At 41.2% G+C, this 144179-nt stretch overlaps 2 protein-coding genes across 3 annotated transcripts in view; both read left to right on the forward strand.

Annotated features, from left to right (window-relative positions):
- The first annotated feature begins 46941 nt into the window (after window positions 1–46941).
- On the forward strand, window positions 46942–115096 carry ERBB3 (erb-b2 receptor tyrosine kinase 3). Of its 2 annotated transcripts, XR_012688638.1 has the most exons (29): window positions 46942–47165; window positions 80411–80562; window positions 84876–85062; window positions 86867–86992; window positions 93404–93469; window positions 94266–94384; window positions 94474–94612; window positions 95545–95658; window positions 95984–96104; window positions 96796–96869; window positions 97016–97106; window positions 97906–98108; window positions 98691–98823; window positions 98912–99002; window positions 99093–99247; window positions 100657–100713; window positions 102760–102901; window positions 103330–103449; window positions 103555–103653; window positions 104708–104899; window positions 105054–105209; window positions 105957–106032; window positions 106191–106337; window positions 106448–106545; window positions 107370–107546; window positions 108722–108793; window positions 109407–109674; window positions 110894–114489; window positions 114530–115096. XR_012688638.1 is itself a non-coding variant. In XM_075199566.1 (28 exons), exons 1-28 carry the CDS (start codon window positions 47090–47092, stop codon window positions 111463–111465), a joined length of 4023 nt encoding a protein of 1340 aa, XP_075055667.1. In that variant the 5' UTR covers window positions 46942–47089; the 3' UTR covers window positions 111466–114523. The 2 variants fall into 2 exon arrangements, 1 of the variants encoding a protein (XP_075055667.1); XM_075199566.1 differs by lacking the exon at window positions 114530–115096 and having other exon boundaries at window positions 110894–114523.
- A 14855-nt stretch (window positions 115097–129951) lies between these two features.
- The window catches only part of PA2G4 (proliferation-associated 2G4), a 22178-nt gene continuing 7950 nt past the window's right edge, over window positions 129952–144179 (forward strand). Inside the window, exons 1-5 of the mRNA XM_075199567.1 lie at window positions 129952–130226; window positions 134350–134478; window positions 135899–136004; window positions 141017–141086; window positions 141654–141746. Coding sequence (XP_075055668.1) covers window positions 130139–130226; window positions 134350–134478; window positions 135899–136004; window positions 141017–141086; window positions 141654–141746 — 486 coding nt within the window. The 5' untranslated portion in view covers window positions 129952–130138. The remainder of the gene's footprint in view (window positions 130227–134349; window positions 134479–135898; window positions 136005–141016; window positions 141087–141653; window positions 141747–144179) is intronic.

Genomic DNA, 144179 nt, shown 5'->3' on the forward strand with positions numbered 1-144179 from the left:
ATCCCATTAAAATCATTACACCTTGTTGGAGACTATAGAGGCACTTTAATTAAAATATCATGTTTTTGCCAGGAGATTAAATCAAACAAGCAAAACATTTCTGCTCTTCTTAAAGACATCCCAGACCCTAAATACCCTGCTTATATGGACCCGAGCAGGAAGTTTTTTTTTTCGAAAAAAAAGCCAGCGTGGCTTTACAAAGTTCTGCATCAGCGCCATATTTTCAGCATTCTTCATTTGGAGGGGGTCAGGGGTCAGTCAGTGCCACAATATTTTCTGCGCATCCACTAACCCTACCTCTACTCCTCCTCCACTGCTATGCGTTTCTGAGATCCAGACCACCTCCCCTCTGCACATCTAGGACAGACTGAAGACAAATAAGGTACATATATATACATTCCTGTCACTGTGTATCTGGTTTCATTCTTTCCTGTCTGTGCCATTCTTTCTGTCTTCTACTGCCAGCCTCTCTGCCCTTCTCATATTAGGGCCAGCCTCTCTGCCCTTTACATATTAGGGCCAGCCTCTCTGCCCTTCACATATTAATACCAGCCTCTCTGCCCTTCACATATTAGGGCTAGCCTCTCTGCCCTTCACATATTAATACCAGCCTCTCTGCCCTTCACATATTAGGGCCAGCCTCTCTGCCCTTCACATATTAATACCAGTCTCTCTGCCCTTCACATATTAGGGCCAGCCTCTCTGCCCTTCACATATTAATACCAGCCTCTCTGCCCTTCACATATTAGGGCTAGCCTCTCTGCCCTTCACATATTAGGGCCAGCCTCTCTGCCCTTCACATATTAATACCAGCCTCTCTGCCCTTCACATATTAGGGCTAGCCTCTCTGCCCTTCACATATTAATACCAGCCTCTCTGCCCTTCACATATTAGGGCCAGCCTCTCTGCCCTTCACATATTAATACCAGCCTCTCTGCCCTTCACATATTAGGGCCAGCCTCTCTGCCCTTCACATATTAATACCAGCCTCTCTGCCCTTCACATATTAGGGCTAGCCTCTCTGCCCTTCACATATTAGGGCCAGCCTCTCTGCCCTTCACATATTAATATCAGCCTCTCTGCCCTTCACATATTAGGGCTAGCCTCTCTGCCTTTCTCATGTTTGAGCCAGCCTCTCTGCCCTTCTCATGTTTCAGCCAGCCTCTCTGCCCTTCACATATTAGGGCCAGCCTCTCTGCCCTTCTAATGTTTGGACCAGCCTCTCTGCCCTTCACATGTTAGGGCCAGCCTCTCTGCCCTTCTAATGTTTGGGCCAGCCTCTCTGCCCTTCCCATCTTTGGACCAGCCTCTCTGCCTTTCTAATCTTTGGGACAGCCTCTCTGCCCTTCCCATGTTTGGACCAGCCTCTCTGGACTTCCCATGTTTGAGCCAGCCTCTCTGGACTTCCCATGTTTGGACCAGCCACTCTGCCCTTTCCATGTTTGGGCCAGCCTCTCTGCCCTTCTCATGTTTGGGCCAGCCTCTCTGCCCTTCTCATATTTGGACCAGCCTCTCTACCCTTCACATGTTTGGGCCAGCCTCTCTGCCCTTCCCATGTTTGGGCCCGCCTCTCTGCCCTTCTCATATTTGGACTAGCCTCTCTGCCCTTCTAATCTTTGGGACAGCCACTCTGCCCTTCCCATGTTTGGACCAGCCTCTCTGCCCTTCTAATCTTTGGGACAGCCTCTCTGCCCTTCCCATGTTTGGGCCAGTCTCTCTGCCCTTCCCATGTTAGGGCCAGCCTCTCTGCCCTTCCCATGATAGGGCCAGTCTCTCTGCCCTTCCCATGTTAGGGCCAGCCTCTCTGCCCTTCTAATATTTGGGACAGCCTCTCTGCCCTTCCCATGTTTGGGCCAGCCTCTCTGCCCTTCCCATGATAGGGCCAGTCTCTCTGCCCTTCCCATGTTAGGGCCAGCCTCTCTGCTCTTCTCATGTTTAGGCCAGCCTCTCTCTCTCTTCATGCGTGCCTCTGTCCCTTACTTTATGTGTCTGACTCTAATTTTGTATGTGTACCTCTGTCTCCCCATATTTCTCTCTTTGTCCCTCTGATCAATAGTGACGTGGATAAACAGACATAACCAACGTCATATAACTGAATCTGAGGATGGCAGGTAAGCACAATCTGCTGATTGTTATAATATTATTTTTAAACTACACTATGGCGCTAGCAATGTCCTCCAAGGGCTGAACATGCTCCCTCTCTGGTAATTGGTCATGCCTCTTTGGCAGCGGTGCACGTACTACTCCATTGGCCCCTACTATTTTTCTGTTGCTGGCGTATTGGTAGAAGAGCATGGGTCTCTTTCTTGTGTTCCTCCCTTTGTTAAAAGTTGTCAGCCTACCCCTGATTGTCATACATTAAACACAGATCTTCCCTATGGGCTTATATAAACTGTGTGTAATATATATATATATACTGTATATATATATATATATACATACACAAAAATGTATAAATCAAAACTTACAAAGCTGTGCATAGTCCGTAATTCAAAAAACAGGATCCATAGTTGTTCAACAAACGAAATAGACCAGCACCGACACTAAGAAAAATACAAAATTGAATAGAAAAAAATAGAAAGATACAGGGCATAGTAATGTGACGCATCTTTCTATTTTTTTCTATACAATTTTGTATTTTACTTATTGCTGGTCTGTTCATTTGTTGAACAACTATGGATCATATGTATATATATATATATATATATATATATATATATATATATATATATATATATATGTATCCCCTCAATAAAATATGGAAAGATTGAAGTGACATCTTGACATAAATGACATTATCCCCCCCCCTTATTATTACTTTTTATGTAAACATATTAATTAGTGATGCACATAGTGGACCATACAATAGAATGAAACTAATGATATAGTGAGATCTGGTCAGTCTGCTAGTGCTGGCTCCTCTTGAACTGTGCAGAGGTGACTTTCCTCTGTATCTCATATTTTTAGGTGAGGTGCAGCATGTGTTTCAAGTTTAAATACTGAGACACAGATCTGTCATGTAAACATGATGCTAGAGGCCACCAACTGTACAGTGTCCATAATTCTAAAAACAGGATCCATAGTTGTTCAACAAACGAACAGACCAGCACCGGCAGTAAGAAAAATACATAATTTAATAGAAATAATAGAAAGATACAGGTCATACTGATGTGATGCATCTGTCTATTTTTTCCTATAAAATTTTGTATTTTTCTTATTGCTGGTCTGTTCGTTTGTTGAACAACTATGGATCATATATATATGTGTGTATGTCATACTTACCAACTTCTTGAAGTCTTGCTCCGGGAGCCTGCCAGGGGAGGTGGGTGTGATGGAGGCTGGGCTCCAAAATTTGCGTCATTTTGGCCCCGCCCCATGACGTAATGACGCAAATAGCATCATTTGACAGTAGGGGCGGAGCCAAACGCCGCGATTCCCGGTGAATCGCGGCGTTTTTTAACTAATTCTGCCCACTTCACTAGGAAGTGGGCAGAATTATGCCAGATGCGGGGGATTGCCACACTCTCACGGGAGTCCGGGAGACTCTCGCAAAATGCAGGAGTCTCCCGGATATTCCGGGAGAGTTGGCAAGTATGGTGTATGTTATATTATAATGTATTATATATTGCACGAGCTGTGTTATGTACTGTGTGCACTTATTGCTTGGCTCTACATATTTCATATACCTATACATTTTACAAAAAGGCCCCAACATTGAAGGATCAAGTAGCAGGTTGTGACACTGCATTAAGAGGTAGTGGAGAGCAACACATTTTGATATGTAATATGTTCTGTCTCATTAAACTTTGGATCACTAATGTAAAATTAACTAGTTGCATGGCAGTAGAACATGTAAATCATCCATATCAAGCTGTGGCTTGCTGGTCGAGGTGCCCAGAGCAGGCTGTGTATATCCACCACCTCCCCTGTTTTCCCTAATTACCATATTTTTTTTCATTCTTTGCTTCCTTTCTGCCTTACTTATAAAATCTTGGAGCCACTGGCACACAGGTATTATGAAAGTTTGTGACTTGCTAAATGGCATGTACAATATGTCTATGTATTAAATACTAGGGTATTATAACAAGAAAAAAAGAAAAAAGAATAGCTTCCATCTGAACCCCTGTAGAAACGTATGCCATTCCATAACAAAGGGCCTGATTCATTAAGGATCTTAACTTGAGAAACTTCTTATTTCAGTCTCCTGGACAAAACCATGTTACAATGCAAGGGGTGCAAGTTAGCATTCTGTTTTGTACATAAGTTAAATACTGACTGTTTTTTCATGTAGCACACAAAGATCAACTTTAAATTTCAGTGTACAAATAAGCTATCAAGTATTTGTGTGCTACATGAAAAAACAGTCAGTATTTAACTTATGTACAAAACAGAATGCTAGCTTGCACCCCTTGCATTGTAACATGGTTTTGTCCAGGAGACTGAAATAAGAAGTTTCTCAAGTTAAGATCCTTAATGAATCGGGCCCAAAAACCGCAGAAGCACAGCACAAAATGTTGTTTGTGTGTGATTATGTGCCCTATTTCTGCTCCTGATTCATGGCCTAGTGCTTCAAGATGGTAGTAACTGTAGGGCACTACAGTTTTGCTGGCAGACTACGGATTTCCTATTTTTCACTATAATAGTACTCATTATTCTGTAGCCACACACAAAAATAAAATTTTGTTTATGGGGCTGAGATACCTGAATAAACGTTAAGAGTGCACATTTCTGGAGGAGTCCCTGTTTTAGCATGTGTACACCAAGCCTTTATGGATTTACAAAGCAACTTGCTTAGCATATCCTCTGACAGTAAATAGGCGCTAACCATTATTTTTAATGGGACACTTTTTCGTCATCAAAGCATTTTATACAGACAAGAGCAACATTATAAAGTAGAAAAATTGGAATATTTACAATCCCCAATATTCATAGGCCGCCCCCCTGAATTATGCCCCAGTTTAACAGAGACCATCATCATCACCATTTATTTATATAGCGCCACTAATTCCGTAGCGCTGTACAGAGAACTCACTCACATCAGTCCCTGCCCCATTGGAGCTTACAGTCTAAATTCCCTAACACACACACACACACACACACACACAGACAGACAGAATAGGGTCAATTTGTAAGCAGCCAATTAACCTACCAGTATGTCTTTGGAGTGTGGGAGGAAACCAGAGCACCTGGAGGAAACCCACGCAACATACAAACTCCACACAGATAAGGCCATGGTCGGGAATTAAACCCATGACCCCAGCGCTGTGAAGCAGAAGTGCTGACCACTAAGCCGCCGTGCTGCCCCATGTCCTGTTTTGGTCCTGGTTTTGGCAGGAGACCTCCGACTAATGGGATTGCATATATGCTCCAGCCTGCACCAAATATTTTGCTAGTAACTGTAAAGATTTATTATAATTTACCATTTTAATACTTACAATGATATCTAGAACCTACAAAACAGAATGTTTGACAACACCTGGATTTGTTAATCGAGAGTACATCCATTTATATTCTGTCCTTTACAAATCAGCCTTGTTATTTATAAGATTAATAATCTGTATAATATAGGAACATATTATAATACATTTATAACAGTTAATTTAGAAACAATATATCACATAATTCATTATTATTGTAAATAGCTACTTTGATTGATAACGAAAACCACATCAAATGGATTTGCTGCACAAACCAAAAGAAAAGGTTTATAAGAGAAACTAATCTTTGACTTTTCTATTTAACTTGTTTTGTGTGTGTGGAAATATATTTACAAAGCCTAGTATGTTGCATTATAGGGCATTCAAATCTTGTTCAAAAGACAACTGTATCTTTCTCTATGGCTAGTTCCCCAGGCTCTGTGTGCTTCTAGCTATTAATTCCACCACTTTTGTCTCTTTCAGTTCCTCCAGTCTCCACCGAGTTCTGCGGGCCCCATTGTCTAACTACATTCATCGGTCAATGCTATAAGACTGCGCTGGACAACAGTGTGGGGCCATTTCATCCATTCTGAAGACATTGGCAGGAGCCCCAAAACCTGCAGGGGGGATACAAGCATGAAACCCTGAACAAAGCCTGAAATGGAAGCTCCCGGTGCATGTCCTTGGGCACCCAAGAACAGGGGATTTTCTGTTCTAGTGGAGACTGAAAGAATATTTTAAGTGTACTCAGCTGTCAAAAGTAAGTAATTACATGGGCAGAGAAAAAGCAATTACGAAAAAAGTAAGAAGGTGATTTTCATGCTCACCACAACTTTATGACTAAAGCTATCCAGGCAGTGAAGCTGAACCTTTAGTCTGCAAGACAAATGATTGTGTGGGACCTTGCACTACTGCTAATGAGGTACACTACTGTGGTGACTACCAGATTTCTCCTGGACTAGACTGTAGTAAAACAGGAACAAAACTTTGATCACTATTGTGGAAAGGATGAAAAGTCAATACAAAGTCCTATGTACTAACATGTCAACTTTTCACTTTTTCTCCTTGGGATAACTTCATTTATTTTATAAATTCATCATGAGAATGAGGGGACATTAGTAGTGTCATTATTACAAGAGTCACTTTTGTGTGTTTTAATCTTTTTATTACATTGCTTGAAGTGGACTAGACTCCAAAGCCTCAGAAAATGCACCCACTGATTTATATAATCTTGTCCAGCCAACAGAACGGTCGTACACCTGCAAATGTCACCCTCTTGTTGCGCAGATTCATCATCATCATCATCATCATTTAGTTATATAGCGCCAACATATTCCGTAGCGCTTTACAATTGGGGACAAACATAATAAACCAATAAACAAACTGGGTAAAACAGACAAAGAGGTGAGAAGGCCCTGCTCGCAAGCTTACAATCTATGGGATTATTTTTATCCTTTACTTAAATAGCGCCAACATATTCTGCAGAGCTGTACAATCAGAGAAAAATAAACCAATTACACATAGAACATCTAACAAATGCAGCAACAAACAGTAAAAGAATGTGAGAGGGTCCTTCTTACAGACTAAATTCATACACTTACACAGAAATCAGTGGATCTTTGCAAAATTAGGTATGCTATGTGCAAAAAAAGATTTCTGCTGTAGATTTACTCGTTTGCACTTTCCTTACAGAAAAATGACACCACCATCTGTAAAATATTAGCAGAAAAGTAAATATAACTAAAACAGCATGAGCCTAAAATTATAATTATCACATACTTACCAACTCTCCCTGAATGTCAGGGAGACTCCCTGAAATAAGGTGATCTCCCTCACTCCTTGAAGAGTCTGGCATTCTCCCTGATGCTGAGCCAGTACAAGACATGATTGGCTTCGCCATCTGTGGCATGATGACACAGTTCAGAAAATGTGTCCTATGTCCATGTATTGATGCCTATGGAGTTGGCCATTTTCATGGAGACCAAGATTTAATCACAGACTGACAGGTAAGACAACATGACTTCAGTAATGGAGACAGAAATGTAAAAGACACTTCAGTCTCTAGAGATTCATTAGCTGCTTTTCTGTAATGCCTAGTTGCCTACTCTCCCAGAATGTCCAGGAGACTCCCGCATTTCTGGCTTACCTCCCGGGCTCCCGGGAGAGCAGGGCAACCTCCCGGTTCTCACCCCCACAATAGATAAGTGTCGGTGGTGGTGCTTAATGACGCAAATATCTTGTAATCTTTGCCCCGCCCCCTGCTGTAATTGGCCAAAATTGTGACAATCGCTTAGGGGGCAGGGTGAAAAATGACACGATTCGCCCTCGCACACCTACCTCCCCCACGAGATCTCCCTGAAGCCAACAAGGAAAAGTTGGCAAGTATAAATTATCACAGAAAAGAGTACAAATAAATGATTGAAAGTGTCAAAAGAAATAGATTGTTGGATTTAGGTAGTTAGGAAATGTCCTAAACATTTGGAATCTAGTGGTAATACTACAGTCTAGTTCAGTGGTGGGAAAACTCGGTCCTCAAGGGCTACCAACAGTTCATGTTTTTAGGATTTCTGTCTGTAGAAACAGGTGGGATAATTACTGACCCAGCCAAATAGATTAACTCAGCTGTGCATGATTAAAGAAATCCTAAAAACATGAACTGGCGGTAGCCCTTGAGGACTGAGTTTTCCCACCACTGGTCTAGTTCATACTGAATTTTATAGAACATAGTTTGCTTATCATGGTTACAATCATTGCTCAAGAGCTTCCATTAGGAAGCATAATAGAACACAGTACTGACAGACCAGGACAGTTGCATTGTGTATTTGCTTATACTCCCCTCCTGATCTTCAAATCTAATAACTGGCAGAACCAATCCAACCAATCCAAAAACTAGGAATAATTTCTCTCAGGTCAAGAAGGATTGAAAATCTTGAGGTGATGGCACCCCCTCAGGCACCGAACAATCCACCCTACCCTGGTGACACAGCCCTGTGCTTTTTACCTAAAGTGGCATGGGGTGGGGCAGAATTTTCTATTCTTGGAAGTGTGGCGCTGGTTTGTGACATCATTAACAAGTGCCACACCTCCAGCCCATTACAAACATGGTGGAAAGACAGCCAGCAGCTTTGCAGGTAAATAGCTGCCAGTTGCTGCCACTCCACGTCAGCACCCAGTTTTCAGTGTGGAGGCACCGCAGAGACTATCAAGACACTGTTTGAGTGACATTATGTCATTTATTCTGTGTTTCAGGTGCCCCCTAGCAGCTGTCTCACTCCCTGAACTCTCTAGCTGCAGTGGAACTACATGTCCCAGCAAGGCGTGATTGTTATGGTAAACTGGGATATGTGAGTCACGGTTATCTAAATTATAAACTGGATTTGTGGATGAATTGTGGAAACAAGACTTCCATATTAATATGTTTTTAGAGTGTGGGAGGAAACCGGACCACCTGGAGGAAACCCACGCAAACACGGGGAGAACATACAAATTCCACACAGATAAGGCCATGGTCGGGAATTGAACTCATGACCCCAGCGCTATAAGGTAGAATTGCTAACCACTTAGCCGAGGGCGGGGGTCCCACAGGAAGTTTGGTCTACCAGGGATTTCCAAACCCGTGTTTCTCTCCGAGCGAGCATGACTCCCAGATTTGTGAGGGTGCCTTTCCTAGCATATTCCCATTGGCTGCCTATTTTGCCCATGCAGAATTCGAGTCCAGTTGGCGAAATTATACTTATTTGGCTTCAAATATCACAATTATGCAGATGTGATAGAACTCAACATGTCTACACCTGACCTCTCCCTCTAATCTTAATTTCAAATATCCTGCTGCATATCCTCTTTTTCAATATAGATAGCAGAGAGATATTCCAAAATAAACATGTCCAAAACTGAATTGTCTCCACTCCACTTAGGCCAGCTTTATCCATACACTATCACAGCCAGTAATTAATCAATCCATCTTGCATAATGTTTCTATGAGAAAAAAACCTGCATGAACTTACCTGGTTCACATTGTATAAATGGTAAGAAGAGCTTACAATCAGGGGAAGACTCCGTCTATTAGTAGCTCATCAGTCAGTTACCGGATCACCTCTGTCATAAGTTGTGAACGGATCGCCGTTATTGACAAAAACTGTCTCGAAATCTGTGATGTCTTCATGCGTTATGTATTAATGAAATAATGTCGGCCTGAGCTTTATGTCTTTCCCATCACACCTTACCATCGCTTTTTCTATTTTCTATTCTTTTATCTATCATATTCTTCTAATACCAACTGCTAATTGTGTTTCTTTGTTTAAACTTTCTTTACTGTTCTACTTCCCAAATTGTTATTTAGTCTCTTCTACAATCCCCATGTAGATTACTGTCATCTTCTTACTGGTTTCCCAAAACGCACGTCTCCACAGTTTGTCTATTGTGAATGCAGCTGCAGGGATTACAAATTTGTCCCCTCACGCCAGAACTTTCACCCTTGTAATCCAATTACTGAATTTGTTCCCTATCATATTTTATATACAATTTAAGACCCTTCTTCAATAATATAAGTCTCAATATATCCTTGTATCCACAGGCTGCATTTTGTTATACAACCATGCTAACATGGATTTATATTGCTTAAAACCCTTGACTATGCTCCTCCATATTTCCGGAATCCTCTTCCTTGCAAAATTTGTCTAATATCTTCCTACAATACCCTCCTGAAACAACTCCTGCTGAGTCAAGCATGACTCCTGTTTTACGCTGTGACCTTTGAAACCTAGATTGACATAGGTATCACTAAGGTTTGAGCTACTGTCTCTGCTTGTTGTGCATAATCCACACTGTAAAGCTGGATACACACAGTATTAAATTCCATTGTTTTTCTTCAGATTGTTGAAGATCAGGTGAGTGGGTGGAAGATGATAAGTCCGAGGGCTCAAAAGACTGGATCTTATCCCATTTGACCACCTAGGTCTGTGGCCATATTGTTCAGAGGCAACAACTCTTTTTTTTATTTATTTTTTAAATCTCTTTATTTATACATTTTGTAAATTAACAATAAACAAACTACCATGGCAATACAAAACTCACATATGTCTTTTTTTTTACTTACAATCTGATTAAGAAGACCAAACTTAAATAGATCAAATTGTAACATATGTGTCTGAATTGTATATTGATGTGATTTTATTAACATTTAATAGCTGTCTGCATCCAGCTTTAACTTTTGGGACAAGTGCATCTTTGTTATGGTTAATTATGATTATAATGTATTTATTTCACCGTGCTATAGTCTTTATTTTAAAGTACCTAGTAGTGCAGTTTAAAGGTATAGATTATCCTATATATGGGAGGGCCATGAATATAGAACTAGCATTTTTTTCTTTTTTTTTTTTTAAATGAGACATAAAATGAACCAAAGAAAGCTAAGTAGTCTCTCAGTTCTACAGACACATCAATCATGTGAATCCTCCCACATCCCCACACACGGATCAAGAAAGCATTGTACACGGGGGCATGTGGGCAGAGCACATCATATTCATCACAGTTGTCAGCAGCCATTCACATTAAAGAATAAAGGAAGTACAGAAATATGTGAACCCTTGTAGTGATGGGTTCTGGTAAACAGTCACCTTTGTACTGTACATGAGTAAGTAGTCAGTGAATGAGCTGTCTGTCTGATATTCATCCTGTACTGTATAACACAACAAATACAAAACACTTCTATCCAAGCCAATTAATGGAAACACATATAACAATGAGTTAACTCAAAGTTTTCATAAAATATTTAATCAAATTAGTCTTTAATCTTCAAAAGTGGCACTGACTCAAGGCTGGTAAGACATTCTCTGCATAAAGTCCATCATGATAATACTCATTCCAAATCCTTAAAGAAGAACTATAGCCAAAAATTTTAATTTATTATTGGGAATAGGTAACTAATTAAATCTGGTGTTTTACTTACTTCTGTTCTTAATTTTGCTCGTAGTCCCCGAAGCCTACAATTGTAAGGAGCCAACCACAAACATTTCTGAGCACCCAAAAAAAAGTCCCCATTATCAGGCGTGGCTATGAATACAGATCCATTACAGAATATAGTAACATAGTAAATCATCCTTAACACTGGTCTGCATATAACATATATTGCTTATTAACTACTATTGCTTATTAATAGTCCATTATATATTATACTGCCATGATGGCCAGCATTTTATACTAGACATGTGCTCTGGTGCTGTCTATAACAGCCATGTGTCCACACCAGGGCCGGATTAAGGGAATGGAGGCCCCTGGGCTAAGGGGGCCTCCATTCCCCCGTGAGGCCCCCAATGTGAGCCGCCCGCCGCCCCCATGTGAGCCCCCCCCCTCAAAGCACTTACCTGTCAGTGCAGTCCTCCTTCCGCGGCGCGCTGTAAGCTCCTTACTGAGGAGATCTCACGAGAGTTCACGAACTCTCGCGAGATCTCCTCAGTAAGCAGATTACTGAGCAGCGCCGGGGACGGATGACTGCACTGACAGTGCTCAGCGGCATTGATCGGGCTGGGGGTGCCCCCGCCCCCGGACCGATCAATAATGCTGCTGAGGACTTTGAAGGGCCCCCTGGATGCCCGAGGCCCCTGGGCTATAGCCCAGTTAGCCCTAGGGTTAATCCGGCCCTGGTCCACACATTACTGTGCTCGCCATGTAACTACATGTTACTGTACCAATCATGTGCTAGCACAAAACATACCACCCATGTGCTCATAAATATTACATACAAGTATAAAGTAACAAATTAATTGCCAGCCTTGTTTCCCCACAAATACTACACCAGCCCCCACACATTAGGCATTATGTAGAGTAGGACGTAATATACCTTTGAAATGTAGCTTAAATTACATCCATAGTATAGTCTGTATTCAGAGCTGCTTATATCTAATATACCTGCAACCCTGAAAAGTATGTAAAAAGCTTATCCTATGTTAAAAAATGGCTTTAAGTGTATCATACATTATTGGCCGTAAGACTGACAAATACTTTTTTTTTTTGCATTGGCAAAGTCAAGAGTACAAAAAGCTCCTCCCCCCAAATTTGCTGTTACAAGGTGTGCACTACATGTAATACATTACCCACCACCACCATTGTAGCCTCTGGGAAACCTTTAGAACTGGTTCCAAGTACAGTGTTCAAAAACTCTATAGGGGTCAGGGCTGCACTACACAGGGCCGCATTAACTCTATAGAAGCCAGGGCTGCACTACACAGAAAACTCAGTTATGAGTTGTCGAAGTCAGCAAATTGGATAAAGTCATTTCAATTAAATTCTAGCAAACTTGGTTGTCTTTGTCTGAAAAGATGCGTACGGTACGCTACGGCGTACAAGGGCACGCTACGGCGTGAAAGGGCGTACGCATCAACTACACGTGGCAGCAACAGTAATTGGTCTTTTACCATACATTCGCACAAACATGCATACTTATAAAATAGTACACATTAATGGTAGTTGCAACACATAGTCAGTTATGTCGAAATATATTAGTATTTATATATTATATCATAGTTACATATATATTAGTGAAATACACGGAACGGGTTGAAGGAATAACATCATGAGTGATATCATAATGAACCTTGTTACATATCCTACTGTTTGGTTCACTCTGCGAGGGAATCGTAGAGTGCATACACAAGTTATGAATGATAGGGAATTATGAACTACTTAAGACTAAGGAATCTTGGCGGGAAGAGCAGAGCATACCCCCTGCAGAGATGATCCCCTCCTTTGGATTCCTTAGGATGAACCAGCCAATGATTGACAACCCCTTGGACATTCCTGAGACCTGGACCAATAGATGTAAGCTATACCATCTTCATTGTATTACTGTATTTGATTGTGTATGTAAGCAGCAGCTTGTGATCCAGCATGCAGACATCTTGTCCCCAGACTTCAGGATTGAATGACTGCACTGGATCCAGAGCGCCTGTGATAAGTAACGGCTGTATTTACTATTACTTCGCTTGAGCATATTTATTCTACTATTTGCGAATAAATTTTTGTGCTTTGGAAACACAACTCAAGGTTCGACAATCGTTATTGGTTAGCGACAATACGCACATAACAATTTGGGGGCTCGTGAGCTTTGGAGGTTTCGTTGCTGACGATACGCAAGACCAACGGATTTCGGTTCCTCAACAAAGGGTGGAGACGCGTCATAAACGGGTAAGAACGCATGGTGTTCAAAACCTGAATTTTACTCTGTATTGCGAAACCGAATGTCCGTTTTGCATTATCTAGGGCACGCTAACTAGAACCTAGGGACAAAAGAAAAAACTGTTTCTTTTTTCTGTCATTGTGCGTTTTAACTGTATTGCATTGCTTAGCGTATGTGTATTTCCTGCTGTGCGTACGCAAACTTCCGGTAGATTTGCCACGTGGTTAAACAATCGTCTTGATAGTTATTTATATGTGCATAACATAATAATAACTATTGTTGGGAATTCTTTTATTTTCTGCGCAGAAAAGGTGTATGTCGTGTGATTTGTTGACTTTAAATACACTAAGGTTTTATCTATTGCAAAATAGAGTGTCAGTTGCTGTTTGACGAGGCAGGTGCCCAACTGGTGTACGGTATACAAGGCAGGTATACCGGGGGGCGGAAACTGAATAAGTTTTCGCGACGTGCACCCAAGGGTAATCGCATCGCTTACGGATTAGCTTTAAGCGTTGCGATTGCACCGCATGGCAAGGAAAGCCGTGATTGTGACTTGGGAGGAATTACGTTGGTAAGGCTGGTAATTGACTTTACCGGATGCTACCAGTTGTAATAAACTCAACAGATTTTTGTTGGAGAGTCAGGGGTGATCAGGAAGCTGATAACCCTTTAGTCCGCATTAATATTTCTGTATTAGGGGTCCTTGTTTAATACAAGAGGAAGCGAGTGGATGCGGCTTGTAACAAATACGTCCACAGGCCGGTAAAATATCTCTAGCGGTAGTGTTGAAAATTAGTGGCTGAATATTGTGTTATTTCTGGAACCCTATTTTGTGGCAGGATATTGTGATATTACTGGGACCCTATTGTTTAATATGGGTGCTAAGCAAATGCTAGAGAAGGCCAAGGTACTGCCTAAGGAAGGTCCTATTGGTTCAGCGAGATTTCTCATGTGTAAGAAATATGGTGCATACGCAACTGCGTATTGCGACACGTGGGTCAAGATGACCAAAACTTGTGATAGGCCTTTCCCAACAATAGGGAGTTTTAATGCAGAGGTACTAAATACTGTAAAAGATAAAGTATGGTTGATTACCTCAACGAAAGTGAGGAGTAAACATAATGATTGTTTCAAATTGTGGCAAATGGAAGGTAACACGTGGCAGAGCAGCGAATGCAAAGCGGAAGTAGGCATGGCTAAAAGCGCGCACACAACGGAAGTAACCGTCGGGAAGCGTTGCGAACTCAGCGCAAGCGCGCCCCCGCCACCTTATGTGGCGGGAGGGGTAAGTACAGCCGTTGTTAAAACTGAAAATAGGAAAATTGCTAAGTTGTATCCTGTTTTAAGCCAGTTTAAATCAAGTGTATCTGAAAATGAAGATGAACCCACTGTGATTTCGGCCATTGCCCATGCTGTTAGTGTACTAGAGGCTCAGCGCAAGTATGAGAAAATGGCTGAGATAGGTGAGAGTAGCGTGATCACTAGGAGTGAAAGCGTTCTAAATCTAGAACCAGCAAACCCTGTAGTGTCCCCTGAAGCCAGTGTACCAGAGGGTGCGTTCCCAGTCCGCACAATATCAGTTCCCAATGGGAAACCGGATAAGGATGGTGTAGTTCCTTTAAGAATTGTTACAATGCATTGTCCCTGGACTAGATCAGAATTACGTTCCATTATGACTGAATTCCCAGATCCTAGAAAGGAGTTAGCTAAATGTCAGAAATTTCTTAAAGACTTAGGAAATGCCCACAAACCAACCAATAAGGATTGGCGTGTAATGTTGAGGGCGTGTCTTCCTCCCAATACTAACATACAAAAATTTATTGAAGATTATTTGTTGGAGGAAGATGACACCTTGACTGATGAGATTAACCAAAAGAATATAGAAAGAATTGTCAAACACTTAGCCATATATTTTCCAGTAGTGGTAAATTGGAGTAAGATTTTCACCATAAAACAAAAAGACAGTGAAACTGCAGCGGATTATTTTGGTAGAGCTCTTGCATCAATGACACAGTTTACGGGGATATCAGATATAAGGGAGAACCCACATCATAGGGAAGTAGCGGTAACAGTACTGATGGATGGTTTAAAGGAAAATCTAAAAACAAGAGTACAAACCTCAATCCCTGGTTGGAGAGGCAGCACGGTAGATTCTCTTAGAGAAGTTGCTGTGGAACATGACAAAAATATCTTTAGGAAAGGGGAAGAAAAGAGTGACAAGTTGATGACGGTGAGTGTACAGGCATTAGGGGAAATGCATACACGACCACTAGCATATAACCCACATAACGGGAAACGCAGAATGTTGAGATGTTACAATTACAAAGAAGAAGGACATATGAGAAAAGATTGTACAAAGGGAAGGTATAATCCTAATGAAGGGTCACATAGATATCCTCCAAGGAGGGATTCACATAGACTAGAAGACTCACATTTACCCGCGCTTATTACAGCAGCAAATGCTGCGCGGGAAATCAATAGTCAGCGCTAGGGGGTCAGGTCATACCTGTAGTCTACAGCCAGTGAGGTTAACTGAGAGTCAGAGTGAAGAACCAAAAATGATAGTTGACATAGCTGGTAGGAAACAAACTTTTCTTGTAGATACAGGGGCGGCCCGATCTGTGATAACCTCTCCTTTCAATCTACAGGTGACCAGTAAAACTATTCCGGCTATGGGGGTAACGGGAAAAGTGTTACATTATCCTCTAACTAAACCCGCCGAAGTTACTATCGGGCCTCTGCATACTAAGCATTCGTTTCTCTTAGCTGCAGCGGCTCCTACTAACTTGCTAGGGAGAGACTTGTTATGTAAAATGGGATGTGTCATATACTGTACTTCTGATGGTGTGTTCTTAGATATACCGGAGAAGGTCGCACATGGGGTACAGGATATATTGGACACCCCTCAAAGGTTAATGTTACACTCTCCTGTTATAGAACAAAGTCCATCTCAAGTAAAGGGGATGTTGCTGGAAATACCAGGTTCCCTATGGACCAGAGATGGACAGGACACTGGACTGATGGCAAACGTAGCCCCTGTCATGGTTAATCTAAAAAGTGGTAGGATAGCTCCAAAAATCCCACAGTATCCATTAAAACCGGAGGTGGAACTAGGGGTATATCCTGTTATTGAGAGGCTGTTACAACAAGGGATTTTAATTCGTACAGCCAGTACAGCAAATAGTCCCATTTTCCCTGTGAAGAAGAATGGGGGGAGGGGCTATAGATTAGTCCAGGACTTAAGGGGAATTAATAAAGTTGTTGAGAGCCAATTCCCCGTAGTGCCGAATCCAGCTGTCATCCTCATGCAGATTCCACCGTCTGCCAGTCATTTTACTGTCATTGATCTATGTTCTGCTTTCTTCTCAGTCCCTCTTCACCCTGACTGCCAATACCTTTTTGCATTCTCCTACAGGGGAATGCAATACACATGGACCAGACTACCCCAGGGGTTCATTGACAGCCCCAGTATTTTCTCCCAAGCCTTACATGACTGTTTGCAATCCTTTCAACCCCACAATGGGTCTGTTCTAATTCAATATGTGGACGATTTGTTGTTGTGCTCTGATTCTTTTATGTCATGTTTACATGATACTAAATTGTTGTTGCTTCATCTTTCACAAACAGGGCACAAGGTGGCAAACGATAAATTACAGCCATGTCAGACTAAGGTCAAATACTTAGGACACTGCCTCACTAAGGGGCTAAGACACCTGACAACCAACAGGATTGAGGCCATACAACACATGACTCTGCCGCAGAGCCAGAAGCAGATTCGTACTTTCTTAGGGATGTGTGGATACTGTAGATCCTGGATCCCAGGTTTTTCTATTCTGGCATTACCATTGCAGGAGCTAGTCTCTTCCTCAAAACCAGAACGTGTTGTACACACAGAAGAGTCAGAGCAAGCGTTCTTTAATCTTAAAGATAGTCTGACTAGAGCACCTGCTTTGGGAATACCTGATTATGAAAAGCCTTTTGAACTATTTTGTACAGAAGCTGATGGTTGTGCAGCAGGTGTCCTCGCACAGAAACATGGTGACGCTAGCAGACCGGTAGCATACTACAGTGCACAATTAGACAATGTGGCAAGATCACTCCAACATGTCTCAGAAGTGTAGCAGCAACGGCTCTTCTGGTGAGTAAGAGCGAGGATGTAGTATTAGGACACAATTCAACTATCTATACACCCCATGCTGTATCAGCTCTGTTAAATTCAGCCCAAACCAGACATGTTTCTTCAGCTAGATTCACAAAGTGGGAACTAGCCCTGATGGCACCCTCAAACATCACCATCAAACGATGTAGCACCTTAAATCAAGCTACATACCTTCCGTATGTGTCTCTAGAGACACAAAAGGTGGGAGGTGAGGAGACCCTGGTTGATGATGAGTTAGGCAAGAATACTGACACACATGACTGTATGGAACACCTGAATCAGACCTTTACTGCAAGGCCCGACATACGTGACACCCCCTTAGACAATGTAGATTTTACGTTTTATACAGACGGAAGTTGCCATAGACAAACAGAGACAGGAGAGCTATGTACTGGTTACGCTGTGGTAGACGATCAGGATGTGGTAGAAGCTGAACCCCTTGGTCCACCTCACTCAGCCCAGGTGGCGGAACTAGTAGCACTAAGGAGAGCGTGTGAATTGGCAGAGGGTAAATCAGCCAATATATATACTGACTCTAGGTACGCCTTCGGGGTAGTGCACGATTTTGGGGCCCTTTGGCGACTTAGAAACTTTACGACAGCAGCAGGTACACCAGTGGCACACTCACAACACATAAAAGGACTTCTGACAGCAATACAGTTACCCAGAACAGTAGCCGTCATAAAGTGCAAAGCCCATACCTTTGAAGAAGACCCAGCTTGTGATCCAGCATGCAGACATCTTGTCTCCAGACTTCAGGATTGAATGACTGCACTGGATCCAGAGCGCCTGCGATAAGTAATGGCTGTATTTACTATTACTTCGCTTGAGCATATTTATTCTACTATTTGCGAATAAATCTTTGTGCTTTGGAAACACAACTCGAGGTTCGACAATCGTTATTGGTTAGCGACAATACGCACATAACAGAGTCACAGAAGATTGTATGTCCTACTAATTACCCGGGCCCAGGCATGTCAGGGGGGGAGGGGTTTTTCGGTGGTTCAGGGCTCCGCCCCTTCATTGGTGGGGGAGCAGGGTAGTAAAAAAAAGTAAAAAATAGATACTCACGTGATCGTAATGCCGGCGTCCCTCCTCCTTCCTATCTGCTCTGTTTACACTGACTGTCGGGCGTGACATCATCAAGTCTCGCCCGACAGTCAGTGAGGAGCAGCGCAGAGAGGACCAAGAAAGAAGAAAGAAGCAAGAAGACAGAAAAAAAGAGAAGAGAAGAGAAGAGAGGAAAACAGCTAATACAAAGGTAAGTAGAAAAAAGGGAGAAAATCACAGTGTGAGGAACAACTGGAGAGAGAAAGGCTGCACACCATGAGAAAAAGGGGGAGAGAGAGGTACAGTATGAAGAAAAAGAGGCTGAGAGAGAGGCACAGTATGAGGAAAAAGGGGGGAGAGAGAGAGGCGCAGTATGAGGAAAAAAAGTGGGTGCGCAGCAGAAAGGCACCAAGTGATGGAGCGGGGGGCAGCATCGCACAGTGTTGGAGAGGGGGGGCAGGATGGCACAGTGATGGAGAGGGGGGCAGGGTGGCACAGTGATGGTGAGGGGGGGCAGGATGGCACAGTGATGGAGAGCGGTAGCAGCATGGTACAGTGATGGAGAGGGGGGCAGGATGGCACAGTGATGGAGAGCGGGGGCAGCATGGCACAGTGATGAAAGAGAGGGAGGGCAGCGTGGCACATTGATGAAGGAGAGGGGGGGCAGGATGGCACAGTGTGATGAAGTCGGGGGGGGGCAGCATGGCACAGTCTGATGATGGGGGGCCAGGTGAAGGGGGAAAACAGCATGGAGGGCGCAGTGTGGTCATAAGTGGGCACAACATGGTGATGAAGGGGCACAGTAATGTGTGTGTGTGATGGCACAGGGGGCTTGTGGCAATGTAGTGTGAGGTGGGTGGTGGCTAATTAATGGGTTCAATTTTGTTTGTGGGGTAATGGTTTGGCAATTTTATAGTGCGGACTATTAATTTAAGATGGAGTGGTTTGGGGGCTACTGATTGTGGGGGAGAATGAGGTCTCTTTATTAAATGTGCCTATGAATTATTTCATGTCAGTGATGGTTGCGGGAAATAGGTATATTTCTGAAATGTAAATACTATTCATTTTTTGCTGGGGCTATTTGTAGGGAGGGAAATAGGTTTATTTATTAAATGTGAATACTATTATTGTAATATTGGGGCTGGATGAAGGACTAATTATTAATCGTGGGTGCTATTGATTTAACGCCGGGGCTGGCTGTAATTTTCTAAATGTACCCATTTATTTTTTTCAAATAGGGCCCCCAACATTCCAGGATCCAGACAAGCCGCAACTAAGGAAACCTGCAGCCACAGGTAGTGAAAGTGAGAAGAACAGGTAGGAGAGAGCAGGCGAGTGTGTGAAATGTTGTGATTCTAGTGGGACAATCCCAATTTTTGGTGACCGTTCAATGGTGTACACAACAATGCAAGTTTTTTTTCGGTAAGAGGGTTTCCTGGGCACGCCAAGTGATTCATAGCCACGCCCCCAATTGTACGACCACACCCATATTTTTATGGGTGTGGTCGCACAAAAATGTTTGCGCGTGCACATTTTTTTTGTATTTTTTTGTGCTGCACAAAAATTTTTGGGTTGTACAAACCTTTTGTGCTGTGGGGGGACCCCATGAAGTTGTTGTACCAGGGCCCTGAATTCCTCTTGGCAGCCTACAGACAGTGAAGAAAGGACGGATCAGAAATAGGAGGTAAGCACTCAGGAGGGGGGGGGGGGACTCACAGCTATTAATTAAATATATCAGGGGGAAGGGAGGCTCAGAGTACCCTTAGCCCAAGGGCCTCCATTCCCTTAAACCGGCCCTGCTCAGACATGAAGTATTACCTCAGACTTGAAGTATCACCTCACAAGTCTTGTTATGCAGGCCATGCACCCAGGGCTGCCAAGAAGAATTCAGGGCCCGGGTACAACAAATTCATGGGGCCCCCCTCATAGTCAAATAAGCCCCAAAATTTTTTTGCGCCGCCGTAACATTTAGAAGTGTGGTCATGCATTCAGGGGCGTAGCTAGCCAAACGGCGGTGCAAAAATTTTGGGAGGTGTGGTCATGCATTTTGGGGCGTGGCAAACGTGCCATTGGGGCGTGGCTAACATAAAAACCACTAGGCTCTCAATTCGCCGGAGCGTCACATATGTTCAAGCACTCCTGACTTTCAGGACATCTACCACCACAGTGTAGTATACAAACAATGCAGTGTGTACACAAACAGTTCAGTCTTGGCCTACACCTTACATTGGGCACAACATTCACCAAAAATTGGTATTGTCCCTACTAGAATCACAACATTTCACACACTGTGCTGCTCTCTCCTACCTGTTCTTCTCACTTTCTCCACCTGTGGCTGCTGGTTTCTTTAGTTGTGGCTTGTCCGGATCCAGAAATGTTGAAGGACCTATTTTGAAAAAAAAATGGCTACATTTAGAAAATTACAGCCAGCCCCGGCGTTAAATCAATAGCACCCACGATTAATAATTAGGCCTTCCTCCAGCCCCAACATTAAAATAATACTATTTACATTTAATAAATAAACCTATTTCACTTCCTGCAAACAGCCCCAGCAATACCTATTTCCCGCAACCATCACTGCCATTAAATAATTCATAGTCACATTTAATAAATAGACCTCATTCTCCCTAAACTCACCCCAAGATTCAATAGCCCCCAAACCACCCCATCTTAAATTAATAGTCCCTACTATTAAATTGCCTCACCATCACCCTACAAACAAAATAGCGCCCATTAATTAGCCGCCACCTACCTCACACACACTACATTGCAACAAGCCCCCTGTGCCATCACACACACAATACTGTGCCCCTTCATCACAACTACACTGTACCCCCTTATGCTCACACTGCGACCTCCATGCTGCTTTTCCCCCTTCTTTTTTACTTTGTGCCTCTCTCCCACTTTTTTTATTCCTCTGTTCCTCTCTCCCACTTTTTTCCTCCTCTGTTCCTCTCTCCCACTTTTTTTTCCTCCTCTGTTCCTCTCTCCCACTTTTTTTTCCTCCTCTGTTCCTCTCTCCCACTTTTTTTCCCTCCTCTGTTCCTCTCTCCCACTTTTTTTCCCTCCTCTGTTCCTCTCTCCCCAATTTTTTTTATTCCTCTGTGGCTCTCTCCTTTTTTTCCTCCTCTGTTCCTCTCTCCCACTTTTTTTCCCTCCTCTGTTCCTCTCTCCCCAATTTTTTTTTATTCCCCTGTGGCTCTCTCCTTTTTTTCCTCCTCTGTTCCTCTCTCCCACTTTTTTTTCCTCCTCTGTTCCTCTCTCCCACTTTTTTTCCCTCCTCTGTTCCTCTCTCCCCAATTTTTTTTTATTCCCCTGTGGCTCTCTCCTTCTTTTCCTCCTCTGTTCCTCTCTCCCACTTTTTTTTCCTCCTCTGTTCCTCTCTCCCACTTTTTTTTCCTCCTCTGTTCCTCTCTCCCACTTTTTTTCCCTCCTCTGTTCCTCTCTCCCCAATTTTTTTTTATTCCCCTGTGGCTCTCTCCTTTTTTTCCTCCTCTGTTCCTCTCTCCCACTTTTTTTTCCTCCTCTGTTCCTCTCTCCCACTTTTTTTCCCTCCTCTGTTCCTCTCTCCCCAATTTTTTTTTATTCCCCTGTGGCTCTCTCCTTTTTTTCCTCCTCTGTTCCTCTCTCCCACTTTTTTTTCCTCCTCTGTTCCTCTCTCCCACTTTTTTTTCCTCCTCTGTTCCTCTCTCCCACTTTTTTTCCCTCCTCTGTTCCTCTCTCCCCAATTTTTTTTTATTCCCCTGTGGCTCTCTCCTTTTTTTCCTCCTCTGTTCCTCTCTCCCACTTTTTTTTTTATTACTCTGTGGCTCTCTCCTTTTTTTCCTCCTCTGTTTCTCTGTCCCCTTTCTTTATAGTACTGTCCCTCCCTGTTTTCCTCCCCTTGCCTCTCCGTTTCTTTACTTACCTTTTGTCAACTTCTTTCTTTTCTTTTCTGCTCTTCTGTCTCCTCTTCTGTCTTCTTTCTTCCTGCTGGCTGCGGCGCTCCTCACTGACTGACAGGCGTGACTTGATGACGTCACGCCCAGCAGTCAGTGTGAATGGAGGAGAGGAGGGACACGGCGCCGCGCGATCACGTGAGTATTTTTTATTTTTATTTTTTTTTCTTCCAGCTCCCATGAAACCGTAGCACTGGGCAATCATCTGACAGATATGACATACATGAATAAAATAAACATACTAACAGATACATGAATGCAACTAAGCATAATAACACATAAATGGAAAGTCATGAGCTAACAGTTACAGCTAGCCTGTGTACTGGTACGACTTACATGCAAATTCCTGATGAAGACATAACACCAGGGTCATACATTGTGGCAGGCATGAGACATACAGTAAATAATACCCTGACTGCGAGAACTTACTTTATAGAGCAATTTTAGTAGCAATTTCTCTCTCCAGAACTGTACAGACTACTCAAGGTCTTATGAGTGACTTGTAAGCGGCAATATAACCGCCATCTTCCACACACACTGCTTGTTTACCTGTATATCACCAGAAACTGTAACTCCAAGTTACAGTACTTCTGTGGTGATTGACATTACATCACCTTCCATTCTGTATTCTGCTGTTTGAATTTTGGGTCCCCCACATGCATCATTTTACATGTTGATGTACTGAATGTAAGATTCCCCACTTTGGTCCATTCCTCTATTTTCTCTAAATCACTACACATTTCATTTACCGCTTCTGGGGATTCAACCATGTTACAAATATTTGTATCACCTGAAAAATGCCAAAACTAATATGACTAAATAATACATTAAACAAAACTGTACCAGGGCTGATCCCTGAGCAGGGGAGGGCTGGCAGACTTTGGCCCAGGGGGCAAGCACACCGCACTGGCCCATAAGTAGCGGCCCATCCTAAAAGGGTGGTTTTTGGTACAATATATATTTATCTATATAAAAAGAGGCTATTTTAGTGTTGCTTTATGCCCAGGCCCAGAGCTGGATTAAGGCTCTGGGGGGCCTGGGCACTTTAGACAGGGTAACGCACTATGATGTAACAGGGTTATAATTTTAGAAAAATACACAGGCAATACTGCTCTATCTCTGCGGTCTCCCTCCAACAGTCACTACATTGGCTCCCCATACCCTACAGAATTAAATTTAAACTCCTCACCCTCACCTTTAAAGCTCTTAGTCAATCTTCCCCTCCCTACATCTCCAATCTCATCTCTAACTACACTCCTACCCGCCACCTCCGCTCTGCCTCTGACCGCCGCCACACTACTTCACTGATCACCTCCTCTCACTCTCGTCTTCAGGACTTTGCCCGGGCTGCTCCCCTGCTGTGGAACGATCTTCCACGTTCCATCAGGTTAGCATCTACTCTCAAAGGCTTCAAGGGTGCCCTTAAGACTCATTTCTTGATTCAAGTCTATCAGTCCTCCTAACTTTCTTGTCCTGGCTCTCTCCCCTAGTTAGCACCACCCTTTATGTGTCTCTCCCTCTCTTTAGGTTGTTAGCTCTCATGAGCGGTGCCCTCTTTCCTTGTGTGCTCCTTCTACTGCTCATTCACCCTCTGTACCTCTTGGCCTGTTTCGCTAGCCTTGTTTTCCCTGTTTTATTAATCTTCGGCCTTCTTCTTTCTGATTTCTACTATCCCTTTCACTATCTGTCAGAAATAATCTGATTTGCTTTACCCCGTCACCTGTGTTTGTATATATTTGTGTATCATGTTGTGTCTTGGTTCTGTTTTCTGTATATGTAATGTACGGCGCTGCGGACCCTTTGTGGCGCCTTATAAGTCAAAGATAATAATAATAATAATACTGTGTGCACTACTGTTAGGTGTACACAGTTCTGCCTTCACGAGCAGTACATGGTGAAGCGGGACATACCTCCCAACTGTCCTAAGCAAAACAGTCACCCAAATTCAGGACTGCCCCACTAAATTCAGGACAGTTGGCAGACTGTCCTGCTCTCTCCTACCTGTTCTTGTCACTGTCACCACTTGTGGCTGCAATTTTCTTTAGCTCATTTGCTGCTTGTCTGGATCCTGGAATATTGGAGGCCCTAATTGGAGAAAAAAATGGGTACATGAAACTTAGAAAACTCCAACCAATAATAGTATCTACATTTGATAAATAGACCTATTTCCCTCCAACTAACCCTGACATTAAATTTAATAGTATTCCCATTTAATAAATAAACCTATTTCCCTCCCTCCAAATAGCCCCAGCAATAAATTAAATAGCATTTACATTTAATAAATATAACCATTTCCCACAACAACCATCATAGGCATTAAATAATTCATAATCACTTTAAATAAATAGACCTCATTTTCCCCAAACAGCACTACATTCAATTAATAGATCACAAACCACCCCAGTAATAAATTAAAGGTCCAATCACACCATCTTAACTTCATAGCTCCCACTATTAAATTAAATTGCCCCACCATCAACACAAATAAAATAGCAATACACACACACACACACACACACACAATACACTGGCCACACACAGACAGACACACACACACACACACACACACAGTATATATGCCCCTCACACGCACACACACACACACAGTATATATGCCCCTCACACACACACAGTATATATGCCCCTCACACACACACACACAGTATATATGCCCCCCACACACACAGTATATGTGCCCCCCCCACACACACACACACACAGTATATATGCCCCTCTCACACACACACACACACACACAGTATATATGCCCCTCTCACACACACACACACACAGTATATATGCCCCTCTCACACACACACACACACAGTATATATGCCCCTCTCTCACACACACACAGTATATATGCCCCTCTCTCACACACAGTATATATGCCCCACACACACACACTATTAATATACCCCCCCCACCGCACTTACCTTTCTCCATCCACGCCGCAGGCTCTGCACTTCTCATTCTTCCGATATGGGACGGCACCAATCACATGGTGCGCGTCCACTGAAGAATTCTCAGTGGTAGGCAGAATGCTTGGCCTATCACTAAGCGGGAGGGGGGGGGGCGACCCGAAACAAACTTTTTCTGACTGGCCCCCCTGCCCCCCCCCCCCCCCCCCCGCCCCTGTCCCTGAGGTTCTAATCTGATTACCAACCCTGTGCCTAAGCTTATACCTTTGGCTACAAACTTTAGCCTTATATCAATATCCATTACACTATCTTTGCATGAAATCCAAGGATATTCAGTTTCTGAATTAATTTGTTGTGGGGTACTGTATCAATAACCATACAAAATTCTGTATCAAGTGCCTAACTAAAATCTATGTAAGTTATTACCTACTGGTAATGTGAGATACCCAGGTTTCTAGTTATAATATTCTTATATACTGCCTTTTTTTTGTGTAGTTACATTTATCATCGTCCAATACCTTTACATTATACCTGTCAGTAGCAATTGGTCAAAAAGTTGCAGTTGATAGCCATGTATGTACTACTCTTTGTTCTTTTAATACTCTTGGATGTATATTAAATCTACACTACCACCTAGAAAAATATTAAGGTGCCTCCATGCCCAGCTAGAGCCTGGCAGCTCCTCCTTTTCTCTCATAGCTCCGCAGGGATTGTGATTGGGGCAGCTGCTCCAATCACAAGCCACAAAGAAGAGATTGAAACTTGTGCTTGGTCCCCCCACTCAAACACCTGTCACTGCCATATACAAATCGTGAGCTTTATCGATTTGCTTGTTCTGTATTACAGATCTGTCAGAGCCCAGATAACAATAGATGCATGTGGAAGAGGAAAATGTTAGCAAAATATTTTGCAGCTTTAATACTTTTGTATATATATATATATATATATATATATATATATATATAACATTCAGTTGCTTAGAAGCTAATATAGTTAATGAGTTCTTCTAGAAGTTTGTCAGTGTTATTACAGAATACTGGTATTACTCTGCGTATACTTACTGGACTGACTCAACAATACAAATAAAACATTTCTACACGTTGCTGTGTGATAAACCTAAAGGGAGTGTATTCTTCCTAACAACCACTAAGGGGCAGAACCACGAACAGGTGCAGCATTCTTGGCATATCAGCACTTAAAACCTGAAGTGAGTCAACCTTTGACTCACAAATTCTAGCTTAGAAGCTCATTTCTGCGTCCTCGCCCTAAAATAATGTGAGAGTGTTGTTCAGAAAGGCTGTGTTAATCCAGCAAGTTTAGACACCCTAACAGATTAACCCTCTCCTTCCAGCCACAGATAAGTACACCACACAAGATATAAGTGAACCCTTCGTGCCCCCTACTTTTTATTTTTTTATTTTCCATAATAATATTACATCATTGTTACATAACACTGTACACAGTCATTTATAGACACGGTTTCCTTACCATCTATTTTTGTTGCATGAAGCACAAGTAGGCCAAGATCATCAGCAGCTGATAGTAAGATATGGAACGGGTCTTCAGTGCCATGAGGTGCACCACCGCGAGTCCTTCCTACCTGCCGACGGTGGGGTTAGTTGCTTACAGCTGTATCCAGCCTCGGGTCTCATCCCCTTATGGAGCAGTCTATTGGCTGCCTGTCTGTGAGAGGTGCAGTGTATTTGAACAGAGCATTTCCCTGCTGGTGTTTATGATATCCCTGGCATTATTTTGGACTATTTGCTCTTTGGTCTCTGCCTGAATGATATTCAATAGCTAGTTGTCTGCTCTGGTCTGCCTGGACCTTTGGACCTTGCTTTGCCTTTGTCTGATGTGAGCCTACTTATTGCTTTGTGCACAGCCCTTGGTGCATGTTTCATGCTATACTGTCTAAATATCTCCTATATTTTATGCACTAGAATAAGCCTCTACTTCTAATTGAACGAGTGCTGGCGGCAATTGGGTACAGGTCAAAGACCACAATAAACATGGTTCTAGAGGTATATTCCAGGAGACCAAAGTTTGGCATTGCATTCAGCAAGTCTTTCAGTGTGGCCACCGAAGAATGAATGTAGCATTAATTCCCCTGAGCCACCCCATTCACAAGCGTTTTCCCACATGCCAGCCAATCACATCACGGCCATAGTCCAGGTAAAATTCATTCACTGACTGGCGCACACAATGCTTACAGTGTCGCTATTTTTGTGGATATTTGCATGACTGTGATGGATAAAGAGATAGACTTAAACTCCCATGGGACTGTGCTGAATCAAGAAAAAAAGATGATTTAACTTTTTAACAAACTGGTTAACAAGGGATTTGAGGGAGTTCTTTAATCAATTAAACTTTATTTCACAATTGTGTTGTGGCATAATGATGGCGTCTTAAGGACTATTGTCCATTATACTGAGACCGCTGGGGTGGCAAAGAAGCCATTCCAGGGGTCCAATTCTTATTGAGCCACAGTCTAGTATAGTTGGGAAGAGTCTCAGTACTTTCAGGGAGAGGTAAGGTCTGTGGGTGTGTGCATGTTATAATGGATACCAGCTCAGGCTGTCTAGTGCTGCTGGTTGAGGTGGGGGGCGATGAAGCAGCCACTAATTTATTTAAAAAAAAACCTGTCCGCTAATACTGGATGTTTTAGTCACATACAGCTTTAGCATGAGGTTTGGCTTAAAAACCTGTGACTTGGATTTTCCAACCCACCACATATCACATGTACTGGCATACACACCGCAGTCCAATACACACAGTGGTCTGAGTTAATGCTTGGTGGTTTGAAAAGTACACAGTAAATAGCAATTTATTAAACCCAGGCCTAAGACCAATATTTATTGTAATTTTGCATCCATAGTTCACACAACGTTTAGTATTTTCAATAAATATTCCAAATTATGTAAATTCTGCTGTCACCATGTGACTAAATGCAGCTCATAACGGATCATTGTAAGCATTTATATTATCAGTTTTGTTTTGTACTAAGTACAAACCTCATTTCTGATTCATAATCAAGTAGAGCCCCCTTTCGCCTCACTTACTAAATAAAAAATAACTACAAGTGTACCAGTTCATAATCCAGCTAGAAAAATATATAAGCTTCTAAATCTATGAGTGGAGAATTATTTTGCTGATAGGTTATAGATGCTAATGCTATTAAATTTATACTCTGTGACTTTAACTAACTGCTTTGTTTTTGCTTGGAATATATATTGTTTTTACATGATCACAAAGCTTGAGATACACGTCAGACTACACATATTGTATAAGTCATATCATATATAAATACAAACATAAGTGTACTCTGAGTTGTGCCTGAACAGGTTTATGATTATATCTCTATTTCCAGACACTCCAATGAACTACTCATTCACAGGATAATAAGGTCATTTAAATGAACTAAGGGCAGTGGTATGTTTAATTAGGTGCGATCACAAATATATTTCATGATGTTTTCAATGGAAAAGAAAAGTAGTATGGAATTGTACATATATTTTAGTAAAATTACAAGTATCTGAATTAATGTTTATTTACATTACAATTTTGATATGACCAGGATTAATCTATTAACACAATTACACACGTGCACTAATAATAGGGAAAGCAAGCTTGCGAACAAACACACAGGTCGCATATATTTCTAAATATTAGCCTTAACTCGTTTTGTTAGCTAATATGATATGTGAGCAAATCTTCAACATTGGTAGAAAAATGTAAATGGGTAAGTATTAAAATAATGTTTAATATTGAGACAAAGTTTACATAGCTCTGGACAGCGATCATGAGCTGGAATATTTGTACTGATAGACACTACTGGATTTAAGTATCATGCATGGAGCAAGAGGGAGAGAGGAGCTTGTCTCTGCTTCCAGTCCCTCGACATACACTGAATAGTGCCCAATGATTATATATGTTGGAGGTGTACATATTGTAATCAGTTCTCAGCTGTAGTTTACAAACCCTACTTTCCCTGGACACCCTTCAAATACATGCTCTCCTTCTTCTGATTAACAAAAGCCTGATGTGTGAACCATTTCACTTTCTTGTGTTTCAACCAGGGGCAGGCTGGGCTAGGGGGCAGGGGGGCATCTGCCCCCCGGGCTGGTCCCATAGTGGGCTACCTTGGGCTGGTTCATTGGGCCACCTGCATGTTTTCCCCATTGAAATAGGCTGCTAAGTCGGGTCATGCCCCCGGTAAAATTTGCCAGCCCTCCCCTGGTTTCAACTATACCTACTGTATACGGTCACAAGGATATTTCTCCCATTCAAATAAACATGGGGAAGGATTCAAGATAATGACTTAAAATAGAAATTTGGTTATGTTTTGTTCATTAACTATTCTGCTCCTAAGATCTATCCTGTGCTTTGGAATATGGAGATTTTAAAAATATCACTTCTGGTTCTTGACTTTGATTTCTTGCCCTCCACTTAAGCTCACCTGGCTTTGGACCTTCAAACTCCATAGCTCGCTACTAAATCTACCCTTACTCAGTAGCCAATGACCTCCTTGATCTTTGCTCCACATTTGATACTGTCAACCAGCTTCTGCAGATGATTAATTCTCCTGACCTCTGTGATGCAGGTGTCTCCTGGTTATCTCCACACCTGTCTGGCCGCTCACTTAGTGTTTATTGTCATGCTAACTCTATTGGACTACCCCAGGGCTCAATCCTTCACCCACTTTTGTTTTTAGTATACACTATTTTTCTTGGAAAACGAATATTTTCCCATGGGCTATAATATCACCCATATTTACCCCTCTTTCCCCAAAAATCATTCCCTCTGTATTAGATCATATCTTCAGCTTTCTTTCAGCCATTGCTCATTTTTGTTTTTCCAGTAATAAAATTAACATTTTTGATATTGCTTGTTTATCAACTTGTAGTAAATGGACTTCTAATATATATATATATATGTTTTCATTATATCTAATTTTGCAATGATGCTTGCCTAACTGACCCCCCAAAAAGGCAAAAGATTACTTTGCAAACTTTTCGATTTAGCTGTATAGTAAGACATCTGTTTATACATGTGATAGTGATTTCTACTGACATGATGATTATCAGTAGCGATTATATATGCAGTGTAACATGTATAATGGTAAGCCGTATACATATAGCCTGCTGTAGCATATATTGCTGCTAAAAAGGCAGTTTACCTATGATTGAAGTCAGTGACTATGGATGTGAGATACATTTTCACAGCAAAATGAGAGAATGCAGTAAGTAATCTCAATCATTTCAAATTAACCAGCGGAGGCGAAAGATACAGTTCACCTGCATAAGATATTTTTTATATATAGTTATGTATTAACTACTGAACACTGTAAACATACTGCAATCTAACTGAAAAGCTGTGACATATCAGTTCATCACAACTGTAAATGTAATGTAACGGCGGCGTGATGGGCTGTGCATGCGCAATGGAACATCAGGCCCTGTACGAGAACTACCTCTCCCAGCATGCCTGGGGATAAGATCTGACATTCAGAGTCGCACAGAGGTTGTGCAGAGTGAGAAAACAAGAAATGGATGCTGGGAAGAAGAAGAGAGGTGGAGCTTGAGAGAGGCGAGAGGATCACATGTGAGCTGGGCGGAGAGATATGAGACGGAGATAGTGAGAGAAATTACTTGTCAGATTCAGGAAGTTGAGTTGGCGGTTGAAACACCAGAGATAGAGAGATAGAGAAGGAGATCAGAGGAGGAAGAGACCATTTTCAGAGGGGTTGATGCGGCTGCCAGATTCCATACCTAAGAAGAACCATGCCGTCAGTGGAAGCTGGAGACTAATTGGATAAGTAGTAATTGATTACCATATTACCTACTTAAATAGACTGAGTCTTATGCTATTTATAGTTAGACAGGGAACTGGTGGGGAGCCATGACGATTTATTTGTAATAACCCTTTAAAAAGACCATGTTTAGTATCAAGGATATAGTACAGGGAGAGATACATAGGAACTTTAGGACTGAGGTACTGCCCGGCGCATCGCTCACCTGATCACTGACGTCAGTGATCAGGTGACAGGTCTTTACCCGGCGGCGCCTGTGCTGTGCTGCATTATCACACTGTCTGTAGTGACAGACAGTGTGAATAAAGTTCTTTCCCCCTCCCCTCCCAGCATGCATCACTCCGCCTCCTGTGTGAAGAAGGCGAGGAGCAGCCATAGGAAAGAAAGAAAAGAAAAGAGAAAAGAAGAGAAGAGAAGTGAAGAAAAGAAAAGAGAAGAGGTTTAAAGAGCCCCCCTGCATCTACTGATGAGGCTTCAGGAGAAAAAAGAGCGATGTAAATAAAATCTAATTATTTATTTATTTTTTTAAGTGTTTTCAGCGGGGGCGGCGGGGCAGGGGGGGGGGCGTTGAATTTTTGCCTAGGGCGCCTAGAACCCTAGCACCGGGCCTGTATATACCTACCTCTAAATTGACCTATTTTTCTACGGTGAAATATATTTTGATAACAAAAAGAGATTAAAACTTTAGTGATTCCAAGCCTCTGCAATAAACGTGCCGGTGTGGTTTCTCAAGACCAGTTCAGAGTATTGAGGTTTCATTTGTGTGTCTGAGGTCACCAGCAGGTGGGCAGAGGGTTACCTTAGTCTCCATCTGGTGTTGGGCACGGGTGAGCAATTACCACCATGCCGACAACTGTGATTCCTACATAAAAAAGCCGAAGGGAGAAGAAGACGAATGAAATACAAGCAGACTTACCTGTAATAGATGCCAGAGATTGGTCTTTTTGCCATTTAATAAATAGAGCCCATACTCCTATCTGTGCATTCTGGGGACAGAGAGAGAGAGATGATGTGCAGACAACAGTTTATTAGAGAACAAAAGATCTCTGTGGCTAGTTTCTACCTACATATATATTACAATCATAGGTTTTGGGCCCAAACCATAGTGAATGATGTGTTTGTTGTACAACAGAAATGTCATGGCACAGCTAATTTAATGGTACAGGAATTTTCACAGTAAGGCTGAAATATAATGTGCCTCAGTTAGAGGTAGGACTAAATCCAGCAACGGCTGCAGTTTTGCACCTTGGCAAATCCATGTTGTGCTGCATAAGGGGTAACCTTAAAATTAGGGATGTGCACCGGCGACTTTTGAGGTCTCGTGTTTTGTGTTTTGGATCCGGATTTTCGTTATTTTTGAGGTTCGGATTTGTCTCGCAAAACACTTGACGAAAGGTCTCGGTTCGGATTTAAGGTATTGGATTCGAATTTTTTTTGAAAAAAACATAAAAAGTTTAAAAATCAAGTTTTTGGGCTTATTTTCACTCCTAGGCTATTATTAACCTCAATAACATTCAATAACAAGCATTTCCACTAATTTACAGTGTATTCTGAACACCTCACAATATAGTTATTAGTCCAAAACGTTGCAACAAGGTATCTTTCTGGACTGCGTAGAGGAGTGGGTCACCACAATATATATTAAAAACCCTGAACTTTTATGAATCGCACCAATAAATGTACCTGGACTGCGTAGAGGAGTGGGTCACCACAATATCTTAAAAACCCTGAACTTTTATGATTCGCACCAATAAATGTACCTGGACTGCGTAGAGGAGTGGGTCACCACAATATCTTAAAAACCCTGAACTTTTCTGATTCGCACCAATAATTGTACCTGGACTGCGTAGAGGAGTGGGTCACCACAATATCTTAAAAACCCTGAACTTTTATGATTCGCACCAATAATTGTACCTGGACTGCGTAGAGGAGTGGGTCACCACAATATATTAAAAACCCTGAACTTTTATGATTCGCACCAATAATTGTACCTGGACTGCGTAGAGGAGTGGGTCACCACAATATATTAAAAACCCTGAACTTTTATGATTCGCACCAATAATTGTACCTGGACTGCGTAGAGGAGTGGGTCACCACAATATCTTAAAAACCCTGAACTTTTATGATTCGCACCAATAATTGTACCTGGACTGCGTAGAGGAGTGGGTCACCACAATATCTTAAAAACCCTGAACTTTTATGATTCGCACCAATAAATGTACCTGGACTGCGTAGAGGAGTGGGTCACCACAAGATATATTAAAAACCCTGAACTTTTATGATTCGCACCAATAAATGTACCTGGACTGCGTAGAGGAGTGGGTCACCACAATATCTATTAAAAACCCTGAACTTTTATGAATCGCACCAATAAATGTACCTGGACTGCGTATAGGAGTGGGTCACCACAAGATATCTTAAAAACCCTGAACTTTTATGAATCGCACCAATAAATGTACCTGGACTGCGTAGAGGAGTGGGTCACCACAATATATATTAAAAACCCTGAACTTTTATGATTCGCACCAATAAATGTATCTGGACTGCGTAGAGGAGTGGGCACTGGGCACCACAATAAAATATATAAAAAACCTTCAACAGATCTGCATTACACTACACATACGGCTGCTCCTCCATCCTCTCCATCATATACATGTTGGAGTTTTAGCGTGTGACAACCTCTTGTTTTTGATAATGTCAGTGCATTTGGAATATTTTTCAATTTGCCCCACACCACTGAATGTACTTTATCTATGATACGCAATACGCATCTATCTATCTTGACTGCGTAGTGTGGTGGCCCCGGTACACAATTTGGTACCGAGGCCACAATATAATTAAAAAACCCTCCACGTGTCGGAATTCCACCAAACAAGTATCTGGACTGCATAGTGGGGTGGCCCCGGTACCCAATTTGATACCGGGGCCACAATACCTCCTCCAAACATGCTACAGACAATTCGTCATTGAGAGACCCCAGACAGACAGGGTCGAAGTGTTATTGTTTGACTTTGTAAACCCAAAAAAATGTCCCTGTTGCACATAGTCGTGCAATGAAGACTGACTTTTTCATTTAAAGGCACGATCTTTAAAGTGTAGTGTTTGTAAGTCTAAGTCATATTATACTTTTGGTAAAATTGGTTTTTTTTGTTCCTCTTTATGGTAATTAATTAGTAATAGAATTAAAGTAGGAAATAGAATTAAATAGAATTAAAGTAGGAAATAGAGTGGTATAGAGTTGTAGTGTGGTATAGATAGAGTGGTCCACACAATATAATAATAAAACCCTCAACTGGTCTGAATTCCACCAAACAAGTATCTTGACTGCGTAGTGTGGTGGCCCCGGTACACAATTTGGTACCGGGGCCACAATACCTCCTCCAAACATGCTACAGACAATTCGTCATTGAGAGACCCCAGACAGACAGGGTCGAAGTGTTATTGTTTGACTTTGTAAACCCAAAAAAATGTCCCTGTTGCACTTGCACATAGTCGTGCAATGAAGACTGACTTTTTCATTTAAAGGCACGATCTTTAAAGTGTCAGAAAGAGAGAGAAGACACAGGAGAGGAGAGTTGTAGCTGGGGACCTGGGGTGGAAGCTCCCAGGCTCCCCCAGCATTGCCTGGAAGTCTGAGCGTGGTGACTGAGCCAGGGCAAGGAATGTGTGCCCTGGATGAGGGGGAGAACTCCATGCCACTATAGTGAACCCAAGAGAGAGGGGGACACTGCACATGGAAGAGGCCCTGGAGTGAGGGCTGCTACAAGAGGCATGGTAGCTGTAGTGTCAGATCCTGAGGCTGAGAGTACACAGAGTGACGTGTCAGAGCACAGGAGACATTATCCCCGCAGAGGAGGGATGAGCTGCAGTTGAGAGGTATGTTGTTGAAATAGGACATGCACACTTTAACAAACCAATCATTTCAGCGACAGGGCCTACCAAACAACTTTGACTGAAATGATTGGTTTGTTTGGGCCCCCACACCAAAAAAGCTATTCATCTCTCCCTGTACAGACTAAACAGGCTCTACTGAGGCAAGATGTCGTCCTCATCCTCAACCTCTGATTCCTCTCCCCCTACAGTGTCTACTTCCTCCTCATCACACATTATCAATTCGTCCCCGCTGGACTCCACAACCACAGGTCCCTCTGTAGTATCTGGAGGGCAGTGCTGTACTTCATTGAGGAATTGATTATTCATTTTTATAAACATCATTTTTTCAACGTTGTGAGGAAGCAACCTCCTTCGCCGCTCACTGACCAGGTTCCCCGCTGCACTAAAAACTCTTTCCGAGTACACACTGGAGGGGGGACAACTCAGGTAAAATAGAGCCAGTTTGTACAGGGGCTTCCAAACTGCCTTTTTTTCCTGCCAGTAACAATATGGACTGTCTGACATGTCTACTTGGATGGTGTCAGCAAAGTAATCATCCACAATTTTTTCTATTGTCACAGCATCCAATGCAGCGAGAGTAGACATGTCTGCAATGGTTGGCAGGTCCTTCAGTCCGGACCAGATGTTATCAGCATCCCCGCCAGTGCCTCTTTTGGGAAAACTGAGCTTTTTCCTCGCAGCCATAGATGTGGAAGAAAATGAGGGTGGAGCTGTTGGCATGTCACGGTCCTCTTCAGAGGACAATCTCCTGACCAGCAGGTCTTTGCACCGCTGTAGACTTGTGTCCGCCGGAAACAGAGACACAACATACGCTTTAAACCGAGGATCGAGCACGGTGGCCAGAATGTATTCCTCTGACTTTAAAAGAGTGACCACCCTCGGATCCTGGCAAAGCGTACGAAGGGCTACATCCACAAGAGCTACATGCTTGCTGTAATCGCAATGGCTTACCAGCTCCTCCCTCACTTTCTCCAGCTGCTTCTGCAACAGCCTGATCAGGGGAATGACCTGACTCAAGCTGGCAGTGTCGGAACTGACTTCTCGTGTGGCAAGTTCAAATGGCTGCAGAACCTTGCACAACACGGAAATCAGTCTCCACTGCGCTTGACTCAGGCGCATCCCCACTCCTTTGCCTATGTCGTAGGTGGCTGTGTAGGCCTGAATGGCCTTTTGCTGCTCCTCCATCCTCTGCAGCATATAGAGGGTGGAGTTCCAGCGCGTCATAACCTCTTGTTTGAGGTGATGGCAGGGCAGGTTCAAGCTTTTTTGATGTGCCTCTAGTCTGCGGTAGGCACTGGCTGAATGCCGAAAGTGTCCAGCAATTTTGCGGGCCACCGCAAGCATCTCCTGCACACCCCTGTCACTCTTGAGGTAATGCTGCACCACCAAATTAATGGTGTGGGCAAAACATGGGACGTGCTGGAAATTGCCCATATTTAATGCCCGCACAATGTTACTGGCATTGTCTGACACCACAAATCCCCATGAGAGTCTAAGTGGGGTAAGCCACTGGAAGATAATTTCCCTCATTTTCTCTAATATGTTGTCAGCGTTGTGCCTCTTATTAAAGCCTGTAATGCACAATGTTGCCTGCCTTTGCATGAGCAGCCATTTTGTAGATGCTGCTACTGATGCAGCTGTTGCTGCGGAAGGGGATGCATCTACCCAGTGGGCTGTCACAGTCATATAGTCCTTCGTTTGCCCAGAACCACTTGTCCACATGTCCGTGGTTAAGTGGACAGTGGGTACAACCGCATTTTTAAGAGCACTGAGGACACTTGATCGTACTTCTCTGTACATTTTTGGTATCGCCTGCCTAGTGAAGTGGAATCTCGAGGGGATTTGGTACCGGGGACACAATACCTCCATCAACCCTCTAAATCCCACTCCACTGATGGCGGACACCGGGCGCACGTCTAACACCAACATTGCAGTTACAGCCGCAGTTATACGCTTTGCAATAGGGTGACTACTATCGTATTTGGTGGTCATGGCAAACGACTGTTGGACGGTCAATTGTTTGGTGAAAGACTTAGCGGTCTTACGACTTCCCCTCTGGGAAGATGACCGACTAACAGCAGCAACAGCAGCAGTGGCAGTAGTAGGCGTACCGCTGCAGGATTCCTCGGATGAATCCCGTATTGAGGAGGACTCAGTCTGGCTGCTGACTTGGGCTGCAGGACTGAATCTGATGGAGATTGTGGAGGAAGTTGACGAGGAGGGTGTTGCTGGTGTGTATCCAACTGGACCACGGGATTTAGGTGTCCCTGTACCGATGAGGGTCCTAGCCCCAGTTCCTGAACTAACCACTGAACTATGAAGGTTATTCAGGTGACGTATAAGGGAGGATGTTCCTAGGTGGGCAAGATCCTTACCCCTGCTTATTTGAGCTTTACATAAGCTACATATTGCCATACATTGGTTGTCTGGATTTGGATAAAAATAACTCCAGACCGAAGAGGTGCATTTTTTGGTCTTCTGACCAGGCATGACGATGGGCTTTTTCATCCCATGGACATCAGCTGTTTCCCCCCCTGGTGCCTCATTTACAATAACCACATCACCATCCTCATCATCAAGTTCCTCCACAGCACCAGCTACATCATCAATAGCCTCCTCCCGAGCCACCTCTTCCCGTACAGTGATGGGAAGGTCAGGCTTGACAACCACCAACACCCTTGGACTCGCCTTGGGGATTTGTGATAATTTCTCTTTAGAAGGCAGAGTTGTTTGCTGTTTTGTTGCTGACAGCATAACTCTCTTCAATTTTTTGTAGGGGGGGGGAGGAGGAGGAGGGCTAAGATCCGTGGGTGAAGCTGAACCACTAGTCATGAACACGGGCCAGGGCCTAAGCCGTTCCTTGCCACTCCGTGTCGTAAATGGCATATTGGCAACTTTACGTTTCTCCTCAGATGATTTTAAGTTTCTCTTTTTGCTACTTTTTCTTAACTTGGGCTTTTTGGATTTTACATGCCCGGTACTACGAGATTGGGCATCGGGCTTGGAAGACGACGTTGATGGCATTTCATCGTCTATGTCATGACTAGTGGCAGCAGCTTCAGCATTAGGAGGAAGTGGGTCTTGATCTTTCCCTACTTTATCCTCCAAATTTTTGGTCTCCATTATATGTAGCACAAGATACTGCAGAATGTGTGAACTTGGTAATATTGCAGTACCAATGGACTTATACTGCTGGATTGGTTTTGCAAATTTGGTTATAATTATTATTTTTTATTTTTTTTTTAAATTTTTTATTTTTTTTTACTTTTTTCTTATTTTTAAAAAACTTGGGAATAGTGGGGAAATAACTATGCCCTTAGAAGCACAGAGCACAGGACACAGCACCACTGGACTGAACAGGACACGGCACAGGACCCAGCAGCACTACGGAACTCAGCAGGACAGAGCACAGGACACAGCACCACTGGACTGATACTGCAGAATGTGTGAACTTGGTAATATTGCAGTACCAATGGACTTATAATGCTGGATTGGTTTTGCAAATTTGGTTATAATTATTATATATTTTTTTTTTTTTAAAATTTTTTATTTTTTTTTACTTTTTTTTTATTTTTTAAAAACTTGGGAATAATGGGGAAATAACTATGCCCTTAGAAGCACAGAGCACAGGACACAGCACCTCTGGACTGAACAGGACACGGCACAGGACCCAGCAGCACTACGGAACTCAGCAGGACAGAGCACAGGACACAGCACCACTGGACTGATACTGCAGAATGTGTAAACTTTGTAATATTGCAGTACCACTGGACTTTTACTGCTGAATGTGTGAACTTGGTAATATTGCAGTACCAATGGGCTTATACTGCAGGATTGGTTGTGAAAATTTTGTGGTAATTAAAAAATATTAAAGTAGTTTTTGGTATTTTTTAAAAAAACTTTTTTTTATTTTTTTAAACACAGGGGAATATTGGGGAAATAACTATGCCCTTAGAAGCACAGAGCACAGGACACAGCACCACTGGACTGAACAGGACACAGCACAGGACCCAGCAGCACCACTGACCTCAGAAGGACAGAGCACAGCACACAGCACCACTGGACTGATACTGCAGAACACAGCACAGCACAGCACAGCACTAAACAGCACAGCACAGCACAGCACTAAACAGCACAGAACTAAACAGCACAGAACTAAACAGCACAGAACTAAACAGCACAGAACTAAACAGCACAGAACTAAACAGCACAGAGGACCACCTAACACACCCTCCCTCTACCCTGATCAATGCCCGAGTGAAGATGGCGGCGACTAGCGGGGAATTTATAGGATCCGAGTATCGCGAGATCCGACAACGGGATTATGAGTCAGAGCCTCAGTTTCACTTTTGAATTTGGCGCCAATACCCGGATCTGTCTCGGATCCGACTCGGATCCGCAACGTTCGGGTGGGCTCGGATTTCATAAATCCGAGTGCGCTCATCCCTACTTAAAATGTGCAATCAGATTTAGAGTTAGGGGGAATACTGAGAGAGAGTGAGGCACATCATGAACCAGTAAGGATTCAGCATACAATCATTTAAGAGGATTTAAAGGTCACCATACATTGGAGCCTTAAAGGGTAATTAAAAGGGAAATTCTTTATATTATCAGATTAATTACTTACTACAATTTATTAATACACATTCTATATGGTATTGGAATAAATGATCCCTCATAGAGAACATTTTAATTTTAACCCATAACTTTATCTTGTGTCCCGTTATATCTTCACTGTGAATTGCGTCACGGGACCTCCCATCCGCTAAGAAGAGAGCAGGATGTTGGAGAATGGCCTATCCGGGAGACCTACTCACGCATTTGGGAGTCTCCCTGACATTCCTGTAGAGTGGGCAAGTATGTAGTAAACTCTTCATGTCATTTATATTTTCAATTAAATTGCCTTATAGAAATGTGAAAATCCATTTAACATTTGATAGCTGTGAATTGTGTGACAACCAAAGGCATTTACGAATTAATGATGAACACAGTGAGTAAACTTACTTAAAAATTATGAAGTAAATATTTTAGTCTGCAATTTCAAGCGCAGAGCAGGGGAGGGAAGGGGTGTGCGTACGTTGCCAAAGTAGAATAAGGGCGTGCCAAGGTCAAGCTCACCCACATCCGCCTGTCTCTGGACATCTCTGGGGTAAGTGATTTTAAGCCTTATCACTTGTACCAGCTACAGGGCAGGTGTAAGTACCGATTGATAGTGATGATGGCTGTGTATATATGTCGAAACATGTGTTTGCAATTAAAAGCAACTGTGAAAATGCGTTTTACGTTCAGTAGGCATTAATAACCTTCTGATATATGTATTTCATATTTTTTCAATGTATTTTTATTAATGATTATATTACTATGTATTAAAAAAAATAAAAAAAAATAATAATTTCTGTGCATTCTGATGAGACTGTATATATACATATACACTGTGCATATCCTGCAGTATGTTGTGTCTGTGTGCATACAGCAAGTGCCATATAGGCAGAGGGTACATACCCGTATTCAACCAGAAACGTATCTCCAGATCCGCTTGCACTTTAATAGGGGAATACTTCTGTGGAATTTCCATCTAATTAAGAAAAACATGCTCATTAATGAATCAGACCCTACATATTTCTGCACACTTTATTGCACTATTACTATCTATTTGCTGAATTTAATAGATTAAGGGGCATATTTATTATTGGCTGCAATTTTCTACCATTAAGTAGCATATTTAATCGCTGCATTTCACAGAGGTAAGAGATGCAGTTTCGGAGCACTTTAATATTATATTCATGCCCGGAAAAGCGCGTCTGGTGAGCGACAAAGACTCTATAATAAATTAATAATAAGACTGCTGATCACAGCGCCGAAAGGCAACTAACGTCTTTTCTTCCTGGCCTTGCCCATGTGCACTCTTTAGTCCATGCACAGGCTTGTACCGAGACTGGGAAGCCCTGATGTTAACATGGACAACAATTGCTAATGTCACCCTCAGTGTTAGCAAGCTCTGAAAAAGCTCTTGGAGCTTGATAAATTCTCCTCAGTTTGCTCTCCCTATGAGAACAGACAAAACAGTGAATGTGGTATGTAGAAAAGTTTGCATAGATTGAAATATTGTGAGTATTTATTAAAAATCTTCAACAGGAACAGAAGTACTGATAGATAGATTAGATAGATAGATTAGATAGATAGATAGATTAGATAGATAGATAGATAGATAGATAGATATATGGCTGTCAACAAAATTGCACCAACATACATTTCCTCACTTGTCTCATAATATCTCCCAACTCGACACCTCCGTTCTGCACAAGATCTACGTCTCTCTTCCACTCTCATCACATCCTCCCATTCTCGGTTACAGGATTTTTTCCGGGCTGCACCCACTTTGTGGAGTTCTCTCCCTCACACAGTAAGTCTTTCCTCTAATCTTCAAACCTTCAAGTGTTCACTGAAAGCCCACTCAGTACTTTTACCTTTGCATTCTAGCTGGTCCAGTGTGCAATATAATGTAGCACATGCCCTTGTGTTTCTAACTCCCATTATCCCACAGATTGTAAGCTTGCGAGCAGGGTTCTCTTACCTCTCTGTCTGTATGTATTACCCAGTATTGTCTTATTAATGTTTGTTCCCAATTGTAAAGCACTACGGAATCTGCTGGCGCAATATAAATAAATGTTGATGATGATGATAGACAGACAGACAGACAGATAGATTAGATAGACAGACAGACAGATAGATAGATAGATAGATAGATAGATAGATAGAAAGATAGATGTTTTTGGTCTATTTTCATTTGTGACAGAAGAGAGTTGCACATTATAAGGACATAGTTTGACTCTTTCACCCTCATCCATACAAATTAACATAAGTTTCTCAGGCCCTTTTTTTTACCCACCGCATTTTATACACAATGTATTTCAATCCTCATCGCAAAGATAAGGATTGAAATATTGTGACGATTTACTAAAATTCTTTACTAGGAACAGCAGTTACGAAAAACTGTTGTTCCTGCAAAGACCCCTCTCCTATTTTTTCTATGGTCACTATCACAAAGTGACAACCTTTGCGATAGTGACCGGAGGGGAGAGCAGTAAGATGCGGTGAGAGATCTGAAGATCCCCTCTACCGCAATGCTCTCCCCATAGGAACAGAGCTGAAAAATTACACCTAGGGTAATGTATGCCAGCCTAAGTAATTGCCTTTTCGGAACTCATTAAATTGCGTTATATAGCAGTCCCCATAGACATCTATGGGGACTGCTCTGGTTTGCAATATCTGCTGCGATGCACTGTTAATAAATATGCACATTACTTAAATGCGCGTTAGTCCCCCAAAAACGGACGGTTTCGCTGGAATTTAATAAAAAAAAAAGCAATCATAAATAGACCCCTCAGTGTTGCCCATTTGTCCTTACAGAATGAATACATTTGAAATAAGCAGAACCATCTGCAACCCATTTAGCCTCAGCCGGCAGAGGGTGTAAAGATGCAATGTACAGGCAGTTACTACGAGATGTCATACACTGAATTTTTGCGGTTAATTTTACATTTGTTTATGTGGTTAAGTGCATCGGTGCCAATTCATCCCTTCAATTACCAATTATCACATGTTGTCTGGCTAATTCAAGCTACTGTAGGTAAGATACACGCTGAATCCTTTCAGCCACAGATTCTGTATAATTTATATATTTAGCTGGTAAGTCTGGTGAACTGCTACATGGGTTGTTGGTGGAACTCTTCATTGGAGATAACCATAGAAAGCTGCTAAGGAAAGTGGTATAGAAGCTCTCACCCCAACATCATTTATTTACCATCATGGGATTTCAAAAATTATTATTATTATTATTATTATTAATAATAATAATAATAATAATAATAATAATATAATATATTTATGTTGAGTCTTGTATTATGCTAGTCATGATTATTTTCACAAAACTAGTGCACCCCAGAAATAAACCCTATAATTTTTTTAGATATTTCTTCCATTTTTAGATGTACTAAATGTGTAGATTATTACATTTTAAGAAATTTATAGCGGTCAGAATTATGTACCACTTGCATTTACTGCAGCTGCCCTTGAGGGGCAAGGAGCAACCTGACAGTTTCCAGGTTATGTCTACTCAGTATTGCTGTATTGATGTAAATAGTGGGTATTGAATGAAAAGAATTCACAGCTATATTTCTTATTAAGTGCAATTCTTAACACCTTTCCAACCTACTCATTGATATAAACCAGCAATTGATAACCTGATGTACTTTAACTGCTCTCCAATCTTTAAAAGGGCCACACATTGTCCTTAATTTCAAGACTGAAAAAAAATGGCTGAAAACGACCTTGTCACACTCACATCACTTAAAAATGCCCCCACATGCCCCTCTCTTGCTCCAAAATTCTACAACATGCCATCAGACCCACACAAAATGCATCCAGTCCCCTTGCATCCCCAAGACATCAGATCCCACATGTACTTCAAAACACCCCCATATGCCACTCAGAGCTCTTCACATGCACCCAACATGCTACTCAGACCTGCTCACAACGCCCCACATGCCCATCAGACCTCCACACATGCCAATCAGACCTCCCCACCTGTCTCTTACATGCTCATCACACCTCCTCACATATCCCTTACATACCCATAAGACATGCCCTCCAGGTCTCCTTACATGCCCATCAGACCTCTTCACATATCCCTTACATACCCATAAGGCATGCCCTCCAGGTCTCCTTACATGCCCATCAGAACTCCCCACATGCCCCTTACTTGCAATGAGGTCTCCCCACATGCCCATCAGGCATCCCACACTTCCCCGTACATGCCCATCAGACCTCCCCACATGCCCATCAGGCATCCCACACTTCCCTGTACATGCCCACTGGACCTCCCCCATATACTTCTTTTACTTCCTTCTCACACATCCACCACTTACTTTTAAAATGGATCCCCCTGAGGAAGGAGGGAAACCACACTGCACTCCCTCCTCCTCCTGTGATATACTTGCACTGAGTGACCTCTCTACAGTGTGGAGAAGAGGTCACATGATGCAGAAGTCGGAATGCTCCCGGTCAGTCTCATTCTCTGCACAGAGCAGAGAACGAGTGAGATTGGGGATTGGGAGCTGCCAGCTGGGGGGCGCAGGCGAAGGCTGGGCATGCCACTTGTTGCCCACCACTGATGTAAATGGAGACTCAAACTTTAATGATGCCTGAGCTGCCGTTTATAAATAGCCTGGAGCAAGGTGTCAGTTTGAGTGACAGTTTAATTCCAGAAATAGGCTTTTGCCCATTTAATTCAGATGTGGGACACGCTATCTAGCTTTTCCCTATAGCTTTGTATTAATAAATCACTTGTAATAGTGATCTATTGCTATCTGGCAAATTTGTTTCCCCTGCACTCATATGACCCCCAAAGTAAAATAAAAAAACTTATAAAAAGTTTAAAAAAATGTGTTATTTTTAATAATAAATTATGTGACCAATTCTCTGTAGCACACATGCACAATTTGCAGGAATGTCATAGAGAATGCATGTGATCCCACAAAAAGGCACAGACGACTATTTATCAAGCATATAGATTAGGAATATTTTAGTATTTTAGTAGCCTAATGCTGGAGATTTTAGAGATATATCCAGCATTAAGCTAAGTACTGAATATCATAGGGACTGCGGCCTGGGCCAATTTATTAAGCTTGCAGGAACTTAGCTTTTCTGGAGCTAGACCCAGATAGTTAACTGTTCTACCCTATGAGGAGAACAACACAGGAGAGGGATCTTGGGATCGCTCTATGGCAGGCTTCTTGCTCTCCCCTCTGTGATCTAACAATACGGACTCTGCACATGTGCGACCTATTGTGGCACTTGCACAATAAAGACTGAGTCAGAACCCAGAGTTGTGAGTGAAACGGAGTCAACACCTCGGCAGCCTCTTACTGGATGCTCTGTCCCATCATTACTTTTTTTTATAAATGGCTTCATCCCTTATTGCTGTGAAAAGCGGCAATAAGGAATGATAATATATGTGCCAGTTTTGCTGTGGGTCATAGACCCCACAATCACTCCAATTTTTACCCACCCACACCAAGCCCTATTTCTAACTTATTCCTGTACAAAGAATTTGTGAACACGGATGTTTCACATCCATGTACAGTTGTAATATATATCTTTAAACGAATAAACAAAAGCTTCTATAACTAAGGGGCCTAATTATTAACACATAAACCATTTGGAAACTTTTTCCATATGGTTTAGGCAATTTTAAGTGACATTTTTTTTTTATCAAAAGCTTAACGCAGGAGATATCATAGATGTCTTGTGCTTTAGGCTAAGTTTTGCATTAAACCGCAGTCCCCATAATTCTCAAAAAAGCCTAGCTTTTCGGAGCTTGACCCTGATGGCTAACGCTATCTGAAGATGGCATTAGCCATTCTGCCCTATGGGGAGAGCATCTCAAGAGAAGGATCTTCGGATCCCTCTGCAGTTGTCCTGCTCTCCCTTCTGTTAACATGCGCGACCTAGACTCAGGGTCAGAACCCAGAGTTGTTAGTTTAGCAAAGTGATCGCTGAGACAGCCTCCTATTGGATGTGTTGTCCCGGGATGATTGTTTAATAAATGGTCGTGAATTATCATCCCTTACAATATATACCTTTGCCTGTGACTTATAACTGTATCAAACCTTGTTTAATGTATACACATGTGTTATCCCCATAGTCAAGCCAGTAACATTTCAGGATACATTTCTGTTATTGCTCTAAGGGGCGTATTCAATTGTTGGCGTTATAGCCAAAATTCCGTCATTACGGTAATAGTGTGCGTAAATACCGTTATATTACGGTACTTTTCTCGCTGGATTTCAGCTCGCGGCTCAGGGAGCTGCGAGCTGAAATCCAGCTTACTATTACCGTAATACTGGTAATAGTTTTTCCGTGCCGGTACCCGCGGACAATTGAATATGCCCCTAATAGTCTAAAAGTAGTTTTGGGAAGAATTATGTAAAAGTATATTTTTTATTATTTATTTTCATTTATAAAATGTAATAAAATACATTTAATTCCTACTAAAAACTGTGTCTGTTCCAAAGACACAAAACAAAACAATATAAAATTTGCTTGGATAGACTAACAAATAGAATAGTTCTAGTGAAAATTCTCAGTACAACCAAGAATACCCCAGACAGAAAAATGGAACTGGTTATGAAGAGGTGAGAACTACTTGGCCAATAAGTGTTAAGTATATCACACATCATAATATATATATATTATCTTTCTATACTGGCCTAGTCACTGTTTTCCATTACAGGAAGGTAATGCATTGGTATTTGATACAGTAATAATACATGTATGGATCAGCACAAGCTATAGTAACTGTGGAATATAACACTATATATAATTATATGTCATACACTCCCTATATGTCATACCATCAGGTGTGTTGCCGGTGGTGACGTCACGCAGGTAGTGTAGGCAGCAGCTCTGCCCTGGCTCAGGGTACAAGCCATTGACGGGCCTGAACCAATCAAGCAGGATGTGGGCGGGGCCTGGGAGACTTTCTCTCAATGAGGAATGTGGCGTAGGCAAGTGCTGTCAGATACACTGCTGTGTCCCGGCTGTGACTTTACAGGACTCTGCTGGAACCCAAGTCCAACACTAGGATATTACTTAGCACTCCGGCTCTGTGTGTGTCATGTCCACACTGCGCTACTGAGCCCTCTCAGCACCGCTGTCACTGCCCAGGATGGAGGACTTCACCAGGAGATGGGCTCTGCTATTAATCGGGTATCTAGCTGTGGAGTCTGTGAGCGCTCAGAACGGTAGGTGGCCCTTGGTGATCTCTGCATGGGGCCAGCATGTTACTTGCTCTGCTAGTTAAAGTGACTTTCACAGATCTAAGGGCAGACTGTGGAGTAGGGGGCATTTCATGCTATACCCGGTTATTGGGCAAACGCTGTGGCACCGCAATCCTGCAAACCTCTCTTACTTGTGTCTTTAATAATGTTACATATATATATTTATATTTGGCTGGTCAGCAGCTCAGCAGTTACCTCTGGCTTCTGACTTCTCACTAGGGTTCAATAAGTGAAGACATTATTGTGAGCTGTTGGATGTATGAAAAGTGGTGAATCTCAGTTTGGAACGCTGGGGAACACATGGTTCCTGACTGGCAGCTGCAGGCTCTGCCAGTGCTGGTTACTGTAGGAGATGGGGAAAGAAAGCCGTGCCAGGCAGAGGTCATACCCTGGCCAGGGTAGCCTCCATGGCACTGAATGGGCGTCGCTGTGGTCTTGGCACGTCGCTGCACTCAGATACCTTTGAACTTGCTCTGGGGAGCAGTGGAACCTGTTCTACTCTGAGGCTTTTGATGCGATTGTTTTCGCAATTTGCTCATTCTGACTGACCCAGCGAGGCATTGTGTAAAACAGTTTCGGGAAGGTGTGTCTTATAAAGGTGCAGGAGAATGACTCCCAGAAATAGGCTGCTATACTACTGTACAGTGAATTGATTTTACTCTAGGCAAAGAATGTGGCAACTAGCATGAGATGTGCAGCAGGTTGTGTATGTTACCAGACCCTAGTAAAGTAACAATTGTATATACCTTTATGTTACATTGGCTTGAATAAATAGTATATATATACCCTCAATACAATATGGAAAGATTGAATTGACATCTTGAAATAAAGGACATTATTTTCCCCCCATTATTATTACTTTTTCTATAAACATATTAATTAGTGATGCACATAGTGGACAATACAATAAAATGAAACTAATGATACAGTGAGATCTGGTCAGTCTGCTAATGCTGGCTCCTCTTGCACTGTGCAGAGGAGACTTTCCTCTGTTTCTCATATTTTTAGGTGAGGTGCAGTATGTGCTTCAAGTTTAAATACATCTGAGACACAGATCTGTCATGTAAACATGATGCCAGAGGCCACCAACTGTACAGTGTACGCTGTGGACTTGAAGAGTTAAAAATAAGACTTGATGAAAAATTCCTCATGCAAAATGCATAGAAGAGCAGTTACCCAACATAGCCAGTGAAGTATGTTTAATTTCCTGAGTGCGCTGTACTTAGAGAAAACATTGGGGCAATGTTTAACTGATTGCTTAACCAGTCATTTGATTGTGACCTGTACAATTGTACAATAGTCCACGGTGTTCAGGATAATTTAGCCAGTTTGTGGTAACAAGAGTACAGGGTTGTGAACAGTGCTGCCAGCTAAGTTGGCAGAAATGTCTTCCTGCCCCCTCAGCTAAGTGCTGGGGGCAGGAAGGCAACTTTCTTTCTTGTTTGTGTAACAGTGGTGGTGTTTGTGTGAGTGAAGAGATTACAGACAGGCTTACAATAGATATACACATCAGCCACTGCTCAAAGTCTGAGATTTCTGTAAACATCAGCTACTTTCAGTTACAAGACATTGAGTTGAGCATTGTCTCAGCAATTGTTATTTAGAATGCAAGTTATTACTAGTCAGTAGAATTATTTTTACTCATATGTTACCTTATCGATTTTCCTCAGTTAAAATCTGCTGCATTTATTGCTAGTTCTCTCATCCTGAGCTGTAATTTGCAAATTGCTGTAGTAAAAGACGGATAGAGTGCATACATTTAAAAGTGCTACATTGTTTTTCTATAGTGACATACATCAGTTCTACATCTAAACACTTGCTCACTTGTAACTAACTTGATGGTCCCTCTAACAGGCATATTTATTAACCCCCGCATTCTCAACACGATCCATTTCAATCCTTATCACAAAGATAAGGATTGGAATATTGTGACTATTTATTACAATTCTTCACTAGGAACAGGAAACACAAAAAACTGCTGTTCCTGTGGAGACCGGTCTCCTATGTAGTCTGCGATAGTGATCCGAAGATCCCTCTACCACAAGTCTCTCCCTATAGGCTTCAATGGCTTCAATGGCTGATGGGTTAGTCATTGGGCATAAGTTCCAAAAATCTTCGATTTTCGGAACTTGTTAAATGGTGCTTTGTGTTCGAAGGGACAAGGAAAGCAGCAGATCTGCTGTGATTCCCTAATCATAAATGAAGAGGATACTGTAATATGTGGCTATCCAATGAATATCCATATTTCAATGAAATATGTCTTTGAGAAATAGGCCCCTGAGTGTAGAAAAAAATAGCAAATTACATGATCGCAAAAAAACTTTCAAATGGGTGTGTAATAGGAGGAAAAGTAAAGTCTGCTGTAATATACATTGTGGATAACAGTTAAGTGATTAGAAATGTCGGATGATCTTATACATAAATATGACTCTGTGCATTGGGTAAAGCTGGGTAAACACTACAGGTTTTTCACCTGATTATCGTGCCAATCACACAATAAGCGTCTGTTAGGTCCGATATCGGATTAGTGTGTATGCTCCATTGATCACGTTTCATCGTACCACAGCACATCGTATCATTTCATTTGCTTTTATAACTGGATGAAAAATCTCCATAAACGATGGAACAATGTCGGGCACATTGTACAGTGTGTACGTACTCACAACCAGCAGTGCAGGCAGATCTCCATAGAGTTAACTGCATCACAATGTTTTCAGCAGATGGTTATGACAGATGAAGAGCACAGATCTGAAGGTAAATCGTGTAAGATCGTATAAGTGTGTAGACATGAATCGTCATGCTGGTCGGGACTTTCAGTTGTTGGAAAAATCATTAAAGATTTCTCATCGGGAGAAATTTTCTGTAGTGTGTTTCCAGCTTAACTTCTGAATATTTTTTATGCTTGTTAAGAGCTGTCCATAAATTCAAGAGCAGTCAGGACAACATGATTTACCATTCTCTTCAATGTATCAAAATATTTAAGTTTAATTCCAGGATTCTAAAGTGAAGGACTGTTTACTCATTGGGAAATCACAATTTACACCATTGTTTGGAATGCATCACATATTCAGTGGACACTACCTTTCTTTTGATGTTGAAAACTTATCAAATACTGACTCCTGGATTGCATATATTGATTTGTGTCCCAGACGAGATGTTATGCGAGCATTCTGCATGGCTGGGGATATCTATTCACTTTAATTTTGGATCTTGGTTAGAGACTGTAACTGTAGGTAAATACAGCTCTATTACACTTCCTGTGTCAGGTTCCTTGAGTAATAAATTATAAAACCAGGGAGACAAGAGTTCCTGCATATGTCACACAACAGGATTGGTAAGTTTGCCGTTTTATGCAATTAATTTAGTGATCTGACTTCTGGTAAAGAAGTCAGTAGTAAGTGTAACAGGTTTAAACCTACTGCCTGATTTTCTGTGACCTAGGGCAACCTTCTCATTTCTGGTAGATGGAATTTCAGGGAATTGAAGCCTGGGTTTCAAAGCTTTTTCTGGCTTTTAATATTAGCAGCAATTGCACTGAACCTAGATTGATGCTCTGCTTCATATCACATAGCAGAGGTTTGTATCTGAATGTGAAACTCTACCATTGATGCAGTTGCTGGTGATCTAGGTTTGAGTAATAATTCTTATCAGCTTCTTGTGAGTGTGGACAATTTGTTAATGTATCTAAGGGAGGGATTCAATTGGCCGCGTTACTGTTAAAAGTAACGTGGTCTGCGCATTATTACCGTTATTACGGTAATAGTGCGCTTATTACGATAGTTTTAACGCCGGCTTTTTGCTCCCTGAGCTGCAAGCAGAAAGCCGGGTTAATATTACCGTGATAACGGTAATATCTTTAGCACATCTGTACTACGGGGGGAATTGAATTCCCCCCTAAATCTGTTGTAGGCAACAAAATAAAACTTAAGCTGATTACACACTACAGGTTTTTCAACCAATTATCCTGCCAATCACATGATAAACGACTGTTAGCCCTGTATCACACATGGCCTGATTCATTAAGGAACTTAAATTAAGAAGTTTCTTATTTAAGTCTCCTGGACAAAACCATGTTACAATGCAAGGGGTGAAAATTAGTTTTCTGTTTTGCACATAAGTTAAATACTGACTGTTTTTTCATGTAGCACGCAAATATCAACTTTAACTTTCAGTGTACAAATAAGCTATCAAGTATTTGTGTGCTACATGAAAAAACAGTCAGTATTTAACTTATGTGCAAAACAGAAAACTAATTTTCACCCCTTGCATTGTAACATGGTTTTGTCCAGGAGACTGAAATAAGAAACTTTTTAATTTAAGTTCCTTAATGAATCAGGCCCATAGTGTGTAATTTCCCAAGATCGCGTTTTATCATACCAAAGCACATTGTATTGTTTGATTTGATATAAATTGACTAAAAATCAGGATCAGCAATGGAATGATGTCAGGCAAATGTGGCAGTGTGTATGCACCAGCAGTGTAGGCAGATCTCTATAGAGTGTGCAGTGTCACAATCTTTTCAGCAGTTGGTTATGACAGATGAGGATCTGAAGGTACATTGTGTAGGTGTGTACACATTAATCTGCATGATCATCTGGACTTTCAGTCGTTGGTAAAATCGTTACAGAAGTCGTATCTGCAGTAATTTTCTATTGTGTGTACCCAGCTTAGTGTGATCCAACAAGGGGGGTGAAGGTTATTTAAGGCATAATATTCTGCTATCTTGTTGAATCCATATTTGCCTCCAACCAGTTTAATCAGATGTGGGACAAGACAAATTAAATGAACTTGACTGGGGTAGGGGCCGATGTGCTGGAACAACACTTTCTCTATAACCGTGCAGGATATCTTGGCCCCATATAAATCATACACTCTTCACCTATATCTCTCCAGACACAAATTGGTTAATTTTTGACCAATTTATATTTGGCCATCTGTATTGCTCAGAAAGTATTAGATTAGCTCCAGTCTTCTAATGTCTCCAGTAGTGAGGATAGATCATACCTGCCGACTTTCTTCAGCTCCCTTCCGGGGGCCAGCCAGTGGAGGGGGCGTGAGGGGGGCGGGATGACCAAAATCGCGTCATTTTGGCCACGCCCCCTGTGACGTCATGACGCAAAGCGTCATTTGACAGCGGGGGCCAGGGCCAATTCACTGGGAATTGCGGCGTTTGGGATCTAATTCTGCCCACTTCACTAGGAAGTGGGGCACTTCCTAGTGAAGTGGGCAGAATTCGGGAGATTGCCACACTTGCCTGGGAGTCCGGGAGACTCTCGCAAAATGCGGGAGTCTCCCGGACATTCCGGGAGAGTTGGCAAGTATGGGAAAGATTGTAGTATAAAGCTACTTTTATTGGGCTGCCCTACAAACTGACTTCTTTGTTGTGTTCATCTGTGTTCATTTTTTTATTGTTTTATAAAAATAGGATTTTTTTTTTATATTAAATGAAAAACAGTTAAATAATTTGATGGTATATGTTGGTTCTTAATTCAGCTTAGTTTGTGCCTGTAACATCACAGCGGTGCTGCGAAGGACGTTGTGATTTCCTTCAGTCTATACAATTTCATTATGTTGGACAGTGGCATGCAAAGAAATGGACATACTGACAACCCATCCATCAATGATTCCTTACATTGTATGAACACAATTATCTGCCATGTTATTTAGACAGAAAACAGTGACACCTATTTTGCGTGACTGCTTGTCAGTGGATGTGCAGCTTTTACATGTAATCATTTCATTTACGATCTATTATACTGCAGCATAAACTATTCTCCACATAGTCTCCAACAAGTGGGCTATTCATGGGGAAAAGCCATTGGTAATTGTCCTGCGAGCAGAAGACAAGAACAAGCATTTCTTGTGAAATGACTCCTCGTATCTTGACCCCCCCTCCCTATTTTTGGGGCTTATGGGTAGGAGCAATCCATTTCACTTGGCGATATAGTGGCAGGAATGGCAGGTGGGTGGGTACGTAAAGCTAAAGTTTCATCCTTTCTCTTTCTACTTACCGACCCAATCAGGGTGCTGGGCAGACTCAAATTTACATTGGTCCTTGAAGTATAACCTTAAAATAAAATCATTTTTATTTAATCTGCAAGTTGTTCCCTCACAATAAACCATAGGATAGTCTCACTGTTAAATGGCAAGTTAAACTTCCGGTGAAAGAATTGCATGTCAGCCTCTGGGTGTTTTATTGAATTGCTTCATTTATTAGACGGACAATATGAGCAGTATTTGATTACATGTATAGATATGAAGTAAACATTCTCAGTGTTTAAAGGAAATAGTAAAAACAAGTGGCGCAGCCAGCAGGACAGCATGCAAATCATTATATGATGAAATTCTAAACACAGTACATTCTTTATAACTGATATAAGTGTGATCACGGAATGCGTTTGTTTTGTTCTAAGGTAAATAACAAATCAATAGTGGGAAGCAGGATATATTTAATAAAAAAGTGGATCCCTTAAGAAAGCTCTAAATCACATTTGCAGCGAAGCAAAAGGCAATAGTGAATATCTCTCACGTGCACCCCTTTTATTTCTTAATTCTTTAAATTCAGATTTTCAAGGATTTTGTCCCCCAGTATTAGTTTTTTTTTTTTTAACATACACTTAAAAATGTTAGATTAAGAATAACAGAAACATTTGTAACATTAAAACAGAAACAAAAATAAGCTATTCAAATAAACTCAAAATTAATGTATAAGTCATGTAACTATTTCATACTGTGTATTACTAGCAAGATTACTGCATATTATCTGAAATAACTAAACTGCCTTTATGTAACTAAACATATTACTATTATGCTTTTTTCTCCGTTTTTACAGCAGGTTGTCATGTTAGGAGGGGGGTGCTTCTCTACCTTACATTATGCTGAGCCAGTAGAGCATAAGTGACAGGCTTGAGGTCTTTCTCTACATAAATGCACTGCGGTGATTGGTGGGTTTGTACACAGGAGCAGAGCCATTAATGTCACAGCTGCAGCTCCTGATGATCTGATATAGGCCCAGAAGATGGGACACTGAGTTTCTCTGACTATGGTCATCTTGATACTTGGTTATTTGGCACCCTCCTGCCTGGGGTTGGCGCATGAGGCCTGAAGTCCCATTCGCTGTTTCATTGCATATGTGCGGAGTGCCACTTCTCTTAGAGCTTCCATCAATGTCCCTGCCCCTGTGTATAAATCAACCACTGCACACTGTGCATTGCCGTCTAGCTGTCAGTCACTGCCCATTTAGAAAAACAGCTCCCTCCTAACACTGCAACCTGCTGCAGAGAAGGAAACAGAGTATGGTGAACATATTTAGCTAAATATAAACATCCAGTTATTTCATGTATGTTGTTCAGCTCAGCGTTTGATATATATTAATATTAAATAGTGGTTTTACTTGCTCTTTCAATGACTACAGTCTCAGATTTGTGTCCCATAACAGTTTCAATTAAGAAATTGCTCTAAAGGTGTGAGAGATGGCTTTAGCTGTCTGTAATGGTGCTATATAATTCTCAATTAAGCTTTACTTTTTTTCAAATTGTTTTTATTATTGTCACTCTGAAGCAAAGCAATACAGAATGAAACATTGATGGACATAGTATTTAGATGACTGTGTATATAAAATAATATTATATAATCAATATCTCTTATGAACTATGAAAGATAATTTTGTATATACCATATAGCAATAAGATGCTTAACATATATATCCGTATATAGTATGTATAGGGGGACAAGCATATATATAAACCTAGCATCTGTCCCCCAGGCAGGGCCGGATTAAGGGAAGGGAGGCCCCTGGGCTAAGGGTACTGTGAGGGCCCCCCCTTTAGCCACCCTCCCATGAGGTGCTCCTCCCCTGTGAGCTTACCTCCTTCCGTTGTTCCACTCCCTTTAGTGCTTCCGCGGCGCACTGTAATCTCCTTATAGAGGAGATCTCGTCAGAGTGAGGCTATGACTCATATTCTTACACTCACGAGATCTCCTCAGTAAGAAGATTACTGCGCGCCACGTAAGTACTACAGTGACAGCAGGCAGCTAACAGCATAACATTTGCTGTTAGCTGTCTGTCATTCTCCTTGAACAGGTGACAGTCGGAGCCCGGAGCGGGGACGCACCTGATCTGATGAATGCCGGCGGGCCCCCCAGCTGCCCGAGGCCCATGGGCTGTAGCCCCTTTAGTCCTATTGTTAATCCGGCTCTGCCCCCAGGCCGGCCCCATAGTGGGCTATCATGGGTCACTGGGCCACCTGCATTTTTTCCTTTAAAATAGGCTATGAGTCTTGTTCCGGGGATAAAATTTGCCAGCCCTCCTCTGGATGTAGGATTAATATTAAGCTATATATATATATATATATATATATATATATATATATATTACCTTCATTCTATGGAAGTTTACAAATGTAGGGTTTAGTGATCCTATTAGGTTACTAGGAGTTTGTACCAAACTGCATAAACAGGTCTGGATTTACAGAACTGGAGTCCCTAGCCATTCGCGGTACCTCTTTTAAGTAATGTTTCTTAGATACCCCTTATCCCTAGGTTATTTAACATTCTTACACCTAATTTACAATCATAGCAGTTAATTTATTAACATTTCCTCAATTTTTTTTTCTTGCTGATGAAAAGTAGAAAAATCTAAACAACTGCACTATGCATCCCTTAAAAACAGGCTTACTGTGCCTAATGGTACAGGCTTACTGTGCCTAATGGTACAGGCTTACTGTGCCTAATGGTACATGCTTACTGTGCCTAATGTTACAGACTTACTGTGCCTAATGTTACAGACTTACTGTGCCTAATGGTAAAGACTTACTGTGCCTAGTGGTACAGGCTTACTGTACCTAATATTACAGGCTTACTGTACCTAATGGTACAGGCTTACTGTGCCTAATGGTACAGGCTTACTGTGCCTAATGGTACAGACTTACTGTACCTAATGGTACAGGCTTACTGTGCCTAATGGTACAGACTTAATGTGCCTAATGGTACAGACTTACTGTACCTAATGGTACAGGCTTACTGTGCCTAATGGTACAGACTTACTGTACCTAATGGCACAGGCTTACTGTGCCTAATGGTACAGGCTTACTGTGCCTAATGGTACAGACTTACTGTGCCTAATGGTACAGACTTACTGTACCTAATGGTACAAGCTTACTGTGCCTAATGGTACAGACTTACTGTGCCTAATGGTACAGACTTACTGTACCTAATGGTACATTCTTACTGTGCCTAATGGTACAGGCTTACGATTAACGATTTTTTGGCACAGTCATTTTCATTCCTTTTTGCAATGATAAGGAATGAAAGACTGTGACCTTTTTTATTAAAAGTGTTCTGCCGGAACACGTTAAACGCCTGTCCCGGCGAATACCTACCTTCTATCTCTTCTATGGTCACTATTGCAAAGTGGCGACCTTTCCAATAGTCACCGGAGGGGAGAGCAGGTAAGATGCGTTAAGATCCCTCTACCACAATGCTCTCCCTATAGGCTTCTATGGCTAACACCATCTTCAGATGGCGGTAACCATCAGTCACAAGTTCTGAAAATCTACAATATCTGCTGCAAATCCCTAGTGTTGACTAGAGGGGTTACTCAAATTCTACCATATTCGGGGGGATTAGGGGCTTGTTAAATATGCCCCATATTGTGCCTAGTGATTCAGACTTTCTGTGCCTAATGGTATATGTGCCCTGACTTTAATTAATGAAATGAGGCAGAGCCCCACATTTGACCCAATCAAACAGTATTTGTTTCCAGAGACACCAGGAAATTGATTTAATTTTGCAATGTTTAACATGCCAATTTTATTAATTGTAACTAGCCTAGAGTGTTACCAAATAAAAACTTATGCAACCTTGTTTATAAAACAAAAATGAATGAGGAAACATATTGTGACTGTTCAAATAAATATATACTTGCAAATATGACATTGTATTACATTTGACCACCTTCCTGCCTGAAAAGCAAAGTCCACGTATATTACAGAAAGGATTTACAGGAAGGCTTTGAATATGTGTGTGTCATTCAATCAAACATAACCCTATACAGCAAAAGGTTTTTGGGGCTTTTTTAAAAAAAATAATTATTTACTTAAAGGTAATTTAATAGTCAATCATATATCTTTATGCCTCTGTCTTTATTTCATTTACTCAGTGTTCTGCTGCACATTACAGAAGAGTTACACTCTTACATGTTGAGACTCTGCTAAAGATTTCTATTTGATATAAAGCTTTGATATGTAGTGAGCAGCCGAGAGGTGGAGAATCCCATCTCTTCTTACTCTACGCCCGGATTAAAGATTTCTTTTTTAGCTGCGATTGAAACCAGCTACACGTTACCTCATAAAGTCACAATCAGCCTAGTACTCCTTTCATAACAGGTGCAGTGAACTGTATATGTGGAAATCTGATTCTGCTATTGGGGAACCTGCCTCTGACAGGAAGTGGGAGGTTGTAGTGTGCATTAAAAGTTGTAAAATATGGCATTGCTGACACATTAAACAGCAACTGATTTGGCACGCTTTAAAAGAGCTAGTAACAAAACCCCTGTAAGACCTCGTATACCCTCCAGCAATACATTATAGGACTGACAGCAGGGGAATCAGAGAATCAAAATTAACAGATGAGCGGTATTAGTTCCATAGATGTTATTTAAGGCATGACTGTAAATCGCCTCTGTGAAATAAATTGCACCCACAATATGTACTTCTAAGAATAGCGCTCGGCCCAGGCTCTGCTGCCCGCCCTGCAGCCGTCTTGTAGATGTTACCAAACCGACTGTAGCATGTAGGTCAGCATAACAAGTGACAGAATCAGTGTGGAATTCGCTCTTGTAGATAGACTGGCTTGGCTGGCTGAAATGATTGATATCCATCATATTTTATGACTTTGTATTGCAGCCACTCTTGTTTTATACCCTTAAAGCTTCACCACATTTGTAATATATTTGTTTTTCTTCTTGTAACAACAACCAAAGGTCAGTTGCATCAGCAAAAGTAACCATTTTATGACATAGAAAAGTCAACACCTGGACCTCACAGGTAACAGTTTAACATACAATGAAGAATTTAGCATACAAAGAGCAGGTAGATAATAGCTCACTCTGAATGTTTGAGCAGTTTTGGGTGTATTACTTACTAGGTGTAGATTGCAATTTTTTTTAAAAAAAATAAAATGTCAAATTGCGGGATGGGATTACTTACTCAGCTGGCGGGGTGAAGAAGTTGCAGTCATGGAGGTGTTCCCTGGGTTACTGCTAAGGAGTTTTTTTCTCAAAAGCACTTGATCAGAGGTGTTGGAAACTCAACCTCATCTTTATATTTTTAATGGGGTGCATTTTGCACCTTTCAGTTGCTTTTCAGCAGAAAGGCGCATTTTAAGGTGCACTTAAAGCAATGTAACACACACATAAAAGCGACATATATAATAAAGACATTCCCAATGTCTCCTCCCTGTCACAAATTAATCCAAGGGCATAACTAGAAATTTGTGGGTCCCATAGCAAAGTTTTGTAAGGACAACATTTTCTGCCCATTGTTTAAAGACCCACATATACATATGCAACTTTGACCGGGCCGATAGGACCCCCCTCAGCTGTGGGCCCCATAGCAGCTGCACCCTACTGCACCTATGGTAGCCATGCCCATGAATGAATCTAATTCGAATTATATCTTAGGAGAAAACCAGAAGAGTAGATATAAATAAAGTGGTTGTCCTAAGGTGGTAGGAGGCTGCTCTTTTATGTGTCATTTCTACTGTTTCCATCATGGACATTTTCCATAGGGTCCGCCAAGCCACAAATGTGGGCAGGGTATGATTTTAAGGAGGGGTTTACAAAGACTGAGAGATTGTGCACCTTGAAATGCGCTGGGTACAAGTATATGCACATTTTATAAACCATTCTTAGAGTTGGGAGTAAATCCAACTAGAAGGTGTAATATTACCAGGGGCTGGCTGAGCTGGGGGGCCGGGGATAAGCTGCCGCCCGGGCTGCTTCCATAGTGGGCTACCTTGGGCTGCGTTACTGGGCTACCTGCATTTTTTCCCCTCTATAACTATCCTAATAGGATGCTGAGCTGAACTGAGTCTCTCTAAAATGTGCAGTCAGCCCCGGAATACTGACCTTGACAAAACCATGTTGCTCTGCAGGTGGACAAATGTGAAATGTGTGGAAGGGTTTAGCTCTGTGAGAAGGATGCATCATCACTCAGGTCTAAAGGCAGTGTATGTGCTACATGCAAAAACAATCAGTATTTTCCCTACATGCAAAAAAATTGCATTTGCACCTCTTACATTGTAACATGGTTAGACCCGTAGCACATCTGTACACTTTAGCTGGATTTGCTAAATTAGTAAGTGCCAGAATCACATAAGTCAGCATAGGAACATATGTGTGAGCCCACAAGGTAGTGTACCTTAAGTTCACGCAAGATACACTATGAAAACTGGCATACGTCCCACTCTTCCTTAGCCCCTTAGTGTCTAAAGTGTTGGTGCCAGTAATATATGATAGGTCACACCTGCCAACTCCTGGAGCGGAGGTGCAGTGTAAAGACTGAGGTGAGTTATTGCATATTGTGTAGTGTTAGCCACATCATAAGACGCAATGCCGTGAACGCCTCATTTTTCTGTGGGTGGCCAATGACATGATTCGTGACAAATTGCATCATAGAGGCTCCCGTCTCGCCCACTTCACCAGAAAGTGATGTGGGAGAGTGAAGTGGGCATGATGTGGGAGAGTGAACTGCTCTCCAGAGAGTTTGGGAGACCTACCCAGAATTTGTGAGGTTCCCCGTGAGAGAGTGGGTAAGTATGTGATAGGTTTCCCCCGCGTACTAATGAATTACCAGAACAATAGACATCTGATCAGAAGGGTGTCTTGAACTGAAAAAGTTTGGAATACATTGGTGTAGTCATTAGCTGATAAACCACTCCTTCACTGAGCAATGAGAAGTTTCCATATCATTACACGTAAGTTTAGAGCTTTACTTCCTTTTCCTATTTTTTATACATTGTTAAACGTGAATGGGCGATATGATAAGACAACTCCCTTATAGGGTGGTGGGGGTATCTTTAGGAGTAAATAAGGAAAAAGGTTCTGAAACTCAGATTTAGGTGCATCTTGGCATCTGGAAAATATATATAGAAAATATATAGATGCTTTTCTCAACATTCATTGTTATATGGAAAAAGTTAATAATATTATTATTGTTATTATTGTTATTATTGTTATTATTTCCATGTACTGATATTTTGTTTCTGACAATTGTGGCATTGAAGTGTTCTGCAGAAATGAAAGTGCCAGAAGCACAAGTCACTTACAAAGTGCTGTATTTCCCTATAATGTACTTCCTCCTATGACACGGAGCCCCAGTGACTGTGCGCCTCTTCCATCAACAACAATGTGTTTAGAACAGAGGTATGCAACCTGTGACCTACCAACTGTTGTGGAACAAAATGCCCCTACATGCTTCTGGGGGCATGCTGGGACTTCTAGTTCCACAACTTGTGAGTCACGAGTTGCTCAAGTTTGTATTTATAGGCTGTTTTTTTGAAGATATTATTAGACCGCCTATGTAATTATATTTAAGAGTCACAAAACTGACAATTAACACACTGAGAGCGCCTGAAAGGTAATTACGTCAGCAGGCTGAAATGGTGGTATGACCTGTGGGACATCAGGCCCTTCATTATGTTCCTCTGTGACTTCATGTGCAAATCTCCTTTGTGGAATCCCATTTCACTAGTGGTGCGGAGAAAGGGGGTAACCTTTTAAAACACGCTCACTTAAGTGTGCCTAAGTGATAAAGGAACATTGATTTGGAATATTTGAGTCTATTTTCTGACATCCTGTCTATGTTGAGTGTGTGTATATATATATATATATATATATATATATATATATATATATATTTCAACTACAGTATTAAGTACAATGGAAGTTTGGCATAGTAGTAAGTGCATCACTTTTTTAATGGTAGCTGATGTCTATTATTCAGATGCGAACTGCAATTGACTAATTATCCCCACTCATAACATTTCACCTACCTGCCCTGTCTATGTAGTCTTACCCTTCCTCATTATTTCAGCTCACAAGTCCTGCACTCTCAAAGTGATTTCACACAGTACTGGGGGATTTGTTCCTAAACATAGTGCTGCAATTATCTCTCCTTTCCCACGTCCATTCCACCTATTTTTCTGTCTTAGAAAAGCTTAAAACATAACTAGTAATTCTAACAGAATTATCTCTTGAACATTATACATATTTATTGTTATTGCCGTTTAATTGAAGGATGAGGATGAGGATGAGTGTGGAGCTGTGTTAACATGTTGAATGTAGGATGTCCATGTAGTGCCATACAATGGATCTGTAGTATGTGCTATCTTGAGAAGATGAAGGTTTGCTGTAAGTAATAGGGAATCTAATGAATGAACAGATGTGAGAAGACATAGGATTTTCAATCAGCTGTGCCGACTTTTTTCGGTTTGTAGTCAGTCAAAGTCACCCCAAGGCTGGCCCCCTTTACTCAAAAGCCACTTTGTAGTAGTGACACATTCTGCATCCTCTTGTCTATTTTTACCCTCCCAACCACAATGGATCCCTAGCTGAGCCGAGGCTCCCTCCCCCTGGCTGCATCTGAATCATTGGTCTTTTATGAAGTCAGAACACAGGCTCGGTTTAAGAAGCTGCTTACGCCCTGCAAGGATCACAATGTAAAAAAACATGTTTATTAGGGGCTGGATTAGCTACAAGGAAGCAATTGATTCCAAGTGACTTTTGAGACAATACATAGACCTCCTGGAAGTCTATTGAAACAGCAGGTGTTCCGTTCACTGAAATTGCTTAACCCCTGGTCTACCTACATCAAACACAAATAATACATCACTATTACAAGATTTCCCCTGTCTTCTTTTCCTTTGTCTTGCAAATGGTGATTTGAATACTGGCCAGTGCCTAGATGCACACTTTGGCGCTCATCCTTAGGAGAGCTTTTGTAATGTTCCTTGCATTGTATTCTACACTGATTGCACAGGGGTTAGAACTGGAGACTACATGTAAGCTGTATAGAGATAATTCATCTCTATGCTATCCCACATTAGTTATTTAGGTTATGCATACACTATGATTTTTGGTGCAGTGACATCCGACGGTGATTGGCTGCATTCACCATGACAGCTTGCTATATTCACAATGTGTTGGATGGAGCCAAATGCCATTATACATGCCCATGTCACACGGGCAGCTGTAAGGAATGGAGTACAGACAATAGATGATGGTCCATGCTTTTGCCACCACTTCCCCTCTGAGGGTGTTTTGTGTAGAATACAGTGCTGGGAACTGTGAGAAGGGACTTGTGTAGACAAACCCTAAAGCAAAAAAACATCTATTGCACTTTTATTTTTAACATCTGGGAGCACTGTCTTCCCCCTCCCTTGTCCTCCTTTGGATCTGTGTTTGGGTCTGTGTCTTATAATCCATTAATAAATCTTATAGATCCATAGGGTCTATTTCCCCAGTACAATCCCCTACAGGAATTGTTAGTTATATACACTCTCAAGTAGAAATAGTCTAACGTGTACCAAACAGTAAAGAAATCAAGCAACTTGCATTACCCACGGAGTGTGCACTATTAGATGGCACTCTGACTTGTCTGGCCTACCACTGTTAGCTGACCATTCCCTCTGCCATCAGGCCCATATCCAAAAGGTTTCCATGTAGGGCAGCGATGGCTAACATGTGACACTCCAGGTGTTGTGAAACTACAAGTCCCAGCATGCTCTGCCAGCTATCAGCTAGTTATCTACTGGTAAAGCATGCTGGGGCTTGTAGTTTTACAGCACCTGGAGTGTCACAGGTTAGCCATCACTGATGTAGGGCATCTCACACCTGCTGACAATGCCTGATGATGGGGAGGTGGTTGGCATATCTGCAGTGAGCGTCCACCCGATGGATATGATAGATATACGCTACAAGAGAGAGTATAAAACCAATGAGTCATAATATGTGGGTTGCAATGAGAAAATAGACTTCATGGGGTAAGTGTATTAAAATGTGGATTCGTCAAATCGGAGAGTTTCTGCGATTTTTCCAGCCATATTTAAAAAGCAATTTTAGCCAAGGCAAAACTCATCAGGTTTTGCCTCTAATAAAATTGCCATTTATAATATGGATGTCAAACTTGCCAAAAATCTGAGATTTCATGAATCATTCAATTTATAAAAGTACATAAGTCAGACATAGACTTTTAGAGGTGTTAAATGCTGATTCCTGGCTTAGGCATCATTTGGTCGGAGAAAGATTGGAAGAGGGTGGAGAGTTTAAGGGGGGAGTTCAGTTGCTCGTGGAGTCCTGCAGGAGTCTCGTGCATTTACTTCCAGTTCATAGGGTACTGTCATTTTCACTTATGTTTGGGTGTGCACAGATAAGTGAATATTTCAGTCTGAAATACTCCTCAGTGGCATTTTGTGCAGCATTAAATCTGTCCCAAAGTATTGTAGACGGGTTGCCTCTATTTGGTTCGGAGCTGTTCGGAGCCAATGAAGTGACACTATCTAGGTTCTGAACACTCCCCCTCCTCAAGGTCTTCCAGGCCAAAAATCTTTGAAAGCAAGTGATCGCCATGTAATGCTACGTTTGTGTACAATCCATTTGAGCGTTCCCCTTTATAACCATTTCAATTATTTGGAGGCTTGACAGTAGTCCAATACTTTCACAGCTGGCAGAGGTGTTGATGGCATCATGGATCCTTTCTTATCGATGAATAGCATCACGCAACTTTAATTATTTCACTATTTTTTCAAGTGCTAGAAAATCTCCCTTTTTTTTGTTAAAAAACACCTAAACATCAATAATACATTTTGTCTCTACAAATACTAGGGGCTTGAAGAGTGGAGATGTTGCCTATAGCAACCAATCAGATTCAAGCTATCATTTCCACTTTTCATACTCGCCGGAATCTCGCAGCTTGATAAATTTACCCCTAGGCCTTTGTAAGTAGCAGTAGGATTTATAATACTTTACATTGAAAATAAGGTCATTCAGAATTATAATATCATCACCATAAGCATTTCTAGTAGTATTCCAGTCAGGACCTCACCTTCAGGTCACATGCAGTAGTTGTGAAAACAGAGGACACCTGACTGGCTGAATCCAACACTATTGTGCTGTGTTATGGTAACTGCTGTGAACATTCCCCATAGATATATAGATGAAAATGTCATGCAACTTTTAAAGTTGACAACTGTTGGTGCTACAAGTACAGATTTAGCCAACATGTAATTCTCTAATTACAACTTCCAGCATGTTGGTTGGTAGAATATACAGAGTTTTGCAGTTCATCAGTAATTTTGTATCGTTGTGCTTGCTGCCTTTTTTGTTTGAATTTGAAATAGCAACACACATTTCAATCCATCTCCATGCTCCACTGAGCTGATGAAGGAATGAATTTAAGTCTGCATTGTACACAACACAACTCAGCAATGTTTCATATTAAAACAAAGTTAGCTTATTGTTTTATTGATAAAGTTTATTAAATGCACCTCTAATTGTAAAGCATTTGTCTTCTACCACCACCCACATCACTAATAGTTATGTTTGATGACTCCTTGAGTGAAGTAGAGCAATGACTAATAAAAGTCTGACACACAGCAAAACCTGTTTGTCTGCACACAGTCAGTAGAGGGGTATACTTGTCTTATTATGAGAAGCCATAGGACAAAATTCCAGCTGTCATTCCTCATGATCTGTGATATGAACACAACTCGCCCCCACCCTTCTTTGAGATATAACACTCTTAATAAATGAGATCATTGTTTTAACTGTGCAAAAAGGAAGTATGAAAACACATACATGCATGACTTTATGTATCCTTACAATCTATTATATGGGATGCGTGGGGTGTTATTATAATACATGAGCAGTAACACTCTTACTTATATTGGATACTGAAATAGTGATGTCATCACTTACCATGTCATAAACTATAATCAACTTATAATGACATCACAACTCACCAGTTAAAGCATTATAATCCATAGTATTATTGCTACTCATGTATTACAAAATATAAGACGACAACAATAAATGGATTTTCATTTACAAAGAGTCCCACCGGCCCATTGTAGAATACAGAACAGTATGTTTTATGCAGATTACATATTCCATAACATAAGTGAACAATAATCTACAGTACGGATTTTGTAACAAACATGCTGTAGGAGCCTCTGGTAATGAATAGCTGATTTGAATCTAGTCCCTAACATTATTGTCAGTACAAATGTATATAATGTTTTCATGAGAGTTCTGCTATAATGCCGCATATAATTCAGGTCAGATGTCTCGGGAATTAGGCCTATTTATTAGTGATGCTTTAAAAATGGTTCTTGGTTCAATTTGTTGAACCAGCTTTAAAGTTTGTAAATTTGCACAAAATTATCAATCTTTAGATAGATTAAAAAACTGAGCTAAATTTGAGCAATTGGAATGAGTTTATTTGTATATGACCCGGTTGGAACATGCTCGAGCTTAATGGCTACATTATATAATATTTTAAATGCTTCCATATGAGAATGGCAAACTTTGACAATGAACACAGTAACGTTCGCTGCTTGAATTAAAAATTTGTATAAAATACTATAAAATGTAGCCATTTAAGCTGGAACATGCCAATATTGTAGTTTATATTAGTGTTTTAGGGGCACATTTATCAATCTTTTCATAAAGTGAAAAATAGTTTTCAATCCTTATCGCATGCATAAGGATTGAACTATTTCTCAAATTTATGAAAAGCGGATCACAGAAACAGCAGTTCCGATAAACTGCTGTTTCTGTGATAAAACAAATCACACTTACCCCGCCTCTTCGGTAGCGCTGTCTCGGGATCTCCTCCAGTTGTTCTTCGCTCCTCTTCATCCTTCAATTGCGCATGTGCATTTCGAAGAACTGCACATGCGCACAAAGATCCCCGCTCTGTAGAGCGAGCGGTGAGTGACAGGGAGGGATCATGTGATTCCTCCACACATGCGCTGTCCAGCTCTGCTTTTCGGAGCAGAGCTGACAGCACTGAAACTTTTCATTTATGATAATGTACGCCAGCTTCCACGGTAAGTGCACTATCATTACTTGTTAAATATGCCTCTTAGAAACGTGACCGTTGAACCGCAAACATGAGCCGCACCAGTCGAGCGATATAAAGCCTGACAATTGCACAGCAAACGGGTTCGAGGCCCTTTAACTGGCCAACTTCAATAAAATTTTGAACTAATTCAAATTATTTGCTCTTCTTTACTACTTCATTAGGTCTTTTTTTTCCATCAGAACATTTATAACCTTGTTGCTCCACTTTGCCTACTTTAATAAATTGGTAACTGTTTTATATACTGTAGTTTATATTTCCTCCTTGCTTTTACCACACGCAGAGTTCTGAACTCTCCTTGCTGCAGTTTTAGTCAGTGATGTCAGTGCGGTAGGTGGCTACGTTGCCACAACACAGTGCGAGTGATACTTTATGATGTTTAGAGCAAAGGGAAAAAAAACGTGTTTTATGTTTAGATAATAGTGTTCTTTGATTGACATTGTATTTTTTACATCACACGGCAGCATCCCAGTCTCATCATCACCATACTACAGGTGTCAGTACTTACCAGACCCAGTAGAATATATTTCCTATCTATCTACTTAATGTCCTTAGTTTTAGTATTAGAAATGTTAGTTTACAGTCATGCACTTTGGCTTGTACACAGACTCGCCCAGCAATCTCCAGAGCAGAGTACAATGCTGAAAAATTAATGAATAACAAGTTCTTCGACGCTGTCATGTGTGCAGAAAACACTCTTGACATGAGATTGATTGTTTGCTACAGGACCAACATCAATATTTCCCTCAGTTAATTCCCATATCTACCTTCACCAGAACTGAATAACTGCATTCAGTTTAGTACTAGACTGTTATGTATATAGTGCAGACATGAACCAGGCTTTGATGCCATTTCAGAGGGGATTGCGGTTTCTACGACTCATGCATTCTAGGTGCAGACTTGTACAGCCCACCCCCCTATTAAAGAAATGTACCCAAAGCACTGTGGGGTCAATTGCTCATTTTACTCATGTTCTATTTTTAAACCACTCGGGTATGTAAGAGGACAAAGGCAGAGTGATTTCAGTGTGCGTGGGAGTGGGGGCATACGCAGGTTGACAACCCAGCACCAGCTTTTAAAAATCCCCAAAAGACCATTCAACTAATTTATGACTGAAATAGTTAATGCTATTTTGAAAAGTTTTTTATTGCACTGCTCTCACATACAAATGTCGCAAAGTCCATTTTAGGCGCATCCAACAAAAAAACACGATCACGCATGTGCAGAAAGCATCAAATCCGCCTGCATCTGGGATGCAATTAACACTTGCGACAGCTTGCGACTCACTACGAGAGAATGGGCGGAAGGCGGGACCATGTAAATAAATCCTAGTCGCAGTGAGGCGCAGACGCAACACACGTTAAAACAGGGCTAAAGCTGTGCGGCAGGAATTAGGTGGCGCAAGCGTTAGCTAGCTGCAGGAACTGCTCGCAGCTCCATAGGGTATTAAGAGTGGGACACAACTGGGGTTGCTTGCCACTCGTAATACCCTACCAAGCTGTGGCACACTCCCACTCCTACACTTCTTAAACAGACTTTCGTCTGACTCTAAATAAAGTTCTATATGTTAGTATGTTTTTATCTGAAATACTGTACGCAGAGCTAATGTGGGGACATTCCTTCACCAATTACCCTGGCCTTAATGCAGGAATGACTGTTTCCCTGGTTCTGTAATAACAAGGCTATTGGCATGTGAGTATGACTGTTATATAGAAAGGTTCTGACCTGGTCCCATACACACACACACTCATGAATGTATTAACAGAGACGAAGGGGGTGGTGTCTATGCCGCTATTACTGACTTGGTGCTGACCTCACAGTAAGTAAAAGATGCTAATAAGATAGATAGTAGAATGGAATGTCTCACTAGTCAATGCCCAATATGGATCTCTGGCAGATTTTGAACTCGTCTAACATAAAGTGAAATGTTCCAACTCCCACAGCATATACAATAGCCCCCATTGTTACAGAGAGCTCTTAATCAATACAGACATGTGAATGATTAATGACCATGTCATTGGCATCTGTAATAAGGGAAAGCGAAGGGGACAGATCGTATGCAAATAGAAGAGGTATATTCAGATTTTCACAAGTGTCAAAAGAAAAACAAAAGAAAAATGCAGGTGCATTAATGTCTGGGAATGAGACAGTAGGTTTTGTGCAGCTTGTTTTGTCAGACTCTATTGTGTGTATTGCGGGGAACTAAAGCCTTTTGTCTTGTTGTGAATGTCTTTGTCATTACAAGAATATTATCATATTTACCATTGCATGGACATTATACTGAGACATGACTACATTGTAAAGAATACATGTTGTGTAGAGCTATTATTTGTCAACAAAACAAGTGTAGTTGTTGTGTTAGAGATACTTAATTTCTAAGATTAGCAAAGGTTCCACCAGCGGAGTCATGGCCACAGGGGGGGCTGATATTTGATTTTGGCTTTAGCGAAAGGCTATATATATGGCTGCTCCCACACAAGTATTTAGTGTAAGTAAATATGCACAAAAGCAATGACCTCTGTACAGAATACATATCCTCACAGACCCTCTTCTTTATTTTCAATATTTGTAGATAATTTTTTTTTACATTTTTCCCTTAAGAAAAAGTGAATGAAGAAAACAGCACCCTTAAAAGTAAATGAATTTTTTTTTTACCTATATAAAATGTCCCATAGATTGTAAGCTTGTGAGCAGGGCCCTCTTACCTGTCTGTCTGTATGTATTACCCAGTATTGTTTTATTAATGTTTGTTCCCAATTGTAAAGCGCTATGGAATCTGTTGGCGCTATATAAATAAATGTTGATGATGATGTGTCCGTTCTCCTGTTTCCATTCTTATTGATGTTCACAGTTCTAATTTTATGCAGGTTATCATCAAAATATTTAAATAAATTGACAGTTTGAGTCCATTGTTTTCACTTCTCGATATTATGAGTCTTGGAAGTTTTATGGTTCTTACTTTTTTTAGGACAAAATAACACAATCTGCTTTGCACAATGTCTTTCGAGTGCTTAATCTAGTTACACGTACAAAGACATGAGCTCATTCCGAGACATGTATGTTAGTAGGTGCTAAAGAGTATCTGGGTAGTGGATTTGTGTCTTACGGTCATTAATGTTTTCCTCTTACGTCTATCTATTAGAATGGCTTCCACCCAGGAGATGCAGAATACAGACTGCCCTTTGTAGTGCAGAGTCCCACTGCAGCAGTTGTGTACGAGTGCGTTTGGCTACTGTGCAGAGAAATTAATTAGATGGTAAACCACATCCTACATTGAGTGAGTAATACAAAGATGAAGGACTTAATCTCTCCTGCTGCTTTTTGCCAGTGTTTAGGAGGCCTGGAAAATACACAAGGTCTGCTCTGTTTTCCTGTCACCTCCATTGGAGGACAAACAGGGACACTGTGCAGAAAGCTATTCCTTATCTGTTGACCCAGGAATGCCACCAAGCCCTTAAAGAGGCAGAAAGCTTAACAAAGTCGCCTGGAGAGAATTTGTAAGACAGAGCACTTTGAGAACCAGCAGAGCGCAGATTTGTTAGGATTTTACACAAGACTTTATATTCTTTTCCCTGTGTACCAAAATGTTGTTACTGACAAAACCCAAGATACTCCAGTTACTAAGGTATTAAATAGAATTTGCCACACAAAACATTTTCTTATTTACTGTTATAATTCAGGTGGTGCTGTTGCTGTCTATGAACTGTTCATGCTGTCCTAAAGTAACGGTTATACAAATGAAATGAGTTCTCACACTTGCTGGGAACACCCATCACAGCCTTTATAGAAAGGACTGTACCCACACAGTCCAGAGACATTATGCACCACCGACTAGCATAGGACTAGACTATATGGCAGGTACGGGACTCAGTGCCAATGTTGTTTTTAGGGCAGAAACAAAACAAAGGTAAAAAGGCTAATATGTTTCCAGTGATGGTGGCAACCTTAGACAAACATACAATAATAAATAAATTATTAGTAATTATGAGTCACACACAGGAGGGGGACCTTATAGGCAAAGTCCACCTCTTTTTTTCTGCTTAAAAGATCATAATAAACCCAGTGGGTTCATTTTGTACTGATAAGTACCTGCTGGCCATTTGTTAGATGCAGTCTCTAGCAGAGGTGCCTGTTTCTAAAGGATTTCCTTGTCGGGGACAGGGTGGTACGCAGGCTCTGAACATGCCCATACCAGAGGCAATGTCATTTTTCCCAACATCAGGATGGGAATTAATTGCACAAGTATCGGTTTTGCGTCAGCGGTTTTGATTCAAAACCGCTGACGTTGGACTGATGACACAGGGGTCAAGCAGGTAAACCAGTACCATTAGATACATTCTGGTAGAGAGTGTATCTAACTAATGAGTAAAGATAGGAACTTATATTTACCTATATTCCTCAGGGGGAAAAACCTACAAAGACGGACTTAGCCCTCAGTGTTACACAAAGTGGACACAGCCATTTGTCTGGGCACAGCAGATATTCTTGAGAAGGCAGCTGATGATTTTTCTAGAACCCAGTGACATAACAGAGTTATGAGGCACTTTGTGAATAATAATAATAGAAAAATAGGATGATCTATTTATATAGTGCTTTTCTCATATGTTACTCACATGTTTACAAGCAATTACATAAATTGCAATGTGGTTGCTTAACATTGTCATGAAATGTCTCAGCTCCTAGTGACAGGCTGCAATCCATGCTCATCACTCTTGGACCGGCTCACAAAATGGCTGACTCCACAGTGTGTGATAGGAACACTTTAAACCATGATGCCATAGCCCTCGTTGGTTAATAGAGCATTGCAATTGCCAATATTCATAAAATCCGTCCTGAAATCACCAAAGATATCCGTTCACTGGTACTATGGGCCTTGTACTGCTACTAAGGCCTTGTTTTGTTATTTGTATATAGACTTGTTCATATGCTGCCTATCCATTTCTTAGTATGTGACATTGATGCTTTTTATTTGAGTACAGTCTCACTATAGGCATAACAAAGCAGGGATTGCTGATGTTTTATTTATTTCATATGTAAAATACTATAGCTGTCTGCTAATAGAAATGATACAACTGCTGATGTGATGAATGAGAGAGTTAAGCGATATCAGCCCCAGCCTTAGCTGACATTCCAAACCTCATCCATCAGCTGTCTCCAAGCTCTAGGAGTGCAGCATGGGAGGGAGTCGCTTATCTACACCAACTCCCCCACTATGCCACTCATCACAGATGCATATTATATTATATTACTCCAAGTGCTTCAGTTAATGTAGTCTACATGAGCAGCAGACCTGTCAATTAGATTTTTTTCCGTCAGGGTTTACTCAACTCGTCATGTATAATGTGGCATGCAATACTGGAAACCAGGTAATAACTAGTATGTGTGTCACTTCATAAATGGATATAACTAGAGTGCACAATAATGGGAAAAAGCAAATACCTATTAGTGTGAATGGTATGGCTAAAAAGATATTGCATAAAAAGTAAATACTGTGTATTATACACCATCATATTGTATTGCCTCATATCTAGCATATTATGAACCCCAGCTTATACAGCCCAAAATGCCCAGAAAATTCAGTCCAAATCAGTATAACCAGCCCCTGTCAGTAGAACAGTCCCATGACCACCACATACCGCCTCATGTCCACCACATACCACCTCATGTCCACCACATACAGTCCAAGTTTAACAACAGCCAGCCTCATTCCTGCATAAATACTCAATGTTTCTATACATAGCATGACAGTGCTAGGCCCAGGGCCGGATTAACCATAGGGCTAACTGGGCTACAGCCCAGGGGCCTATGGCATCCAGGGGGCCCTTGAAAGTGCTCAGCAGCAGTATTGATCGGTCGGGGGCGGGGGCGCCCCCAGCGCGATCAGTGCTGCTGAGCACTTTCCCTGCAGTACTGCCCCGGCGCTCTGTAGTCTCCTTACTGAGGAGATCTCGTGAGTCTCACTCTCACGAGATCTCCTCGGTAAAGAGTGTACAGCGCGCTGGGGAAGGAGGAGAAGGAGTTAAGTGCCGGGGGTGCGGCTCAGATCAACGGGGGGGAGGGGCGGCTTGGATCACGGGGGGGCCCCTCACGGGGGAATGGAGGCCCCCTTAGCCCAGGGGCCTCCATTCCGGCCCTGGCTAGGCCTAGTACTTACCCCTGGGAATCGCTGTCACTCTGGTGCTGATTTCACTTACAGACATTAATAAGATCAACATTTACTCTCACTTCTTAGAGTGCTCAGGTAGTGCTCCTATCATAAGCTCCAAATCATGGAAATACATGTAGCTATCATAACCAAACAAGTCGCAAATTGCTCCCTAATTTGTTTCTAGCATATATTTGCCTGAGTAAATATATTTCCGGATTAGGGAGTTCACCATGTGATGAGTTCCTTAGTCTGTTTTGAGTGTAATGGAATTGAGCTATGGTCAGGTCTTGTTGGGTGTGTGTAATGTCCTATGTCTATATAGAGTGTAATAGGATTGTACTAGGTAGGACCATGTCCAGTGGTCACTTCATGTTGAGTAGTACAGTGTCCTCTCTCTCTACATAGTGTAATAAAACTGTGATCTGTTCATGATGAGTAGGTACAGTGTTCTCTGTATGTACAGAGTATAATAGAATTGTATTATGTCCATGTCCAGTGGACAGGTCATGTTGGGTAGGTGTAATGTCCTCTGCCTATATAGTGTGTAATATAATTGTATTATGTCCATGTCCAGTGGCCAGGTCATGTTGGGTAGGTGTAGTGTCCTCTGCCTATATAGTGTGTAATATAATTGTATTATTAATATGTCCAGTGATCAGGTCATGTTGGGTAGGAGTAGTGTCCTCTGCCTATATAGTGTGTAATAGAATTGTATTATGATCATGTCCAGTGATCAGGTCATGTTGGGTAGGTGTAATGTCCTCTGCCTATATAGTGTGTAATAGAATTGATTATGATCATGTCCAGTGGACAGGTCATGTCGGGTAAGTGCAGTGTGTAGTGAATTGGCCCAGAAAATTATTTTCAAATCTTGGCACATATGAAATATGTGTAAATACTGTTATCATTCCGTAGCAAACATGCACATTATTTGGACAGAATGATCTGGAAAAGATTTTCTAAAGCTGGGTACACACTACAGGTTTTTCACCCGATTATCATGCCAATCCCACGATAAGCAACTGTTAGGTCTAATATTGCATTAGTGTGTACGCTCCCACGATTATGTTTTATTGTAACAAAGCACATTGTATCGTTTCATTTGATTTTATAACCGGACTAAAAAACAATGGAATGATGTTGGGCAAATTCTGAAGTGTGTATGTACTCACAACCAGCAGTGTAGGCAGATCTCCATAGAGTTTACATAGTCAAAGTCATTTCAGTCGATGGTTATGACAAATGAAGACCACAGATCTGAAGGTAAATCGTGTAAAATGTGTATAATGTGTACACATGAATCGGCATGCTGATCGGGACATTTGGTAACATCGTTAAGGATATTGCATTGGGAGAAATTTCTGTAGTGTTTACCCAGCTTAGGACTGTAAGTACATAGTACAAGGCAGGTTAATAAAGATTATACAAACTAGTTTTGTAATATTGTAGCCTTTTAGGATCTATACACTTTGATAACTGGCTGCTGTGTTGAGTAGGGATTTCTTCTATAGGTCCTTAACCGTTGCCTTCGTTGTCAGTAATCAAATGTGAGTCCAGGGGAAGTAGCGACCTCGTCTTTCAGCTTGACTAAAGTTTCTACCATGTGCACTGTTTTGTTAGTCATTACTATGTTTTCAGGGTCATTATTAATCAGAAATAGGCCTAGAAAAAAGAAGTAGGAGCCACCACCTATCAAAATCAATTAAATATCACAATTAAAAATACATTCATTACTGATATTATACTGATATGAATTATCAAGCGTAGTCGTTTTGCACAATAACTTTAATTAATACTAGGGCTCAGTTCTGGCACAGAACCATATTGCACTTTCTGGCCTGCATTAAACCTGTGCCTATTAGCACTGTGCTAAAGCCATTGGATCATATGCTTATATAACCAATAATTAAATGTGTTGTTTATGTGACATGAATTTCCACACCTTGACATGTCAACAGAGGCTCTATTGTGTGGAACTGTAAATGGTTTATCAGGCAATTAGTACATAGTCTTCTTCGCCAACATTATGAAGTTGGAGAATCCTCAATAAAAACTGCTGTATATATTAGATATGTAGAAATTGTCATTCTATGTTTAACAGTGGCTTACATGTTCCAATCATTAAAATGTGCCATGCATTGTAAACGTCTTTATGAATAAACTTAGATTTGTGTTGCTCTAGAAGAATCATTTGTACATAGAATGGTTCCATGTACAAAAACATCATAGTGTTTTGTAATGTGTTTTTTTTTCCATTTTGAAATAACTATGGAGCAATATAGTAAATATTGATGGACCTTTATTTTTCTTTGAACATGTATTAATGATGTACAAATGTTCTTTGTTAGTGACTGGAGTGTGTGTAGACTGTGGAACACTGTGCAGCTGAATACTCCATCCAGAATTAGAGTACCTATTAAGTATCTGCATCTCCGCAATGAATTTAAATGCAAGTACTCTCACTTCTGCTACATTTTATAGCCGCATGTCCGCAACAACTAAAAAACCAACTTAAAACGTCATATTCTAAATTGTAGAAAGAAGATTTAATCAGTATATTAAGCAACTAAATGAAGGGTGAGACATCTGTAAAAGCTGTTTGTATTTAGGGGTATTTAATTGTTAGCGTTAACGCTAACAAACGAGCGCTCAAAAAATCTTACCGTTAATACGGTAATTACTCGCGGAATTTCAGCTCGCTGCTCCCTGAGCGGCGAGCTGAAATTCCGCTAATAAACTACCGTATTAACGGTTTTCGCACGCAATATTACCGTATAAACGTAATATTTTTTAAACGCTCGTTTTTCAGCGTTAACGCTGACAATTGAATACCCCCCAATGAAAGATACCTTGCAGAATGGTATGTAAGTGGTTATTGTATTATTAGAATTGTCATAAGCGACAGTTGGACATATAATATAGGTGGTACAAATTATTCCTATGTAAAAGAGTAAATGTATTCCTGCTGGATGACTAGGAAAATGTACGTAGTTGTATTTTTTGCTCTCACATTGACTTGTATGAAATCCTTATTTGCAGATATATATTGAAATAGAATAAAATTATAAATATTAGATATATATTATTGTGGAATAAAAACTCATGTGAAAACAATTGTAAAAAAAAATAGAATGTACTTTTTGTTGATTAATAAGTAGCAGTCACATTGTCAAATTATCAGAACTGGCATTACCAAAACAGCCATTTCTAAATCCCAAAAAATAGTATAAAAAAATAATAAAGTGAGATATACCAGAAGTACTAGTAACACCAAATAGGGTGTAGATCCATATTGGCGTTTCTTCTTCTTCTTGGTACAGAACAGCGATTGTTAGTAAAAACTGGATTGAATTTAATAAATGCCTTTTTTAGTCAACCTCAATAACTATGGCCCTGATTCATTAAGGATCTTAAGTTAAGAAACTTTTTATTTCAGTCAACTGGACAAAACTATGTTACAATGTAAGGGGTGCAAATTAGTATTCTGTTTTGCACATAAGTTAAATACTGACTGTTTTTTTCATGTAGCACACAAATATCAACTTTAAATTTCAGTGTAGAAATAAGCTATCAAGTATTTGTGTGCTACATGAAAAAACAGGCAGTATTTAACTTATGTGCAAAACAGAATACTAATTTGCACCCCTTACATTGTCCAGGAGACTTAAATAAGAAGTTTCTTAAGTTAAGATTCTTAATGAATCAGGCCCTATGTGATTGTGTAATAGCAATGTAGAAGCCTGTACAAGTAATTACAATGTACAGAAGGAGCCCGGTGGGCCATATATAAATTTATAAGATATAACCACATAGTTGCTCCTGATATGGTGAAAGTCCTACAGCAGACATGTCTGTTATACATACAAGTACACAAACTAATTTCTGTGATGTTTGTAGATATTTTATGTCTTGAATCCAGATCTCCATCCTTCTCAGACCCTGCCCCTAAAGACCCCGGTTAGATTCCTGCCTGAGGCACAACGAGGGGCTGTGTCCAGACAGAGAGAAGGCCACATTGTGTCCAGCACAGAGAGAAGCCATTCTCTGCGGGACAGGCAGAGGCGGGGGCAGCATTGCTTGGACACTTGTCAATGTTCTTGGGTTTGTTTGGATCCTTTCTAATGTCTGACCTTTCCCAGTTCTACGTCTGGAGGGGAAAATCACCCTATCCCTCACTGAGTTTCTCTCTTGTTTTAATTATTAACAACAGCAAGAAAAAAATTGAGTGAGTGGGGGCTGCATACGAGGAACCAATTTCCATAATTAGATTGTGAACCTTTATTGTTCAGGAGAGAAGCTTAACATATTGGGAGGTAAAAACCAGCACATTTGTTTTACTCCAGGCACGAGGAATTTACAATACACAGCTGTGAAAACACAATGGAGCTCAGTATCGAAGTGTACTGGATGCGCACTGCAAATCAGTGTGTCCACCCAGTGCACGTCCAGCTGCATGAATCAGTATGTCCACCCAGTGCACGTCCAGCTGCATGAAGCAGTATGTCCACCCAGTGCACGTCCAGCTGCATGAAGCAGTATGTCCACCCAGTGCACTTCCAGCTGCATGAAGCAGTATGTCCACCCAGTGCACGTCCAGCTGCATGAAGCAGTATGTCCACCCAGTGCACGTCCAGCTGCATGAATCAGTGTGTCCACCCAGTGCACGTCCAGCTGCATGAAGCAGTATGTCCACCCAGTGCACGTCCAGCTGCATGAAGCAGTATGTTCACCCAGTGCATGCCCAGCTGCATGAAGCAGTATGTCCACCCAGTGCATGTCCAGCTGCATGAATCAGTGTGTCCACCCAGTGCACGTCTAGCTGCATGAATCAGTGTGTCCACCCAGTGCACGTCCAGCTGCATGAATCAGTGTGTCCACCCATTGCACGTCCAGCTGCATGAAGCAGTGTGTCCACCCAGTGCACGTCAAGCTGCATGAAGCAGTGTGTCCACCCAGTGCACGTCCAGCTGCATGAAGCAGTGTGTCCACCCAGTGCACGTCCAGCTGCATGAAGCAGTGTGTCCACCTAGAGCACGTCCAGCTATATGAATCAGTGTGTCCACCCATTGCACGTCCAGCTGCATGAAGCAGTGTGTCCACCCAGTGCACATCCAGCTGCATGAAGCAGTGTGTCCACCCAGTGCACATCCAGCTGCATGAAGCAGTGTGTCCACCCAGTGCATGTCCAGCTGCATGAAGCAGTGTGTCCACCCAGTGCACGTCCAGCTGCATGAAGCAGTGTGTCCACCTAGAGCACGTCCAGCTGCATGAATCAGTGTGTCCACCCAGTGCACGTCCAGCTGCATGAAGCAGTGTGTCCACCCAGTGCACGTCCAGCTGCATGAACCAGTGTGTCCACCCAGTGCACGTCCAGCTGCATGAATCAGTGTGTCCACCCAGTGCACGTCCAGCTGCATGAAGCAGTATGTTCACCCAGTGCACGTCCAGCTGCATGAAGCAGTGTGTCCACCCAGTGCACGTCCAGCTGCATGACTTCTCTTCACTCTCGGACCTTACTTCCACCAACTAGAAGTGCGCCTAGGTTTGCGGGGAGCCAGAAAAATCTGAAGAGGGGCACTATGCAAAAGTGTAAAGGTCACATCAAAGTCCAACTACTTACCACTAGAGAACCAGCCCATTCATTGAATTAAATTTTTATATTTTTCACCTAAAAGTTATGGCTTAAAATAATCTTGAGCGTTGAAAAATTAGGACTGTCTTTACAACATGTGGCATTTTTATGTGTTTGAAGCTTTTTTTGTTACATTTGGGAAAAGTGCACCTATAAATTCTTATCTGATGAAGTGTAAGTAGTTGCAAAATGCTTCCCATTAAAAGTATAGGATGAGAACCGATCTCTGCCAACTCAAAGCTGGTGCAAAACTCAAGTGTTTTTGCAGAATGACAATGACTGTGCCCTTACACAAACCAAAGAACATCATCGTCCCCCCTTTACCTCATTTTAACAGTCTCTCTCTCTGCAAAACAAAACCTCAATTTGACACAGCTCCATCAAACTCAGGTGCGACTACTCTGTCCTTAGTAAGGATCCCCCTCACTCTGCCCAAGACTTCCGGTATGTGCAGTGCCACCAGCTGTCACCACAAACCCATGTACTTTGGTGAATATCTAGGCATATGACATCACCAAAGAAGACTCTGCCTCGGCTATTGTTCCTCAATCACTTGAAACCGTTTTGTGTCAGATTGTTTATATGTGTTAAGTGTTTATTAGTGTCATTTGTTTTGTGATTCCCAAGTCTATATCCAAAGTAATGGTGGTACAGGGTCTCACAGGTTGTTTTATGTCCAGCAAGGAGGCACACACCTTTGCCAGTAAGAATATCATATTACATTATGAGACCAGAGTATCAACATGAAGTGTTGATGTAGCCCATACAGTAGAGTAACCTGGATGACTAGTCAACTAGTAGACAACACCATACAAACACCAACCTGCTAATAGGCTATTTGTATGCAATTTGTTCATTCTATGCTATAAGAAGCACTGTGAAGGACAAACATATGTACTTTAGTCAGGTGGGCCACATACACTCCCAGGCACCCCATTCCCACAATTCATCCAAAGGTCTTATCAGTTTCAAACTGAGTGAGGAAAACTTCCCAAATGTTGCTAATGTATGATGTGAATCCTACTGGCCACTGACTTCTGACCTAGTGGTAGACTTGCACACGGCTTCCTGCAGCATGACTGATATCAGAGAACAATAGATGCCTTTCTCTACATGGCAAGAACAATTACATTTTTTGCTTTGGAATGTACTTTATTGTGGTAGACTTCACAGCCCAGTAAATGCACTAATTATATCAACATTTATAGCTCCTCAACTTGTTTCCAATAAAGTAGCATCAGGTCTACCAGTCATCAGAAAGTTCTACACACTTGTGGAAGCCAATCTTGTATTGGGCCACAAGCTTCAGCTGAGCCCCATAGCCCTGGATGTGATACGGGTCTGCTATTTTATAGGTTGTAAGCTTGCTAGCAGGGCCCTCTTACCTCTGTCTGTATGTATTACCCAGTACTGCTTTATTAATGTTTGTTTCCAATTGTAAAGCGCTACGGAATTTGCTGGCGCTATATAAATAAATTTTGATGATGATGATGATTTGCAGTAAAACACTGGGCTTCACTAGATTGTTATTTTATTGAGAAATGTTGTCAGTAGACCTTCTGCATATGTAATCTTGTTCTTGGGAGCACTTAACTGAAATTAGTGTCAACCATTATTCATTAAAGAAAATATAAAAATATGTCTGATTACACCGATCTAATAAAATAAATGCTGCAATTACATTCCAAGCAAGTTCAAGTCAATTGAATAATGATTTCTGGTAAGACTTGCCAAGGATACGTGAAAAGCAAATTTGAGGAAATTTCAATTATTCTCTAACATTGTTATTGTAACATAATTCAGCTTTTTAGTGTCGTCATACAAAATGTAGAATATTTTTTGATGAAACATTGAAATGTTCAAGTTTCCTCTGGGAAAAGAAATCAGGTTCTATTCTTCGTCAATGGCTATTTTGGCCGAAGGCGTAACTCATATACTTGTATGACCAGTTGCGGCACAGACACATTTAGTAAGGTTTGCAGCATGTGGGATGATCATTTTTCAAGGGCAACTAGCGCAAAACCATTTTTCACTTTGTAAATGATCATCTACATGTAAAATGTAAATCTTTCTGCAGCTATTTAGCTTTTCATAGCTGTTGTAGATAAATTAAAGTAGCATGTAGTATTTACACCAATTGGTGCCAATTATCAAATATGTTTTTAAATATAATGGTGTACATACAAAGATGCACTGCAAAACTACTGCAACATTCTAGCTAAGACTGCATGTGTGTTTATTGTACCTAACAGACCTAAATGTGTTCTTATTGTATCTCTTTCTCTTGCAGTGTGTACTGGGACAGTGAATGGTCTCAGTGTAACTGGCGAGGCTGAATACCAGCATCAGACCTTAATGAACATGTACAACAACTGTCATATTGTGATGGGCAATCTAGAGATTGTGCTTGTTGAGAATAATAAAGACTTGTCTTTCTTAAAGGTAAGATAGACCACAAACAGTGGCTTTCTGATCATGGGGGATGTTCCTTGCTGATCGGCCTTTCACTGCTGTAATCTTGCACGATGTATAGAAAGTGTTAAGCAGGTCTGCTAAAATAACACACATCATGGTATGCACTGAGCGCCTACGTTCCGCTGTTTAGTTTGTGAACAAATGTTAGTGAGTTCAGTGTGTTAGTGCACCTGTCATAGGAATGTGGCCCCAGCCTGTCCTGTTTAACTGGCCTTCATGCTGGAATATTGCACAACTGGTTTCCCCTCCCTGTTCCGCCCTAGAATCTTTAGCAGGTACGATTACTGTATATTCAAAAACGAAACTTCCCACACACATGAATGTAGGATTCCCTGTTTTGCTTATTGCAAACCAAGTTTAAGTAACCCATGAAAGGTTCTGTCATCAAAAGGAACATACTCTATAGCAGCACAGTCCACATTGCATTGTGTCCAAAGCTTTATTAATGACACAGTCAGCCTAAAACCATTGTAGCCAATCCTCTGCATGTACAATGCTAACAGAAAGCATTCATATACATGATTTTACTCAGTGGCTTGTTGGGCTAGGCAGGACGGAATGACCTCTAGGTTACTTTATCAAGGCTGATTACAAGAGAGAACATTACTTCCTTTCAGAGCCACTTTGGCTCCTCTATTTAGTAACACAGACTGTGCAGGATAAGTTTATGTTCCTTTTGATAACTGACACTGAATATTACTGGTGTCAGTAGTAGAAGCTGCCTGAATATTGTCAGCCCTGCAGGAATGCATTGCATGAGTTCAACCACTGTTGCCCAATCACAAACTAATATTTTAATGTCATGATTTGCATTGCTTATTTGCATAAATGGCTTCTATGGATTGTAATGTCTTTGGGAGTATAATGGCATGTTTTATGTCCAGCCAGAATATGGTGCTAGCGTCCATGAACATTATTCAGCAGACCAGTCTAACCATGGCATTTTATAACATTTATATTTTATTTCAGATTTTAGGGTGATGTCATACTATTAGAAAAGTGTGGCATTAATAAGCACTAAACAATGTAGAGTGAATGGGAAATATTTTCTCTCTGTGGTATGTGAGTGATTGAAGCCGCTGCATGCAGTATCTCTATAACTGAAGTGCTGCAGTGTGATAGTGATATCGCAGGGCAGACAATAAACAGGTTAACAGTTCATTCAACAGATCTGTTCCCTCTAAAGCTGCCATCTGTGATAGACCAGTAAGCTGCATTGGTGGCTGACACAATTAGTCTGCACGCACTGTGCAGAATGTGGATGCCTTGTTGCATTCAGGAAAGCCAGTTATTAGTAAGTATTGTGCTGCGTGGTGTGTAACTAACCTCTAGTGGTGACCGATATCTCTGGTGCACGCAGAACACAAGGAGTAGGGGATGGAGATATCACGCATTATATCAACAATTCTTCCTGCAATACCTACAGATCTATATAGACGTAACTAAGGATTTCTTTACTAACCTTTATTTCTCTAGCACTAGCTTACTCTGTAGGACTTTACAACTGCCAACAAACACAGTATATAGACTGTAGGAGGGTCCTTACAATATATAGGAAAACAGAAGTTTCATACATGAGTGTGAGTGACACATAAGCCTGCTCATAAAGGATAGTGTTCAGGGTACACTCAGTGTCGGACTGGGGCATGAAGGGCCCACCGGTGGACTGCAACACTAGGGGCCCACCAGAGGGGGTGTGGTCAGTCATCATAGAGGCGGGACCAGACACTAGAGGGGGAGTGGTCAATCCACGAAGGACATCTAGCACCTTAGTGTAGTATATAAAAAATGCAGTGTGTGTATAAAGAATACACAGTGTTGACCTGCCCCTTAGTTTGGGCAGAATAGTCACCAAAAATCAGGATTGTCCCACTAGATCAGGGTTGGCTAACCTGTGACACTCCAGGTGTTGTGAAACTACAAGCCCCAGCATGCTTTGCCAATATATGGCAGCCTATTGCTGTAAGGGTATGCTGGGACTTGTAGTTTCACAACATCTGGAGTGCCACAGGTTAGCCAAGCCTGCACTAGACTCAGAACATTTGACAGACTGTCCTACCTGTTGTTGTCACTTTTACCACCTGTGGCTGCTGGTTTCTTTAGTTGCTGCTTGTCTGGATCCTGCAATGTTGAGGGCTCTATTTGGAAAAAATAAAGGGGACATTTAGAAACGCCAACCATCCCTGCCAATAAACAGCACCCACATTTAATAATTAGGCCTCTCTCCAGCCTCAACATTAAAGTAATAGTGCTCACATGTGATAAATAAACCTATTACCCTCCCTCCAAACAGCCCCAGCAATAAATTAATAGCATTTAAGTTTAAAACATCCATTTCCCACGACCATTCATAGCAGTAAATAATTAATATTCACATTTAATAGATAGCCCTCCTCCCCACACTCTGCCACACAGTAATGCCCCAATATTATGCCACACAGTAGTGCCCCAATATTATGCCACACAGTAATGCCCCAATATTATGCCACACAGTAATGCCCCAATATTATGCCACACAGTAGTGCCCCAATATTATGCCACACAGTAATGCCCCAATATTATGCCACACAGTAATGCCCCAATGGTATGCCACACAGTAGTGCCCCAATGGTATGCCACACAGTAGTGCCCCAATGGTATGCCACACAGTAGTGCCCCAATGGTATGCCACGCAAGTGTCCCCAATTCACACACACACATTATATATGGGACTTCTCTGCCGTTTTGTGTTTTAAAAAAACAAAAACCAGGCTGTCTAGCAATGAGTGTCCTACCTGCGAGATACTCCAGCATGCTGCTCCTCTGGGCGGCCGCGACAGGAAGACAATTCCTCCTCCCTTGCTGAAGTGTAAAACACACTACCGCGCAGGTGCAGAGAGTCCAGACACAGCTCTCTGCACCTGCGCGGTAGTGTGTTTGTTACACTGCCGCCGCAGATGTCCGGGACCATCAAGTAGGTGTTCCCTGCAAGCTCCGCCCCAACATCGGAGGGGGCGGGGCTTAATTGCACCCGGGCCTACCGGTGTATAGCCCGGCTGGCCTGCAGGCCAGTCCGAGGCTGGGTACACTTGAGGGTTTGGAGGCTGATTTGGGAAAAATACAGTTAAAATATAGGTTTGGAGGTTTGATTTGGTAAAATACAATACAAGGAACTAATATAGGGACTGAGATGGTGATGGCCATAGACTGTAAGCTTGCGAGCAGGGCCCTCTTACCTCTCTGTATGTATTACCCAGTCATAGGCAAACCAAGGGGGAGGGGGGGTCCTAGTGCCTGGAAACCCCCCATCCAAGCCTGGGGCACTGTATAATTGAGATGGCTGGACCTTGCTCCCACTTCACACAGCTCTGCTTGTTCCCAATTGTAAAGCGCTACAGAATTTGCTGGCACTACATATATAAATGTTGATGATGATGATATTAATGAACTAATATAGGGACTGAGATGGTGGAGTGGTTGTAAAGATTGTAATATTAAAACAGAAATCCCACATTGAATTTTTTTTTTCTTTTTCTATAAATAGCAAGTACCTTTTTAAGAATGGATCATATAGTAGTTTTTCTTATCTGTCCTTCTATAATCTTTATCTCCTTTTAAAAATCTATCTGGATGTTGCAAATGGGTGCCATTTACACAGGCACAGGCTCACAACTCTCAGCATTTCTTGTGTAGGAGGAGGAGGGAGAAGGGGTTTTGTTCCAATGCCTATCTGCTCAATACATCATGTGTCATGTGACTGTGGTTGCCATGGTAGTCCATGAGGCTGCAGAATCCTTATAGCCTGACATAGTCTAACAGAGCATGACACTTCATTTTTTCATGGGATTACTGATTTAAGTGACTTCTAACCTATCTATTCTATGAGACTTATGTATTCAACCAGTTGGGGCATACAGCAGATGTGTCAAAACTGTTTTTACTTCTTTGATAAATATAGAGCAATGATTTAACAGAGCCTTCACCTTCAGCCTCCAGCTCCTTCCTGCTTTATTGTCATTGATTGTTGTTATAGCTTGTAACACTTGTTTAAAATTCCTGAATATATGTTATGACAGATAGGTGCCTCTTTCTTGGCTTAAATGTATTGTTGTATCTTATTGCTGAGATTAAGGGTAATGTGCAACCTTTTGAAGGTTATATGACTGCACCATGCAGCCAACAAGGTGTATCAGGTTGCCCATCACTGACATAATGCCTAATGATTCAGTCATTATTGCAGAAGAAAGTTCAGTTTGTAACCATTGTTGGATGTAACATGTATTTCTCTGGCTTATTTTCAGTCCATACGAGAAGTGACTGGATACGTGCTGATTGCTTTGAATATTTTTACATATCTGCCACTAGACAACCTGCGTGTGATTCGAGGACAAAGTCTTTACGAAGACAAGTACTCTCTTTACATGACACTAAATAACCAGGTTAATGGCACGCGTGGCATCCAGAAGCTGAGCTTCCACCAGCTCACAGGTAATAACCAGTATACTTCTACCACATGTGCAGGTTAGGATGCCTCCATCCTGGTTATATTTCATTCATATGTATCTGCTTCATTCCACAGAGGTCTGAGCCTAGGGCAGCACTCTTTACACATCATTGTATATTAATATTGGATCATTTACATATTATACACATTTATACACATTTAATCACAGGCTTAGTTTATGCTCTTATATAATCTGAGCTGCAGCCCCAGGGGCACACGGAGGATTTTTCAGGGGGGGTTTCCTCCACCCCCGAAAAAAAAAAAATCCTAGAGACCTGCCGCGCATGCACGGGCGCATGCGCGGCAGCTCCGTTTCGGCTGCACTGTAGTATACAGCAGCCGCGGCGCTGTCAAAGAAGCGTCCGGGGCGGTGCTGTACGCCCCGGACGCTTCTTAGACAACGCCGCGGCTGCTGTATACTACAGTGCCAATATCTAGGGCACTTTTTAGCGGACCCAGAAACCCTCCTCTGTGTGCGCCACTGAGCCCCATAGTTACTCCTTACTTTCCTGTACCACCATCCAGATGCTCCACACAAGGGAAACCACCAAAGTACACTCGTCATCTCCATTCCATGTATGTTCTAAAGTAATTCCACCCAAATTAGAAAAATCAGACTGGATGGAGATGAATAATTTACACTATAATACTGAATTTGGCAGTGCCTGATGCGGGTAATGGTGCAGCAATGTTCTACTTGCTCGGTTTGCCAAGAGCATGTTAGAAATAGGCAGCATTGTTGTCACTGTTAGTATGAAAAGACCTTCCTTACTAGGAGTGTGGGAAGCATTGTTGGACCACTAGAGTATTGGGATCCTGCTTAATTGGGGGTAACCAGGGGATGGCTGGCAAATATGAGATTCGGCTCAGCAAAATGCTGGTAGCCCACTATGGGACTGGCACAGGGGGCAGATGGCCCCTGCCCCCAGACTAGACAGCCCCTGGGGGTAACGCCAACCCCCCTAATGTTAGTAGTATTCAGTTTTATTTAACATATCAAACTTTGCCCAAAACAGAGGTTTCAGTTTTGCTTGGTATCAGTCTTTGAATTCCTTTTTCTATCCCTCCATTGTTAAGCTTCCCATGAATCTATCAATTTGTCAATTAGAGCTTGTCAGTTTTAAAAGAATGGTTTCCACCATTGTGAATTTTTTTGGAAACTATTGTTGTAAAGCTAAGCACATTCCCAGAACAGAGACTCATTGAGATGACAGCTGACTTGCCTAATGGGGACAACTTCTTACAGTAACCTCTGTCGCGGGCAGTTCTGCCTCTACCCTTATTTGTGATCAGTTTTACAAAGCAGTCAGGCTGCATTCTCCTTCCTGACTGCAATCCTCACACCGTTTGTGCTAAGAAACACGCTGATGGACTTTAGCCTTTTGTTTTTGTTCATTGCTTTACTACAACAGGAGGTGTGCCAAGATTATTATGTGTTCTACCCTGCCAGACAAACAGATAAAATATGAACCTGTCTCTATCTTTGGATACGTGCACTGGTTATACAGGTTCTAGAGTTTAGCAAATACAACTTGCTTACAAAAGATCACACATTTGTCCTATATGCACAGCACTGTATTAAAGTGTCCGCTCTGTGTACAATATCCTAGATGCCCTCTCTAGAGCACACAGATTTTCCTAATGTCGACTTGCATGAAAATGCAGCCTATCTAATCAGTAACAACCGGTGACTGAGCCAATGAATGTCTGCCTGCACTGTGTAGGTAACAGGTCCACTTTGAATTAATTAACCAGTTTATGACTTCTGTTTTTTTTTATTCTTCCCAGAAATCCTGGCTGGTGGTGTTTATATAACTAACAATGCGCAACTGTGTTTCACTGATTCCATTGATTGGAAAGACATCATTCGAGATCCGAAGGCTCAGGTTGAAATTAAAGATAATGCCTTAAATTGTAAGTCCTGCATGGGCAAAACAAAAACTGTATTTTTCTTAGACGCACACACAAATATAAATACAAAGTACATATAATTTGTCCAGATAATTTGTGTTTTCAGTACACAGTGCCAAATATATACACAGCCTAGTGCAGCACAAGTGATAATACTGTGGTTGTGCTGTTTATCTAATACCCCTTGGTAAATTATGACAGTCAAGGCTCCTGGAGTTCCTTATTAAAACTGCCTCTTGGTACAACATGCTGGTGACTCCAGATTAGGGTGTAAATGTATGAATCTCCGGATTCTTCATCTCCAGCGTGTTCAGCCTCTTCAGCGCTTAAATTTAAAGCGGCGCTGCATTGTAAAGGGAAAATTCCCTTTACAATGCAGCGCGCTTTAAATTTAAGCGCTGAAGAGGCTGAACACGCCGGAGATGAAGAATCCGGAGATTCATACATTTACCCCTAGGTCTGGTTGCCAACTCATACTTCTAAATAGGAGAGGATATAATATTGTTTTATTTATACATAATGCTATTGCTAGTCTATTATTAATAGGATCCAAGAAACTTGTTATAAACTCTCAGATGCATATAAAATCATTTTACATATAAATATACTAAATGCTGAAAAGCCAACATTATGGAAACAACAAAAGATACCTGGAGGTAAATGTATTAAGGAGAGATTGTTTTGAAAATCACTGATATTCAGCAACTTTGACAGCTAAATTTAAAACAACATTGTTACTTTAAGCACATTGCCGTTTTAAATTTAGCAAAAAAAATCACTCCTTAATACATTTAGCCCCCTAGAGTCTCTCAAGGTAAATTAGATTGTGCATAGGATCTACCCACGGATGACAGTCATCCTACATCACCGATTGCTTCACCTGGATTGAGCTTCAGGGTAGTACACAGGACAACATTTTGCTGGTGTACACATACAAACAGGTATGACTCAAACCATTGTCTCTAGTGTCTCTATACCCACTACTGATGTTTGTTAGCATTATAATAGTTTTCTGTTGTCATTCATTCATGTTTTCCACCTGCACTCAGCATGATTCTAGTGAGTACCTGCCCTTCCTCTCTCTCCTTCCTTCATAAAAAAGTTCCAAACATGCAAATATGTTTTGGTTTTAATATGTTTATTGTATTAATCGCGATCATTTGTTACCAACTGGATTTCGTTACTAAAATGAAACACTTCTGCACTGAATCAATCATATACATCCATTAAGGTTCTTTAAAAAAAATGTGGTCACATTGCTAAAAAAAATCCCAGTTCTCATTAACCTTTAGAGGTGTGTTAAATGTTTTTTTTTTAATTAAAAAAACAACTCGCACGTACATTTGTTGCTAACCACAGTTGAACTAGTTTGAATATAAATAGAAACGATGTAGACCAGGAGGTTAGTTACACTTCAACACAACACTGCGTCTGTTACTATGTATCCCTGCTTTCAATTCACCTAATGCTTTCTCACTTGGACCACGGCCAGATCTTATCAATAAGATTAAAACTGGTCGGTTAAAGTTCTCTATAGAGAGATGTATGAAGCCTTGAAAACAGAGCTGCTGTAGGTGTCAGTAGAAAGAGCCTCCGCCCTATGTCTCAGATTTATGCAGAAGACATATTTATTTCATGTCAGCAACTTAAGAAGTAAATGTATATTGAATGCTGCTCTCTGATACCCACATCTGTGTTTACTCTGCTATTTGTGCCCAAGTGACAGATCCCAGTCAATATGCTGACAAGCACCATTTTAAATTAGGCATATGTGTCATTAGGCTCTTATATAATCCTTTATTTTTATATTTTTCAGTATATGGAGGTGAATAAAAGAATAGCTAACGACCAAAATGCCTTCCAGTCATTAACTTACAAACTTATAATACATGTGCAAAAATGATTTAATCCTCTAAAGCAACATCATAATGTAGGGGCCGGCTGAGTAGCCTGAACTACTATTTGGGTCTTATTGTGAAAAATGTTGTAGCATTAATAGGTGATAATAGGTGGTAAATAAAATAAAATGATGGCTGTGCCACAGTTCAATACCAGCCCTGATGGCATTGGGCAGCACGGTGGCTTAGTGGTCAGCACTTCTGCCTCACAGCACTGGGGTCAAGAGTTTGATTCCTGACCATGGCCTTATCTGTGTGGAGTTTGTATGTTCTCCCCGTGTTTGCGTGGGTTTCCTCCGGGTGCTCCGGTTTCTTTCCACACTACAAAAACATATTAGTATGTTAATTGGCTGCTATCAAATTGACCCTAGTCTGTGTGTCTGTGTGTGTGGGTGTTAGGGAATATAGACTGTAAGTTCCAATGGGGCAGGGACTGATGTGAGTTGCAAATATTCTCTGTACAGCGCTGCGGAACCACTCAAACAATATGAAAGGGTGTTAGTTATTGCAGCATTAGCGTGCAGAGAGTACCATTACTACCACGTCCTCTATTCAGTTACAGTGACCTAAGACTATGCTAGATCTCTAAGTATAGAGAGCACTGGGAAGCGACTGACAATGAGGGAACATGCACAATGTGACAGGTATCACCACTGTCACAACCAGAACACTGTCATTTTCCAGTTCCTAAAGATAACCTAACAAAAGCATCGCTTCCTGTCCTGTCCCCAACACTTACTACTGTACAGTGTTATTGCTCAACAAAGACTAATGCTTCTAGGGGTATATTTACTAAACTGCGGGTTTGAAAAAGTGGAGATGTTGCCTATAGCAACCAATTAGATTCTAACTATCATTTTGTAGAATGTACTAAACAAATGAAAGCTAGAATTTGATTGGTTGCTATAGGCAACATCTCCACTTTATGAAACCCGCAGTTTAGTAAATATACCCCCTAGTCTCTCTGTTATATGTCATATCCAAACATCCATATTTTGATGACTTTTTGCGAATGGGAATCTGGAGACCATTCTTTACTCCATATCTGTCTCAGTACATAAACCTCCAAGATTCCTCTCTGTCACTTTCCATGGCCATCTGCTGGTGGGAGCGCTGAGCTTTACCATTACGTGTAGTGCTCCCTCCCCTCCTCTGCCATATCACCTGGGTTGTATATAGAAGATCAATATTATAGTGCAGTGTGTGCAGGATCTACTTATGGGCCATGAATTCTTCTTCCATAGGTAATTGCCGAGTTTGTCTAATGAATACAGTGACACCATTATTCACACTAATTCCCCTCAGTCCCCCTCCTATCCAAACACTCAGCGCTTTCTTCATTATAACGCCATATAAAGGTTTTATTAAACCTAATAAATCCCCTCTTAGTTTACATTGTTAAGAATGAGCTGACCATTCATTTTTGAACTTGACAGTGAAGTGATTACAGTCCCTGCAATGCTTCAAATTGTATATTCTTTTCAAGTATTTTTTATGTTTTAACACAATGGTAGATAACAATGTATCATGTACATCAGCATTTTAAGGTTTGTTAGATAAAATGCAGAATATATATCACCTGTTCTGGTGATCATTACTTTGTGGCTGCTCTTAATGGGAATTATTATTATTATTATTATTATTATTACTATTAGTGGCTGTGACAAGCTGTAACATTATCCATGTAGCTCTGCATGTAGGCAGTGACAATCACAAGCTCATTCCAGGTGCCGTACAGTTCAGCCCCACAAACCCTTTTTAACAAATATTAGCTCATGCCACCGGGGAGCCAAGATAAACTCTCCTTTGCCAAATCCTCTGCCATCTCTTATCCTATTTCCAGAGGCCAGCCATCATTTTGCTTTAATGTAAACACTTTAAACGACACAGAACAGGCTATTTTATTATTAAGACACAGTAACAACAGCATAAGAAATGTCATTGTTTTGTCACCCTGTGGTTAAAGCAGTTTATTGCAATATGAGCATTTCAATTCGGTTTTGCTCGTACATTGCAGATTGTAGATCTATAAATGAATATGTGTTATTAGTAGTTTTATATTATCTTCTCCACACCTGTGGGGCTGTCAGGTTTACTTGTTACAAGCTTCACCCTTGCAAGATACAAAACAAGTCTGTCGTTTTCTCATGATGTGAATGTAACTGTGTATGACCAAATGGTTTGCATTTGCAGCTTATAGAAGTCTCTAATTGTAACAATTATAACAGTTATCATGGCAAACCACATAATCCATTAGTGCCTCCATGGATTAGATAAACAACATAAAGTCCATGTGGTAGATTTACTAAAAGTTCTAAAAAGGAAAAGTGGAGGTGTTGCCCATAGCAACCAATCACATTCTAGCTACATGCTAGTACAGTACATTCTAGAAGATGATAGAATGGGATTGGTTGCTATGGGCAACACCTACACTTTTCATTTTTAGTAGTTTCAGTTAATCTACCTCCAGGTTTTGCTGAATGATTGGCTCAAACCTGTAACATAAACACATTGCTGAGGCAGTGGGAGCCAATGAAGTGAAGTGCAGAATGCTTCATTTAGTGGAACAGTGCAGCAACAACCTATAATAATATAATAATAATAATTATATATAATATATAATTATTGTACAGAGAGAGAGTGGTGTAGAGGGCACATATTCAGTGGTGCCCCTGAATTCTGCACCAGTGGTGGAAATCAGGTATCATCCTGTATCACATTTTTACACTTTCCATGCACAGTGCACTGATCAAAATAAAATAAATATAACTTATATATAAAAATGTAATATTCATATATAAAGACCGGCTGCACCAAGGTCGGTTTAAGACCAATATGAACGAGGCATGGAATTGATTAAAGTTGTTACTACCGATCGGGAACTTCAGGGAAATCAGACAAAAAATGATAATGATCTTAATAGAAACCCAGGCTGGGAAGGTTGTGATAGACATGCTCAGTGGAAACAAGAAATTGTTCACAAGGGGTATAATATGTCCGGAAAAATATATAATGTGGTGAGGTTTGGAGGTTGTGGGCCTTAGATGTTTAGGTGACCATAGGTTGGAGGATACTGACAGCTTATCTAAGTGTGAAGATGTAATGTGCAACAGACACTGTTTGATATGGGGAATTCTCTTTGACAAGATACATTTGGAGATAAACTGATGAAGATATTTAAATAAACAGACTGGTATTTTAACTGGCAAGGCTTGAAATAGATATAACAGCCAGGGCAGGAAATTAAATTTGATGGCCACATTATGCCCAATCCATCTGTGAATGTCTGTTTTGATCTTATGTAGCAGAGTGGGGTAATTGGTAGCATATAGCTGGTCATAGGTGTTTTTTATTTTTCTTATCTCACTGATTGTAAGGCAATTTGATTGTCTGAAAAAAGTAAAATAATTTTTAGTGATTTGCACAGTGACTTACTAGATGGATCATAGATTTCCCTGTTCTATACTTAACTGAGATAAATCAGTGATTCTAGTGATTTATGGGCTTCTTTATAATGGATTTGATGAATATCTATTTGACTTCTAATCACAAATCAAAATAATGGAAAAATGGAACAAGTTGGTCCAGTGACATTAAATATCCCAGCATTGTAGATCTGTGATCAGTTACTACAAGCCTCTGATTCTAATAATATTTCTTTGAGTTTTTCATTATCATCATCATCATCACCATTTATTTATATAGCGCCATTAATTCCGCTGCACTGTACAGACAACTCACTCACATCAGTCCCCGCCCCATTGGAGCTTACAGTCGAAATTCCCCACCCCACACACACACACACACACACACACACACACACACACACACACACACACAGACTAGGGTCAATTTGATAGTAGCCAATTAACCTACCAGTATGTTTTTGGAGTGTGGGAGGAAACCAGAGCACACCCACGCAAACACGGGGAGAACATACAAACTCCACTGAGATAAGGTCATGCTCGGGAATTGAACTCATGACCCCAGTGCTGTGAGGCAGAAGTGCTAACCACTTAGCCACGGTGCTGCCCCGGATTATCATCAGTCTTCCAGTGAATATTCAGGAATTGCTGTCACTGGCCCTCCACAAATGGTCCAGCCACAGTAGTAGATAATATGCTGTGCTACGCTCCTGGTTACTGATCTGCAGAAGAGTAGACTGAGGAGAGTTCCTGCCAAGAAATGGCCAATAGTTTCCCACAGATATTTGGGGCATATTTCTGGCATGGTTAGGGGTTATCACCAATTTTACAGCACAGACCTGAAGCTCAAGTATAAGCTATGTTCACGTGGCCATGACAAACCGCACCATCCAACAATTTTATTTGTCTAGTGCAAGTTAGACAATGAAAGCAAGTATCCGATTGGTTGCAATGTTAGTAAGTAAACTCTTGTTTGTCACAAGACAGGTATTAATAACCTATGTAATTAACGTTTCATTCCACTGAAGTGGCATAGCAATTTTTCTTCTTAAACTGCTGTTCTTGAACAATGGCTTTATTCTTTGATGCAGGTAAGCTTTGCCATCCCTCCTGCAATGAGAAGTGCTGGGGACCTGGAGAGGAAGAATGTCAGAAATGTGAGTGTTTGGGTTTTCACTGTAACTCTGATTCATTTATCACAACTTCCAGATGGCGTCAATAATATCACTATTCACTCCAAACAACAGACTGACACACTAGGAGAACCACTGCACCCATCTATAGATTGTAATGATATGTGGGGGAGGGGGGGTCAGCTCTCCTTATATCAGTATTTGTGTCTCACAGATCAGTGACAGTTCATTAATAAATATAATACATTCTGTATTGATTACATTGAACAAGCTTACTGAAACATGCTCCAGCTCTGTAAAGTTCTGCATGTACAATAATAACATATGACCTGACCAGCTGTCCATCTTAAAAGGCAAAGATAACACAAAGTTTGTAAAATAAAGAATAGTTTAATATGTTGTGTGTGAGGCTGGGCTATCACTGTATCAATTCACAATATAAAAATATCAGTCATATTAGACCTCATTGATAGCTAAGAGTAAAGCCAGCTGGTGTCATTTTGCACCTTGGCAAAACAATGTTGCATTGCAGAGCTGCAAATTTAATTAATTTTTTTGTACATCATAAATAGATGGTAACTGACATTATAAAAATAAAGGTTTCAAATATTTCTGTGCTATATGGAAAATCATATTTTCCCTGCATGCTACAAATGCATTTGCACCCCTTGCATTGCAACAGGATCTGTGCAGGTGTAAAATGAGGTCGTATATAAGGAAAGTGACTGTTGTGGTGGTTATAGGGTAGTATTATGAGCACAGAGAACATAATTTGTGTACTGTAATAGCCATGATTACATCCTTGTATCTCTCCATGCAGTGACAAAGAACATTTGTGCGGCTCAGTGCAATGGCCGTTGCTATGGACAGGCTTACAGTGAATGCTGCCATGATGAGTGTGCTGGGGGCTGTACGGGATCCTCAAACACTCAATGCTTTGTGAGTACTTCTCATTGAATTTATAAGAGACATTTACATCCCAAGTCCAACACTCTCTCATATACATAACTGTCTACTCTTTCATACAGTCATGTCGGAACTTTAATGATAATGGAACCTGTGTCCCACGATGTTCCCAGCTGATTTACAACCCTGTGACCAGTCAAATGGAACATGGCCCTGATGCCAAATTCCAGTATGGAGGATCATGTGTCAAGAACTGCCCCCGTATGTATAGCCAGGGAGTAGAACTGATGTCTGAGTCGCCTTGTATACATACACAGCTTTTAATTATTTCTCTGTAAAGTATGAATATAACTTAGAAGGACAAACAACATTACACAATCAAAGATGAGAGCTAGTCAATGTACAGAAATAGAGGTGACTAAGACATTATCTACAGTCAGAAAGATATGGGGGGAAAGTTTTGGCCGCTTGATCATCTAATGAAAAGACGCTGTGGGAAACAGAGAAAAATAGCATCAGGTTACAAGGGGGTCAGAAGGGATAAATAGTCATATATGGGGTAGTCCATCAAAGATAAAAGGTACTGTATGTGTGGGAAAGCAATTAGGTTTTATGGGAATAGAACTTGTACTATCCAGGACCTTTGTAGATCTATTAGCTAATTCAATTATCTAAAAATCTGCAGAACACTGATATATTTTACAGAGTATCTCATAGTTAAGGACCAGAAAAAGATTAAAAAAAGACCTTAGGATAGATTTATCAAACCTTCGAAAATTAGTGCATTCTAGAATGTGGTAACTATGATCTGATTGATTGCTCTGGGCAACATCTCACAATTGTATCCAGAGAGAGGCAGAACTCAGTACTCACAGAGACAGCCAGCTGTGCAGGGTCCAAACAATGCGTAATAATCACTATAGCCCAAAGGAAAATGAACAGACCAGCGCCAGAATTTCAATTATTTCCAAACAAATAGAACATTTATTCCATATATATATATATATATATATATATATATATATATATATATATATATATATATATATATACACTGTAAGGTGCTGTAGAACATGTGGCTCCTCATTGATTAATGGTTTATTTCCCCTACAGACAATAAATAGAATCAATGTTAATATGATTATGCTGATATCATAAGATAAAGTTGAATTTGTGTGTTTTGTGCTCTGCAGATAACTTTGTGGTGGACCACAACTCCTGTGTCCGTGCTTGTCCCAGCAACAAGATGGAAGTCAATAAGAATGGGGTCAAGATGTGTGAGCCATGTTCAGGGCTGTGCCCCAAAGGTAGTCATCCATTGTTGGGGACATCACAGCAGGGTCCTGATAAAGTTTTCTTTTCCTGAATTACATTTTCCACTTAAATATTTTCAGTCTGATAATGATGAAACCTGTAACTCAGCTGTGCAGTGTTAGGAATCAAATAGCCAGGTTGTCAGTAACAGTTTGGTTCTTGGAATTAATATAAAGGGTAGAAATATTTATGTGTAAGTCCAGTCTAGAAGCCCTGGTGGGACTCCAGGACACTGCAAGGATTTTCATCATTTATTGACTTCCTCCGTATCTTCATTAATATAAGTTATTCCATTTCTTCTCTTTCCCTTAAATCCAGCTTGTGAAGGGACTGGACTGGGCAGTAAATATCAGACAGTGGATTCTAGTAACATTGACAAGTTTGTTAACTGCACCAAGATACTGGGCAATTTGGACTTCCTCACCATTGGCCTGGATGGGTAAGATGGAATGATGTGCATTTATATACACAGATGCTCCACTAACAACAACAAAAGCAACAGCACAAACATAAGAAAACAGTTAAGATTCAAGTGGTTTTTGATTTGGAGCACTTGGTAATTCTGTCTGCCATGATTGTTATGTGTATGGTATTGGCCAACCACACTAGTTAGGCCCAATGTGATTCTGACATTCGGTATGACTACGCAAGTGTGGCCACACTGGACAAAGATCCATTTGACAGGAACTGCCTCAGTGTGGAAGCTTCAGTGACGCTATGACTCATCCTCAGATGGTTAGACCATCAGCAAAGCTGCCGTTAACCGTGTAAATGTTACTTTAGAACCTGCATTATAAATGTGCAAGCATTAAAAACAGATGCAAAATAAATCCGATGAAAGGTTAAACAGGACCTATTGATTGCTTGCATTAACTCCAAGAAGCTGTGCAGTAGATGGATAATGGATAGTGGTTTCCAGATTCAGCTGCCATCACTATCAATATTGTACATTTTCAAAATATACTGAAAGTCTTCATTCTTGGCCGGTATTCAAACCAGCTGTCAAGACTGGTGGTTGTAAGAAGTAGTGGTGAATTTGGATCTATAGGGAACATACCAAGAGCAAGAGATATATTTAAAGTACATTAATTCTAGAATGTTTAGCTGAGTATTGTTTATGTGTATTTTAGGGATGAATGGATGAATATCACTGCTTTGGACCCTAGCAAACTGAATGTCTTTAAAACAGTGCAAGAGATCACAGGTATGAGGAACTCTATTGAGGTTTTGTACAAGTGAACTGGTTATGTCCTAGGCATTATGCGAGGCGGAATAATTGTATAGAAAGGAGACCGATCACAAACCTTTCTGGTAATAACGTCTACCTGCTCACGTGCATCTCTCCCTTAGGATACCTAAACATCCAATCTTGGCCAAAACATATGAATGACTTCAGTGTCTTCTCCAGCCTCACCACCATAGGAGGTCGAACACTCTACAAGTGAGTCTCTACTGTCCTTGTGTTATGGGAATAAAACCTTTCCATGTATGTGACAAGAGTTAAAAATTCCTATAATTCATAAAATACAGGACATCTGCACCCACAACTTGGATGTTTTATGGACGTGTAACTGGATGACAGAACCTGAAAAGAAGGTTGACAGCCAAACAGCAATATTTCTTAATGATATTTAAGGCTAATATAAGTTTAGATGCATACTTTTCTCTTTCCAATGAAGGTCATGTTTTACAGTATTGTCTATTCCAGTGGTTCCCAAACTGTGTGCCTAGGCTCCCTGGGGTTCCTCGGTGATCTCACAGGGGTGCCTCGACCAGGGCCAGTGGTAAGCAAGGAGGGGGACTACTTGGTATTTATTTTGGCTTAGGGGTGCCTTGAAAAAATTATGGAGGCTCTAAGGGTGCCTTGAACTGAAAAAGTTTGGAATCCACTGGTCTATTCAGTGCATGTGAAGGAACACCGTGACCATTATGTGATATTTACTGCTGTGCTCTGACACTCCACATATGTTGTGTGTTCTTGTCTACAAATTAATCTTCAATTAAAGCAATAACAATATTGACACGTGCAGGCTGTCGGGGTGTCCTATCTAACATAATAAAAAGTCATATCGAGCTGCATTATGACAAAGGGTTTAACAAAATCTAATGTTACATAACACACTAAAGGGATATTTTGTGATGAAGTCTTTTTTATCAGGCAAAGTATATACTTCCATCCCCGGTCAATTGCCTTGCTAGTTATTCAATAAGCTAATACTATATATATTTATGTATTGCAGCCGTGGGGTCTCACTACTTGTGATGAAGAACAGCAATGTGACCTCTTTGGGCTTTCGCTCCCTGCGTGATATAAGCGCTGGGAAGGTTTATATCACAGAGAATGAGAACCTTTGCTATTATCACACCATTAGCTGGGGACAATTATTTACAACAAGGCGACAGAACTATGATTTAAAGAATAACAAGGCTCCAGCTACCTGTGGTAAATCTTACACTTGTTCTGGTGAAATTATTGTGCTTTTGATGTATTTTTCAAAATAATGGGGTTGGGGGGTAATAGGGGGCTTATCTTTATCCATTCAGGCGAGCATTAATAATATAACCATATTTAAAAGCAATTATCAAGTTGAAACATCTGTTGTCTGGATTTAAAAATAATAACTTTGCCATGCAAATAGGCTGTGGTCACACTACGTGGGGGGCTTGCCAAGCCCATCCCCCACTCCACTCCCCTCAAAACCCCCTTGAATGAGTGGGAGGAGCAATATAAGTGTACAAATAGAGAATACAAAATGTATTTTGATGATAGTTTACCTTTAAAACCAGTCATTTTATGAAGAAAGGGTTCATGCAATTAGAAATCATTAGGGAACTTTAGAGTAGATCATTAGTGAGAATTGTGTATTCTGTTTCCATGACCATGAGGAAAAGTTATTTTATGGTTGTTCAGCAACTCTATTATAGCAATATTAACATGGATACAATTGGAACAATACAATTAATTAAAAAGTTTTTTTTTGGGATGCAATTTATTTTGTATAAATATATATTTTTCTTTACACAGTGAAGGAAGGGAAGGTGTGTGACCCACTTTGTTCTGATTTTGGATGCTGGGGTTCTGGTCCTGAACAATGCCTGTCATGCAGGAACTTTAGTCGAGATGGGATCTGTGTGCTATCCTGCAACCTCTCACAAGGGTAATCCTAGAACTCTCTGTTATAGATGTATGTGCCTTGTATTGTTATGGTATAATGACAACAGATCATCTCCCTTTGTTTTGTGTAGGGATACGAGGGAGTTTACCAAGGATAATGTTTGTCTTCAGTGCCACAGAGAGTGTCAGAAGATGGAGGAAAGTCTGACTTGCAATGGAACAGTAAGTATTGAATGTTCCAACTAACGACTTCATCTAATGTTGACGTTTCTAATTACTTCCTCTGCATAAAGATTATCTTAATTCTGGCAGGGTGCAGACTCCTGTATGCAGTGTGCAAACTACCGTGATGGGACGCACTGTGTGGATGTGTGTCCCGATGGAGTCATGGGGGAAAAGGGACCAATTTACAAGTACTCCAGTGTGAATAACATCTGTCTGCCCTGTCATGAGAATTGTACCAATGGGTGAGTTTTCATTCCGCCTCTTCAATTGATTACTGCAAGCTTAATTTATAGTGCTCCTGTGTCTACACACAGAGGAGGCAGACATTTTGTGGGTTCCCATATTCAATCCACTAGACACTATTAACATCACTGATGCATGAAGTGCTTTGTGTCTTTAAAATGTTGTCCACCTTCCCAGAATCCCTCACATTAGTGCCCCCCAACATGGTACTCATTTGATTGTACATCCACTGGTCCCTTAACTGTTAGTTTAAATGATAGCAATGAGGTTTACCAAAACCTGTATTGCACTTCTAAGCCCAGAATATTTTCAGACTGAGAAGCCTGGCCACGTTTAGTATACAACAGCAATCTGCCATTTCTATGTGGACAGCCGGAGCTCCATTTCACTGGGCTGTGACTGCAGCAGCAGCTGTCCATTACTTTTGCATTCCCCAGGTACTTGTGCAATCTCATGGGCTGAAGACTGTAATGCTACTTTTGGGGGAAAGCCGCACTCTCATTTAGGTAAAGTTGTATGGAGTACGGCCACCTTCAGCACCGGGCATATAATTGCTTCAGGAACCTCCTTCTATACTTTCTGCATGTCTGCATATAGCAGAAGTGTAAACTCCAAGTGGAGATGTAAGGAGTGGATGAACACCAGTTACTGGAGCAGTTATATGTAGGCTGGAGAAAGAGCCCATCTGACACCACCCTTACTGTTATGCTAACTATGGCCACCAGTTATTATTAGGTAGAGAACTTATTTAACACACTTGTGCTAAAGCAATTGTAGGGTTAAAATTGGACAGTTAGTCAGTGTAGCAACATGAATATTCTGTCTATATCACCATAAAACCCAGATTCCTGTTTTTTGTTTGTGCTTTTGAGAATTCTGTATAATAATGTCACAACATCAGGGTACAGACGCAGGCTCGTGGGGTAGATAGGGGAATTGTTCACACAGCGGCCATAAAAAGTCACAGCAGTCCAATGTTCTAGTACAACGAGCCTCAGCTAGTTTTATCAAAGAGAAAAATAAAATAAAACAACAAAACAGCAGTAGGCAAGTTTAGTTTACTTATAAACAAATAACCGCTTTCTCTCTCAATGGAGGATTCCAGCCACTGTCCCCAGGAGAGAATGATGGAGCAAACTGACAAACTTTTAAACTGCACCTTGATGGTGCAACTTTTAATTAGCCTGCTGTCTGGCTGGCTGGCCCTAAGGAAGTGAGGCCCTCCCTCTCTCTCCATTCACTCCAGGGAACCTTTGCTCTGGTTCTTCTTGAGCCCAAAACTTTTGGAAATCTGTCTTTCCAATACCAACATTTTCTCCTGGGGTTCAAAATTTTATGTCTTACATACAGTCCGTCAATGATTTTGCCAGCGTTTCTGTCATAATAAGTATTCCTTTCTGTTTCACAGGTGTACTGGAGCTGGGATACACAAGTGCATTGCCATTGGTCCACATGTAGCAGAAAGGTAAATGTCTGAAATTGTGTTTTTTGTTTAATTAAAGTATAGAGCATTTTACACTCTAATCACGCTCATGTTTAAAACATTGTATATGCTGGATGACTCAGTGGTCAAAGAAAGAGGTTTCTTCATCATTTTTAAAAATGGGAATGGAAGGAATAAATATATGTTTTTGTGAATCTTATTTTCCATGTACCTCACTTTCTTGTGCACTGACGAGCAGATTGATGAGCAGCATCAATGATTTTTTGAGTAAATAGAATATACTGCACACAGTACGTCATATAAAGTACAAACTGGTTCATTATGCAATGTTTTATTAATCAAATTTGACGCGATTGAGAAATCACTGCAAAGTTCAGATATCAATATATCAAATGTTGATATAAAATAACATTACTTGCAAGTGTAATAATGCTACATATCTTTATAGACAAACAAAGAACAATTACAGTGTCCACATTATTAACGTTTTCCTGGAATTTCCCTACCAAGTGGGATAGTAGAAGTCACAAACTTTGGCTTAATTCCCTTATTTCTCATAATAACTCACTATACAGAGAGAGGAACTGTGAGGACAATCAGCTTGTGTTCCCCGTACACGATGTGAGCTACGGCATGTCCAGGGCAATTGGGTTATTTAGTATGTAAATTAGGGGAATAAAAAAAAGTGGTCGGCTCATACAGGCATATAGAAAATAAGCATAATGGCTGAACTGTTAATTCAGGGTTACGTGCAATCACCTTACCTGTCAGTATCACCTTTCCTTGCCAGAAATAACTCTCACGCTGCTTCAGGTCCCAGCATTGTAATATTACTCATCTGTGTGACATCACTGCAATTATCCCAGATTTCTCATCTATATAAAAACATTGCAGGCAGCATAGGCCCTACAAGGCATTATTTGTAGTAAACACTCTTGCTGGAGTGACACTACAACATTGTAGTGGTTTTTGTCAACTCAACACTGCCTAAGGCCATTGAGTCTATGGCTGTCCCTAATCTGTTCCTTACCAGTTCATATCACGGAGCACAGATTATAACGCTATGAATCAAATTGCTGTCTAGTCACTGTCATTCTTCAACCATTTCTCTGTAGGCTGCTTGGTGCAGCACAATATATGTAGAAAATGAAGAGAGGGATAAATTAAAGTGCTAGTCAAGACCACGGTCACTTTGATGACTCACTCCTCTGTGTAAGGTTTAAAGTGATTCAAGACGGCACCGGATTAAAAAGTCCTTATTATGTTGTCTAACAATTGGTAAAAATAGCAAAAACAGTGATATTTCACATTCACAGATTCTTTTTCAAGCTACAAAAGGTGACACAATTAGTTGTACTATATAAAATGTTATATTAAAGTGATTTGTAGTCCCACTGCATATATGTTTATATTATAGTCTTATGGCAACTCAGACACATATTCTAAAAGTGTGCTGACATTAGCCATGTAAACCAGCTAATATTCACCAAAACCGCACTGCATCATTATTATGTATTGTCACTATAAAGTATTTAAAGAAGTGCGATAGAGTTGTCACAGCACCAGAGCCAATAAAATCTGAAGTAAACATCTACATACTACAGATTCTGTTAAGAAGCACAATTGTCCCTTATTTTTTACAATAATATATCCAGTTATATTAGTTACATATTAGTTTGAGAAACAGGCAATAACCTGTGGTTGACTGCCCTCTAGTGGCCTTTTTGTGGGCTGGTCCAGTAGTACTGACAGAGCAGCTCAACAATTCACTAGGAATCCGTAACCTCACAGAGGCACAATATAAGGAACTTAATAGTTTGCATAAGACAAGTCTCGTTTTACATTATATATATTTAATAGTGGTCACTTCTTATACATGCATTAAAGGTATAAGCAAGACTGGTATCTTTTATGTACCACTAGTCTCACTTATGTGTTCCACAACAAAAGCACAAAATAAGCTGGAATCTAGCACATGATCAGGCTAAACACCAATGTGGTAAAATGTTAGAATGGACTGTCACTCTAGGACTTTGTCTAATAAAGTACTAATTGTTCTGTCTGCAGTAAGACCCACGCAATGGTGGCAGTGTCAGTGGTAGCCTCCATATTTGTGGTGCTTTGCTGCATCCTCCTAGCACTGTTGTACTGGAGAGGACTAAAAATCAGAAAGAAGCGAACTATGAGGCGCTACCTGGAGAGGGGAGAGGTGAGTGACACAAACTGATTCAAAATGTGAACAGAATTCTTTTGTTTCTGGACAAGCTTTGTAACTGAACGAGACAGGCGTCAAAAAACTGGAAACTTTTGTCATATAACAACCGCTGTTTTTGGCATATGCCTTCCTTTACCTGTCTCAGGCCATGGAATTAAAGAGACTGACATCTGTCATTGGACGGTTATAAAAACTTTATTTGTTCCAGATTCTGGACACAGCAGACACTGTTGTAATGTCTAGAGTAGACAAAGTGTGGGTGTCAGTGATGTCAATTGCTGCATGCTATCACTAGCAGATCTATCGGCTGGGAATTAGGGGGCCAATAGAGTGAATTAGGCTGAGGGAAGAGTGACTGAAGTGGACACAAGGAGGTGTATGAAAATGATGGATTGAAGTGTAATCTTGTTATCTCTTCTCAGTGCACTGAAATGCTGGACCCTTCAGAAAAGGCCAACACTGTGCAGGCTAGAATATTTAAAAGCACTGAGCTGAAGAAACTCAAGATTTTGGGTGCTGGAGTGTTTGGCACTGTACACAAGGTATAATGTCTGTCAAAGAAATATGATCTCATCTATGTACCAGCATTCTCTCTTTCATTTGTACACCCCGGGTGGTCTTCACTATTTCTGCTTTATTCTGCACAGGGTGTTTGGATTCCAGAAGGAGATTCTGTTAAGATTCCAGTTAGCATCAAAGTGATACAGGACCGCAACGGTTGTCAGACTTTCCATGCTGTTACTGATGTGAGTCCATGCAAAGCATGTAGTGTTTCGTATGTGTGTAAAGTGTTGTTTACTATAGCATGTTATGCTGCTCCTATTTACAGACTATAGTATATAGTCATAGTTTTAACATCATCATGGAGAACAATAAATAGCAGAAGTGACAGGAAGAACATGTCCAAGTACGGCTATACATACTAAAGGACAGAGGGTTCATAGGTAATACATCTAATCTCAAGAAATTCTGCAGCACAGTGGCTTAGTGGTTAGCACTTCTGCCTCACAGCACTGGGGTCATGAGTTCAATTCCCAACCATGGCCTTATCTGTGAGGAGTTTGTATGTTCTCCCCCTGTTTGCGTGGGTTTCCTCCGGGTGCTCCGGTTCCCTCCCACACTCCATTGGCTGCTAACAAATTGACCCTAGTCTGTGTGTGTGTGTTAGGCAATTTAGACTGTAAGCTCCAATGGGGCAGGGACTGATGTGAGTGAGTTCTCTGTACAGCGCTGCAGAATTAGTGGCGCTCTATAAATAAATGCTGATGATGATAAGGAAATAAATGTCAAATGCTTCATGTCAGCACATAGATTTTGTGAAGATGCTACTATGTGTATAGTTTTGTTTTAATCTATATCTCTTGTAACCATTACATTTTGTTTGTTTGGACTGCGACCACTCTAAAGTAGATATACAGTAATATAGGGGAATTAAGCTATATATGGATAACTATTGTGCTCTCGTTACTCTCAACTATCTGTCGCTGTCTCATTTATAAGCTAATAAGACCTGTATTGTACAGTATTTGTGTAATAAGCATCTGATAGGGTAAGCAATGTCTCATATATACCTTCACAGTTTCCACCTATTCATGTTGTCAGTTCTTAGGCATAATCCAGCTTTTGTGTTTGCAGTCCTTTCATTCATATGTAGTCAGTGAACACCGATTGTGCCATTGTTTGGAATGTGCTCTATAATGGATCTATAGCAGTTACAGGCAAAACATACGTAGTTACCAACAACACGTAGTCATTGTGTCAACAGTCTTGATTAACAGTTACAACTTTCTGACTCCACAGCACATGCTGGCAATGGGAAGCCTGGATCATCCCTGTATAGTGCGATTACTGGGTATTTGCCCAGGAACACAGTTGCAGCTGGTCACACAGCTTCTGCCAATGAGCTCATTACTCCAGCATGTTCGCCAGAACAAAGATACAGGAGCCATTTGTCCCCAAATGCTGCTTAACTGGTGTGTGCAGATAGCCAAGGTGAGTCCTTATGGAGAAGTGACGCTTCCTGTTAGTAAGATTGTATACCTTGGCTATGTTTGGCTTGCAGCTATATGGGTTAAATGCATATTTGTACACCTCTGTTACCTTTGTAGTACTCCATGTTTGTGACCTGGTGTTTGTCTTTCTGTAGGGCATGTATTACTTGGAGGAACATCGCATGGTTCACAGGAACCTCTCGGCTCGAAACATCCTCATGAAATCTACCAATCACGTGCAAGTGTCAGACTTTGGGGTGGCAGATCTCCTGTACCCAGATGACAAGAAGTATTGCTACAATGAGATAAAGGTGGCATTTTACGTTCTTAAGTAGCAAAGTACATCTGTGCTATAGAATTATGTATTCCAGTCATTATATATATATATTCCTTATAAAAGTACTGTATATTGTTTAATTTATTGGCATACAAGGAAGAGAACATTTAATAAAGAACTGAAAATGTGCTTTAACCTATGGCATCCAATCAACAATTAGGGGACTGTCTATTACAAGTTGTATAACAAAAGCAAAAGTCTGGTTGCTACAGATTAATGTACATTTGCTTTTTGTTTGTAAATAACCCCAACAGGTTTCTTATATAAGGAAGGGATGTCCAAAATAATTTCAGATATTCCTAAAGTCTATAGCAGTGGGTGAGTTATTCCTCATAACACATGAGTGGTAGTGAAGTGATATTATATTATCTAGTTTGGACATCACTTCTTACATTTTCTACCAATATAATAATATACAATAGATTAGAACTGATCCAACACCCAACATTCATTCATACTAAAGTATGAATGAATCATATTCCTTTGCCCTACACTTAGTATTTCAGTAGGATAGTGCTCAGAGGACATAGTGATTGGGGTGAGATATAAATTATCTCATGGTTATACCACTTACTATACTGTATTATGTAACCTCTGTGTGATATGACAAACTCAATGATTATCTATGACAATTATTTATTAACTAGAAACATACTTGAGAGATCTGCCATGTTTATTTTGTATAATGTGAGCAATTTTTTATTCCCCTGACTCTACACAGACTCCTATTAAGTGGATGGCTCTGGAAAGTATACACTTTGGCAAATACACTCATCAAAGTGATGTATGGAGCTACGGTAAGTGTAATGGCTCATAGCATTGCTTTTCACTACAGATTTAGCCAGTGCATACACTTCTGGTGTAAGCCCTTCATTGTCACTTATCCAAGGCCTGACATTGTGACAGCACTTTGACTCTGCACAGCAATAACCTCTATTCTGTGTGTTTCATTCAGGTGTGACATTGTGGGAAATGATGACATTTGGAGATGAGCCATATCCAGGTATCCGTCTATCCGAAGTGCCAGACCTCCTTGAGAAAGGGGAGAGGCTCTCCCAGCCTGTTATCTGTACCATTGATGTCTACATGGTCATGGTGAAATGTGAGTCCTTGGCCTCTCTGCTCAGCTATTTGTCCTGCATCACTCGCTTGTTTCTCCTTATTAACGCGGTTGACCTCTGACATCCACTCCCTCTCATGCACTCTTCTTAGGTTGGATGATTGACGAGAACGTTCGACCTACATTCAAGGAGCTGGGCAATGAGTTTACCCGCATGGCCCGTGATCCTCCTCGCTACCTGGTCCTAAAAGTGAGATGTGTTTCCTTAATCTACTCCACGTGCACCTGCTATAACTGCCTGTGTAGTCTCTCAATGCACTACACTGTTAATCCATCATCTCCTAGCACTTTCAATGTTTTATTATGTTGTCCCCTAAATAGTAATTACAAAGAAATATTATTCATTAATTCATTGGCAAACGTAATTACAACAATTCATCCTTGGCACGTTTGGACTTATTTAATACAATGCAGCAATGCACTGTAATCCACAGTAACCAATTAGGTTGTAGCTGTTCTATTTTTAATGAAAGCAAACCTCTGCTTCCTGTTGGTTACAGCCCATTGGTGTATATAGAACTGTGTCTATAAATAAGCCCGTTTATGATTACAACTTAAAGTGTTTCTTTCCCAAACAGGTTTCTCACATTCATTTATTCCTGTTTTTGTATTCATTGTAGACATCTGCTATTCATTTACATTTACAATAAATATTTGGTTATCCGCACATACTTTTGTTAAAGCTTGTAAAATGTAATTTAATGTGCAGGAGGATGCATCTGTGCCCCAGTCACAATCTATGATGGCTTTACCAGCTGTACTTCTACAAGACACCAACAGGATATTATGATTTGGAATGTGTGCTGAGACTGGGAACATGACTTTGCTGCTCCCCTCTCCTTAGTATTCCTGACAGTACTTCAGATTTGACAATGCCCTCAGTATATATGGGGCACCCACAATACAGCCATACATATACATACATATACATACATATAGATATGCTCCCCCCTACTTTGCATTGCACAATAGGCCTAATCTGCACAGATATAAAATGTGGTTTTCCTCCTACAGCGGGACAGCGATTCTCTCCATTCACCTCTTCCTGGAGAGCAACCACAACTGAGTGAGAAAGAAGAAGTGGAGGATATAGACACTGATCTAGACACAGAAGAAGATGACAGTATAGGTCCACATCCTAAAACTCCCAACACTGTGTATGCATCACGCCAGAGAATAGACTATTCTAGGGTAAGGATTATACAAAAGTGGTTTTGTTGCAGGTGACCATGACCACACGAGTACTTTTTGATTGAGAAATTGGTCCATGAAGTAGTTCATCACAGTCCTCGCTAAGCTGATAATAGAAAATGGAATTCTGGAAAATGATATTGTGAATTAAGTATTTTTGAAATCTTGTCCTGAAAGTAAAATAGATGATAAGGAGGTATTTTAATTAAGTGCAAGTGTAGGCATGAGAAATATACATTAAGCTGTTTGCTAATACCCATTCTTTCTTTATTCCTGTGCTTGTTACCAATTGTAATGTACCAGAGTATCGTGGCCAGTGGTGGACTCAGAGGGGGATGATCGGGGGATGATCGGGACATCCCCCCCCCCCCACCCCCCAACAGGGGTGAGCTCCCGTGGCCGCACACTGTATACATGTATTAAACACAACCAGAGTGGCCATTAGGTACCAACAGGTACATGTATATAGTGTGCAGTGCAGCCACCGGCACCCCGCCCGAGCTAGGAGTGAAAAAGGGTCCGGGCTCTAAATCACCCCTTCCCCAGTCAAAACAAAATCTAGGTGTGCCCCTGATCCTGGCACTATAAAATGCAGGTTACTCATCATTATCATAATAATAAGTTGGCCCTGGCTATGGGGACACATAGCTTTCCCCCTGTTTGTATACAGTTAGTGTAACTGCACACTGATGTATCACTTGCAGATCATGTGTAGTTTGTCCCAGTTTGTCGACATCATTTTTGATGAGCAAATACAATACAATATACAATGTCTCTTGCTTCTGTTTGGGTCTGATGGTCATAGCTTTGTTAACACCCAAAAAATACATAATTCTTCCACACCAAGTCCACTCTCCTTATGCTCTTTTAAATATCAGGGACTCCAATACACTCTTGGAGATGAAAAAATACACCTCACAGTTAGCGATCACCACAGTCCACCTATTGTCTAACCAATAATGCTCACAGCCTACATATTCATTCACAAAGGGTTAATGTCGGCACTGAAAACAGGTAGAAAATGTAAACTTTTTACATGTACAAAAGCAGATTCTGCTCGTCGTAATTGGTCCTCAGGGGATAAATGAACATAAGCAGAATAGCGTAAAACAAAAACATTTTTTGTGATCAACATAAAAATATGTAGTGTTTGATTTCCTGTTTTTGTGTTTCAGAGTCAGAGTGTGCAGAGTTCTATTGCTGGGTATCTCCCTATGAACCAGAGCACTGGAACCATCACTAAAAAGGTAACCAAATCAATCATAGTGACTGAGAAACTAGCTCTGTAAACTGGACACATGGGATAGCCTAGTATCTAGGGGTGTATGTTGTTTGGAGATGCTCCTTTATTCCAGCTGCCCTGCCCTTCTGTAACAAAGAGGGAATCCCTCCCCAGGATCCGGTTCAGTGCAAATTGTGCATGTGTAACATTAGTACATGAGTCTTTTTCTTTTATGCAGCTTAACGTTTATTCATATTTAGCTTTATTTATATAGTGCCAACATATTGCACAGGCTGTAGTGATCATTTGTAATCAATTACATCAGTTTCAGTACCAATGGAGCTCACAATCTAATTTCCTACGACACATACACACATGCACATACTAGGGTCAGTTTAGTTAAAAGTATGTTTTTGGATCATGGGAGAAAATCGGAACAAACCCACGTGGACACGGAGAGAACATGTAAACTCCATCTATAAAGGGTTAGCTTGTAACGAAAGGCTCCAGTGCTGTCTTTATTGAACCCTTTTGCTTTCCGTACCCCATTCCGTAGGTATGAGTTAAGATAAAAATGGAGTATTGAATAAATATCACTGTTTGGTGTGCAGTGAAAGAGTAATGATTTTCCTCCCCAGGGTACAGTGTATCATCCAGAACCAAGTCCCAGACATGTGACCAGGAGACGGGAGGATTCTTTAGGCCGCACAGTGTCAGAATCATCTGAGGGCTGTTGTACTTCATCGGACATGGAGACAGCAGAGGAAATGTCATATGGAGGTGGAAGCCTGAGTCGTAGCCCTCGTTCACGTGTAGACAGTGCCTATCGCTCCCAGAGGGATAGTCTCCTTGCTGGTTTGGCAGATGCGGACAGCGAGTACATTTTTCCACAGCTTAGCCAGGGAGGTATGTATACATCTGTTCTACACCAAAATGAGGGCTATATTTACTAAACTGCCAGTTTGAAAACATGGAGATGTTGCCTATAGCAACCAATCAGATTCTAGCTGTCATTTATTTAGTACATTCTACAAAATGATAGCTAGAATCTGATTGGTTGCTATAGGCAACATCTTCACTTTTTCAAACCTGCAGTTTAGTAAATATACCAGAGTCTTTATTATGACTGAAGGGTAAGACATGTCACACAAGATTATAAGGATCGTGTATCTGAAAGAATAATTTATTATTAGTAAAGCCTTAATTTATGGCTCCGTGAAGTCAGGAGATTAGTTTTATTTGTTTTGTTTTTATTTAATTAGCAAACTGTCTTCAGGATGACTGAATTGATCCCAGTAATAATTTGAATTGCACTCTACTGTGCGTTATATGTAATATAACTATGGTGTTTAGCAGAAAAGCAAAATGACTACTGACATAGTATAATGTTTTGTGTATTGCAGCAAGGGTTCAGTTCAGTATCTATTGTTGCATATGTTACTAACACTGTACATATAAGTACATATAAGGGTGGGTATTTTTTCTCAGATAAGGACAAAAGTTAGCCATTTATCTTTCTGCAAAGATGAGATTTTTCATGGCAGATACAGTATTTGTATTTTACATGCTGGAATAAAGTGTTTAGCAAAACAATATCATGTAATTATGAATCACCTTGTGTGCTTTACCTTATTTTACTTGACGTTTGTGGTATTTTTAGACATTTCCCTCATTTTACACTTTCCCGGATTAGAAAACAATTTTTTCTGATCCCCTGAGAAAATTAAATTGGGGGCATGACTGTGTGGCATTATGCGGCATATAAATATTGATTGATGTGAGAATTAATGACATCACCAGGAGGTGCAGGACATGACAACTCTGAAGCTAAAAATCTACAAGACATCCCCTAGCAGTATACTGCTTCCAATTGTTATATAAAACCAAAAAATAAACAATAGCACATGGGCAGTTTCTGTGCATTTTATTTTGTAATGACATATATTGTAATATGAAGAATATATCACTTCTGTCTGGTTGTAGGAAGACAAGACTACCTGTGCATACTACAAGTAATTACTTATAAGGAGACACATTAAATGATCCAAATGTGCTCACTATAAATATAGAATATCTTTCTCCATCTGCACATCCAAAACTCACCTCTTTTCATATTATCTTACAGACTTATCACAGGATGGTACATTGAGATCCCAAGGATCCAGATCTGTGACCCCATGCTTGCCAGATGCCAGTGAAGAGGATGATGAGGAGTATGAGTACATGAACAGGAAAAGGCTGCCATCAGAGAGACTGGAGTATGAATATATGGACATCCGAGGGGCAAGGGATGCAAACAGTGAACGCACGTCATCTACATATGAGGGCAGTAAGGACAGTGATTATGAATATGGGAACAAGGAGGACTATGAGTATATGAATGAACAGGCAAGGTGCAACCACAGCCAAGAGCTGAGGGAGGAGGACACAGAGTACACTTACATGAACCGAAGTGGCAAAATGAGAAAGGACAGCACTTCGGGTGACAAACAGGGCTATGAGGACATGAACTTAATTGCCAGCCGGCCAAAGTCCTTGGACAAACCCACAGTGATCCCACAAACATGCCACAGGGAGGCGCTACAGAAAGGGTACATGCAGCCTCTTCGAGAACTGGAGGTAAAAGACTGTGCATTTGATAACCCAGACTACTGGCACAGCCGCCTGTTTGTCAAGAGTGACCTGCAACGAACATAAACAATACAGATGTTATAAATCTGCAGGACAATCGCTCTCCTCCTACACCCCTTGTGTAGTGCTCACTTCCTGCTATCAAGTCTCTACTTCTGAAGTCAGCTACTGGACACAGTCTTTAATTTCAGAGCGGTATTACCAGAAGCGCCAGCTACTGCAAGTGGCATGAACATATTGTATATGTGTGTCGCCAGCGATAAAGATCATAGGTCAGGATATTCCTACGTATGCAGAACCTCGGAAATGGGCCACTCATGAAGATTATTTTATGAGGGAAATTCATAATGGCCACTTAATACAAATGCATTTCCTTGTACAATTAGTACACCCGGCATATCTTTCTTCAGTTCATGTCGGTCTATTCCTAAAACTTATAAACAGTTATAAGAAAAGTAGCATTTCATTGCTTCAATCAAATGAACAGTAATCTCTATGTCAGCGGTATGTCCTGTTATATAGGTTCATATTGTTCATTCTTCTGAATAACAGTTCACGACGGCATGTATTCCACAAACATCTTAATGGGGAATCTAACAATGCCACACACCAACAAATGATTTTTATCAGATTGAGAAACAACTTGGATTGGATATGCTATGGTAATAATAATAATAATAATAATAATAATAATAATAATGTTTTTGTACACAGTTGGGATTTCTAGACATTTTCCAGCAACATACTTATGGGAATTTACAAATGTGCAAGTAACGTCTATAGGTAGAGATACATGGCAAACAATCAAATATTGGCACGTGCCATTATTAATATTCGCTTCTACCATTTGTACACAGTAATGTCCTGCTCTATAACATGTTTTGTTAGACTGGTACAGCAAGAAATGTTATGCAAGAGGGTACTAGATAATGACTCTAGTGGACAGACACGCAGCAGTCACTAAAGACCACACTGAAATATTTTAAAGTGGTGCTAATTACACGTGACACATATTGTATTCATAAAACAGTGGTTGCAGCTCATACATTTAAAGTAAAAGAATATATGAATGTGCATCTTGTCTGCAAAAAAATGCAAAGGGCTCCAACACATACTGAATATATTGCAGCCATAGGTGACCTTCAGCCTACGAAGTGCCCTGAAGATCGTTTACAGTCTTATAGCCTTGGGAAATTCAATTCAGAGCATATTTCAAAGTAAATGCCTATAGGGGAACACACTTAGCTATAATACTGCACTGCCATAGTACTTATAAAGTGTGAGCTTTTATTATTAAGGGGATTTCAACATTATGTCAAGTCACTTAATATCTGGTTTTCTATTTGTGGTTCACTGCCAAAATTGAAATGCAATTGTTTCTAACCAGATCCATTGTACAATCTGTGGGTTTAATTGTTCAGGCCTTTTGAAAATGATTTTTCCATGGGTATTTATGAAGACGTCAAGCATGGTTAGGATATTTGACAGGAGGATTACAGTTTGAGAATATGATCAACAAATACTCTCAATTAATTTGTAAGAGTGGACGTTTGTATTCTCTCATGTGCTAACCTCTTCACTGTTCATGATAAAACTGTTCTTCAAGAATAGCTAAAACATCGCATTATATTACTTTTGTAGTCAAATACAAAATAAAGTTGAAATAAATATGAAACATTTGCATTGTAACTAGTTGAAATAAAAAATAATGCAGCTTTCCATGACTGGTCATTTAGGAGAAAAAGTCTACTTCTAATCTCCTTGGCTAACATGGAATATTTTATGTATGTTTGTTGGTTTGTATACATTTTCTATATAAATCTGATGTAATAATAATGATGACTTGGGGTAATAATAAAATCATTTCAAAATAAACAATCAAATTAAACGTTTGAACGTGGACAGAGTAGGTGCTGCTCTACACTAAAAGTTGTTTATAATAATATTTTTTATCATGACAATGATTTATGTATGATCTGTACATTAACGGATAATGACTTTTTGATAACTCAGTTTGCTTCTTGACCAATACTTGGACAAACTGAAAACTAATCAATATATTAAATATGTTAAAGACAAAATATAAAATTGACCAATACTTATATTGTTCAGGTACCTGTGGTAGCAATGTTACATTACTCCCATCATATTCAGTACAGATCTAGACCTAAAAAAAGGAACTTCTGGGCAATGACATGTATAATGGTCACTCCTTGTTCCTCAGTGTGATGTAAATCCATGGGTAGAAGGCTGAAGATGTTGAGATTATTGTATTGACATAAGTCTCCTGGTTTGCACTGATAATAAATGACCATTATCAGTATAAGCTGTATTTTTGACTTTGGCCATAGGCTGAAGCCCTATTAATTTGAGGACGATGTGGATATTCCACTGAGATGTATAACGCACTGTACACGCGGGTGTTAGACCTGTAATGCGCATTCTTAGGCCAATTAAATGTGCTTTGATGCTGGCCAAACAATAATGTAAGTGAACAGATTATTGCCCACATACTGCAGCGTACAAGTACATAGTACATCATGCTGTTGAAAAACTTTGAGACATGTTAATGAAAGTGCTCTTAATGTTCTGTTAAAGTGAGGACAAGTATAAGGTATTGCCGGAACTTTTAACTATTTATGTTTTTCAACACCTATTAAGTCTAAACTTAATGATAAGGGAGAAGTTTTTGTTTGTTACAATAAAATGTGTTTTTCAGTAAAAAATTATGTGTGTGAGTGTGTGTGTGTGTGTGTGTGTGTGTGTGTGTATATATATGTATATATATATATATATATATATATATATATATATATATATATATATACACACACACACACAACACAGTAAGTTCTGCCTTTGATTGCAAGATCTCCTACATGGCCTGGATTGCACTACACTGTGATAGATATACAAAATAAGTCCCATTGCATGGCCTTAATGTGTATAAATCATCTACACATAGTACAGATGCCTGTTTTGTGGGCAGAACCAACGTCCGGACTACAACATGGCATCACCCTGGTGCTTTGAACAAATTCTTTCCTGGTCACATGGAAGAGGTTAAGCTTTGGAGACACCGCATGTAAAGTATTCTGGAATGAGGAAAACTCATCCAGTCACACAGGAGCGTTTATGTTCATAAACGCTCCTGTGTGACGGGATGAGTTTTCCTCATTCTTTTAAATGTAGTAGTATGAGCGATTTGAGTGTAGTGAACACTGAAGATTTTGCCACTGGATAGTCACTGGTATACAAAGCACCAGCGGTTAACTACCCAAAAAGTCACTTGGAAATGATAATGTGAATTTTCAAGGATTCTCATTCTACTTCCGCTGTGTGCAGATAATGGGTTCACTTTACATAGGGAGATACATATTGCAACTTTGTGTTTATGCAATCTAACAACGTTGTCACTTGCTTTATGTATTTCCTCCTGTTTTGTACATTTTTGTGAAATAACCTTGTATGAACATTTCTATCCAAAGTCTATTTTTGTACATTATTTTTGTACTGTTCAAACAAGCAATGAGTAGTGTGTGACAGAGCACACTCCTGGATGACAGGATGAATTTGTCTTATAAAGTGAAATATATAGGAGGGAATATGCTTGTAACTAGATTCAGTCTCCAGCTGTGAGGCAAGTTATGTGTAAAGTATTATGTATCAAATAAAATGTCTTTTGTATGCAAATTTATTTTACTGTCTCTTGCATATTTGTCCTTCACTATCAATCTTTTGAACATGCTTGGTGTTGAGCAGGTGCATATTTGTACTATGGAGCTCTACCTCCCTAGTATTCCTTGACCAAAAGGGCATTAAATAAGCATTTTAAAAATAGGATCCCTTGCCCCTAACCAGCCCTAGTGCTGCCAGACTAGGCTGGTAATGACAAAATTGGGGGGGGGGGCAATCAGGTCTAATCAGTCTTGTGCTGAAAAGCACTAGTGCTATTCCCACACACCTGGCGTGGTGGGTGTGAGTTCAAGAAAATAGGATTTTTGTACTTACTGTAAAATCTATTTCACTTTACATTTATATTCAGTTTATTTAACTAACAAAGCCTCAAGAGAGAGCGAAACACAACCAACAGAACAAACAACAGAACTGGGAGCGCAGTGTCCCCCAACTGGGTTAATTGAAAGCGATTTTACGGTAAGTACAAAAATCCTATTTTCACTTGCACTACCAGTTGGGGGACACTGGTCACATTGGGTTCATCCCAAAGCTGCCCCTATGGGTGCGAATGCTCATGATGAGCGGCACGTAAAACCTTATGGCCAAAACTGGCGTTCTTGGACGCAAACACATGGAATCTATAGAATCTGGTAAAAGTATGGAGGGAAGACCAGGTAGCAGCCCTGCACAACTATTCAACCGAAGCCCCATGCTGCGCTGCCCAAGAAGCGCTAACCGATCTGGTAGAATGGGCCATCAGACAATCGAACTGGAAAACCACTTGAAATGTAAGTATGATGGATAGCTTCTCTAATCCATCTGGTAATCGCCTGTTTCATAGCTGCCCAGCCATGCTTACGAACATCATAAAGCACCAGAAGAGAATCTGACTTATGTACAGCAGAGGTACGGTCCACATAAACCCGCAAGGCCCTAACCACATCCAGAAAGTGTCTAGAACTCTGCAGATCCGAATACCTGTTACCAGGGAAAGCAGGAATGACAATATCCTGGTTAATGTGAAACTTAGATACTACTTTAGGCTGAAATGACAGTACAGTATGTAGTATCATCCTATTGCCATGAAACACGACGAAAGGCGAGCAATAAGAAAGGGCTGTCAATTCCGACACCCTCCAAGCCGACTAAATAGCCAACAAAAAGGCTAAGAACTAAATTAAGATCCCACGGAACTACTAGAGAGGTAAACGAGGGTTGGACATGTAAAACCCCCTGCAAAAAGATATGGACATCCAGTAAAAGTGCCAGACAATTCTGGAAATATACGGACAATGCTGAAACCTGTCCTTTAAGGGAAGCAAGGCGCAAACCTTTATCCAAGCCATCCTGCAGGAAAGCCAACAACTTTTCCACATGAAAAGAACCTGTTGTCAACTTATGGTTCTCGCACCAAATAATGTACAACTTCCAGACACGATGATACTTACTGGACGCTGATGACTTCATAGGCTGAATAACTTTGTCCGATAAACATTTCTTTTTAAGGATTAGAGTTTCAACATCCACGCTGTTAAAGCCAATTGAACGAGAGTCTGATGAAAGAATGGACCTTGACTTAGAAGATCCATTCTGTGTGGCAGTTGTCAATGAGGCTCTACGGACATTGTGAGAAGATCCCTGTGCAAGACCATTTTGGCCAATCCGGAGCCAAGAGAATTGCCGGAACTCTTTTACGGGAAAGATGTTCACCAATCTGAAATTCCAAGGTACTGTCATTGCATCCGACGGGGAGGCCTGTGGGTCCCTAGTCCACGCACCATATTTTGGCACTTTGTTGTTTCATCTGTAGGCCATCAAGTCTATGTCTGGCTGACCCCACTTGTTGACTATTTGGGTAAACACAGCCGGGTGAAGAGACCATTCCCCTGGATGGATTTCATGCCAACTCACATAATCCGCTTCCCAATTGTCCACTCATGGTACAAAGGCCGCCAAAATTGCCTGGACCCACTATTCCGCCCACTTCATGATGCGTCAGACTTCTTTCATAGCCTCGTCCCTCCCTGGTGATTTATATAAGTCACAGCCATGGCGTTGTCTGACTGGATCCATATTGAATTGTTCCATAGTCGAGACTATGACTAAGGCATTGAACACTGTCCTTAGTTTGAGTGCATTGATGGGTAAACCCGTTTCCTCCGGGTTCCAAGTCACCTGCAACCTCAGATCTAGGAGGACCGCACGCCAGCCCGATAAGCTGGCATCGGTCGTCACTACAGTCCAATGAGGCATCGAAAACGGACTCCCCTTGACGAGATTGTTGGTGTTCAACCACCATGCCAAGGATAGCCGAATAGGAGCTGACAAGCGGAATATCTGGGCTTCCAACCGGTTGTCTGACCTTTTCCAATGAGATAGAACCACCATTTGAAGGGGTTGGGAATGAAAACGGCTCCACTGCACCGCGTCGAAACAAGACACCATGCGGTCAAGTAGCTTCATACATTGAAGCACTGATAACTTCTTGAGAGCCAGTATTTACCTCACCTGGGTCTGCAAAGGGATATATTTATTTATTTATTTTTTTAGGTAAAAACACCCGCTGACACCTGATGTTGAACGTGAGTCCTAGAAATAACATGTTATGCGAGGGAGTCAAACTGAACTTTTTGAAGTTTAGAATCTACCCATGGTCCTGTAACGTCTCTGCTGTCAAATGCAGGTGTTCTCGAAGGAGAATTTCTGAGTCTGCCTTTATCAGCAGGTTGTCTAAGTAGGGAATAAACTTTACCCCTCTCAGATGTTAGACTGCTGCCATTACTGCCATTATTTTGCTAAAGACTCTCGGTGCCGTGGCTAAACTGAAAGGAAGGGCCTGGATCTGAAAGTGATCTTGGGCCACCGCAAACCTGAGGAGCTTGTGGTGACCCGGCCAAATCGGGACATGTAGATATGCATCCTTAAAGTCTAGGGACGGCAAAAATTCCTCTTCCGTAAATTTTAAGACGGAACGGATGGACTCTATCCAAAAACTTGGTACCTTCAAGTGTATATTCAAATCGCTGAGGCTGAGGATTGGACAATATGACAAATCTGGTTTTTGTACCAGGAAAAGGTGTGAATAATATCCCAAGCCCTTTTCCTTTTCTGGAAATGGGATAACCACACCTGAAGCCACCAGATCCCTGACGGCTCCCAGGAGAGCTACTCTCCGGACCTTGTCTCAGGGAAGAGGTGTTGACGTGAATCTCCTGGGAACCAGACCTTTCAGATCCAAAATGTCTCCCCGTGAAATCACCCCTTTTACCCAGGTGTCTGTGGTTCAGCAAAGCCACTGATCCCGAAAATTCAACAAGCAAGCTCCCACCACTACAAAGCCCGGAGAGAACGATAGCAAGTCATGCTGAGGACTTATCTGCAGGTTTGTTTGTGGGACAGTAGTCCTGACCAACCCTGTTTGCCTCTCTGACTACCTCGAGGAGCGGAAAACTGACCAGGTGGAGGTACCCCCTTGGTTCTTCCCATCTGCCAAAAGGATCGAATTCGCCTCCTTTTCGGTTTGGAAGCAGCCACTGGAAGAAAGGAACTCTTCCCTCCCGTGGCCTAAGCAATAAACTTCTCTAACGGCTGACCAAACAGTGAGATACCATCGAAAGGAACAGTTTCCAAAGCTCTCTTGGATTAAGATCTCAGCCAAAGTGTACGTCTGGCTGCAATGGCCAAGGAAGACATACGCGACAACCCATGTCCAGCATTTATAACCGCATCTCCCAAAAATTCGGCTGCGTTACATGGTCTGCCAAGGGAAACGGGTCATATCTGGGAAGCCCCTCATGGATACCTTCACTTAGAACAAAAGCCCATTTTTCAATTGCCTTAATTACCCAGGCTGCTGCCATAATAGGGCACAGTGAGGCTCCGGATGCCAAATAGATGGACTTAAGGAGGCCTTCGCACCTGTTTTCAATGGTGTCTTTTAATGAAGCACTGGCCACCGGGAGGTTATTTTTAGTTAGGTGTGTGATAGGAGCATCTAAGCAAGGATGATTCTCCAATTTCCACTTCAGGAAAGGAGTAAATAAACTGGTGATGCCTGGGAATTAGAAATTTACCATCAAGTCTATTCCTGGCCTCTCTCCGTATTTCTAACAATTGGGGAAAGAATATGGTTCTTTTCTCGGCCCAGACTTATTTAAGTATCCTGGACAAAACCATGTTACAATGCAAGGGGTGCAAATTAGTCAGTATTTAACTTATGTGCAAACAGAAAACTAATTTGCACCCCTTGCATTGTAACATGGTTTTGTCCAGGAGACTTAAATAAGAAATTTCTTAATTTAAGTTTCTTAATGAATTAGGCCCTAGATCTTTAGTGCCTTACTCCACACAGTGCCCTCTATACCCAAAGGTGAGCAGTGTCCCCCAACTGGTAGTGCAAGTGAAAATAAATATTTAAGTTGGCATTTTGACTGTGGTGCACTACTAGTCCCATCATGCCCTGGCACCATTTATTTTTGGGCATGCTTTTGCTTGTAGTACCTGTAGTGTATTAAGCAGAAATGTAAATAATACACCAACACACCATTTAAAAAAAACACAATATTTATTTTAAATAAAAACTTCCCTTTTTATAATAATTATTATAACCATTTTTTTATACACAACATCTGTGCTGATAATCATCATAACGATCTTGGATCTTACAGCAGGGTGGAAGCAGCCTCCTAGAGGTGTATCTGTGGCTGCTTCCCCCCAGCACAGTATAAGTAGCATTAACACACCCTTACAGTACTAGGACTACGTCTGCCCACCCACGACCACCACCGTTTCTCCTGTCTGAGAACAGACAGATACATAAATTCTTCTACTGCACATGAACATGCTTTTTGCGATTACGAGTCAGACTTATGTCCAACTCTACATGACATCTGGAAAGTCATTAACGAATATGCAAAAGTGTGCTTCTTGCAGTATACATGCACATAGTACTGAGCAAATGTGCCCAATTTAATGCAGATGGCTTTTATACATGATCATCTACACAGATGAAACATGTTGCATCCTCTGACAGGAGATGGTGGGAAGAGAGAGTGCAGTATAGGTGCATGAATGTAGGCAAAAAATATTCAAGGGGTGGAGAAATTGTATTTGGAAGGGGGGAGGGGGTGGCATTTCATGTTTAGTGGGAGGGAGCAGCATCATTATTATCCTAGTAAAATGTCTTGTTCTTCTCTGTAAGGTGCCAAACGCTCCTGAAACGGTAGACCATGCTACAGTTTCAGGAGCGTTTGGCACCTTACAGAAAAGTGCACTTCTAGCCGCACACTAAGCATTGTAATAAAGTGTTTGACAAACACAAAAAATACTTATTTAATAGGGAAATAGAGGTTGTCCTAAACTCAAAGTGGGCTGGAATAGGAAAAGTATTATTATTATTAATAATAAACTATTAAAAGGGCGCCACATGAGGTCCACAGAGCCGCACAGAGGGCAAGCAACAACAGTACATGGTATAACAGTACAATACAGTAAACAAATAACACTACAACTCTCAACACAGCTACTAGAGTGCAAGGGCTATTCAGAGCAGGCTTCAGCCTGTGCCCATTAGCGTGGGCACAACTAACTGCCACAGAAAGAGGTGCAAAGACAATGGAGGAGTAGAGTCAATGGACAGAGAGCCCAAGGAGGAGTTGTGCAGTGTAGCTGGTGAGCAAAATGTATAGGTAATGAGAGCAGGAGGGAAGAGGACTCTACTCAGTAGAGCCTACAATCTAAAGGGAAAGGGGCAGACTAACGGTTGAAACATTTTGCCGGGAGTAAACCAGGCGTGTATGAGACTCCAGATATCCACGTAATAGTCGGAAGGAGGATCCTCGTGATTTGTGGGGCGATATATTCATCTAAATTCTGTGAGCATAAACCCATTGGGGTGTAAAATGAAAGGGGAGCACAGGTGACTGGTGGTGACCCTCAGATCAAGACACAACTCCTTTTTACACAGAACTCTGCTCCATATGTGTTACAGTATTGCGCTATGATAAGCTTTTATGTTTCAGCAAACTACCACAGATGCTGATGTTTATGTTCACCCACAACATTGATGTGAACTGCAGTGCAACTAGGAGAGCGCTTTTTCTGTATGTACAAAACCATTTACTGGTTGAAACATGGGGTTGAGCCAATGTAAGGGGATCTGAGGACAAGAAGCAAGTGTGGGAGAGATGGAGGATGAAAGAGGGTGCGGTATACTACATGGTGAAATTGTTAGGTGGAGGACTGGCAGGCTTTCCTAAACAGGTGGGTTTTCAATGGCTGTTTAAAGCTATGCAAGCTAGGGGATAGTCTGATAGAATGAGGGAGATCATTCCAGTGGTCGATGGGCAGCACGAGAGAAATCTTGGATAAGGGAGTGAGATGTGGTTAGAAGAGGGTGTCACGAATCAATGTAGAAATACAGCTAAGGAGCCATGGATAAGGTGAAAAAACAAACAATGTTTATTGCTGGAGAGTATGAACAGATGATGACATAATGAGTTTGCAGAAATTACCAGATATACAGCAGTTGCAGGTAAATGGGAGGTGAAGAAAGATTCCAGGCAGCATGTACAGGGAAATGCACAGGTAAGTCCCAGATTCACATAAGAAACAGATCAGCAGAATGTATGTTGAGAAAGATCTCCAGCAGCATAAATCCAGGAGCACAACAGGAGGAAGTGACCACAGAGTATAACATCAGGATGACAACAATAACCAGCAATGAATGATGGGAGAGACAGGTTTAAGAAGGTACACACCCAGGTGCAAGCAATAATTACAGGGCAGGTTAACCCCTGATACAAACAAGTAAGGCACAATATCAGCACCTCTGGTGAATAGAGGTACTGCAGCAACACATAAAAGAAATACAAATAATAAAGTCCAAAAGTCCAGTAGGCAGGTCGTTACAGAGGGAAGGCAAGGCGATGGTCAGTGTCAAAGTAGTACTATGTCTCAAAAACATATTCATACATAAAAATCTACTGGCACAACACCTCTGATCTTTAAAAGCAAATCCCATCAAAATAGAAAATAGAAGATGAGTTACTTATATGACATTCATTTTATTGGATGTATTGTGTCATAGTATTAATATTTAACAGCACAAGGTGATATTGAGCTAGCTATCCAGCTGTTCCCTGACTTTAGAAAGATAGCTGTAATACAGTGTCTCTTCCTAGCAGAACTGTACTCAGAGCAGTTCTGAAACAGAAAGAGTGATGTGTATAGTCACTTATTCATTCCCTTATTTCTGGTAGCAAGGCAGTGCTCATGAGAATACACAACCCCAGAGAAAGTGTACAGAGTGCCAGATACAAGAGGTGAGCTCTGGAGGTCCCTAGGGGCTAGCAGTGATTGATTCATACAGTGTAGACCAACAAAAGAAAATAATGATCCCTTAACCAAATAGAATCTAATGAAAAAAAATTAAAAGTTAAGTTTACAAAAAGAAAAAGACAAAGCTACTGATTGCAGTTGAATGGGTCAAAGTTAAAAAATGGTAAACATAAAAGGCACCAAATGTACTATAAATTACGCAACTAGTTTTCAGTCTTTTTCCTGTTTGTATATTATAACCTGAACCCGGCATATAACCGATCTAGCTACATATTAGTTCTGCTTTACGAGAAACTACTACGCTATTTTAACAGGCCTTCAGGGCTAGCCATACACTGCTCATGCTTGGGAGAGTTGAAGTCTTCTGCAAAACTGTTTCAAGGAATCCTGTTTCTGCTACATTTGTACCACCTCCACCTGAGATCTCATGCTGTTATTGTGCCTTTGTGCCTTTGTAAACCATTGTCAACCTATGCAGTACAATTCCTGTTTTTAAAGAGTGGCATATATGATTTTTTCCTTGGCTCTATCTAAAATCATCCACGATTTAAACCAGGGCAATCAGAACAGAAAAAAAGAATAAGGTGTTTATTAGTTTCAATATTGACTTATCAGCCAATATTAATATATTATTTTAATAAGGAGCCAATACATTTTATATACACAGTGAGAACATTGCTATAGTGTGTACCTAGCCTAAGGCATGCCCTGACACTCCATGTTTGCCAGTGGTAATGTCCTGGTTCCTGTGCTGTATTATCATGTGTCTGCTTTCTGGTTCTGATCCTTGGCAATGTCTATGATTCTGGTTCTGATCACTGGCTATGTCTATGATTTTGGTTCTGATCACTGGCTATGTCTATGATTCTGATCACTGGCTATGTCTATGATTCTGGTTCTGATCCCTGGCAATGTCTATGATTCTGGTTCTGATCCCTGGCAATGTCTATGATTCTGGTTCTGATCACTGGCTATGTCTATGATTCTGGTTCTGATCACTGGCTATGTCTATAATTCTGGTTCTCATCACTGGCTATGTCTGTGATTCTATTCCTGGCTCTGTCTGACCATTCATGTTCCTGTTACCTAGCTGGCAAATACTCAGTGCTAGATTCCTGGCTGAGGTGGTGTGTCCCAAGAAAGCCATGACAATGGTACCAGTACCATTTATACCACCCGTTCTATTTGCTGACATCTGGTGGTACATCTCTCTGGTGTTCAACTACTCCACATCTATTCCAGCCTGCATCCTGACCATCAGTTGCACACTCCACTTAATCCTATTGGAGTGGTAAGAATTTGCATTGACTTGTGTACTGCTTCAATTGCTATTGAATCCAGCTGTTCTGAGGGACTCTGGGTCTGTCTCAGAATACGTGGATACTCTGGACTTTGTTATACATTGCTGATAAGTGCACTGTGACATTCAGCTGTACCACGTCTGCTGATTTGGGTAAATCTGCTCTTATATTGGGACTTTCTGTATCCTGCATTTTTACCTGTTGATTGCAGAGCCATCTGCATGATTTATGTTCTCTGGATTTGCAATGAAGCACTCCTCCATTGCAGGTAGTCAGTGTTTCCCCAAGCAGAATAAAATCGGACTGAAGACCAATATGCAATTTAACGTAATAAATAACAGCAATTTATTAATTAGCTCATCTGAGAAAGCAGGAGCGTGTTCTGTTTAAATGCCCTGGTGTAAGGATACTTATTTCTACAAACTATACTGTAATAACTGGAGATCAAGTAATAAAACACTTAGGGTTACTGTGTTACTTAACATTGATGCCAAAACCATATATTATAAGTTAAATAGTACTAGTTACAGACTCTTATCCTAAATTAATATAAGTTTTTGCTAATGGCATAAATAAATTACATGTTACTAAATTCCAAGATATTTATAAATATTAAAACAGTGTTTAAGCCTGTTCATCCAGTTTCTGGATCACTTATCTACTAATTTAGCTATAAGTTAGATCTAAGAAGAAACTTCTGCAAACATCATAAATTGTGCTCAATTATGCACCAGCCTATAATATCACACAAAGCCGGGGTCTGGGTCACAAGTAGAGGTGCATAATGTAGGAACAAAGCAGGAGTCAAATGCCAGGGAGAAAGTCAGGATCCAAAAAGGAGTATCACAGAAACCAGCAGCAACAAAGACAAATTAACTGGCGCTGGCCTGTTGATAAAGGCAGTCTTAGAACGGCGAGCCACATGTGATCACGATCCCGATGAGATGATGAGGGCTTAACCCCAGCCTTACAGACATTGAGAAACTGTCCAGGTATAATAGCAGCACCTCTGGTGGTGCCTCAGAGGTACTGAATGCCTAATTCAAAACAAGGACAGAGTCCTAACACCTTGTCACCAGATACATGTCTCTTATCAATCTCCAAGATTACTTTCCCACATCTAACTTGCCTCTCACTCTCCTGCTGCCTCCTATCAACTCTTCTGACCACCATCACTGTCCTCACAGCTCCATCTGTCACTTCCCTCACTGACCAACTGTCAGAACTCCCTCTTTGCGACTGACTGCCGCCCCCTTTCTTACAATTCTGAGCAGCCACAGATTTACTTTACAATATGGTACACCCACATTGGTCTCTTGGTCTCCAGAGCACTTCTAGTCCAGAAAACAATTATAAAATCACTTTTATTAGTTCACAGATTAAAAATGTTGATCAATAAGTTATACTTGTCCATGAAGGTAAAATATTAAAAAAAAAAAGAGTATTTGAAAAAGTATTGAAAAGTGTAAAATAAGATTGTCACGACCACGCTCCCAGCTGCCGTGACTTTGGGTGTTTCGCTGTATGTGGTTACACACGATTCCAGTCCGCAGTCTCTCTCTACCTATCACACAGGTTATAGACCTGCTGAACTGCCCCCACAGCGCTCTCACACCCCCACACACTTCAGGTTTTGCCACCACCTATTGAATACGGGCAATAGGACCCAAATATACTGTCCCACACGGCTTCTGGCTACCCACAGGCTAGCAAGGCCCCCCCCAGGAATCAAAGAGTTAACTCTTCATGCCTCCAGACTGTTACACAAATGTAAATGCAAGCACACACTAAGCGTGTTAATCAAATGTATCAACAAATCACACACAGGCATTCAAAGGGTTAACTTGGTCGAGCTATATTCTTTTTAACAGGCTAATGGATTCGTTAGAGTATCAAGGACGCCACTTATTAAATTATAGATTTAATATACAAAAGTACAGGGCATTCATATATGTCAATTGTTATTAATTGTTTTTTTATAACATACACAAACAAAGCAGTTTAAAATAAAAGGGGTTTCATTCAGAGTATCACTTACATGAGTTGCATAATCTGTGCCATGGAAAATTGGCTAGGAAGATGGACAGCTTATCAATGTGGTTTGATTTTCCCAAAAGACTGACAATTTGCCCATTCCCAACACAGATTTTTTGAACAAAATGAAATGGGATGGTCTTCACAGGGGCAGTGTTAATGCTAATAGGGGGGCAAGGATGTCCCCTGGGTGTCACTATAGTTTGCTCACAAAAATTCCAAAAGTTTGATTTTTGGTAATTCTTCACAGATATATCCCAGAGACATAACTTCCCCTTCAATCAACCAGCCATAATCTCCTGCACATTTAAATACCAAACATGAGGGATTTATGACAATGTGACATACCTTTCCTACAGACATGTGATTATAGCTGTTCCCAGATACCGCCAGCACCTGTCACAACCCTGGTGTGATTTCTGTTCCTCAGTATGGAGTGCCACTCAGATTTCCCAAAATATGAACTATGATAACATTTTTCTTTGAAGCTCATATTTCTATATACCTGCATAGGCCTTCAAATGCAACCACCTCACCAGGCACCTCTCAGATAATTCCCTCCTCGACCCTCTCCAATCCGGTTTCCGCCCCTTCCACTCCACCAAAACTGCCCTGGCCAAAGTTACTAATGATTTTCTCTTGGCTAAATCCAGGAGTCACTTCTCCCTGCTCATCCTCCTTGACCTCTCCTTTGACACCGTGGACCACCACCACCTCCTGCTGCAGACTCTTCTCTCTCTCTGCCTCCGTCTTAGCTTGGTTCACCCCTTACCTTGCAAACCGCTTCTTCTCTGTTTTCATGTCTGGCTCATCCTCCCCCCTCCGCCCTCCCTGCTGGAGTCCCTCGGGGCTCTGTTCTCGGCCTTCTACTCTTTTCGCTTTATACTACCTCCCTGTGGTCTCTCATCTCTTCCTTTGGTCTCCAGTATCACCTTTACGCCGATGACATTTAACTCTACATCTCTTCTCCCAATCTTCCCCCTCCCTCCTCTCTCATGTATCTGACTGCCTCTCCACCTGGATGTCTTCAAGCTTTCTCAAAATCAACATTGCTAAAATAGAACTCATGATCTTCCCTCCTTCTAGACCCTCAACCCCCCTTGATCTTTCTATGACTGTTAACAACACCACAATCTCTTCTGCCCCCCAACTCCGCTGCCTGGGCCTCACTCTCGACTCCTCCCTCTCTTTTACATAACAGTACATAACATTGCCTATATCCAGCCCTTCCTATCTCAGGATGCCACTAAAACCATCATCCATGCACTCATCATTTCCTGTCTTGATTACTGTAACCTTCTCCTCACCAGCCTCCCCCGCTCTCACCTCGACCTCTTCGTTCTATAAGCGGCTGCGAGACTCATCTGCCTTTCACGCCGCTCTTCTTCTGCCTTCCGTCTCTGTGTTACCTTACACTGACTCCCCTTTCCATACAGGATTATTTTCAAACTTCTCACCATCACTTACAAGGCCCTCTCTCACACAACTGCCCCTTATCTCTCCAAATGGCCACTTAAAACTCACTTGTTCCTTAAAGCCTATCAGCCATCCACCTAACCCTCTCTCCATTCTCATTCCCTTCACCTCTCTCTTCCCGCTCCTCCTGCACTTGATCCCTTCTTACTTCCTTTGTGTCTGCTGTCTGTCTACCCTCCCCTTAGGATGTAAGCTCTTCCGAGCAAGGCCCTCTTCCCACATGTGTCTACCATTTCTTCTGCTCCAGCCTCACTATAATTGCTATGCCTGGTGCTCTGGGAGCCTTGGTAATACTCATTAATTGTTCTGTACTGGTTATCCTGTATGGTCTACTGGTTTGCATTTTGTACGGCGCTGCAGATATCTTGTGGCACCATATAAACGATAATAATAATAATACTTGTTGTGCTAGTTATAATCTAAAGATAGAAGTTATAAAATGCAACATATAATGCTTGGTAAGGTCTAATCTGCCACAATATGATACACAGCATCGTGATACACAGCATTGTGATATGTCAATAGCAATGCTCAAATAACAAGCTCTAATATGCCAGTGACAATGCCCTAAAATAAAATATGAATGTAATAATGCTCAGAAAGGTCCAATATGGCAGTGATAGAGCTTTCATAAATTCTTGCAGATCCCACAACTCCTATTTGTACACTTGAAATTGGGCAAGGTCTCGGCTTACCTACACAAGTCTTACTTTATTCTCCCCCCACAAAGGAGTTGAAACAATTGTATTAAAACTCTATCAAAAATGACTCCTGAGGTGGCACTTAGATTCAAACAAATTGCACAAATTCTACCCTCAATCCTCCCCCTTGTACAGGAGAGGCTGGGGTTCCAGGGCTGATGTACAGTAATAAAACAAGGCTAGATGAAAACAGTGAAAAACAATGAGAAAAAAAACAGTGAAAGAGGCAAAAGGGCCCTCCTCAAAAGCTAAAGGAAAATAGGAGTTTGATACATAAGAGCAAGTGCCACTGATATTGGACTAGCCAGATTGCAATGGGGAAAAAAAATAGTTAGTGGGTCTATACAATGAGGATCGGGGGTCAGTAGGTTATTTGAGTATAAGAGAATAAATGTAAGCTTTTAGTAAACTGTGTACAGGGGTGGTAATTTGATACAAAGCCTAGGTAGATTAAGAACATTGTTTGGGAATTTGATAAGCTTGCCTGAAGAGGTGAGTTTTCAAGGAACTCTCAGAAGGTTTGGGGCCAGATTTACTAAACTATGGGTTTGAAAAAGTGAAGATGTTGCCTATAGCAACCAATCAGATTCTAGTAGCATTTATTTAGTGCATTCTACAAAATGACAAATAACTTTTTCAAACCCGCAGTTGAGTAAATATACCACTTGGAGGCTATAGTAAAGTCTTGTTGTATGAGGGAGAGAATTACACAGAGTTGGTGCAGCTTCAAAAATGTGATAGGAAGAACCCTCTGTAGATGGCACTATAAACAAATTACAGTAAACATCATACAAATAAGACCTAGAGGTATATACACTAGGCGGCGGTTTCCGACAAAAACTGCCGATTCTCTGCACTTTGCAGTCATGTTTTAAAATGGAAATTTTCTTAAACACACCGCCACTCTAGACAACTTCATCAGAGGTTATCTTATATCTAAGAATATAGTGGCTAAGTGGTTAGCACTTCTGCTTTACAGCACTGGGGTCATGAGTTCAATTCCTGACCATGGTATTATTGGTGAGGAGTTTGTATGTTCTCCCCGTGTTTGCATGGGTTTCCTCCCACACTCCAAAAACATACTGGTAGGCTAACAAATTGACCCTAGTTTGAGTGTGTGTTAGGGAATTTAGACTGTAAGCCCCAATGGGGCAGGGACTGATGTGAATGAGTTCTCTGTACAGTGCTGTGGAATTAGTGGTGCTATATAAATAAATGGTGATAATCATACCTATATATTGTTTAGTGACATAACCTACAGCTGCATTACCAGTGATCTGCAAAAGTGTCCTGCAACCGGAAATGGGAGCAGGTGACAAATGTGGATGAAAGTTGCAAATCTTGGGCAGATCATAAGGGTCAAGGTGGGAGATATTTTGGGAGCATTTTTGATGGTAAGCGCCCCCCCCCCAAAAAAAACCATGTGCACACACCTTCAACGTTTTCACACCTGAAGATGTTTGCTGTATTTATGCTTACATGACAAGAGAAAAATGAGAGATTTTAAAAAATCTGTAAACACATTAGTGAAGATTTTCACCTCTATTTGGAACATTGAGATTTTAAAAATGTCTGGAAAAGGACTTTTAAAAATGACTGTAAAATGCAGCATAGGAATATGAATATAAAACACAAGAAAAAACTATTAAAGATTTGGCCCAAAAATGATAATAAGCCCCACTACATAATACATGAGATTATCACCTAGAAAAACCTATAGCCATCATCCCAAAACAACTCATAATTAGGAGCTCTAATATAGATTTAACTAAATATATATCATATACCATTCTCAAGATTTAAAAACTTGATAAAGAACACTCATCCAGATTTCAGCATCATTGGAAGCAGCCATACTCTACTTCTCTGACTGTCACAGTGACAGCCGTCAGGGCCCGCCCCTTCTATCACTATACATTATGGGGAGACGCTCTCATGGGCGGTTTGACTACAATTCCCGGCATACACTGCGAACACTCACGCGCGCAGATGTGGGCAGCTCAGGTAGTCGGTCTCCAGAGGCTGCCACCCACGTCACATCGGCGTTGTGACTACGAACTACAGCTTCCAGCGTCCTTTGCGCCTAGCTCGCCTGACCCTCAACCCGACGCCTGCGGTGCGCTCCCGCCTCCTGAGTCCTCGCTCTCTCTGTGTCTGCCGCTCGTCACAGCCGCTTGTGCCCGTATCGAGGGGAGACCGTTGAACGCCAAGATGTCGGGTGACGATGAGCAGCAGGAGCAGACCGTCGCCGAGGACCTGGTGGTCACCAAGTATAAGATGGGGGGCGACATCGCCAACAGTGAGTGTCCGGCTGTCAGCAGGACCCGGTGGGATGTGGCTGGGCTGGATGTGGACAGGGATGGTGGTCGGGCCACCTCGGCCCAGGTTCGGCGGAGAGGTGTCCGGACCCGACCTTTCTCCTCATTAACCCCGTGGCCGCCGTTGTGCTGCCGGACTGTGTGTTAATGGCTGTGGGGGAGGGGATCGCACGTGTCCCGGCTGCCATGTGCCTCCCCGGCACCCATACATCTCCTGGGCACCCACGTGTCTGCCGGGCCTGCAGTGTTACCTCGGTTCCCTCCTGTCCTGATACTTAGTAGCTGGTTGGCGGCACCACGTCATATAGTGACAGTCCAGTGTTTATCCTATTGTCCAGGTTTTGTCACTGAACGATGACCCTGCTTAATACAGTCGCACACAGCACTTAAATAGTGATGTGAATTTCTCTGTATGTTATCTTGGCATCTGCTGAACATGTTGTAGAGTTAAACTGAGTCTGAATTGATAAATTCATTAGGTCCACATTTTTATTTCTAACCTCTCATGTGTACTACTTATATCATGTGTACTACTTATATCAGGCTCCTCAGCAAGTTTAATGTATTAATAATACATAATAAATATGCATAATAAAGCATGGCAAACTAATTAGAAAGGGTGATCTTATTTAAAAATAGGGTTGCTTGGCACATTTCTCCGACTGCCATGCATTGAGGATATTTAGTAGAAGGAAATATCTATAGCAAGCAACATATTATCACGTTGGAAAACACTCTATAGTGAGATAATAGTTTTCTGGAGCCTCATGGGGGCTAAATATTACAAAAAAATATCAGATTGCATAGAGACAAGGGCAACAGTATAATGTGTTCACACAATAGATTACCCTATAGATGGCTGTTTAAGAGATGCAACATACACACTCTGTATGTATAACAATTACTTTGTATCAACTGAGGAGTAATTGCTCAGTCTATGGCTGTAGGCATACCCAACCCCATCCTATAGTTCTATACAAGTAGTAAACCATGCATTGTATCCATAGAATTACCTACACAGTACAAATTGATGATTCTGGAACTTCTATTCAAGTTTTTTTCAGTTCTGGCGTTCCCTATGTCTACAGTATTGCATGAATGTTTTAACCTGCTCACTAATGTATAGCCCATGATTGTTCGCTTACTGACAGATGGCAGTCTTTGAAACAATGGCCCAGGTCTGATTCTTTATAAGGTAATGAAGTTTAGTGGCGTAAACTTTGTATGACTATTTTCAGGCAGTTTATAGCACTAAACCTTATTTTAGCCAGCCACACACCCGTTCCCTCCTCCCTCTTAATTGTACTGCTCCTCCTTTACCAAACTGCCTAACGCCCAGATAATGAAGCTGTGGCTGTTGCTGCTTCTTCTGCCACTTGAGTAATAAGATAATATTACTATTTCAGGACCCTTTGGAGGGGAACAAGCAGAGAGGCAGGTGTTTAGGGGACATAAGACGCAGCAGAGATGTAAAAGTGCAGGAGAGAAGGCAAAACAGTATCATTGATGGCTGTTTTTCCTACTGGAGAAGTGGATGGAGCGTTTGAATTGAACTGAAGGGTATAATACTGTGGGTGATGGTGAAGGAGAGGAAAAGGATGCCTAATCATGAGTATTAAAGCTGTTAACGGCATCACAAAATTAATGTCAAATTTACAATGTAAAATATCATGACAAATCCCTTAACATGGTCATTTACCAGTGTTGTATGTTACCAATAACTTTTTTTTATACCTTTTGTTTATAAAGTTACACATTATACAAAAAGTAATAACAAAAGTAAATAGAGTAGGTGACACTGTATAGAGCTGGCAGGTACTGTGTGACAGTCCGAGCCAATACACAGAAGTATGTATTAAAAAAGAAAAAAAAAACAAGTAGAATACACATACGCTTAGCTGGCCTGAAATGTGCAAGAGTAATACAATACCACTAACTGATGGAAGTAGGAATGGTGGGGGGTGGAGTGCAGTTTAAGTTGTGACAATAATGGCATAACCTATAAAAGTCAGTGTACGCTGGTAGTAAGGCAGATGACAGTGCAGTGTGGGAGTACAATTCCTGGTCCATCTGGGCCACCAATGAGAAGAGAATCCATTACTAGCTTGGTTAAAGGTCCTGGTGTTACTGTTATTGGATGGGGAGAGGGCTAAGTTGTGGAATAGTTTCTCAGCCCTCCTTGTGGAGTAATTACCCACTCTTTCCTACTGTTTTGCAGCAACAAATTAAAATTATTTTTTGTTTAAAAATGGAGCTAATGCTTTCTAATGATGTAGTTAACATTTAACCATTATATTCTAAAATGTTCACACTGCATTTAAGAACATTTTATGTTCAATGCTCATGTGCTAATACACACTATCTTTCAATTGCTGTATGTAGGAAATTCTGGCACACAAATGTGGACCACTTTTCTGTTCTATAAAATCCTAGAATGGCTTTAAAAACAAAATAGGGAATTGGCTTATTAGAGGAAAAAGGAAGTACACCAGAATCCATTTTTTATTTTTATTTTTTTACTTTTTATTAGAAACATCTTTTTTTCAGTAAAAAGAAGACATTACAGCATATCGAGAGGTTAATAAAAAATAGATAACACGAGTTTACATACAGCAAAACGCAGGAACACTCTCATAACTTTTGTATTCCACGAGAATCCATTTTAAACAACATCAAAAGCATGTTCTTCTCTACCTTTAACATACAGATGTGAATGAGCTAGTTAAGTGCAGTTGAGAGTTAGGATATTTGACCACATGTAAAATGTTGTTTGACTCATTAGATATGCTACTGACCTTTCCTCATCTAGTGCTTAGGTGAAAAGTGAATGCATTTGCTAGCACACAGGGAAAACCATGGTGGAGTGGGCAATTGGAATAATACTTTCTGAAACATGATTAACAGTTTGTTTGTATAATAAAAATAATAATGGATATCCTAACTTTTTCTTCAGTTCTGTGCTTTTGTTCATAAAACATGTCTGAATATGTTCTAGTGTAAAACTGAGACCATTAAATTTATGGGTGTGGTGCATTACCTGAGATAATTCAAACCATCAGTGTTCCTTGAAGCTCTCAGCTTTCATGCAGAATGACTGATGTGTTTACAAAGACAACATTTTGTTTTTTGTTTAAAAGCAATTCATCAGCAAAACATTTTTAGGTACTGTTTGCTGCAGTAGATTATGACTCCAATATAGATAAAAGTATTGACGATTCTGCCTTTAAAAGCCAAGTCTTTTATAATTAACCATAACGAATAATGATCTAACATAATAGACTTTTAACTTTTTGTAACTGTTCCACAGATAGCGTTTGTTTTTCACTCTGGCTGATTACCTCTGCTGCAGCAGCAGATAACCATACAGAGAAGGGAACTGAACCCAAAATCAAACCTTTTGCAGCCATAATTTGCAATATTACAATGTCCAGCGGTATAATACTCACACTCGGGTGGGTCTCATAATTTGTATTAAAATAATTGTTTCTGAAATTACCATATGTAGTATGTACTCTACCTATTACATTGAAATTCCTACAAACTATTTAAAGTTATCTGCTGTTCTCAGGTGCTCTATATTGATAGAAGATTGATGCATAAAGCCAGTAGAAGATATTTGTCCAAATTGTATGTTATCTAAAATAACACTGATTTCAGAAATACATTTTTCCACAAATACATTGAGCTCTTTGGTCTGCAGAACATTGTTCCAGTTATTCTTGCTTAACAAAACTACTTTATATTTGTAGTTTTCTCAAACATGTAGTTTTATTAATGCAAATGCATCCTGGCCTATTGCTGACTATTTTATGGAACGTCATTAGTTTGACCATGGTTTTTACAAATTGATGGACATGGGCACATTAACATTGACTATATCCTTTCATTTTACCTGCTTGGAAAAAACGGTATTTTTTCCTCTAAAGAGATAAATATTCTGTACTATCTGACATGACTGCTCTGTAAAAGAATAATTTAGCTAAGAATGGAATCTCCCACACAAATCAAACAAATGTTGCTTAGCCCACCCACTCAAGCACATTGTGGCGCTGCCAAATGAAAGCGTTTCAGGCTGAATAACCTTCTGCTTTTTGTCCGTTTTAGGGGTCCTGCGTGCGCTTGTGGAGGCAGCCGCTCCGGATGCTTCTATTCTTAGCCTGTGCGAAAAGGGAGATGCTTTGATTATGGAGGAAACTGGCAAGATTTTCAAAAAAGAAAAAGAAATAAAAAAAGGTAAGTACCTACTCTTGTAGTTGAAAACAAGCTTTCTGCTACTACATAATCTGTTTTGATCTGCAGCTTATAGCTTACTTTTTGCTTTGTGAAATTCAGTGGACATTTGAACAGAGCCAAAGGGGAAGTATTACCAATGTACATAAACATGGAAAAAAATCATCATTATTAAAGGTTTTTGTTTTTTTAACATAAACCTGTTGTGGTAAAGTCTTTTGAGGAAATCTGTATATTCTACTTAAACCCCGCCTGAAACTCGTGCATTGTCTCTGTGCCGGTGTGTCAAGCTGCTTGTCTTAAGACTCGCTGTTGGAAGTGTCATACACTAGGTTGAATTGCAGTCTTTCCTACCATGTCACCAGCTATTTTCTGCGAACCCTGGGCTGCTGTGGCAAGTGCCAATTATGTAAGGCCCGATGCACCAACCAGCTTTAATAGCCCAATGGCTATACTAAAGATTTGCAGCAATGAGTGCCAAGGATATGACACACAAAATGTGAGGGTCTGGGCAGTGTAATATCCAGGCTTCTAAACAAATTATAATTTGCATGGAGGAGTTTTGATGTGGTAAAATAAAGCAAGTGGGTGACATTAAAACTTTCACAAACATCTCGTGTGGACTTCGGTCAAGGCATGAAGTGATCACCATATAGAAAGTAGGTGGTGTAAAGATCTTGGTATCCATTTATGGAGTAACCTGCTACTGTGTTCTCCCCAGAGAATGCTGCCATCCGCATGGCATTAAAAGCAGCTGAGTGGGGGCAATGTAACACTTTGCAATAATAGCGAAAAATATTGGAGGATATTGCCAACACTTATATTAATTATAAAGACTTTGGGTTATTGCCCACTTGCTGGATGAGCAGGGCACACTTATATTTTTTTTTAGAATTCATTTTTTTATGCCTGACTGCTGAGGCTCTGCCTGGATTGACTGCCAGCACTGGTCACTCTGGTGGTCAGTGGTCTAACACACTCTGCTGACTGCAGTGTTCACATATTGCCCATCATAATAGGAGTCACATGAACTCCAAGAGCCGAGTGGCACCATCATCATCAGGTAAAAACAGCCGGGTGCAGCACCCGGGAAATAGGTCCTGGGGAGAACTCCGCTGCTACATAGCCTGTGCCAATGCACTCTTCCCCCTACTGGGGTGTTTCCCATGACCCTGGTGATTCCTATGACCCTGGAAGTGCCTCATGCTGCATCAGGGCCATCTGTGCCCACCACTGTGTTAAAAGGCTTCTTAAATAAAAACTTTGAAGGGTGTTTGGAGCTATTCAGTTTATAATGCAGTTAAGAATTACCTCTTGGCCTTTAGAAACTGATGAATAAAACTATTAATTAGCTAATTACTCTATGCACATAATTGTAGCTTCCTGATTAACATTTGTGCTCTTTTTATTGTTTGTATTGCAGGAATCGCCTTTCCAACAAGTATATCTGTTAATAACACTGTGTGTCACTTCTCTCCTCTGAAGAGTGACCAAGATTATCTTCTGAAGAATGGTGATCTAGTAAAGATGTAAGTATGGGTTAGAGGAATTGTCTGCTGATGTTTCTGGCTTTCATTTTCTCCATTTACTATCAATCTTCATACAAAGCAGGGAAAAAGCCTACCTTACAAAATACTGCATACCCAGTGTAAGTAACATAACATTTTTAAAGGACCCTTAAACTAAAATAGTTTTGCTTAATTTTACCTAGCACAGGGAATTATCTATATTGGTCATAGTTTCTCCATAGTTTCTCTGTGCAGGCTGGGAGCAAACAAGAGTTGTCTGCTACCTCTTAGCCTGATTTGTCATATTGTCTAAACTTTCTAAACCTGGTCACTCCCAATGATGATGCACTTGCCACTGGGCCACACCCCCCCAAGTGGAATTTACAGAAGAACTCGGGTGGCAATAAAGGCATTATGGGGAATAGAAAATAAACAATGGTAACTATTGAATGGTACAAAGGTGAGAAAAAGATATGTATATATGGCATAAAATTAATTTAGTATGTATATTATCTGAGGAGTGTGCTCTACAGATAGAGAGCACACACCTATTAGGCAACTAAACTACACCGTCTTGTGAGAGTCGATGGCACTCGCTGGCAGTGTTAACGGTGTGACATGCGGTTTAATGAAGCCACTGACAGCTTCCAGACATACCCATGATGCCTTGACAGGCATAGAGCGCCGGTACTCGGAGCGATGGCGGCCGACATCTTGCTTGGCATACAAAGTCCCCCCCCCCCCCCTCTGAGAAAGGGGGGGGGGATCTTGTGGGAGCTGCAGAAACTTCAGTCAGGAGTGACTGAATTTAAAAACGGAGGATATGACATGCGGTGGCCTGTTAAAATATAAAGAAAACAGCCACTGATACTATACTATAGTAGGAGCAGGAAACCGGGGGGGAGGGGGGCAGAGCTAGGAATATAGAGCTCCCCCACCTCTTCTGGCATAATTGGACTCCCCCAGTGCAGGGAACAGCGTCTGCACGGCAAGAGATTGCCCGGGAAGACAGTGGACTCTCCTAAGCCATCACATCGGGGACACTGCTTACTGACTTCTCCAGTATATCTGGCTTAGCTGGAAGGCTAAGTACCAATATTATATACCTTTGTAATTCTATTAAATACAGGGATATATTTTTTATTGAGGTGTTGCAAGTAATTTAAAATTATATTGTATTCTACTTAACCATCTTACATCCTTTTCATATTGCTTGTTACAGCATACGACTTTGACTGTCATACATTAGTTGTATACTTGTATCTATTTGAAGCTATATCTTGTGTGACTGAATTTTCTATCGCTTCAGTGTGTTTCCCCTTTAAAAATATGTCTAATAAGGGGAAAGCACCACTTACAAAATATTTAACTTGTGCAAAGTGTAAAGATAAGTTGCCAATTGGACAAAAGGACCCGGGGGCACTTTGTACTGACTGTGACACAGGGACACACACTACGCAGGCCCAGATTAATGTACTACCACTACTGGAAGAACAGGCATGGGCAGCTTCTCTGGCACAGTTAGTTACTACACTGGTCCAACTGCTTACTAAGCCTACAGCTTTCTGCTGTTCTCCCCGCCACTACTGTAGAAACTGCCATCCCTGTGACAGTAGGGATGCCAGTGACCATCGGGGCATCTGAAGTGGATGGCGGGTCCATCATCCTCTCACTAACCCAGGCTCCTCTTCTGGAGAACCAGCCTGGTGCTCATCCTTGGTCAGAGGCCTAGATAGATTAAATGTTTTTTTTAGAAGCACCAAGACCTATACCTTCTAGAAATAAGAGGCTTCAGTCGGCAAATCCTCTCCTATCCCTCTCTGATTCTGAGAGATCATCAGAGGAGGAAGGTGAGCATATTTTTGACTCCTATTCTGCGCAGGTCACCGACCCGGAAGAATCCCCTAGATATCAGGGCATTGACAATCTGGTCTTGGCAGTCAGACAAGCCCCTGACCTTATGGATTTGGATGAACCCAAATCTTCGGATCAAAGTCTTTTAAAAAATAAAAAAAAAATGAGAAGGCGTGCTATCCATTTTCCACCGTCGGTGGAATTAACAGACATCGCAGAAGCAGCTTGGAAGCAACCAGACCGGAAGTTTACTATTCCAAGGAGATTTCTTACTCTGTACTCTTTACAGGAAGAGAATCTGGCCCACTGGGAACACATCCCAAAGGTTGACACTCTCCGGTAGCTCGCTTAGCTCGTCACACTACGCTGCCAGTGCTGGGAACAGCGGCCCTGCAGGATGCCATGGACCGCAAAGGTTGAGGGTCATTTAAAATCAATCTACGTAGCGGCAGGCACCTCTTTCAGACTCATGTTTTCATCGGCGTGGTTTGTCAGAGCGATGGAAGCATGGGCAGAACAGGTGGCCGAGGAAGTGCAGGATTCAGAATTGCTTCCCCTTGCCCTGCATCTAAAAGAATCGTCTGGATACTTAGGAGGCGGCCCAGAATGCAGCCTCTATTTCATCCTCCATATCAGCAGTGGCAGCTAGAAGGCCCTCGGCTATGGCTGGGGTCCTGGGACGCAGATACAGAATCCCAAAAAATCGCTTGAAACATTACCCTGTTCGGGTGTAGTGTTGTTTGGGCCCGAACTGGACCATATCATTTGCCAGGGCACGATTTGGTTCTTTCTGGCAGCCCTATGGGGGGACTCCTTTGCTAGAGGTCAAACGAGTAGAGGCAGACCGACGGGTAGCAGGGGACACTCATTTATAGAGGTAGGTCCTCCCTATCTACGAGATGCCTGTTCGCAAAAAACGTCATCCTGACTGTCATCCACCCCTTCTTGCGACAGAAAGAGGGGAGGGGGTGATTGAGCCTTTTCAGGGAACAGTGGATTGCGTCCTCCCAAGACCTCTGGATTCACGTGATCATGATGAGAGGGTACATGATAGACCTGCCAGGTCCTGCCCCATTTCGCTTCTTTGCAACATCTTTACCCCGCGATCCAGAAAGGGGACAGGAGATGCGGCTTTGTGTCGCCTCTTCTTTCTGCAGGAGTCATTTCCACGGTACCAGACAACCAGAAAAGACAAGGTTTTTATTCAAACCTGTTTCTGGTCCCAAAGTCGGATGGATCATTCCGACCCATTTTAAATTTAAAAATGTTAGATCTACACCTATAGGTGGACAGATTTCACATGGAGTCCCTCCTATCAGTAATCATTGGACTGGAGGGAGGCAGACACATTTTTAGATTCAATAGATATAAAGGGCGCTTTCCTTCATGTCCCCATTTGGGAGGGACATCTGTCACTTCTCAGATTTACATTTGGATTAGCTCACTACCAATTCCGGCCTTTCCACTGCGCCCAGAGTCTTTACGAAAATCATGTCTGTGATGGCGGCATGTCTTCGTTCCAGAGGGGTCAAAATAATTCCATATTTAGACGACCTCATCAAGGCCCCATCAGCGAATTTGTTACAACAGCATCTGACTCTGACCATCAGGATCCTGGAGGACCACGGATGGTTAATATACCTAAAGAAATCACAATTGATTCCCTGCCAGCGAATGACCTTCCTGGGGCTCATCATGGACACCAGGGAACAGAGTTTCTTCCAGAGGACAAGGCCAGGTCGTTACGAGAAGTAATTACACAGGTCTTGGCCACTCCCAGTCCAACCATTCACTTATGCATGTGTCTCCTAGGGAAGATGGTATCGACCTTTGAGAGAATTCCTTACGGTCGGTCCCGCTGTTTTCAGTGGGACCTCTTAACTAAGTGGTCAGGTTCCCATCTGCAGTTAGAACGCCAGAGTATCCTCTTGTCTTCAAAAGTGAGGTTGTCTCTTCAGTGGTGGTTGGTTCAGGATCACCAGGTGGTAGACAGGTCCTTTGCCCCTTGGTCCTGACTCATAGTGACCACAAACGCGTGGGGGCTGTGGCCCTTCACTTACGGCTTCAAGGCCTTTGGTCGACTCATGAGTCTTCCCTGTCTATTAACATTCTGGGGTGCCCAGACCATTCTTTCGGGGCTTTTTGGTCAGGGTACAATCCAACAATACCACAGCAGTGGCTTATGTCAACAGACAGGGAGGAACCAGAAGTGCAGGAGCAATGGCAGCACATATCTTCGCCTAGGCGGAACAGAATGTTCCCACAATCTCAGCAGTGTTCATCCCAGATTATTGAAGCCACCATGCAGTAATGCCGGGGGGAGTGGTCACTCTATCCAGAGGTCTTCCAGTCGCTGATCCTGAGATGGGGTCTCCTGGACCTGGATCTCGTGTCGTCAAGGCACAACAGGAAGGTCCCAAGATTCTGCGCAAGGGCAGGGACCCTCTTTCGGTAGCCGTCGATGTCATGACAATGCCATGGAACTTTCGGTTGGGGTACCTGTTCCTCCCCCACCCCCCTATAACCATCATTCACCCCGTTCTCAGAAAAGTAAGGCAACGGGACTCCCAGTGATACTGGTGGCACCCGCCTGGCCGCGGAGAGTATGGTATGCAGACATTTTATTGATGGAAGTAGGTCAAAGAGTACGTTTACCACTGCGAGACGACCTCCTTCTCCAGGGACCTTTCCAAACTCTCTGTGGATATCCGTACATTTGTCGTTGTTCCTCAATCCTGCTGTCTGGGTGTCTACCTTCACTCCCCACATTCAATCCTTCTCCCGAGACTTGTTTTCACCTTCAAAACATTACTGTGTTTAGACCCTGCCTCACCATCTCCAGGACTGCTCCAGTGCTGCTCTACATGTATGGAACACACTCCAGTCCAATCAGCCACCCTATGCCCATATTCTCGCTCCTCTTGTCTCTCACTCCTCCCCCATTTACATTGTAAGCTCTTATAGGCAGTGCCCTCCTTCGGTCTGTCGTCTTGTTTGTTTCCACTTCCTTGTTTCTTGTCTCCTGAATGTTCTTTACAACACTTGTTATATAACCTGCCTAGTTTGTCTTATGCAATTTGAATGTCCAGTCTGTTCTCTTAAGTCTTATATGCACTTTTTCTCCACTGTACGGTACTATGGACTTTTGCATCACTAATATAACTGATTTTGCATTGCAGTGACCTTGGAGTCCATGTAGATGGTTTCATTGCTAATGTTGCACACAGCTTTGTTGTTGGTGCATCAAAGGTAAGTGTTTGATGTAGTAGTGATAAATTACATAACATTTAAATGGAAAGTATAGTCAGCAAATATTTTATGTTGCCATCTTAAAGCAGACATGTCACATACACAAATCTACATAAAAAAAATCTAACATTTCTCTTTCCTGCCATTGGGGGACACTGCGAGACAATGGGTGTGGAGTTTAGGCACTTATCAACTTCTTTGTTCTCTACTCCCCTCCTCTACTATGCCCCTCCTCTGCTGTGGGCAACTCAGTTTTTTTTAAGTGCATAATAAGTGTCCAGCTTTTTAGGACTGGGCTGCTTGCTTCTGAAATCTCATATGAGGGTCAAACTGTGACCTTTACAAATAGTTCCGCTTTAACGCTTGGGTATTATTGCCGGAAGTATCACAGAAGGAGGGGCACAGTTTTGTAGCTTATTTTTGTCATGTATGAGGTGTGCTAATTATTGCACGTTGCAACAAGGCTTTAATTCAGACTGCGCTATTGATAGGTTCCCCCTCCCCCCAAACTACTACATTTAAATCTTAAAAACATTGAGCCAAAATATTTTCTTTTAATTGCTTTAGGATTCTCCAGTGACTGGTCGTAAAGCAGATGTTATCAAGGCTGCGCACCTTTGTGCAGAGGCTGCTCTCCGTTTGGTGAAGCCAGGAAACCAGGTGAGGGCAGTGTTGCCTCTAAGCATGGGGTAGAGTATGGCGCATGCTACACTTGTTCTCCATTTAGGAAATCATTTTCATATGCATTTCATAGCATTAAGTGGATAGATAAGCCAAATAATAGTATATGTTGTGATGTCACCATGTAATTTACCACACCAATTTATATCCTCCTGGTTTACCAGATTGTATGAGCGGAAGGCTTACTTCACATTGAACTGATATCAAGCTCTAGGATCTCTTACTGTTTAAACCATTTAAAAGCAGCGGTCTTGTTTCACTGTCCATATCTAGCTTTAGAGTTCTAAATTCAGGAGTCCAGGATGTGCCAAATTTTAGTGTTATATTGTATAGATTTTTTTTCAGTGGCTGTTTTATGTCCATAGTCTGCAGAATTTGAAATGTAAACCTACTTTGTATTATACATAGAAGCTGTGAGCTGTCATGGTGACACTGTCATTACCATTAGCAACAGAACAGAGTATGGTGGATGTTGTAATTCAGGAAAAAAATGTTTTTCAGTTTTGGATATATTAATGTAACGCTACACTATATAGAGACTGCAACCTACTCAGATGCTGTCTGTTACATCATGCAAGCTGCATCTGGCTTCTCCTCACTACTGTATAGATTGGCAGCAGTTTCCTAGACACATTGCTTAGGTATTACTGATATTTCTGTACCTGTCTGTGCAAATGCAGGATATTCATTCTGGTGTGACTAAAATAAAAGTAGTCAGGAATATTTTTGATGCAATGGGGCTGTTTCTCAATTTGCATCAATCTTATCTTTGTCCTAGGAGCTTTGGTTGTCCCCTTCAGCACTACCTAATGTGGTGTCTGGTCAACTATGCTAGGGTTGTATTCCCTGTAGCTATATTATCAAGTAAGAGGTGGTTAAGATAGATGCCAGCCACAGGGTGGGTAGCTGTATTCCAGACCCTTAGGGTTTAGAGCTTTGAGGTCTCCTCAGAAGGTGCATCTGCCAATAACATGCAAGCTTTCAGTTCCTATACAGATGGGCCTCCATTCTGAACGATTATTCCTAAAAGCATTGTCTGAATGCAAAATGAACAGTTAAAGCTGATATTCTCAGAGAGAACATGAATGTCTTTGTTCTGCTGGAGTCTTCCATACGTCAGTGTTTTGGCCTTATAATTCAACCATAAGGTGCCTAAATGTTGCACTTGTTTGCAGGACTTGGATGCTTGTCTATTATATGCCCTGGTAGGTCAGTGAGATTTCCTTTACGGCGAGGACATCTCTTGCCCTTTGAAGGATTTCACTTAAAGCCAGACTGAGATCTAACTCCAGATTGGCTATGTCACACATGATCCAGTGATCTATTAGCTATTGGATCAGTCTGTTGTTGCCTTTCTGTTTGCTCATAAAGTCAGGCCACTGTGGTTCTGATGGAAGTATTGGACCCTGGTAGAACAGTTAACTGGATGGCTCTTGGAACCATAAACCTGCAGTAAATTTTTGTTCTCTGGTGTATTTGTTCATAGCATGTTACATGTGCAGAATCTAATGTCTTCTAAAATATATCACAAGTTCAGCCCCCACCAACCCATCTCCCTTTCCTCAAGGTGTCCAAACTCTTCACCTTGCAGGTGATGCAAATGTTGAGCACTTAAAGTAGATTCCAGAAGTCTTGAAAATGAGGGACCATGCCAAAACAATATGCATTTTTATTTTTGTTTTCGTGTTACATGTTTTGTCTGCTTAATAGACTGCTAGTATATTTGAGCAATGCTTTTGTTGGACTTCTTAATTCATTGCCCTTTCTAAAATGTTACTTTCCCCTCTTATACTCTTTTTGCTCCTCGAAGATGGTTTGCTCAAGTTGAGGTTTTGGCTTAAAAGTACTTTTATGATTTCTTAGTCAACCGTCTACTCGCTTCGCTTACTCTATAGCCTTGGTGTTCCCACTAGTGAGACTGTAGATTCCAGATAGCTGATGGACAGAAAAAAAGCCCTCATTTTTAGTACCTTACAGAGAAATCTTTCTCTCCACAGCCAGTAAGAACACAGAATATCCTGTTTTGTTCTTTATTACTTAAAAGTGCAAAGCTCTAAAAATTAGGTGTTCTCTTTAAATCTATTACTTTGGTTACCATTAAGATTTCGTATACAGTTGTTACATTTTTCCTTAGGGTTTTACTGGTTCAAGCTGCTACTAATGGAAATAGTGTCTTGCAATTACCATGGTAACCACACTCTCGTGACATACTATAGCGAGCACAACTAAATCCCATATTCTTTTGCGAACACGTGACCACACGGAGCTTGGTGACTTCCATTGCAAATAGAACACCTTGTTGTAGGGAAACCTTCTGTAATCATCAGTAATAATGACTGTTGGCTTTGTATTTAAAAAGGTACAAAACTTGCTGTTAAAACAAATCCTCTGTGGTATTGCACCTTTTAACCT

This window comes from Mixophyes fleayi, chromosome 2 (assembly GCF_038048845.1).
Source record: "Mixophyes fleayi isolate aMixFle1 chromosome 2, aMixFle1.hap1, whole genome shotgun sequence".
Classification (NCBI taxonomy): Eukaryota; Metazoa; Chordata; class Amphibia; order Anura; family Limnodynastidae; genus Mixophyes; species Mixophyes fleayi.

Bases quoted from the DNA above. Each gene is read 5' to 3' on its own strand.
- ERBB3 (XM_075199566.1), top strand. From the start codon at position 47,090: ATGGAGGACTTCACCAGGAGATGGGCTCTGCTATTAATCGGGTATCTA. The intron at 93,470-94,265 runs GTGAGTGTTTGG...CTCTCCATGCAG, and splicing joins AGAGGAAGAATGTCAGAAAT to TGACAAAGAACATTTGTGCG. The intron at 96,105-96,795 runs GTAAGATGGAAT...TGTGTATTTTAG, and splicing joins CTCACCATTGGCCTGGATGG to GGATGAATGGATGAATATCA.